The sequence below is a fragment of the Pongo pygmaeus genome, chromosome 5 (genome assembly GCF_028885625.2).
Source record: "Pongo pygmaeus isolate AG05252 chromosome 5, NHGRI_mPonPyg2-v2.0_pri, whole genome shotgun sequence".
Taxonomy (NCBI): Eukaryota; Metazoa; Chordata; class Mammalia; order Primates; family Hominidae; genus Pongo; species Pongo pygmaeus.
In genome coordinates this window covers 117,823,530-117,967,708 of record NC_072378.2, presented here as the reverse complement: position 1 = coordinate 117,967,708, position 144,179 = coordinate 117,823,530, and positions in this window count along the sequence as shown.

Genomic DNA, 144,179 nt, shown 5'->3' with positions numbered 1-144,179 from the left:
TTATTTTGGTAAATACTAAGTGTAACTTGCTTCCCAGAGCATTTATTACTAGAGTGAAGCCAAAGGCTGTCTGCAAATGTAATGAATGTTGGGGAGTGGGAGTGCTTAAAAATTGACTTTACATAATTAAGTTTAAATTAAAACATGAGTTTGTTCCTTGACAAATATTTCTTAAGCATTTACTATGAACCAGGTACTGTAATTGATTCTAAGATATAAAAGTGGTTAAGACAATGTCTACTCTCTCTCTTGCTTCCTCTCTAGCCATGTGTTCTCTGCACATGCCAACTCCCTTTCACCTTCCACAATGAGCTGAAGTACCCTGAGGCCCTCACCAGATGCAGATGACCAATCTTGAACTTTCCAGCCACCAGAATTGTCAGCCAAATAAACATTAAAAAAAAATTACCCAGCCCAGATATTCTTTTATAGTAACACAAAACCGACTAAGACTGCCTCATATAGGTAAAATCATACAGTCTTTTTGTGACTGGCTTATTTTACTTAGCATAATGTTCTTAAGGTTAATCCATGTTGTAACATTTATCTGAGTTTCCTTCCTTTTTAAGGCTGGATACTATTCCATTGTATGTATATACCACATTATCTTTATTCATCCACTCATGGACGTTTAAGCTCCTTCCACCCATTGGCTATTGTGGATAATGCTGCTATAAACATGTGTGTGCAAATATCTCTTGGCATTCTGCCTTTAATTCTTTTGGATACATACCCAGAAGTGAGATTGCTGGGCCATGTGGCAATTGTCTTTTTAATTTTTTGCAGAACTGCCATGCTGTTTTACATACCAACTGCACCATTTTACATTTCCACCAGCAGTGCTCAAGGGTTCCAGTTTCTCCACATCTTCACCAACACTTGTTATTTTAGCCCTTTTTTAATAGTAGCCACTTTTGTGGGTGTAAAAAGTATTAACATAATACACAACACATAGCAACTACTTTATGAAAGCTTATGGTTGAGATGTATTAAAAGTGTATACTTTCATGATGTGTTTGCTTTATAAAGTTGATGTTAGAGATCATTAATGGAGCCTATAATCTGTGCTTTAGGATAAAATAAGACATATCTTAGGGAAAAAAAGACTATCTCTGCTTTCAAGTAATTCTCAATTTGGTGAGCAAAACATCTATAACAACCAACTAAATCATCATATGGTAAGTGCTACAAGGGAAGAATAAATAACATGCAATGAAAATAGAAAGGTTAGTGTGATTCACTTTGTAAAAGAGTTGAGGACGAAGAGGTTACAGAGAAAACTTCTTCAAGGATTTGATCTGACCTTGATGACTGTGGAGAATTTCACCTGGTGGAGAAGGAATGGTCAAGAGCAGAAGGGCACTCCTGACAAAAGTAACCAAATCCACAAAGGCCTGATGGAGAAGTAATGCACACTATGTTTGCAAGGGTGGATAGCGCTCAGGGAATTTGTGGGAAGTGCATGGGATAGAACTGATACAATAGTTTATTTAACAACTACATTTCCCAGAGTTTAGCTATTTATAAAATAAAGAAATAAATTTTGCTTTATCTGTATACCAATAGTACTACTACTTACTTAACATTGTTTAAAATTACTTTCTAAAATGTAAATGCCTATTTTGGCTTCATGTTAAGCAATAATATTCATGAAATTACACTTTTAAGATGCTAATCACATTTTTCTAATACCCATTAAAATAAAAATTAATAATATAATTATGTAAATGCTTGGCACTGTGCCACTTAAAATTGTCTCTCATTCCACCAGGAGCATACGCTCCACACTTTGGGAAATACTGCTTTGCATTAATAATGGACATGAAAGAAACACCTTTCACAAACTTTAGTTTTCCAAATATGTGAGGAAGTAGGGAAAATGATGAAATATTTTAAATAAAGCAATTTTGAAATTTCTGCAAGAAGCAAGCATGTAATGGCTGAAAAATGCTAGGAAACAAGTGGTCAGAGAAAGCTGAATAAGGTGAGAGGAGAAAGTAATCACATCATGGTACAGAGGAAAATGCTGTTTGAAGACAAGAACTTAGTAGAAAGAGCAGACTGAGAGTTAACCAGAAATTGATTTTTTTTTTAGCTAAACACTAGAGCTATACTGTCCATTATGTTAGCTAGTAGCCATATGAGGATATTTAAAATTAAATTTGGGTTAATTAAAATTAAACTTAAATTTCAATTCCTCAATCTCATTAGCCACATTTCAAGAGCTCAACAGCAATATATGGCTAGTTATTACTCTATTGGACAGAGCACATATAGAATATATCCATTATTGCAGAAAATGTCCTCCAGCTATATTGAGATATAATTATCAAATATGACATGTATACATTTAAGGTATACAACATGATGTTTTGATATGTGCACACATTTTAAAATGATTACCACTATCAAGCTGATTAACATCACATCACCTGATGTTTGCTTATGTGCGTGGCAAGAACATTTAAGATCTACTCTTTTAGCAAACTTCAAGTATGCAATACAGCATTATTAACAATAATCAGCATGCTGTATATTAGGTCTACAAAACTTATTTATCCTACGTAACCGAAACTTTGTACCTTGATTGACATCTCCCCATTGGACAACATCGTACTAGACTAATAGGATGCTGAGACTTCACATTGTTGAACTACAGGGCTTAGGAGAAAACTCCTAAAATTAAATTAAACATACAGGATTAGTTATATTTTATTTACCAGGGCAATTAGAGGACAATGTCTCAATTAGTAGTGGAAACATGGGTTTCCTTAATCAGGAATGAGGTCATTATTCTGATAAGAGCTTTTGATGCCCAACTTGAGCATGATTAATAATGAGCAATGTAAAATGCTAAGTAATTGGAGAAGATCCAAATTCCCTTATGATATTTCTCAAATTCTGTGATATAGCTTCTTCAGAATGAAAATAACAAAAAAGCTGCAAAAGTATGCCTCTAAGTTAAGGGTCCTACTACTGAAATTTATGGTTCTAGAACTCCAGGTTTCTATTGAGTTATGTCTCAGGCCCAGGCTATCTCCCCAGCAGACAGATTATCCTAGCCTTCATTATGCTTTAAGAATTTCTCAGGCCAGATGCAGTGGCTGATGCCTGTAATCCCAACACCTTGGGAGGCCAAGGTGGGAGGATTACTTGGGACCAGTAGTTCTCAACCAGCCTGGGCAACATAGAAAGACCTCATGTCTACAAAAAAAAAAAAAAAAAATTGCCAGGTATGGTGGCACATGCCTGTAGTCCTAGCTACTTTGGAGGCTGAGGCAGAGTTTCTCTGGAGCCCAGGAGTTTGAGGTTATAGTGAGCTATGATTGAGCCACTGCACTCCAGTCTGGGTGACAGAGTCAAATCTTGCCTCTGGAAAAAAAAAAAAAAGGAAGAAAGAAAGAATTTTTCCCATACATTTACATCCTCTAATATTTTTTTCAGCTTCTGGAATGTAATTTATGTAGAAGTATTTCTTGTGACCATGTAATCACTTCTTCTGAGTCTGAACTCTACTGTCAGTAAAAATAGAATGATATTAAATTAAATGATATAACACATAGAAAGTGCTTAGTACAAACAGAAAATGCCAACAAAATGTAATACACGTAGAAATCCTTCTCTATTACACTATAGTTTTCTAGTGGCTTGTAGAGTTGAAATTCAGTATCCCAATCTGTGCCTGCCACTTGACATGTGACAACCTGAGCCTTAATAATGATCAATCAACCAACAGGAATCAAGTCCTCTGTTCAGGACACCAGAGTCTGTAAGTGACCCCACAGACTTCTAACAAAATATAACACAAGACTTCTAACAAAATATAAGGCATGACCTCCACATTCAAAGAACTAAAACATAAGTGAAAATAAAGGTATTTCAAGGGCATTCACTAGTGAGAATAGTGAAATTTGTGGCTGCCATGAATGAGGCTCCAGATAAATGCTGAAAGTCACAGTAAAGTCACTGTCATCTTTGGAAAAAAAATGGACCAACAGAGAATGGAAGGCCTCAAGGCAGCAGGAATATTTGACAACTTACTGGTGAGTATTATAATTTATTACCTTCCTAGAAAATTTTGGAATGAAGGTAGGGAGACCAGAATTCCAATACTGGCAATGATGAGGGCTCAAAGCTTGAGACCATGCCCTCAAATTAGAGAATCTCATAATTAATAAATGCAGTGTATAAGTGCAAGTGCTAGTCTGGTTTATATATGCATGTTTATGTCATTTTTTAATAAAGACCCTGAAAAAAACAATTTGAAATATAATGTGTAGGAAGATGAAGAGAGAACAAAAGTGTTAGAAAATCTATTTAATGAAATAATAGATGAAAACTTAACCAAGTTATGAGGCTTTTCCGGCTTTTGCTCAGCACTTCTCCCTGCTGCCACCATGTGAAGAGGCATGCGTTTGCTTCCCTTTCCACCATGATTGTAAGTTTCCTGAGGTGCTCCCAGCCATGCTGAACTGCGAGTCAATTAAACCTCTTTCCCTTATAAGTTACCCAGTCTCAGGCAGTTCTTTATAGCAGCATGAGAATGGACTAATATGGTAAATTGGTACCAGGTAGTAAGGTGCTGTTGTAAAGATATCAGAAAATGTGGAAGTGACTTTGGAACTGGGTAACAGGCAGAGGATGGAACTGTTTGGAGGGCTCAGAAGAAGATAGGAAGATGTGGGAGAGTTTGGAACTTCCTAGAGACTTGGAGGGCTTGGAAGACAGGAAGATGTGGGAAAGTTTGGAACATCCTAGAGACTTGTTGAATGGCTTCAACCAAAATGCTGATATGGGCTGGGCATGGTGGCTCACACCTGTAATCCCAGCAATTTGGGAGTTCAAGGCAGGTGGATCACCTGAGGTCAGGAGTTTGAGACCAGCCTTGCCAACATGGTGAAACCCCTACTAAAATTACTAAAATTAGCCAGGCATAGTGGTACTTGCCTGTAATCCCAGCTACTCGGGAGGCTGAGGCACAAGAATCACTTGAACCCAGGAGGCAAAGGTTGCAGTGAGCTGAGATTGTGCCACTGCACTCCAGCCTGGGCAACAGAGTGAGTCTCTGTCTCAAAATAAAAAAATGCTGATATAGACAATAAGGCCCAGGCGAGGTGGTCTCAGATGGAGATGAGGAGCTTGTTGGGAACTAGAGTAAAGGTCACTGCTGCTATGCAAAGACACTGGTGGCATTTTGTTCCTGCCCTAGAGATCTGTGGAACTTTCAACTTGAAAGAGATGATTCCGGGTATCTGGGGAAAGAAATTTCTAAGCAGCAAAGCTTTCAAGAGGAAGCGGAGCATAAATGTTTGAAAAATTTGCAGCCTGACAATGTGATAGAAAAAAAACCCCTCATTTTTGGGGGGAGAAGTTCAAGCCAGCTGCAGAAATTTAGGTAAGTAACAAGGAGCCAAATGTTAATCACCAAGACAATGGGGAAAATGTCTTCAGGGTATGTCAGAGAACTTCACAGCATCCCTTCCCATCACAGGCCTGTTCGAGGGCAGGAAGAATCCAGCATGGGTAAAGAAAGCTTAGCCAAGAGTAACTGACATACTCTGTCTATTGGCAAATACTGGATAGAATGATAAGTACTCAGATACCCTAACTGATCAGTACACATTCTGTGCATGTAAAAAATACTCACATGTACCCCATAAATACATAAAATATTATATATCAATAAAAGAAAAAAGAAATCTAATACATAGAGATAATTATTAGGGTTTTTGGTTTAAAGTTCTGACATGATCTCTCTAAACATCCACGAGAATATTTGTAAAGACCCAAAAAGAATTTGGTATACATTTCAGAGACTACAACCTAAAAATGGCATTCAGTTGATCTGCAGAATTTGAGAGGAATTTCTTCTAAGTGTACTACAAATAAAACTAACTACATGGAGGTCCCATGCAATACCCGCAAGATAACTGGGAGTGAGACAACTTCACTACCCCCCACTGTTTAATTACTAGGTCACACAAACAACACCAATCAGAAAACTGGGCAAGTTACCATCTGCCATGTGAATGATGCTTCTTGGGATGCCAGAGTCCCTCCTCCACCTCACTCTTCCTCAGAACCTCTCTTTCTACTGTCACACAGAGGCTACACCCAGAAATAAAGGGGCAGGAAGAGAGAAGGAGTGAAATGATTTATGGTGATATATTTGGTTGCTTGGTCCTCATAAAGTATTTATGTGAAGGTGTCAGGAACAGCTGATGACAACATTCATAGATTGAAGTTGTTGTGTATGTCATTTACTCAGGTGTCAGAAAGTCAGTGAGCAGGGTTAGGGAAAGATCTCATTTCAGTTCATAGAACCACATTAGGAGAAAGTCTGCTAAACACCTAAAATGGAATTATGAATCCAATATTATTCAACTGCATTTCTGAGAAGGGCTTTTAACTAGTGCCCAAAAATAGTGAGAGTTCAGCCAAGAGTAACTGACAAATTTGGTCTATTGGCAAATATTGGACTTGCATTGGATTCTTCTTCAGAAGTTAAGGATTTTGTAAAAAAAAAAAAAAAATTCAATTCTGTATTAGTCAGGATTATTAACTTCAAACAAGAGAAACCAAATCCAACTATCTTATGAAAAAAAAAAGGATTTACTGCAAGGAAAGAAGGAGAGGGGAGCTTTTTCATGCATTATTGCATTTACTTATTCATCCATTCAGAGAGTCCTAGTTAAACCTCTAGTATGTGCCAAAGACTGTACTAGGCCTTAGGAATATGACAGTAAACAGGAAAGTCAAAATGCCTGCCCTTGCAGAGTTTACATTCTAATCAATATTTAATGTAATGTCAGTTAAAATAAGACCAATGAAGAATATTCTATCAGAGTAAGAGGATAAGGAAATATGAAGACGAGCTGCTGCTATGTTCCATGGGTGGTCAAAGAAGCACTTTTTGAAGGTGCGTCATTTGAGACCTGAAAGAAGCAAGGGAACTAGATATGTAAATCAGAAAGAAGGGAATCCCAGGCAGAAACAACAAGTGCAAAGGGCTTGAAATGGAAACAAGAGAGCAAAGAGGCCAGAGTGGCTGGAGAGGATTACACAGGCAGAGAAGCAACAGACAAGGACAGAGAAGTGGATGATTCAGAGTTTGTGGCCATAAAGATTTCACATTTTAAACTAAATGCTACAGGTGATCTTTGGAGAGTTTGAGCAACATGATTAAATTTATAATTTGGGAAACAATTCTGTCTGCTGCTTAAAGAAACATTATGTGTGTGGATGTAAATGTGGGTGTGTGACCCACATAGTGTCACATGCACACATATATGTTACACATATATAGTGTTACACACACACACACATAATATTCTACATAGACTTACCCAGACTTCAAAAAATGTGCCACTGAGAACAGTGATGAATCCTGGGGCAAGATAAATGCTTGAATATAGCACAAAGTTTCTGAAAAATGGACTCACATGGAAAAGATTAAAAGAAGAGGATGGTCTAGTGGAGCATTTCAGACTTAAGAACAGGTTAGCAAGGTCATGAACTTTTTCTTTTCCCTTGAACTATGGAGAAAGCTATATTTAATGTAAACTTTTCACTATTTTCCTATTTACAATGCTATTCCCTTTGGTTATGCCAAAATCTTCACAGAATCAGATAAAGACATGAATGGTGGAATGTGGAGAGTACAAAGACTTGGTGGAGTTGGTCCTCACATTGGTTTCCATGGAGAGAGAACAACATTCTCCAAAAGAGATTGTGTCTGGGGTGTAAGAAACTAACTAAAAGCTAGGTGACTCATTGCTCATGGGGGAACTGGCAGCTACAGGGGCTGCATATGAAAGAGAGGAGTAATTGTCAGATGGGGAACTCAGGGAGGATTTAAGACAACAACATTCTTCCTTTCTCAAAATACACTAGACTCAGGGTGTTTCATTAGGGGCACTTTCGGCATTTTGATGGGACCATTCTTCCTTTTATAAAGTTGTCCCACACTCTACAGGGTGGTTAGCATCCGTGTTACCATCCGGTAAATACTGATAACTGGGCATCAAACTGCTTCAAATATCTCACTCTTAGCCACCACCTACTTCACAAAAAGGCTTCTATAAAATATACTTTCTTCCCTGTGGGGTTTCACCAGTATCAAAGAGTGTGATCATCTTCTCAAAGCATCAAGCTCCTTCCCATGTCACCATTGTTGAATTGTCAAGACCACCCAGAAAAGAGACAAATCACCAGACTATGTGACAGTGGGAGAACCACCTCAGTTGGAGCAGCCAAGTGAAGTGTGGAGGCAGCTAATGTTCCTAAAGAGAAACCAGGCAGGATCCCATTCATGAAGAGTGATTGTAATTGCTAATGTGTCACCATTTTTAAAATAATTGAGGTATTTTTAAGAGGGAAAAGTCAAATCTTTTCAAATGTTTTTTTTTTCCCCGAGAACTAAATGTCTCTTAGTTGGCAAGATAAAAGAGCATAATCAGGTGTTGGCACTGCTGCCTAATGAGGTCATTATGGAAATATTCCTGAGTGTTCAGCAGAGTTGGTTAGTGTGGACATGCTTAGTGAAGGGTGGCGAAGGTGAAAAGAAAATGAAAAGTAGTTATTTTTCTTAATTACTTAACTGTTTCATCTTATTTTATACTACACACACAATCTTTTTCTCTCTACCAGCAGTAGAAAATTCTGCTTTTAGAACTTCCAGAAAGAAATGAGTAAAAGAGACAGATAGACCTGTAATGCTATATAACCATCACTGCATTATGGTTTTTTTTCCTTCAGAAATAGTAATGAATTGCTAAGAGAAAAATATTCCCACTATCCTCTTGAAAAAGCTTTTTATTCCTTGAAGCACAGTCGGGAATTATAAGATAAATCAAAGGGTCGGTGGGTGACCTCTTTTCTTAGAGAAAACACGTGTATGTGGGAGAATCAAAAGAAGGGAAAGGCAAAGGGTAAAAAAGAACAATAAAAATACTTTGCTCTTTTATTTTAAAGAATGACACAGTTTGCATCTTCAGCATAACATTAAAGCAGGTGCGTGTGCCGAGATGTACACGTTGGTCCATGAGCCAAGATGCTACTGATGGCATGTTACTTCATGTACTCACATGGAGTCACTTGAGAAAACAACTGGGGTAAGTGATCTGTTCACAACAGTCGTCACTGTGGATATGGCTGCTATTTGCTAATAAACTGCTATAAAAATTCCTGAAAGCAGGAGAAAGAGGATCACAATGGGAAAGAGTGTACCTTTAGAACAGAGTATGGTTGTACAGTATGAGGATTTAATCTTTCTAGTAAAGATGTGGACATACAGAGCTAATAAATTCCTGCAGGCATGAACGCAGGGAGGAAGGTTCACTCTATTCAACATTAGGCTCATGGCCCTAAACTGCCTGGATCTCTGGGTAAGGAAAGGGAATAACCTGAACCACTGGGATTTCCTGATGCTTCAGAGAGAGAACTGAAGACATTAATTCATCAAGTGCTCACATAATTCTTGGGCTTCCAAATTATTTCTCGGTGATTATCAGAAAGGCATCTGTGGGACAACTTACATAAATTAATGCTTCATTAAATTTACATCTTTTTCTCTTTTAATAGGAAAGATTAAAAAGCCTATAGTTGGCTGGGCATGGTGACTCATGCCTGTAATCCCAGCACTTATAAGTCTGAGGCAGGAGAATCCCTCGAGCCCAGGAAGTTTGAGAGCGGCCTGGGCAACATAGTGAGAGCCTGTCTCTACAAAAAAATGTAAAATTAACCAGGTTTCATGCTATGCACCTGTAGTTTCAGCTACTTGGAAGGCTGAGGTGGGAGGCTCATTTGAGCCCAGGATATTGAGGCTGAAGTGAGTCAAGATTGTGCCACTGCACTCCAGCCTGGGTGACAGAGACTGTGTTTCAAAAAACAAAAAACAATGACAGCCAGTGATTTTGAATTTGGGGTCCCTATCTCCCATAATACTTGTGTATTTTCTAGAATGAGAACAATTATATCATACCCAATTGTAACTTCTATTTTACAGATTTTCTAGGATATGTAGATGAATGAAAAATTTTAAATTGTATAAATATTGACACTCAATGGACCCTTTCACCTCCAGGTAACATTAATCAGACTTTGATGGCTACTCATAACTAATGACCATGAATAGAAAATCTTTTGGCTGTATATTGCATTTTGGTTCTTAGGATAAGTCAAATGAAATATAGTTTCAGTGACTACCTTTTAATAAATATTTTTAAAAGGATTAGTAATGCCCCACAAAATATACAAGCGTGCTCTTAAGATATTTGCTTTTGAGAAGTCCATAGAAATTACTAAATATTTATTACATCTGATATTTGCTACAAAAATTTGCAGAATTTGGGCTTAAAAGGTAGCTTTTATCATTTATTGAAGCATAACTAATCCTCAAGTTTTAAACAGCATTAGCCATTATTAATGTGATGTCAAAATTAAAGAAGGAATTCTGGTTAAGTGATTCTTACATCCCAGTGGTGAATTATTTAGAATGTATTTTTTTATTTTTCGCTCTGTCACCCAGGCTGGAGTGCCGTGGTGCAATCATGGCTCACTGCAGCCTTAACCTTCTGGGCCCAAGCAATCCTTCCACCTCAACCTCTTGAGAAGCTAGGACTACAGGTGCATGCCACCACACCTGGCTAAATTTTGTATTTTTTTGTAGAGACAGGGTTTCATCATGTTTCCCAAGCTGGTCTTGAACTCCTGGGCTCAAGCCATCCACCCACTTCAGCCTCCCAAAGTGCTGGGATTACAGACGTGAGTCACCACACCCAACCTAGAATGCATTTTTAATGGGGTCATCTCTTCTGCCTTAAAGTAATATAAGTAATAAAAGTTCAGTCACGTTTTATGTCTCATATCCATCTGACATTAGTGGAGAAGTTTGCTGAGAGGTCGGCATATTATACTCATATTATTTTGTTTGCTTATTTGTTTGTTTTGTCTTTACTAGTGTCTCAGCAAAAACTATAAACTTACAATGTTTAATTACTTATTTTATACAATTTATCCTATCAATAAAGTGCTTTAATTTTGAGAGTATTTGGTCATATAGGAATTTTCTCAGTATTATTACTTTTAAAATGTAATCAACAATGACAAATAGGGCAACTGACTGCTTCAGACACTATGCAATAAGGAAAAATAGATTAAGCCAAACAAAATGAGAACATTTTAATACAATCTTTTTTCAGTTTCTGAGCCATAATGCAAACGTTGACTCTCACTTTGATATATCCCATATCAGCCTCTTCCTTAGGAAGAGAAAGTCCAGAATTTGACCTGCATATCTAAATCTAGACAAATATATTTAAAATGAAGGATTGAGCTATAAATATTGCCTATATAAATTCCGATAGACAAACATATTTGCATATGGCTAATATTTGAGTTATATATGAATTCTGAAACTTTGGCAATGTTTGTGTTTGCCAGGCACTGTTCTGTTCCAGTAGGCTTGCAAATTAAATGTACTTCAGATTGTTCTAAAACAAAGGGGAATCCATTGTGAGTATATCACGACCTTCTGCCCACCCCATCAGTTCTTTCTTTTTTTTTTTCTGAGATGGAGTTTCGCTCTTGTCCAGGCTGGAGTGCAATGACGTGATCTCGGCTCACTGCAAACTCCACCTCCCAGGTTCAAGCGATTCTCCTGCCTCAGCCTCCTGAGTAGCTGGGATTACTGGCATGTGCCACCATGCCCAGCTAATTTTGTATTTTTAGTAGAGACAGGGTTTCTCCATGTTGGTCAGCCTGGTCTTGAACTCCCAACCTCAGGTGATTCGTCCACTTCAACCTCCCAAAGTGCTGGGATTATAGGCATGAACCACCTTGCCCAGCTAGGAAAAGGCTTAAAATTTTAACTATTGCATTTACCACATGATCAGGAGAGTAAAGTGGAAACACCAGAAATGGGAGTGCAGACAGTTCTGTCATTAATTCACTGTGCAACCTTGGGTCATGCAAATGTTTTGGTGCTTAATTCTTTAGTTGTAAATATATAGTTTCTATTCAATACAGCAGATTATGTGAGTGTGAAGATACACAAATACACACAAGTGACACATAGAAATGCTAGACAAAATGTAACATCAAATAATTCTTCTTATATATGCTAGAGTTCCAAAGCAAGAAAAAGAGCCATACATGCCAGAAACTACAAATAAACTTAAAATTGAAGGGGTGAGAACAGCTAAATAGTTCTGAGGAAAATCAGAGAAAGTCATAAGTTAAGTGGGCTGGATCTAAGGCCTGAAAGAGAATTGTGGCGCAGGCTGCATACCCTGTGCTTCGTGGGACCCTGGATCTTAGTTCCCTGCCTAAAGATTGGAGCCAGAAAGAGGAACACAGCCCATGAAACAGAAAAACTCTGCTCGCTGGCCCAAGAACACATCATGGAAAGAAGGGTGACAGCACTGAGTGATGAATGGAAAAACAGTCACCATCAAGAAACTGAAACTGCAAGCCATGCATTGGTATTGGGTTCAATTTTTCATCACCTACATGTAATTAGACCACCAATTTAGAAATTAAAAATCAGTATAGACACGAGTTATATACATACATATATTTCCTACCTGTGTCCATTGAGAGGTATTGCCTAATAGCAAGGAGCACACCTAACACCTAGTCTTGCCTTCTGAACACCATTCTTTAATAAAAAGAGCCAGAGATCCATAAAGAAATGGCTGCTTGTGGAACTGGAATACAGAAAATACAAGATGAGTCCAGAGCATCTTGTAGTACCAGAAAATAAAGAAATATCTGAAAAACAAAAGGATACAGGCACGTCAAAGGGACATAGGGACCAACCTGAAAGAACTCCCAATGGCCAAATCTGGAACAATTGGAGCAAAAATATAAATAACATAATATTGGATTATAAGCCAAAGTATAAATGATTATACATGTTCATAGTAATGTAAATAAATGATTGAATAGATAAATGAATAGGAAAGAAGAGTTTTTTTTTTTTACAGAAGACTTTAAATAATATATGTATGTAGATACTCCCCCCTCCAGAGGTGGAGCTTAATACCACCACCTCCCTCTAGGTGAAGTGGATGAAGTGATTTGCATCCAAAGAAGAAAGATGGAAAGGAAAACACAGTAAATTTACAGTGGCAAGCAAGATGTTAATTAGCCAAGTGATTAATATTAGCATCACCAGTGAGAAATCATTTGACACCACACCCCCCGATATGATGGAATGAGAAATGGCACTCCACTTCTGTGATATTCTTCCTAGAAACTTGTAACCTCAATCTAATTATGAGTAAAACATCTGACAAACCAAAAGTGGGGAATTCTATAAAATAAGTGACCAATGCTCTTTCAAATTTTCAAGGTCATGAAAGACAAGAAAATAATGAGAAATTGTCAGAGGCCTGAGGAGACTAAAGAAGCATGCATTGTGGTATACTATCTGCCCCATAGAAGCACCTCCACAACTCAAGACTCATGAATGACGTTTTTACAAAAAATAGTTCCATCTGTATATGAACTAGAGTAAATATTCCAAAGTATGTGTGAAAACTATCCTTGGAAAAGAGTTAGTACATTAAAAACAGGGGTGGGAGAGAAATTACTTACACACCAGGAATTTTAGATAGCAGAATACTCTTAAAGGAAATCTAAATTACGTTTGATTAAAAAAAACAGAGAGACCAAGAAAAATATTTGTTTTAAAGTGGTATTTAACAAGAACTAAATAATCGTTAAAGCACTATCGCCCATAGATGCAAGGCTGGTTCAACATATGCAAATTAATAAATGTAATCCATCACATAAACAGAACCAATGACAAAAAACACATGATTTATCTCAATAGATGCAGAAAACGCCTTTGACAAAACAAAATAGCCTTTCATGCTAAAAACCCTCAATAAACTAGGTATTGATGGGATGTATCTCAAAATAATAAGAGCTATTTATGACAAACCCACAGCAAATATCATACTGAATGGGCAAAAGCTGGAAGCATTCCCTTTGAAAACCAGCACAAGACAAAGATGCCCTCTCTCACCACTCCTATTCAACATAGTATTGGAAGTTCTGGCCAGGGCAATCAGGCAAAAGAAAGAAATAAAGTCTATTCAAATAGGAAGACAGGAAGTCAAATTGTCTCTGTTTGCAGATGACATGACTGTATATTTAGAAAACCCTATCATCTCAGCCCAGAATCTACTTAAGCTGATAAGCAACTTCAGCAAAGTCTCAGGATACAAAATCAATGTGCAAAAATCACAAGCATTACTATACACAAATAATAGACAAACAGAGAGCCAAATCATGAGTGAACTCCCATTCACAGTTACTTCAAAAAGAATAAAATACCTAGGCATACAACTTACAAGGGATGTGCAGGACTTCTTCAAGGAGAACTATAAACCACTGCTCAAGGAAATAAGAGAGGACACAAACAAATGGAAAAACATTCCATGCTCATGGATAGGAAGAATCAATATCGTGAAAACGGCCAGACTGCCCAAAGTAATTTATAAATTGAATGCTATCCCCATCAGGCTACCATTCACTTTCTTCACAAAATTAGAAAAAACTACTTTAAATTTCATATGGAACCAAAAAAAGAGCCCATATAGCCAAGACAATCCTAAGCAAAAAGAACAAAGCTGGCAGCATCACACTACCTGACTTCAAACTATACTACAAGGCCACAGTAACAAAAACAGCATGGTACTGGTACCAAAACAGAGATATAGACCAATGGAACAGAACAGAGGCCTCAAAAATAACACCACACATCTACAACCATCTGATCTTTGACAAACGTGACACACACAAACAATGGGGAAAGGATTCCCTATTTAATAAATAGTGTTGGGAAAATTGGCTACCCATATGCAGAAAACTGAAACTGGACCCCTTCCTTACACCTTATACAAAAACTAACTCAAGATGGATTAAAGACTTAAATGTAAGACCTAAAACCATAAAAACCCTAGAAGATAACCTAGATAATACCATTCAGGACATAGGCATGGGGAAAGACTTCGTATCTAAATCACCAAAAGCAATGGCAACAAAAGCCAAAATTGACAAATGGGATCTAATTAAACTAAAGAGTTTCTGCACAGAAAAATAAACTATCATCAGAGTGAACGGCAACCTACAGAATGGGAGAAAGTTTTTGCCATCTATCCATCTGACAAGGGGCTAATATCCAGAATCTACAAAGAACTTCAACAAATTTACAAGAAAAAAACAAACAACCCCAACAAAAGGTGGGCAAAGGATATGAACAGACACTTCTCAAAAGAAGACATTTATGCAGCCAGCAAACATGCAAAACAGCTCACCATCACTGGTCATTAGAGAAATGCAAATCAAAACCACGATGAGATATCATCTCATGCCAGTTAGAATGACAATCATTAAAAAGTCAGGAAATAACAGATGCTGGAGAGGATGTGGAGAAATAGGAAAGCTTTTACACTGTTACTGGGAGTTTAAATTAGTTCAACCGTTATGGAAGACAGTGTGGCAATTCCTCAAGGATCTAGAACCAGAAATACCATTTGACCCAGCAAACCCATTACTGGGTATATACCCAAAGGATTATAAATCATTCTACTATAAAGACACATGTACATGTATGTTTATTGCAGCACTGTTCACAATAGCAAAGACTTGGAACCAACCCAAATGTCCATCAAGGTTAGATTGGATAAAGAAAATGTGGCACATATACACCACGGAATAGTATGCAGCCATAAAAAAGGATGAGTTCACATCCTTTGCAGTGACAGGGATGAAGCTTGAAACCATCATTCTCACCAAACTAACACAAGAACAGAAAACCAAACACTGCATGTTCTCACTTATAAGTGGGAGTTGAACAATGAAAACACATGGACACAGGGAGGGGAACATCACACTCCGGGGCCTGTCGGGAGGTGGGGAGCTAGGGGAGGAATAGCATTAGGAAAAATACCTAATGTAGATGACGGGTTAATGGGTGCAGCAAACCACCATGGTACATGTATACCTATGTAACAAATCTGCATGTTCAGCACATATATCCCAGAACTTAAAGTATAATAATAATAATTTTTAAAAAGTGCCCTGCCACAGCCAAACTTCTCTGGCTGCTTGGCACTGCCTGTCTTGGAGCCACATTATTCTCTGTGCATCTGAGTAACTCGCATAAAGGAGCCAAACCAACATAATGTCACATAATTAAGAGGAACTAAGCAGAGAAACATATTCCAACAAGGTTTATAGCCTCAAAGAAGAGTGTGTTAAAGGTGGTTTTAGATTGCAAAGTGATTCTGTACTGTGTCCAAGATTCATGGGGAAGGCATTCCTGAGTCACAGAGGATCTCAGCTTAAAGGGAAAGAGAGTAGGAACCAGACTAATTGAGGGAATACTAGGAATTATTCAGCATTAAAGGAAGGCAGCTATCAAAAGAAAAACAATTGCTAATACCTGATTTGATTCTGGTGAGTATTTCTCTCACCACTTTTTCTGTCCTTGGCCTTAAATTTCACCATCCCGAAATGTTTGGTCTGAAACTCCAAAAGGTTATGACAGTCTTTAGATCACCATCCATAGCACTTGTCCCAGTCTGAAATTACCTGTTTCTTTTTTAATTAAATATCATTTTTACTTAAATTAATAATAAATAATTGTGTAGATCTTATGATAAACCAGACTAGTTTTTTATTGTGTTTTTAAAATACATACAAAATAAAATTTACCATCTTAATTATTTTACCCTGTTTCTTCATGTTTACATCTGCTTCTCCATTGTCATGTAAGTTCAGTAAGGTCTCTGTCTGTCTTGTTCACCTCAGAACTCCTTGAACTCAGAAGTGACTGGCACATAGTAAGTAGTAAATAAATATTTGCCTGATGAGTTAATCAATTTTTAGAACTGCTGTGTTTTTTTGTTTGTTTTTGTTTTTGTTTTTCAGATTCCTACAGACAAATGACCTAGGGTTAATTATTTTAAGTTGAAAAATATCCAGGCTAATTCAAGTAAAAGTGAAGTTCAAAATAAATTAGCCAGGAAATTCTTTAATCTTCTGTGTTAGCTTTAGCTCTGTGGCCCTAATCTCATTGTATATACTTCTCATCATCACCAAAGGGAAAGTTTTAATTATTTTATCCATTCTTTTTCTTAATGTAATTTTATTTTATCCATTTTTTTCTTAACTTAGAGCTCAGTAAAACTTCAGTCCTTTAATATATATAACTATATATATATTTTTTTCAAATTGTTTGTAACTTCTTTTATTTTATTTTATTATTATCGTACTTTAAGTTTAAGGGTACATGTGCACAATGTGCAGGTTAGTTACACATGTATACATGTGCCATGCTGGTGTGCTGCACCCATTAACTCGTCATTTAGCATTAGGTGTATCTCCTAAAGCTATCCCTCCCCCTTCCTCCCACCCCATAACAGCCCCCAGAGTGTGATGTTCCCCTTCCTGTGTCCATGTGTTCTCATTGTTCAATTCTCACCTATGAGTGAGAATATGCCGTGTTCGGTTTTTTGTTCTTGCGATAGTTTACTGAGAATGATGACTTCCAATTTCATCCATGTCCCTACAAAGGACATGAACTCATCCTTTTTTATGGCTGCATAGTATTCCATGGTGTATATGTGCCACATTTTCTTAATCCAGTCTATCATTGTTGGACACTTGGGTTGGTTCCAACTCTTTGCTATTGTGAATAGTGCCACAATAAACATACGTGTGCATGTGTCTTTATAGCAGCATGATTTATAGTCCTTCGGGTATATACCCAGTAATGGGATGGCTGGGTCAAATGGTATTTCTGGTTCTAGATCCCTGAGGAATCGCCACACTGACTTCCGCAAGGGTTGGACTAGTTTAGAGTCCCATCAACAGTGTAAAAGTGTTCCTATTTCTCCACATCCTCTCCAGCACCTGTTGTTTCCTGACTTTTTAATGATTGACATTCTAACTGGTGTGAGATGGTATTTCATTGTGGTTTTGATTTGCATTTTTCTGATGGCCAGTGATGGTGAGCAGTTTTTCATGTGTTTTTTGGCTGCATAAATGTCTTCTTTTGAGAAGTGTCTGTTCATGTCTTTGCCCACTTTTTGATGGGGTTGTTTGTTTTTTTCTTGTAAATTTGTTGGAGTTCATTGTAGATTCTGGATATTAGCCCTTTGTCAGATGAGTAGGTTGTGAAAATTTTCTCCCATTTTGTAGGTTGCCTGTTCACTCTGATGGTAGTTCCTTTTGCTGTGCAGAAGCTCTTGAGTTTAATTAGATCCCATTTGTCAATTTTGGCTTTTGTTGCCATTGCTTTTGGTGTTTTAGACATGAAGTCCTTGCCCATGCCTATGTCCTGAATGGTATTGCCTAGGTTTTCTTCTAGGGTTTTTATGGTTTTAGGCCTAATGTTTAAGTCTTTAATCCATCTTGAATTAATTTTTGTATAAGGTGTAAGGAAGGGATCCAGTTTCAGCTTTCTACATATGGCTAGCCAGTTTTCCCAGCACCATTTATTAAATAGGGAATCCTTTCCCCATTGCTTGTTTTTGTCAGGTTTGTCAAAGATCAGATAGTTGTAGATATGTGGCCTTATTTCTGAGGGCTCTGTTCTGTTCCATTGATCTATATCTCTGTTTTGGTACCAGTACCATGCTGTTTTGGTTACTCTAGCCTTGTAGTACAGTTTGAAGTCAGGTAGCATGATGCCTCCAGCTTTGTTCTTTGGCTTAGAATTGACTTGGTGATGTGGGCTCTTTTTTGGTTCCATATGAACTGTAAAGTAGTTTTTTCCAGTTCTGTAAAGAAAGTCATTGGTAGCTTCATGGGGATGGCATTGAATCTATAAATTTACCTTGGGCAGTATGGCCATTTTCATGATATTGATTCTTCCTACCCATGAGCATGGAATGTTCTTCCATTTGTTTGTATCCTCTTTTATTTCATTGAGCAGTGGTTTGTATTTCTCCTTGAAAAGGTCCTTCACGTCCCTTGTAAGTTGGATTCCTAGGTATTTTATTCTCTTTGAAGCAATTGTGAATGGGAGTTCACTCATGATTTGGCTCTCTGTTTGTCTGTTATTGGTGTATAAGAATGCTTGTGATTTTTGCACATTGATTTTGTATCCTGAGACTTTGCTAAATTTCCTTACCAGCTTAAGATTTTGGGCTGAGACAATAGGGTTTTCTAGACATACAATCATGTCATCTGCAAACAGGGACAATTTGACTTTCTCTTTTCCTAATTGAATACCCTTTATTTCTTTCTCTTGCCTGATTGCCCTGGCCAGAACTTCCAACACTACGTTGAATAGGAGTGGTGAGAGAGGGCATCCCTGTCTTGTGCCAGTTTTCAAAGGGAATGCTTCCAGTTTTTGCCCATTCAGTATGATATTGACTGTGGCTTTGTCATAGATAGCTCTTATTACTTTGAGGTACATCCCATCAATACCTAATTTATTGAGAGTTTTTAGCATGAAGCATTGTCGAATTTTGTCAAAGGCCTTTTCTGCATCTATTGAGATAATCATGTGGTTTTTGTCTTTGGTTCTGTTTATATGCTGGATTACATTTATTGATTTGCATATATTGAACCAGCCTTGCATCCCAGGGATGAAGCCCACTTGATCATGGTGGATAAGCTTTTTGATGTGCTGCTGGATTCGCTTTGCCAGTATTTTATTGAGAATTTCTGCATCAATGTTCATCAAGGATATTGGTCTAAAATTCTCTTTTTTTGGTGGTGTCTCTGCCAGGCTTTGGTATCAGGATGATGCTGGCCTCATAAAATGAGTTAGGGAGGATTCCCTCTTTTTCTATTGATTGGAATAGTTTCAGAAGGAATGGTACCGGTTCCTCCTTGTACCTCTGGTAGAATTCGTCTGTGAATCCATCTGGTCCCGGACTTTTTTTGGTTGGTAAGCTATTGATTATTACCACAATTTCAGGGCCTGTTATTGGTCTATTCAGAGAGTCAACTTCTTCCTGATTTAGTCTTGGGAGGGTGTATGTGTTGAGGAATTTATCCATTTCTTTTAGCTTTTCTAGTTTATTTGCATAGAGGCGTTTGTAGTATTCTCTGATGGTAGTTTGTATTTCTGTGGGATCAGTGGTGATATCCCCTTTATCATTTTTTATTGCGTCTATTTGATTCTTCTCCCTCTTCTTATTAGTCTTGCTAGTGGTCTATCAATTTTGTTGATCCTTTCAAAAAACCAGCTCCTGGATTCATTAATTTTTTGAAGGGTTTTTTGTGTCTCTATTTCCTTCAGTTCTGCTCTGATTTTAGTTATTTCTTGACTTCTGCTAGCTTTTGAACGTGTTTGCTCTTGCTTTTCTAGTTCTTTTAATTGTGACGTTAGGGTGTCAATTTTGGATCTTTCCTGCTTTCTCTTGTGGGCATTTAGTGCTATAAATTTCCCACTACACACTGCTTTGAATGTGTCCCAGAGATTCTGGTATGTTGTGTCTTTGTTCTCATTGGTTTCAAAGAACATCTTTATTTCTGCCTTCATTTCCTTATGTACCCAGTAGTCATTCAGGAGCAGGTTGTTCAGTTTCCATGTAGTTAAGCAAGTTTTGAGTGAGTTTCTCAATCCTGAGTTCTAGTTTGATTGCACTGTGGTCTGAGAGACAGTTTGTTATAATTTCTGTTCTTTTACATTTGCTGAGGAGAGCTTTACTTCCAACTATGTGGACAATTTTGGAATAGGTGTGGTGTGGTGCTGAAAAAAATGTATATTCTGTTGATTTTGGGTGGAGAGTTCTGTAGATGTCTATTAGGTCCAGTTGGTGCAGAGCTGAGTTCAATTCCTGGGTATCCTTGTTAACTTTCTGTCTCGTTGATCTGTCTAATGTTCACGGTGGGGTGTTAAAGTCTCCCATTATTATTGTGTGGGAGTCTAAGTCTCTTTGTAGGTCACTCATGACTTGCTTTATGAATCTGGGTGCTCCTGTATTGGGTGCATACATATTTAGGATAGTTAGCTCTTCTTGTTGAATTGATCCCTTTACCATTATGTAATGGCCTTCTTTGTCTCTTTTGATCTTTGTTGGTTTAAAGTCTGTTTCATCAGAGACTAGGATTGCAACCCCTGCCTTTTTTTGTTTTCCATTTGCTTGGTAGATCTTCCTCCATGCTTTTATTTTGAGCCTATGTGTGTCTCTGCACCTGAGATGGGTTTCCTGAATACAGCACACTGATGGGTCTTGACTCTTTATCCAATTTGCCAGTCTGTGTCTTTTAATTGGAGCATTTAGTCCATTTACATTTAAAGTTAATATTGTTATGTGTGAATTTGATCCTGTCATTATGATGTTAGCTGGTTATTTTGCTTGTTAGTTGATGCAGTTTCTTCCTAGCCTCGATGGTCTTTACAATTTGGCATGATTTTGCAGTGGCTGGTACTGGTTGTTCCTTTCCATGTTTAGTGCTTCCTTCAGTAGCTCTTTTAAGGCAGGCCTAGTGGTGACACAATCTCTCAGCATTTGCTTATCTGTAAAGTATTTTATTTCTCCTTCACTTATGAAGCTTAGTTTGGCTGGATATGAAATTCTGAGTTGAAAATTCTTTTCTTTAAGAATGTTGAATATTGGCCCCCACTGTCTTCTGGCTTGTAGAGTTTCTGCTGAGAGATCCGCTGTTAGTCTGATTGGTATATATATATATGGTAAACTGAAACTTCAGTAAAACTTCAGTCTTTTTTCCCTCTTTTAACTACTCGGACATGGTAAGATCTGTTTATTACTTCAAGAGATCAGAGATGGTAATATCGCTTCCTTTCTTCATAGAGCTATGAGAATTAATTTTAAGAAATAAATCTCATATGTCTTTGAACATCCTGGTGCCAGGTACTATTAAAAAGCCCAAGATCCTGCTTAGATTTTAAATCATTTTTTATCTGTAATGTCTATAAAGGATGAATTATTCATTTAAAAAATAACCCAAACTTAATTTTCAGTGTGATATTTAGGGAACTTGAATATTCCCAGATGACAGACTATTCAGGACCCAACTGATTGGTTACTTTCCCTGATAAATAGTAAAGGTATGCTTAGTTTACAAACAGGTTTAGGTAGTAAGTTTACAAGCTTGTTAACTATAGGAAGCATGTGCCTGGGAATTTTTCTCATACTCAGGACTTTTTAGTAACAATGATGAACTTACTTTAAACTTTTCAGAAGTTTAAATGAAGTGAAGGATGGGTCATATATTGATGCTGTGAGAACCATTGGCCCAATACTATGTCATGATTACTTTCTGACATGGTAAGATTAAATACCACTTCTTTTTGTCCAGGCAACAATATGCTTTAAACTCCTCAGAATCTTCAGAAGGGGGATAGTATATACCTCAGCCCAGGAGGCTCTGGGGTAGTTAAGTATTTAATTAAAAAATTTACCCACCTATTAAGCCTTACAGGTGCTATGATGCTGCATGGCCTTGTCCACCTGCCCCCTACTCCTTCTGTTTAACCCCTTCTCTTCCAGAGTGCACTTGGTGCCCACAAAAGAGAAAAATAAGTACCATTAAGTCTAGGGGCCACAGCATTTCTTGGAATACCCTGCAAGTGCCTACTAATATGCCATGCATAGAGTGAGGATCTAATTATAGTCCAAACCAGGACATACTTAAGGGTGAAAAGGAACCCTAACAGGCAGGGTGGCCAGGACAGGAGTAAACCATACTGTCCAAACAAAGCAGAGTTCATAGTGTGTGATCACCCGAGCATGAACACAGTGTTGCTGCTAATAATGATGATGATAATTATGCTCTCATAAGAATATGTGCCCAGTGTATTTCTGCATTTTACATTTGTTATTGATCCTGTGACTGTGGAGCTACTGTTTATGTTACTCCTGTCTGACACTCCTTTGGTTTAGCTTTAGTTAAGAAACATTTTCTGCCTGATGTAACAAAGTGTCATCCTCAGTCACAGCCCCAAGGGGCTGTTTCTGTTACTTATTTTCTGGTGAATGCTTTGTCACCAGCTTTCAATTTCACTTGCTAGAGCAACTTGTAAATATAACACCATCTGAGAATGTCAAGGCTTTTCTGTTTCTGTTTTCTGGAATTCATCTATTTCTAGAAATCTATCTATAACCACCAGCATTTCAGTCTATTTTTTAGCAGCCACTTGCGCTGCTGTCGATGTGGAGTTTATGATGAACGGTGGCTTCATTTGAGTTTGCAGTTGCACATGACTGGGGACTGCCGACATCCAGGAAAGATGAATCTGAGCCTTTGTTGAGCCTTTGTGCTACCTCACAAAGGAAGCATCTCCATCTTCAATATTTCTGTTTGGTAAGAAACTTTTCTCAGATAGTCTTTGCAGTTAAAAATAAATAAAACATAACACCAGAATTATGTGGTTACATTACTATCTAGCAACATAGTGATTATGCACCTCAGGTTTTTATACTTAAACTTGGGTTCCAGATTTATTAAAATCTACTCAGCCAGAATTTGCATCTCCATTTCAGCATTTGTGTCCCATTACCACATTGCATCAGTTTCCAGTCTTGTAAAATAAGACTTGAACCATATTATTATTCTTTAATTTTAACGAAGCAGAGCACTGAGACAATCATTTGTGGGGCAATTCTGACCAAGGAAATGGATTAAAATTTCAACTTCCATAAATATAGACATGCAAATCAAAACCAAAATTCCTTTTTTTCACTTCCTGGAATTTCTCAAAAGATTTGACCATGTCTTTTGCTCTTCTTTCACCTTGGAGAAGGATTCTCAGATCATCTGCAGCAAATAAAAAGCTGGGTGAAAGTTTAGTGACACATTCCAGAGGTTTACTTTTCTGTGCTTATTATTGTTCACTGGCTTTCTAATTTCCTTTGGTGGGGAAGAAAGAACATATACACAAAGTTGGCAGAGTTCTAACTCTAAGGCATTGTCAGACTCATAGGAAAGAATAATCATAACCAAATTCCTTAGACAACTCTGCTCACACTTATTGAGTTCCTATTATAGACCCAGTGCTCTGCTAAGAACTTTATATAAGTTGTCTTGGACTATAGACTCAATCCTATGAATTGAGCATTATTGTTATCCCTATTTTAAAGATGAAGAAATTGAAATTTAGAAGGCTTAAGTAAATTGCTCAAAGATATACTGCTAGTAAGGGGTAGGGCCAGCATTAGACAAAGAAGCAACTTGGCTCTATAGAGTCCATAGTGCTACCATCTGTAATCTTATGTATTACCCACTATAATAGGAACAAATGTAATGTGCTGTAGAAGAAATAATAAATAACATGAATATGCTGAGACAAGACTTTAAGTAATATTCTAGTTAGGAAGAAAAATGATCTAGGCAACATAAATTTAGGGAAAATAAGACTGGTTTTAGGATGTGATGCTTGCTGGGCACACCAACAATGGAAAATTGCCAGAAAAATAGCATGTAACTCTTAGAAAAATAGGAGTTTGTTTAGTTTTAGAATATGATGAGGAAAGTGGCCCTCTAGGTTTTGAAAAGTTATGCTAGGAAACTGTGCAAGAAAATATTTTTATTGATTTATTTACTAAGTCAGAAAATTTTTATTGAATATCTTCTATGTACCAAGAACTGTTTTACTTGCTTAAGATACAAGGTGAAAAGATGAAGTCTCTGCCCTAATAGAACTTAATTTCTAGAGAAGGAGACAGATCATATATAAGTAAGCAAATAAAAATAAAATTTAGATAGTAACTATTGAGAACTGTGACGAGTTTGAGATTGTTACTCTGCTTGCGAGCTAACAAGTTAGCCTGTCATTGTTTCATAGATGCTGGCAGAAAATGTAAAATTTTATATTCAGGTAGGAGAGGAGAATCAGCCTTCCATCAGAGGGGCTTTCTTACTTGTCTTTTCTCAGAAAGATCCATTTTAGCACACAATGCACAAGAAAGTGGAGGAACAAAAATAGATGTTCCTAGGCCTTTCCATACCTTCATAACCCCTGGAAACTGTGCATAATCATACATGCACAGTATATGCTACATAATGTATGGGTGCATAATCCCCAGGGGCACACATACCCCAGTTTGTTCTAAGTGAATTCATTCTTTATTTTTCAGAATCCAAATAAATCCCTTTGAGAAGTGGATGGAAGCTCTGGATCATCTCCCACAGAAAATTGCACAAACATGTACTCAAAATGTTCCATGCAATTTTAGAGAATACAGACCACCCTGAATCCCATGCACTGGACTCAATTAAGAAACCTTTGCCAGATCCAGCAACATAATTTGAAGGTGAGGGAATCAGACACAGAGAAGTTAACTGATTCAAAACAGCATAAGCTAGGTAGCTGGAGAGAATATATGCAGAGCCCTTGGCTCAGGAGAGTCATTTTTAAAATGACTCCTTTCCTCCTGCCCCTCTCAGAATTATAGGTCTAGATTTTTTTTCTGAAGTAGGATGATAATCTGAATCTCCTGAATTTCTATTAAATAACAGTTATTTTCAAAATAAAGATAGTTCATTTAACTTACCCAAATACACCAAATGTCCATGTTTGTAACCGCATCTTTAATTCATTTGTCTTTTTGGCATAATATAAAAAGAGGTTTTTTCCATATGTCCTAAATATTGAAACTTTCATTCTAATGAAATTATTTTTAAAATTGTATTGTAAACTATTTATAATGATATACATTTATGGGGTACAAAGTGATGCTATGATTTATGAATAAAATATGGAATAATTAGCTCAAGCAAATTAACATATTAATCACCTCAAATACTTATTTTTGTGGTGAGAATGTTTGAAATTTACTCTTAGCAATTTTGAAATGTATAATATGCTATTGTTAACTATATTTACCATGCTGTGTAATCTGTGTAATAGGACTGAAAAAATGTATTCTGCCTGTCTAACTGAGATTTTATATTCTTTAACCATCTGATATGATTTGGCTGTGTCTCCACCCAAATATCATCTTGAACTATAGCTCACATAATCTCCACATGCCATGAGAGGGACCCAGTGGGAGGTAATTGAATCATGGGGATGGGTTTTTTCTGTGCTGTTCTCATGATGCAGAATGAGTCTCATGAGATCTGATGGTTTTATAAAGGGAAGCTTCCCTGTACACACTCTCTTGACTGCTGCTATGCAGGATGTGCCTTTGCTCCTTCACCTTCCTCCATGATTATGAGGCCTCCCCAGCCTTATGGAACTGAGTCCATTAAACTTCTTCTTCTTCATCAATTATCCAGTCTCTGGTATTTCTTCATATAAATAAATGAAGTATGAAAATGAACTAATATAGTAAATTGGTAACAGAAGTGGGGTACTGCTATGAAGATATCCAAAAATGTGGAAGCGACTTTGGAACTGGGTAACAGGCAGAGGTTGAAACACTTCAGAGGGCTCAGAAGAAGACAGGAAAATGTGGGAAAGTTTGGAGATTCTTGTTGAATGGTTTTGACCAAAATGCTAATAGTGATATGGACAAGGAAGTCCAGGCTGAGGTGGTCTTAGATGGAGATGAGGAACTTATTGGGAACTGGAGCAAAGGTAATTCTTGCTATGTTTTAGCAAAGAGACAGGTGGCATTTTGCCCCTTCCCTACAGATCTGTGGAACTTTGAACCTGAGAGAGGTTATTTAGGGTATCTGGTGGAAGAAATCCTCCAAGCAGCAAAGCATTCAAGAGATGACTTGGGTGCTCTACAAAGCATTCAGCTTTATTCATTCACAAAGACATGATTTGGAATTGGAACTTATGTTTAAAAGGGAAGCAGATCATGAAAGTTCAGAAACAGCAGCCTGACAATGCGACAAAAAAGAAAAACTCATTTTCTGAGAAGAAACTCAAGCTGGCTTCAGAAATTTGCATAAGTAATGAGAAAGCCAATGTTAATCACCAAGACAAAGGGGAAAATGTCTTCAGGACATGTCAGAGACCTTTACAGCAGCCCCTCCCATCACAGGCCCAGAGGTCCAGGAGGAAAAATGGTTTCATGGGCCCAGAGCCTTGCTGCTTTGTGCAGTCTAGGGACTTGATGCTCTGCATCCCAGCTGTGGCTAAAGGGGGCCAACATATAGCTCGGGCCATTGTTTCAGAAGGTGCAAGTCCCAAGCCTTGGCAGCTTACACATTGTACCGGGCCTGCAGGTGCACAGAAATCAAGAATTGAGGTTTGGCAACCTCCATCTAGATTTCAGAGGATGTACAAAATCCCTGAATGTCCAGGCAGAGTGGTGCTGCAAGGACAAAGCCCTCAATGGAGAACCTCTGCTAAGGCAGTGAGGAAGGAAAATGTGAGATGGGAGCCCCCAAACAGAGTCCATACTGGGGCACTGTAATAAGAGGGCTGCCATCCTTCAGACCCCAGAATTGTAGATCCACTGACAGCTTGCACTGTGCACCTGGAGAAGCTACAGGCACTCAATGTCATCCTGTGAAAGGAGCCAGGAAGGGGCTGTACCTGGCAAAGCCACAGGGGTGGAGCTGCCCAAGACAATGGGAACCCATCTGTTGCATTGGCATGAACTGGATGTGAGACATGGAGTCAAAGGAGATCATTTTGGAGCTTTAAGATTTGACTGTCCTCAAGACAGGGATGCCCTCTCACACCACTCCTATTCAACATAGTATTGGAAGTTCTGGCCAGGGCAATCAGGCAAGAGAAAGAAATAAAGGGTATTCAGTTAGGAAAAGAGAAAGTCAAATTGTCCCTGTTTGCAGATGACATGATTGTATGTCTAGAAAACCCCATTGTCTCAGCCCAAAATCTTAAGCTGGTAAGGAACTTTAGCAAAGTCTCAGGATACAAAATCAATGTGCAAAAATCACAAGCATTCCTATACACCAATAACAGACAAACAGACAGCCAAATCATGAGTGAACTCCCATTCACAATTGCTTCAAAGAGAATAAAATACCTAGGAATCCAACTTACAAGGGACGTGAAGGACCTTTTCAAGGAGAACTACAAACCACTGCTCAATGAAATAAAAGAGGATACAAACAAATGGAAGAACATTCCATGCTCATGGATAGGAAGAATCAATATTGTGAAAATGGCCATACTGCCCAAGGTAATTTATAGATTCAATGCCATCCCCATCAAGCTACCAATGACTTTCTTCACAAAATTGGAAAAACTACTTTAAAGTTCATATGGAACCAAAAAAGAGCCCACATTGCCAAGACAATCCTAAGCCAAAAGAACAAAGTGGGAGGCATCATGCTACCTGACTTCAAACTATACTACAAGGCTACAGTAACCAAAACAGCATGGTACTGGTACCAAAACAGAGATATAGACCAATAGAAAAGAATAGAGTCCTCAGAAATAATACCACACATCTACAACAATCTGATCTTTGACAAACCTGACAAAAACAAGAAATGGGGTAAGGATTCCCTATTTAATAAATGGTGCTGAGAAAACTGGCTAGCCATGTGTAGAAAGCTGAAACTGGTTCCCTTCCTTACACTTTATATAAAAATTAATTCAAGATGGATTAAAGACTTAAATGTTAGACCTAAAACCATAAAAACCCTGGAAGAAAACCTAGGCAATACCATTCAGGACATAGGCATGGGCAAGGACTTCATGACTAAAACAACAAAAGCAATGGCAACAAAAGCCAAAATTGAGAAATGGGATCTAATTAAACTAAAGAGCTTCTGCACAGCAAAAGAAACTACCATCAGAGTGAACAGGCAACCTACAGAATGGGAGAAAATTTTTACAATCTACCCATCTGACAAAGGGCTAATATCCAGAATCTACAAAGAACTTAAACAAATTTACAAGAAAAAAATCGAACAGCCCCATCAAAAAGTGGGCAAAGGATATGAACAGACACTTCTCGAAAGAAGACATTTATGCAGCTAACAGACATGTGCAAAAATGCTCATCATCACTGGCCATCAGAGAAATGCAAATCAAAACCACAATGAGATACCATCTCACACCAGTTAGAATGGCAATCATTAAAAAGTCAGGAAACAACAGGTGCTGGAGAGGATGTGCAGAAATAGGAACATTTTTACACTGTTGGTGGGACTGGAAACTAGTTCAACCATTGTGGAAGACAGTGTGGCGATTCCTCAAGGATCTAGAACTAGAGATACCATTTGACCCAGCCATCCCATTACTGGGCATACACCCAAAGGATTATAAATCATGCTGCTATAAAGACACATGCACACGTATGTTTATTGCAGCACTATTCGCAATAGCAAATACCTGGAACCAACCCAAATGTCCATCAATGATAGACTGGATAAAGAAAATGTGGCACATATACACCATGGAATACTATGCAGCCATACAAAAGGATGAGTTCATGTCATTTGTAGGGACATGAATGAAGTTAGAAACTATCATTCTGAGCAAACTATCACAAGGACAGAAAACCAAAGACTGCATGTTCTCACTCATAGGTGGGAATTGAACAATAAGAACACTTGGACACAGGGTGGGGAACATCACACACCGGGGCCTGTCATGGGGTGGGGGGAGGGGGGAGGGATAGCATTAGGAGAAATACCTAATGTAAATGATGAGTTAATGGGTGCAGCATACCAACAGGGCACATGTATACATATGTAACAAACCTGCACGCTGTGCACATGTACCCTAGAACTTAAAGTAGAATAATAATAATAACAATAATAATAATAATAATAAAAAGATTTGACTGCCCTGCTGGATTTTGGACTTGTATGGGGCCTGTAGCCCCTTTGTTTTGGCCAATTTCTCCCAATTGGAATGGGTGTATTTACCTGATGCCTTTACTCCCATTGTGTCTAGGAAGTAACTAACTTGCTTTTGATTTTACAGGCTCATAGGTGGAAGGGACTTGCCTTGTCTCAGATGAGACTTTTGACTGTGGACTTTTGAGTTAATGTTGAAATGAGTTAAGACTTTGGGAGACTGTTGGGAGGCATGATTGGTTTTGAAACATGAGGACATAAGATTTGAGAGGGGCCCAGGGCAGAATAATATGGTTTGGCTGTGTCCTCACCCAAATCTCATTTTTTTTTTCTTTTCTTTTCTTTTCTTTCTTTTTTTTTTTTTTTTTGAGACAGAGTCTTGCTCTGTTGCCCAGGCTAGAGTGCAGTGGGATAATCTCAGCTTACTGCAACCTCTGCCTCCTGAATTCAAGTGATTCTCCAGCCTCAGCCTCCCTAGGAGCTGGTATTACAGGTGCCCACCACCATCCCCGGCTAATTTTTGTATTTTTAGCAGAGACGGGGTTTTGTCATGTTTTTCAGGCTGGTCTCAAACTCCTGACCTCAAGTCATTGGTCCATCTCAGTCTTCCTTAGTGCTAGGATTACAGGTGTGAGCCACCATGCCCCAAATCTCATCTTGAATTGTAGCTCCCATAATCCCCAGCAGCACCTGCTACCCAGTATCAACTTACCGTATTAGTCCATTCTCACACTGCTAATCAAGACATACATGAGACTGGGTAATTTATAAAGAAAAAGAGTTTAATAAACTCACAGTTCCACATGGCTGGGGAGGCCTCACGATCATGGCAGAAGGCAACGGAGGAGCAAATTCCTGTTTTACATGGTGGCAGGAAAAAGAGCATGTGCAGGGGAAATGCCCTTTATAAAACTGTCAGATTTTGTGAGACTTATTCACTGTCATGAGAACAGCATGGGAAAACCCCATCCCCATAATTCAATTACCTCCCACCAGGTCCCTCCCACAACACAATGTTTAAACAACCAGATCTCACATGAACTCAAAGCGAGAACTCGATTATCACCCAGGGGTGCTGCTAAGCCATTCATGAGGGATCCATCCCCATGATCCAATCACCCCCACTAGATCTCACCTCCGACATTGAGAATCACATTTCAACATGAGATTTGGAGTGAACAAACTACAAACCATATAACTTCCATACTATATTTTTATTACTCACCAGATTTTAGATTTAATTATTAGGAAAGTATCCAGTCATTTATATATGTATCACATTTCTTTTTTAAACTTTTCTTCTAGGTTCAGGGATACATGTGCATGTTTGTTATATAGGTAAATGGTGTGTCACAAGAATTTGGTAAACATAAAATTTCATCACCTGGGTAATAAGTATTGTACCTACAAGGCCCCAGCATCTGTAGTTCTTCTAGTCTCCATGTATTCTCCTGGTTTAGCTCCCATTTATAAGTGAGAATAGATGGTATTTAGGTTTCTGTTTGTCTGTTAACTTGCTTAGGATAACAGCCTCTGGCTCCATCCATGTTGCGCAAAAAACATAATCACACTCTTTTTTATGGCTGCATAGAATTCCATGGTGTATGTGTACAACATTTGCTTTATCTGGTCTACCATTGATGGGCATTTAAGTTGATTCCATGTCTTTGCTATTGTGATTAGTGGTACAATGAACATAAGCATGCATGTGCCTTTATGGTAGAACAATTATATTCCTTTGGTTATATACTCAATAATGGGATTGCTGGGTTGAATAGTAGTTCTGCCTTATGTTTTTTGAGGAATTGCCACACTGCTTTCCACAATGGCTTACCTAATTTACATTCACCAACAACGTATAAGCATTCCCTTCTCTCCACAACCATGCCAGCATCTGTTATTTTTTGACTTTTTAGTAATAGCCATTCTGACTGGTGTCAGATGGTGTCTCATTGTGGTTTTGACTTGCATTTCTTTAATGATTAGTGATGCCGAGATTTTTTACTATGCTTGTTGGCTGCTTGTCTGTCTTCTTTCTAAGTGTCAATTCATGTCCTTTGCCCACTTTTTAAGGGTTTTTTTTTTTCTTGTAAATGTGTTTAAGTTCCTTATAGATTCTGGATATTAGAGCTTTCTCAGATGCATAGTTTGCATGTATTTTCTCCCATTCTGTAGGTTGTCTGTTCTGTTGATAGTTTCTCTTGCTTGCAGTGCAGAAACTCTAGTTTACTTAGATCCCACTTGTCAATTTTTGGTTATGTCGCAATTCCTTTTAGCATCTTTGTCATTAAATATTTACAAAGTCCTATGTCCAGAATGATATTTCCTAGGTTAAATTCCAGACTTTTATAGTTTTATGTTTTTCATTAAAGTCTTTAATCCATCTTGAGTTGATTTTTTAATGCAATGTAAGTTAGGGGTCTAGATTCAATCTTCTTCATATGGCTAACCAATTATTCCAGCACCATTTGTTGAATAAGGCACCCTTTTCCCATTGCTTGTTTTGTCAAATTCATTGAAAATCAGATGGTTGTAGGAGTCGGGCATTATTTGCAGGCTCTGTATTCTATTCTGTTGGTCTATGGGTCTAATGTAGCAGTATCACACTGTTTTCGTTACTGTAGCCCTGTAGTATAGTTTGAAGTCAGGTAACATGATGCCTACAGCTCTGTTCTTTTTGCTTAGGATTGCCTTGACTATTTGGGCTCTTTTTTGGTCCCACATGGATTTTAAAATAGTTTTTTCTAATTCTGCGAGGAATGTTATTGCTATTTGATAGGAATAGCATTGAGTCTGTAAATTGCTTTGTGCAGTATGGTCATTTTAACAATATTTATTCTTCCTATTCATGATCATGGACTGTTTATCCATTTGTTTGTGTCATCTCTGATTTCTTTGAGCAGTGTTTTGCAATTCTCATTGTACAGATCTTTCACCTCCCTGGTTAGCTGTATTCCTAGCTATTTTATTCTTTCTGTGGCAATTGTGAATGGGGTTGGCTTCCTGATTTGGCTCTTGGCTTGGATGTTTTTGGTGTATGGAAATGCTACTGATTTTCATATGTTGATGTTTTGTCCTGAAACTCTTGAAATTTTTTATTAGATCTAGAAGCTTTTGGGCACACATTATGGAGTTTTCTAGATATAGAATCATGTCATCTGCAAACAGGGATAGCTTGATTTTCTGTCTTCATTTGGGATACTTTTATTCAATACTATGTCTCGTGCCAGTTTTCAAGGGGAATGTTTCCAGCTTTTGCCCATTCAGAATGATGTGGCTATGGGTTTGTCATAGATAGTTTTATTATTTTAAAGTATGTTCTTTCAAAGCCTAGTTTATTGAGGGTTTAAAACCTGAAGGGATGCTGAATTTTATTGAAAGCCTTTTCTGTATCTTTGAGATAATCATGTGGTTTTAGTCTTTAATTTTGTTTATGTAATAAATCACATTTCAGTAGGAATGGCATCAGCTCTTCTTTATACATCTGGTAGAATTTGGCTGTGAATCTTTCTGGTCGTGGGCTTTTTTTTTTTTTTTTTTCGGTTTGTAAGCTTTTCATTACTGCTTCAATTTCAGAACTTGTTATTGCTCTGTTCAAGGATGTTATTTCTTCCTGGTTCCATCTTGGGAGGCTGTTTTTGTCCAGAAATTTATCCATTTCTTCTAAATTTTCTATTTTGTGGGCATAGAAGTATTCATAGTAGTCTCTGATGGATTTTTTGTATTTCTGTGGGGTAAGTGGTAATGTCCCATTTATCATTTCTAATTGTGTTTATTTGGATCTTCTCTCTTTTATTTGTTAGTCTAGCTAGCCATCTCTCTGTCTCATTATTTTTTTCAAAGAACAAACTTATGAATTCATTGATCTTTTGCATAATTTTTTGTGCCTCAACTTCCTTCCATTCAGCTCTGATTTTAGCTATTTCTTATCTTCTGCTAGCTTTGGGGTTGGTTTGCTCTTGCTTCCCTAATTCTTCTATTTGTGATGTTAGTTTGTTAATTTGTGATCTTTCTAACTTTTTGACAAGGGTGTTTAGTGCTATAAACTTCTTTCTTAACACTCCCTTAGCTGTGTCCCAGAGATTGTGGTATGTTGTATCTTTGGTCTCATCAGATTCAAAGAATTTCTTGATTTCTACCTTAATTTCATTGTTTACCCAAAAGTCATTCTGGAGCAGGTTTTTAAATTTCCATGTAATCGTATGGCTTTGTGAAAGAAAACTATCCGAATGGGAACCCTAAATTATGGGAGAACAAGGCCTCTGAAGTGGGAAGAAAGTGTCCAGCAAACAGGGGGAAAAAATAAAGATTTTTAATTTTAACTACAAAAGGGGCTTTATTTACATAACAAGGCCACCTTTTTGCCAGCCAGATCAAACTGAAAAAACAATGGCTATACATCTAAAATGGCATTTTGTCCTAGCTGAAATATGGTAATAAGATTAAAAAAAATTTTTTTAAGAAGCTCAATGGTTAAAAGTTAGCTTAATTAAAAGGCTAACATCCAAGATGTGTGTGTACGTATGCATGTGTGCATGTTTGTATTTGAAAGGCCTTCTTCATGTTTTTGTTCTTCTTGTTATTGTTTGTTTTTCTCTTCTAAGATCTTGTCTTTCTTGAGCAAAATTTTTTTTTCCTTTTTCTTCTCAGTTGACTGAATTCTGTTTTCACCTGATTTTTTTACTAAAATAGCTATTGCAACAGAGGCTACTCTTGGGTTTTTAAGGAAGAGTGTAGTTTAATTTTATGTTTAATTTGGCTCAAAGAAAAATAAAAGCATTTCCCTCTAGCACCACTAGACTTTTTTCACTCTGTACCTTATGATGTAAATTTTGCTATTTGATTTTCACCTGAGTTGTTTCCTTTAATGTGCAAATTTAAGGCTATTTAGCTGACAACTGCCTAGGTTTATAAAACAGGTTACAGGTTATCAATCAAGAATCTGAGCCTAAGGGAAAAAAGAATTGAGGGGACATCTTTATAACTCTATAAAATGTACTTTTATTGGCATTACCAATACCTCCTTATATATATTTAACTGTTGTGTACACAATGCCTCACTACTAAAAATATATAAAAGAGCTCTAGTTAATTGGCTTAAAGAAAAATAAAAGCACTTAAATAAGATACTAAAAAGGAAATGACTAATCAAATACTTTTTCAAGTTTATGTAACTTAAGTAAAATCTTAATACATAAGCTAGCTTTAAAATTATTGGTGAAGTAATATTATAACTATCTTAAGAATTGCCAGCACACATTTTTGTTTTCATTTCTTTTTTTTTTTTTTTTTTGAGACGGAGTCTCAGTCACCCAGGCTGGAGTGCAGTGGCACGATCTTGGCTCACTACAACTTCTGCCCCCTGGATTCAAGTGATTCTCCTGCCTCAGCCTCCTGAGTAGCTGGGATTACAGGCAAGCACCACACTCACAGCTAATTTTTGTATTTTTAGTAGAGGTGGGGTTTTACCATGTTGGCCAGGCTGGTCTTGATCTCCTGACTTCATGATCCGCCCACCTCGGCCTCCCAAAGTGCTGGGATTACAGGCATGAGCCACCATGCCCAGCCTTTGTTTGCATTTCTTAATCAAGCAATTTCATACTTATTCATGCAAGTGTCAAAATTTGGCATAGGGGTTACAAAACTATAAACCTAGCCCAAACAGAATGATCTTCACTTGTGTTATTTTTAATAAATAAGACATTAATATGGGTTTAATGAAAATAGCTGCATCTTGAATTTAGTAAAATTACCATAACTTCTAATCCTGTGGCTTTAGGCAGTCTAGTCCACAGACAATAAGAAGGTTTGTTTTGGGAAAGTACTGTCATTATCTTTGTTTCAAAGCTAAATTATAAACTAAGTTCCTCCCAAAATTAGTTCAGCCTATGCCCAGGAATGAACAAGGACAGCTTGGAGGTTAAGAGCAAGATGGAGTCAGTTAAATCAACTTTTTTTCACTGTCACAGTTATAATTTTGCAATGGTGGCTTCATAATTTTAAATTATGACTATCACCATTTTCATAAATAATTTAGGTAAACAATTAAAATAAAATAATTAGGTAAATATAATGGGCCAAATACTTGTAGAAAAACTGGTCATAATTTAGAATATAAAGTTATATTAAATAAAATAATATATATTTCATTATCTGGGCATTTTCCAATAAACACATATTGTAGGAAAACATTCCTGTCTTAAAAATAAAAAGGTGTGCCCTTTTTTAAAAATAAAAAAGTGTGGGGCCACCGCGGTGGCTGATGCCTGTAATCCCAGCACTTTGTGGGGCTGAGGTGGGCGGATCACGAGGTCAGGAGATCGAGACCATCCTGGCTAACACAGTGAAACCCTATCTCTACTAAAAATACAAAAAATTAGCCAGGTGTGGTGGCGGGCACCTGTAGTCCCAGCTACCTGTGAGGCTGAGGCAGGAGAATGGCATGAACCCAGGAGGCAGAGCTTGCAGTGAGCCGAGATCATGCCACTGCACTCCAGCCTGGGCAACACAGCAAGACTCCATCTCAAAATAAATAAATAAATAAATAAATAAAAATAAAAATGAAAAGGTGTATCCTTTTTTAAAAATAAAAAAGTGAACAAGTTTTGTCTAATTCAAAACTTATTTGAAAGTTATGTATAAAACAAGGTAAAAGATACCAGGAAATTAAAAAAGATGTAAAGAAAGTTATAAAAATAAAGGGGGTTTTTCAGGTAAAAAAGCTTAAAGAGAATAATTTTATATAAGAACAAATGTTATATGATAAATTTAGTCCCAAAATAAAATAACTGGTTGTTTAAAAAGAAGGATGTTCAGGAAAAACCAGAAAATCAAAGCATGTCAGGAATGGTCAGTGTAAGTCACAATAAAAGGATTTATATATTTTTTAAAAATCAAAAACTTTTATATAATCAAGTTGTTATATTATTATTACATTTTGGTTTGCTTAGAAAAAAACTGAGATAAATTTTTTTAATTAAGGTCATTTTATCCATGTATCTTCCTGCATGTGTTTTTAAAGTCCTTGTAACATCGAGTTAGAGGGCTTTAACTCCTGGGTCTAAAAAGGACACTCATTTCTGCTAAATCTTAAACACTGATAGCAATTAAACTCTCATCTTCAGGCCCCATAGAAGATGCCAATCAAAATAAACTGCATTCCTGCTTTCTCTTGCAGGCATTTAGTGCTATAAATTTCCCTCTACACACTGCATTAAATGTGTCCCAGAGATTCTGGTATGTTGTGTCTTTGTTCTCGTCGGTTTCAAAGAACATCTTTATTTCTGCCTTCATTTCCTTATGTACCCAGTAGTCATTCAGGAGCAGGTTGTTCAGTTTCCATGTAGTTGAGTGGTTTTGAGTGAGTTTCTTAATCCTGAGTTCTAATTTGATTGCACTGTGATCTGAGAGACAGTTTGTTATAATTTCTGTTCTTTTACATTTGCTGAGGAGTGCTTTACTTCCAACTATGTGGACAATTTTGGAATAGGTGTGGTGTGGTGCTGAGAAGAATGTATATTCTGTTGATTTTGGGTGGAGAGTTCTGTAGATGTCTATTAGGTCCAGTTGGTGCAGAGCTGAGTTCAATTCCTGGGTATCCTTGTTAACTTTCTGTCTCATTGATCTGTCTAATGTTGACAGTGGGGTGTTAAAGACTCCCATTATTATTGTGTGGGAGTCTAAGTCTCTTTGTAGGTCACTCATGACTTGCTTTATGAATCTGGGTGCTCCTGTATTGGGTGCATATATATTTAGGATAGTTAGCTCTTCTTGTTGAATTGATCCCTTTACCATTATGTAATGGCCTTCTTTGTCTCTTTTGATCTTCGTTGGTTTAAAGTCTGTTTCATCAGAGACTAGGATTGCAACCCCTGCCTTTTTTTGTTTTCCATTTGCTTGGTAGATCTTCCTCCATCCTTTTATTTTGAGCCTATGTGTGTCTCTGCACGTGAGATGGGTTTCCTGAATACAGCACACTGATGGGTCTTGACTCTTTATCCAATTTTCCAGTCTGTGTCTTTTAATTGGAGCATTTAGTCCATTTACATTTAAAGTTAATATTGTTATGTGTGAATTTGATCCTGTCATTATGATGTTAGCTGGTTATTTTGCTCGTTAGTTGATGCAGTTTCTTCCTAGCCTCGATGGTCTTTACAATTTGGCATGTTTTTGCAGTGGCTGGTACTGGTTGTTCCTTTCCATGTTTAGTGCTTCCTTCAGGAGCTCTTTTAGGGCAGGCCTGGTGTTGACAAAATCTCTCAGCATTTGCTTGTCTGTAAAATATTTTATTTCTCCTTCACTTATGAAGCTTAGTTTGGCTGGATATGAAATTCTGAGTTGAAAATTCTTTTCTTTAAGAATGTTGAATATTGGTCCCCACTGTCTTCTGGCTTGTAGAGTTTCTGCTGAGAGATCAGCTGAGCTGTTAGCCTGATGGTCTCCCCTTTGTGGGTAACCTGACCTTTCTCTCTGGCTGCCCTTAACATTTTTTCCTTCATTTCAACTTTGGTGAATCTGACAATTACGTGTCTTGGAGATGCTCTTCTCGAGGAGTATCTTTGTGGTGTTCTCTGTATTTCCTGAATTTCAATGTTGGCCTGCCTTGCTCGATTGGGGAAGTTCTCCTGGATAATATCCTGCAGAGTGTTTTCCAACTTGGTTCCATTCTCCCCGTCACTTTCAGGTACACCAATCAAACATAGATTTGGTCTTTTCACATAGTCCCATATTTCTTGGAGGCTTTGTTCATTTCTTTCTATACTTTTTTCTCTAAACTTCTCTTCTCACTTCATTTTATTCATTTGATCTTCCATCACTGATACCCTTTCTTTTAGTTGATTGAATCAGCTACTAAACCTTGTGCATTCGTCGCATAGTTCTCGTGCCATGGTTTTCAGCTCCATCAGGACCTTTAAGGACTTTTCTGCATTGGTTATTCTAGTTAGCCATTCATCTAATTTTTTTCAAGGTTTTTAACTTCTTTGCCATGGGTTCGAACTTCCTCCTTTAGCTCAGAGTAGTTTGATCAACTGAAGCCCTCTTCTCACAACTCGTCAAAATCATTCTCCGTCCAGCTTTGTTCCATTGCTGGTGAGGAGCTGCATTCCTCTGGAGGAGGAGAGGCACTCTGATTTTTAGAGTTTCCAGTTTTTCTGCTCTGTTTTTTCCCCATCTTTGTGGTTTTATCTACCTTTGGTCTTTGATTATGGTGATGTACAGATAAAATTGACACCCTAACATCACAATTAAAAGAACTAAAGAAGCAAGAGCAAACACATTCAAAAGCTAGCAGAAGGCAAGAAATAACTAAGATCAGAGCAGAACTGAAGGAAATAGAGACACAAAAAACCCTTCAAAAAATCAATGAATCTAGGAGCTGGTTTTTTGAAAAGATCAACAAAATTGATAGACTACTAGCAAGACTAATAAAGAAGACAAGAGAGAAGAATCAAATAGATGCAATAAAAAATGATAAAGGGGATATCACCACTGATCCCACAGAAATACAAACTACCATCAGAGAATATTATAAACACCTCTACGCAAATAAACTAGAAAATCTAGAAGAAATGGATAAATTCCTCAACACATACACTCTCCCTAGACTAAACCAGGAAGAAGTTGAATCTTTGAATAGACCAATAACAGGATCTGAAATTGAGGCAATAATTAATAGCTTGCCAACCAAAAAGAGTCCAGGACCAGATGGGTTCACAGCCGAATTCTACCAGAGGTACAAGGAAGAGCTGGTACCATTCCTTCTGAAACTATTCCAATCAATAGAAAAAAAGGGAATCCTCCCTAACTCATTTTATGAGGCCAGCATCATCCTGATACCAAAGCCTGGCAGAGACACAACAAAAAAAGAGAATTTTTGACCAATATCCCTTATGAATATTGGTGCAAAAATCCTCAATAAAATACTGGCAAACCAAATCCAGCAGCAAATCAAAAAGCTTATCCACCATGATCAAGTGGGCTTCATCCCTGGGATGCAAGGCTGGTTCAACATACAGAAATCAATAAACATAATCCAGCATATAAACAGAACCAATGACAAAAACCACATGATTATTTCAATAGATGCAGAAAAGGCCTTTGACAAAATTCAACAACCCTTCATGCTAAAAACTCTCAATAAATTAGGTATTGATGGGATATATCTCAAAATAATAAGACCTACCTATGGCAAACCCACAGCCAATATTATACTGAATGGGCAAACACTGGAAGCATTCCCTTTGAAAACTGGCACAAGACAGGGATGTCCTCTCTCACCACTCCTATTCATATTCCTGGCCTGGAAGTTCTGACCAGGGCAATCAGGCAGGAGAAGGAAATAAAGGGTATTCAATTAGGAAAAGAGGAAGTCAAGTTGTCCCTGTTTGCAGATGACATGATTGTATAATTAGAAAACCCCATCGTCTCAGCTCTAAATCTCCTTAAGCTGATAAGCAACTTCAGCAAAGTCTCAGGATACAAAATCAATGTGCAAACATCACAAGCATTCCTATACACCAATAACGGACAAACAGAGAGCAAAATCATGAGTGAACTCCCATTCACAGTTGCTTCAAAGAGAATAAAATACTTAGGAATCCAACTTACAAGGGACGTGAAGGACCTTTTCAGGGAGAACTACAAATCACTGCTCTATGAAATAAAAGAGGAAACAACAAATGGAAAAACATTCCATGCTCATGGGTAGGAAGAATCAATATTGTGAAAATGGCCATACTGCCCAAGGTAATTTATAGATTCAATGCCATCCCCATCAAGCTACCAATGACTTTCTTCACAGAACTGGAAAAAACTCCTTTAAAGTTCATATGGAACCAAAAAAGAGCCCACATCACCAAGTCAATCCTAAGCTAAAAGAACAAAGCTGGAGGCATCACGCTACCTGACTTCAAACTATACTACAAGGCTACAATAACCAAAACAGCATGGTACTGATAACCAAAACAGAGATATAGACCAATGGAATGGAACAGAGCCCTCAGAAATAATGCCGCATATCTACAACTATCAGATCTTTGACAAACCTGACAAAAACAAGAAATGGGGAAAGGATTCCCTATTTAATAAATGGTGCTGGGAAAATGGGCTAGCCATATGTAGCCCATTTCATTCAGCCATATGTAGAAAGCTGAAACTGGATCCCTTCCTTACACCTTATACAAAAATCAATTCAAGATGGATTAAAGACTTAAATGTTAGACCTAAAACCATAAAAACCCTAGAAGGAAACCTAGGCAATACCATTCAGGACGTAGGCATGGGCAAGGACTTCATGTCTAAAACACCAAAAGATGTAAATGGCAACAAAAGCCAAAATTAACAAATGGGATCTAATTAAACTAAAGAGCTTCTGCACAGCAAAAGAAACTACCACCAGAGTGAACAGGCAACCTACAGAATGGGAGAACATTTTTGCAATCTACCCATCTGACAAATGGCTAATATCCAGAATCCACAATGAACTCTAACAAATTTACAAGAAAAAAACAAACAAGCCCATCAAAAAGTGGGCAAAGGATATGAACAGACACTTCTCAAAAGAAGACATTTATGCAGCCAAAAGACACATGAAAAAATGCTCATCATCACTGGCCATCAGAGAAATGCAAATCAAGACCACAATGAGATACCATCTCATACCGTTTAGAATGGCGATCATTAAAAAGTTAGGAAACAACAGGTGCTGGAGAGGATGTGGAGAAATAGGAACACTTTTACACTGTTGGTGGAAATGTAAACTAGTTTGACCATTGTGGAAGTCAGTGTGGTGATTCCTCAGAGATCTAGAACTAGAAATACCATTTGACCCAGCCATCCCATTACTGGGTATATACCAAAGCATTATAAAACATACTGCTAGAAAGACACAGGCACACATATGTTTATTACGGCACTATTCACAATAGCAAAGACTTGGAACCAACCCAAATGTCCAACAATGATAGACTGGATTAAGAAAATGTGGCACATATACACCATGGAATACTATGCAGCCATAAAAATGATGAGTTCATGTCCTTTGTAGGGACATGGATGAAGCTGGAAACCATCATTGTCAGCAAACTATTGCAAGGACAAAAAACCAAACACTGCATGTTCTCACTCATAGGTGAGAATTGAACAATGAGAGCACATGGACACGGGAAGGGGAACATCACACACTGGGGACTGTTGTGGGGTGGGGGGAGGGGGGAGGGATAGCATTAGGAGATACACCTAATGTAAATGATGAGTTAATGGGTGCAGCACACCAACATGGCACATGTATACATATGTAACAAACTTGCATGTTGTGCACATGTACCCTAAAACTTAAAGTATAATAAAAATAAATAAATAAACTGCATTCCTGAGACAAAGAGCAAGAAATTAAATCTATTCAACTCCTCAATGCCCAGGGACTATCAGGGAAGAGGTTGGCACATAAGACTGTAAGGGCTGATTTTGAAAAATAAAATAACTTCAGTTTCTCTATAAATTAATCATTAGTGTCAAAAGCACACTGATGCAAAACCAGTACACAGACCCCTGTGTCAGATTGACAAGGTTTTCTTGAAGCATTAACCAACTCCTTAATAAAGGTTATAAAGATTATAAAAGGCTTATGGAAGTTATATTTTATAATCAAGTTTAAGTTTTAGATTCTTTACAAAATTTTGTAAAACCAATATAATTTGCTTCATACTATTTTTTATTAGGGCTTCTTGTTTAGAAAATTAAGTCTCCTCTCTGAAAGAATGAGCGTTGTCTGCTTTTTTTAAATCCTTGAATTATCACTTTGGTTAAATAAATGACTTTACAATGACCTGTAATCCTATTTTGTAGTATCAAGTGTTTTAAACATTTTATATTTGACAAACTTTTCAAAATCAAATTATAAATTATATCTTTTTCTAACCTACTTAATCCTTTAAAACATTAAGTTCCTTAAAGTCCAACATTGACATAATTTGGCTCATTTGACATAAAAATTGTACAGGAAGCACTGTCAAATATAAATGGTGTTTAGTTTTCTTTGGGCTCTATTTGTATAAATACATTATTGGTATGTGTTCCAAAACTATGAGAAACTCCTGTAATTCTGATATGGTTTAGTGTACATTATCATTAAGAATCATAATTGTTATGTTAAAATTATTGTGTGCCACAGAGGTAACAAATTTATTTGTCAATTGTGTATTTTGACTATGGCTGCCTTAAAACTTTTTTTCATCCATGGCCAATTGTTCTCTTGTTTTGGTCCTCTTTAGAAGATGGTTTTATAATTAGCTATAAAACTCCAACAGGTGCTCTTAAATGCAGGTTTCTGATAACTTTGGAGATTGTAACATCAGAATAGGGGAAAAAATTTCAGGACTCATGGAGAGCTAAAACATTCATGACTATCAAGCATAACAGGAATTAACTGCATAGACTGAACCAATCTTTTTCACTTTTTGCTTAAAATGTTTGCTGATCCTTTGTTTTGTTTTTCAGAGCCTTAAGATTTTTCTTTTGATCTATTGACAGCTTTTCACAATTTAGTACAATTGGAGAAACTGGTTATTTTACCAGGCCTTTGACTGGGATGGTGGGCTTTCCTTTGAAGATTCAAACTTGACTTATCGGGCCAATAAAGCCCTTGGAAAAACTGACATACATATTTTGCATACAGGGTCCCTGTACTTACCACAGGTCAGTCCCTATACAGGGTTTCTGACCTGTGGTAAGTACAGAATGTCTTTTTCTGACAGGCACAGAAGCCCCAGGTTTATCTTGGAACCTGAAGAGGAGAGGAAATTCACCCAACTTACAGGTATTCAATGGCACAAATCCATGGCTGGACTAAGCTTTAATAAAGTCTTATCTGAGATTCCTGCTATAGAACAAAGTTTCATCAAAGCCAATTTAAAAGGCTATGTAAAAGATAATTATCCTTGCTATACTGCATACAAATAATTAAGCCAAGTATGATAAGCAAACCAGTCCTACCATGATTTGTCTTTAGTAAAATTGGAAACTGGAAAGAGAGAAAAAAATTATGTTTTTAAATGATAATATACCTGTTCTTAGATTCCAGCTTTGCCTAATTTTTTTTAATTTATATTATTTTCTACAGTTTGGGCTGAATTCTAATTTTTCTTGGCTATAAGTCTTCAAAATAATGTTTTTAACTTTTTTCTTTTCTATTTCCATTTTTTTCTAATTTGGAGTCACTGAAAACTAAGCTGTGCTTTCTTAAAACCCTGTGAACTGAAGCCAGACAACTTAAACTTCAGAAGAAACTAATGGCAACCTATTTACATACATAAGCCACTTTCCTACCTGCCTACTAATGTATGGACTTCAGAGTAATGTAGCCTATATCAATTTTTCCAGGATTGTTGTTTTGTTTGTTGTTTTTTTTTCTCTCTTCCTCCATCCTATTTTCTCTTCATAGGACATGAGACTTCACAACCCGCTAAAAATGAGCTTTTGGGGCATACCCATCTAGGAATAAACTGTCCTAGCCATGAGAGATCAGATGAAACCTCAGACCAGAGACTCATTTTCTTGTAAAACGCTTTGTCCAAAATATGTTTAAAAAGAAAGGGGAGGAAATGTGAAAGGAAAATATCTTGAACCCCCAAAATCACTGAGGAAAAGTCAAGCTGGAAACCGCTTAAGGCAAACCTGCCTCCCGTTCTATTCAAAGTTATCCCTCTGCTCACTGACACAGATGCATACCTGATTGCCTCCTTTAGAAAGGCTAATCAGAAACTCAAAAGAATGTAACCATTGTGTCTCACCTCTGTGACCTAGAAGCTCCCTCCCACTTTGACTCTTCCTGCCTTTGCTTCAAGTTTTCCCACCTTTCCAAATCAAACCAATGTACTTCTTACATATATTGATTGATATCTCATATCTCCCTAACATATATAAAATCAAACTGTGCCCCAACCACCTTGGGCACTTATCATCAGGACTTCCTGGGGCTGTGTCACAGGTGCCTTCTCAACCTTGGCAAAATAACTTTTCTAAATTAACTGAGACCTACCTCAGATTTTCTGGGTTCACTGTTTTGAGTGATTTTCTTAGTATTGATTTCTATGTTTATTGCACTGTGGTCCAAAAGTGTGGTTGGTATGATTTCAATTTTTTTAATTTACTGTATTGTAATTTACTGTACTGTACAGTTCTGTAGATGTCTATTAAGCCTATTTGCTCACGTATTGAGTTCAGGTCCTAAATATGTTTGTTAATTTTCTGCCTCAATAATCTGTCTAATACTGTCAGTGGGGTGTTGAAGTCTTCCACTATTATTGCATGGGATTCTAAATCTCTTTGTAGGTCTCTAAGTACTTGCTTTACAAATCTGGGTGCTCCTGTGTTGGGTGCATATATATTTAGGATAGTTAGGTCTTCTTGTTGAATTTAACCCTTTATCATTATATGATGCCCTTCTTTATCTTTTTTTATTTTTGTTGGTTTAAATTCTGTTTTGTGTGAAATTAGGATTGCAACCCCTGTTTTTTTTTCTGTTTTCCATTTGCTTGGTAGATTTTTCTCCATTGTTTATTTTGAGCCTATAAAATGACACCTATGGGTGTCATTGCATGTGAGATGGGTCTATAACACAGTATACCATTAAATCTTGCTTCTTTATTCAGCTTGACACTCTGTGCCTTTTAAGTTGGGCACTTAGCTCATTTACATTTAAAATTAAGTATTGATATATGTGGGTCTGATTGTGTCATTGTATTATTAGCTGGTTACCATATAGACTTGTTTGTGTGGTTGCTTCATAGTGTCATTGGTTTCTGTACTTAAGTATGTTTTTGTAGTGGTTGGTAATTGTCTTTTCTTTCCATATTTAGAGCTTCTTTGAGGACCTCTTATAAGGCAGATCTAGTGGTAACAAATTCCCTTAGCATTAGTTTGTCTGAAAAGGATCTTATTTCTCCTTCACTTATGAAGCTTAGTTTGGCTGGATATAAAATTCATAGTTGGAATAGTTTTTTTTAAGAATGCTGAATATAGGTCCCTCCCTAATCCCTTCCAGCTTGTAAGGTTTCTGCTGAAACGTCCACTATTAGCCTGATGGGGTTCCCATTTTAGGTGACCTTCCCCTTCTTTCTAGCTGCCTTTAACATTTTTTTCTCTCATTTTGATCTTGGAAATTCTTATGATTATGTGTCTTGAGGATGGTCTTCTTGTGTACCTTGAAGGGGTTATTTGTATTTCCTGGATTTGAATGTTGGCCTCTGTGGTGAGGTTGGGGAAGTTTTCATGGGTGATATCCTGAAATATGTTTTCCTAGTTGTTTGCTTTCTCCCTCCCTTTCAGGGATGTCAATGATTTGTAGATTTGGCCTCTTTACATAATTCTATATTTTTCAGAAGTTTTGTTCATTCTTTTTTATTCTTTTTTCTTAATTTTTTTCTAACTGAGTTATTTCAGAGAGCCAGTCTTCTAGCTCTGAGATTCTTACCTCAGCTGGGTCTATTCTGCTGTTAATACTTGTGATTTCATTATGCAATTCTTATAGTGTGTTTTTCAGCTCTATCATATCAGCTTGGTTCTTTTTTATAACAGCTATTTCATATACTGACTCCTGTATTAATTTATTGTGATTCTTAGTTTCCTTGGATTGGGTTTCAACATTCTCCTGAATCTTGATGAACTTCATTCCTACCCATATTCTAAATTCTGTTTCTGTCATTTTAGTCCATTTAAGAACCAATGCTGGGGAACCAGTGTGGTTGTTTGGAGGAAAGAAGGCACTCTGGCTTTTTAAGTTGCCAGAGTTCTTGTGCTGATTGATTCCCATTTGTGTGGGCTGATGTTTCTTCAATCTTTGAAGTTGCTGTCCTTTGGATGGTTGTTTTTCCTCTTTTTTCTTCTTTGATGCCTCTTGGGGGTTTGCTTATGGTATAAGGTGGATTCAGTTGACTGGCTTCAATTCTAGTCCATGCCCGAGTCTAAGAGGAACCCTCTCTGATTACTGTCTCTGTGACTGCATTTCTTTTGTTTGGCGTTCTGGTCCACAGGGCTCTCTCAAGCAGGGGCCACGACTGGCAGACAAGCTGTATCCTTACCAGGTCAGTCCTAATCTGCTGTCTGTGTGCTTCCTGAGAAAACATGGGGTTGTGCTTGTCTGCAGAGCTCAGGCAAAAGCAGGACTGCTTGGTTGGAAGCTCTAGCTGGTGTAGGCTGTCTGGTTACAGGAGGTGGGGTGGGTGAGTTGCCTACCCTGCTGTCTGGGTGTTTCCAGGGCAACAAGAGGCTGTGCCCCTTGGCAAATTCAGGCAGAACTACAACCACTGAACCAGAAGCTCTAGCAGACATGGCTAGCCTGGCTACCAGTGGCAGGGGTGGGTGGGGACTCCTGTCCTGACATATGGATGCTTTCTGGGACAACTCAGCTGAGTTTGTTGTACCCCTCAGCTGAGTTTCCACAGAAGCAGGACCACTGGGCCTGAAGCTCTATCAGGGGTTGCCTGCCTCGTTACCAACGAGGGTGGACAAGTGGCCAGTGTGGACAAGGTCATGTACTCTGCTGTCCATGTGTTTCCCAAGAACAGGAAGCTGTGTCCTCTAGCTGAGTTCACACAGAATTGGGGCTGCTGGCCCAGAAGCTCTATAAGGCATTGCCTACCTAGCTATCAGTCACAGGTGTGGGTGGGGTCATGCATCCTGCCATCTGGGTGTTGCCAGGGACAACAAGAGACTGCATCCTTCAGCTGAGTCCCCACAGAAGCAGGACCACTGGGCCAGAAACTCTAGCAGGCACTGTCCACCTGGCTATCAGTGGTGGGGGTGAGTGGGGTTGCCTTCCCTGCCATCCAGGTTCTTCCTGGGACAACAGGAGCCTACACTCACCAGTTGACTTTCCACAATAGCAGGACCACAGGGCCTGAAGCTCTGGCAGGCATTGCTCACCTGGCTACCAGCGGCAGGATTGGGTGGAGTCATGTGCTCCATCATCTAGGTGTTTCCTGAGACAATAGGAAGCTGCACCCTCTAGCTGAGTTCGCACAGAAGCAGGAGCACTGGGCCAGAAGTTCTAGCAAGCATTGCCTTCCTGGTTATCAGTGGTGGGCTTGAATGCGGCCTCATGTTCTGACATCCAGGCATTTCCCGGGACATCAGGAGGCTCTGCCCTCCAGCTGAGTTCACATGAAAGTGGGACTGCTGGGCTGGAAGCTGGTGCCCAGCCCCATCTGGCAAGGGAGAGTGGAGCAATCTCTCTGCTCCTAGGCAGCACAGCTGTGGCCTCTACTGGGGCTATGGCACCAGAGCTGATCTGCTCCAGAGCTCAAAGCTTATAGAGGTCCCCTTGGACTTGAGAGTTTTCCCCCACAAAATGTCCAAGTGGCTATCTGTCTCAGTCTAGAAACATGGTTGGGGAGTGCAGAGGGGCCAGCAAGATTCTACCATTTCCAATCTTGCACAGGTCCCTGTAGAGAGTGTGAATCCTTCTGGGGGTTCTCACTGACTTATCCTTTCCCATGTTGGAGAGGTTCTCCTGACTCCATGCTGAGCCCAGGCAGGCTCATTCCCATCTTTGCTCCTCTCTGCTCTCTGTGTTCCCCTGCTGTCTTGATGGATCCTGACATAGTTTCTTAGATGATCAGCCTGCAGGGTGAGTGTTCACCAGCCCTTTTGTTCCTCTCCATGAGAACCAGCATATATGAGACACTTTTAGTCTGCCATCTTGGCCCTGTCCCCATGCTGTTTTCTATAATGGCTGTACTAATTAACATTCCCACCAACGGTGTACAAGAATTCACTTTTCTCCACATCATCACCAACATTTATTTATCATCTTATTGATAATAGCCATTCTGACAGGTGTGAGATGATAATTTATTTTGGTTTTAATTTGCATTTCCCTTATGATTAGTCATGTTGAGCTTTTTAAAATATGTCTGTTGGCAATTTGTATGCCTACTTTTGAGAAATGTTCATCTAGGTCCCTTGTCCATTTTTGAATTGGGTTGTTTTCTTGCTATTGAGTTGTTTGAGTTTATTATATGTTTTGAATATTAACCCCTTATCAAACTTATGGCTTGCCAGTATTTTCTCTCATCACATAGGTCACTTCTTCCCACTGTTAGTTGTTTCCTTTATGGTGCAGAAGTTTTTTAGTTTAATGTAATCCCATTTGTCTATTTTTGTTTATGTCATTGGCACTTTGGGGGTCAAATAAAAAAATTATTACCTTGGCAAATGTTCTGTGATTTCTCCAATTTGTTTTTGTCTAGTAGTTTTGTAGCTTCTGCTCTTACATTTAGTTCATTAATCCATTTTGAGTAGATATTTGTATTTGGTATGAGATAAGGATCAAATTTTATTCTGTTGCCTGTGGCTATCCAGTTTTCCCAACATCATTTATTGAAGTGACTGTCCTTTCTCCATTGTATATTCTTGGTACCTTTGTTGAAAACCATGCATGTGTGGGTTCATTTCTGGACTCTCCATTCTGTTCCATTGGTCAATGTATCTTTTTTTATGCCAGCATCATGCTGTTTTAATTACAATAGCTTTGTAGTAGTTTGAAATCAGGTAGTATGATACCACCAGCTTTGTTCTTTTTGCTCGTAATTGCCTTGGCTATTCAGAGTTTTTGTGGTTTCATATATTTTTTTTCTATTTTCAATCTTATTGAAATTTTGATGGGAATTGCATTAAATCTGTAGATTGATTTTGGTAATATGAACTTTTGTTTTGTTTTGTTTTGTTTTTTACTTGTAGAGGAAATTTAATGCCCATGCATGCAATGCACATACCATGCAGACAACAGGAAATTCTGGTATAATCAACACTCACAAAATAAGTTCATATACCCATTTTAAAAATCGACCTCAATTCGTAGAAAACCTTTAGATTCATGCTAAAATTGGGCAGGACAAACAGAGGTCCCCAATATCCTCTGTCCCCTTAGATGCATAGTTCCATTCACTAACAACTTTCTGTCGTAGAGTGGTACGTTCACTACAATCATTCAAGCTACAATGACACATCACTCTGATGATGAGACCACATAGCTCTCCTTAGCATTCACTTGGGTGTTGTAAATTCTATGGACTGGAGCAATGGCATAGTTACATGTATCTGCTATTATTCTATCATATGGAATAGTTTCACTTCAGTACCAATGCACTGTGTCCTATCTCTGCACTGTTTCTTCAACCTCAGTGGCTTGCAACCACTCAACTATTGATTTATTTATATTTAAAATAGAACACATCTCACTGTATATAATATGAACATTTAAGCAATATTAATTTTTCCAATTCATGAACACAGGATATCTTTCCATTTATTTGTGTGTTCTATTTCTTTCATCAACGTTTTCTAGTTTTTGGTGTACTGGTCTTTCATCTCCTTGGCTAAATGTATTTATAAGTATTATTTTTTATAGCTATTATGAAATGAATTTTTTTATTTTGGGGAGAAATAGTTTATTCTTAGTATATAGAAACACTATTGATTTATGTATGTTAATTTTGTATCCTGCAACTTTACCATATTTGTTTGATAGTTCTGTTTTTTCGTGGAGTTTTTAGGGTTTATTACATATAAGATCATCTCATCAGGAAACAGTGACAATTTCAATTCTTTTTTTCCTATTTGGATGCCCTTTATTTCTCCCTCTTGCCTAATTGCTCTGACAAGGATTTCCAATACTATGTTGAATAAAAGTGTCAAGGCTGGACATCTTGTCTGGTTCCAGATCTCAGAGCAAGGGCTTTCAAATTTCCCCATTGAGTATAATAATGGTTGTGAGCTTCACATATATATGGCCTTTATTGTGTTGAAATACATTCCTTCTGACCTACTTTAGTGAGAGTTTTTATTGTGAAATGATATTGAATTTGTCAAATGTTTTTTCTGCATCTAATAAGATGATCATATGTTTTTGTCTTTCATTCTGTTAATATGATGTATAACTTTTATTGATTTGCATAAATTGAACCATCCTTACATCACAAGGATAAATCCCACTTGATCGTGGTGAATGATCCTTTTAATGTGTTGTTAAATTTGGTTTGCTAGTATTTTGTTGAAGATTTTTACAACTATGTTCATCAAAGATACTAGCCTGTAATCTTTTCTTATAATGTCCTTGCCCAGCCTTGCTATCAGGAAAATGCTGGCCTTGTAAAAAGTTTAGAAGTATTTCTGCCTCTTCATTTTTTTGAAGAGTTTCAGAAGGATCGGTATTAGTTCTTTAAATGTTTGGTAGAATTCAGATTGGTAACCATCAGGTCTTAAGGTTTTTGTTATAGGAGACTTTTTTATTACTGATTAAATCTCAATATCCATTACTGATTACTTATAAAATCTCAATACCCATTATTGGTCTTTTCAGATTGTCCATTTCTTCATGATGATTCAGTCTTGGTAGGTTTCATGGCAATGGCAAAAACCGCAATTACATTTGCACTAACCTAAATATATGTGAAGAAATTTATCATTTTCTTCTAGTTTATCCAATTTGTTGTTGTATAATTGGTCATAGTAGTCTCTTGTGATCCTTTGTATTTCTGTGATATTAGTCGCAATGGCTCCTCTTTTGTTTCTGACTTCATTTATTTGAGTCATCTCTTTTTCTTATTCTAGCTAAAGACTTGTGGATTTTATCATTTAAAATCACCAACTCTTAAGTTTTGTTGATCTTTTGTATGGTTTTTTTCTAGTCTTTATTTTATTTATTTTCTATTTTATTTTAATAATAAAAATCTACTCTGATTTTTATTATTTCCTTCCTTCTGATAACTTTGGGCTTAGTTTGTTCTTTTTCTAGTTCAGTGAGGAGTAATGTTGTTTATTTTAGATGTTTTGTTTTGTTTATTTTTGATGTAGGTGTTTATTGCTGTAAACTTTCCTTTGAGAACTGATTGTGTTGTATCCCATAAGTTTCGGTATATTGTGTTTTCATTTTCATTTGTCTAAAGATATTTTTAAATTTTCTTTTAAATTTCTTTATTGACCCATTGGTTGTTCAGGGACAGGTTTAAATTCCACGTATTTGTAAATTTTCTAAAATTCCTCCTGTTATTGATTTCTAGTTTCAATTCATTATAGTTGGAAAAGATACTTGATATTATTTCATCCACCTTAAATTTGCTAAGGCATATTCTGTGATCTAACATATGACTTATCTGTGCGTGCACTCGAGAAGAAAATATATTCTGCTGTTGTTGAATGGAATGTCTTGTATTTATCTGTTAGTTTCTATAGTGTTGTTCAAGTCCAGTATTGCCTCATTAGTTTTATGTCTGAATGACCTGCCCATTGTTGAAAGTGGGATATTGAAGTTCCTTATTATTATTGTATTGCAAGCTATCTCTCCCCTCATATTATTTAATGCTTGTTTTATATATTTAGGTGCTTCTATGTTTGGTGCTATATATATATATATATATATATATAGTCACAATTGTTATATCCTCTTGATTAATTGCTTATTTATAATTACATAAGTTCTTTGTCTCTTTTCACAGTTTTTGACTTAAAGTCTATTTTGTGTGATATTAGTGTAGCTATCCTTGCTCTCTTTTGGTTTTTATTTGTATGGAACATCTTTTTCAATCCCTTCACTTTCAATCTATGTGTATCCTTAAAAGTAAGGTGAGTCTCTGCTAGGTAGTATATGTAAAGTTTTGGCTTTTTGATGGGGATACCATAATTCCCATAAGATTTCTTTATTCTTTTTCATTCTTTTTGTTTTTCATTTCAAATGTTCTGTCTTCGAGTTCATTGATTCTTTCTTCCACTTTATCAAGTCTAATATTGAAACTTCCCATTGAATTTTTAAATTTAGTAATGATATTCTTTATCTCTAGGATTTCTATTTGGTTTTTTATTGTTTTCATTTTTGTCACACTTCTTAATTTGTTCATATATTATTTTCCAGATTTTATTTAATTTACTATCTATATATTCTTCAAAGTAACTGAACTGCTTTGAGATTAATCTGAATTCTTTATCAGTCATTTCGTAGATGTCCATTTCTTTTTCCTTCTTTTTTTGAGTAGCAAATACTGTAATTTTATTCTATTTTTTAGATTTCAACTATTATTTATTTCCTTGGGGTGCATTACTGGAGCTTTACTGGTTTCTATTGGATGTATTATGATTCTCTAATTTTTTGTAATCCTTGTGTCCTTGCATTATTCTCTACATTTTTAAGGAGACAGCCCCCTCTTCTGGCCATTACTTGTGCTCTTTGACGGGATAGATCTTTGATATTTAATCTAGCTTGTGATTCTTGAAGGGCCGGTCAGGTGATAATAAATCCAGAAAAGGAGAGCTTGTTGTGAGTTCTCTAGTTGGCTGGGCTGCTGTCTTTCCTCTGATGTCAGGTGGGCTGCTGGCTTACCTCCACTGTCTGGCAAGATCACTGGCTGGATTCTGCTATTGGGCAGAGCTGCTGGCTGTGGACTGCAATGGCTTGTGGTCACATCAATCACAGAATGCATTCCCTGACCAAACAATTTTGCTATTTGTGGTCTGCAGTTGGGCAAGACTGAAGTTGGGCTCTGAAGTTAGGCATAGTTTCTGCTCAGGATGGGCAAGACCAGAGGTTATACTTCTTAGAAATGCATGATTGAGGATTGACTCCTCATCAGGGTGGAGCCATGGTATGGGCATTTCACTGAGTTGAGACACTTTTACCTCCTGGGTCAAGCAGGTCTAGTCCCTATGATTCTCTGAAATGGGCAGAGGCAGGCACCTTCCTGTCTGGATGGGGTCATTGAGCAGGATTTTTGGCTGAGTAGAGCTACGGCTTGACTGCCCAGGGCAATCAGATCTAGCTTCTGTGCTTCTTTGAAATGGGCAGAGGTGGGTGTCTCGACCTGAGCAAGGTTGTTTTGGTGGACTCTGACACTGGGTATGGAGACTAGCCATCTAGGGACTCAGGCTAGGTTTAACCTTCCTCCATGCTTCCAAAGGTGACCAGATCAGTTTTGCAGGTGGGCTATAAGGTTTGCTGGTATATCTGACTGAGCACCATAACTGGCAGGAATACAGACCTACCACCAAGATTTTAGTGCTAGTCACCATGACCTCTGCCTTCTTTCTTTCTACCTGACCCCAGGCATTATAGCCAAGTCATTGGTCCCAATGTTTCCTGTGAGGCGAGACCAGAGTGAGCATCCTGAGAAGTGTGTTGGGAAGCTAGAGAAACTTGATAACATCAATTCCCTTTTCCCCCTGTAGACACTGTAGGCTCATGGAAATCCTCTTTCTCTAGTATTGTGCCAAATTGGTGGGTGGATGTGTATGTGGTTGAAGTGAGACCACTCTTCTTACCTTTGTAATTCAGTTTTCATTCAGTTCTATGGACCATGCAAGTATCTTGGGCCTGTTTTCAAGTAGTGGAGTTTTCAAAGAGATGTTCTGGTCTTTGGATATCTGTTAGTGATGTTTACATGGAGGCAGTGGGAGTGAAGGCTGAAACTTTCTATTCTGCCATCTTGCTGACATTCTGTAGTGTGCAGAAAATTCTTGATGTTCTGTTTCAAACAAATGCTTGAGTCAGAAAAAAGTTGTTTTGACAGGATATTTTAAAAATTAATTATTATTTCTGTGGCTTCAAAACTGCTCCAGAAACCCTGAAAGCACTCCCAGACTGAGATCATTGAGCATATAAACAATGGTGACAATCAGCCCAAACTCCACCCCAACATGGTTTAAGAATGAAACTCGGGTAAACAGTCATATTTCTTTTCAGTTTTGGGAAAAATAAGAAAAAAAAATTTCATTTCACCTCCAAGATCAGATTCCAACTGTTAACAGTACCTCTAGAAATTAAAATTTAAAAACCATAGGCTCAAAAATGAATCATAGGTAATTGCTTTGTGCCACTAGTTATGCTTTTTTTTAAAAAAAATTATACGTTATATATTTATATATTTTGTCCTATAAAGTTGACAACTTGCTTATTTAGGTCTGATATAAAGAAAATCAAACTTCATATCACTAATGCAATAGAGTGAAAAGGTAGAAAGGTGTATCCATTTTACTTCAGATGTGTTATATGATACCAAGATCTGCTATCTATGGTATAATATACGCACTAAGATGTATATGCACTAAGATGTAGTTTCTCAAGATCTTGAAAAATATTGTTAAATGCTTCATTAGAAATTACTTTCATGTTTCATGTGTCTGTGTAAGTCAGTGGTTCTCAGTGGGGATAATTTTGCCCCAAAGGGGAGATGTTTTTTATTGTTACAACTTGAGAAGCTTTGTGCTGTTGGCATCTGGTGTACAGAGGCCAAGAATACTGTTAAACATCTCACAATGCACAGGACAGCTCCCCACAACAAAGAATTACCCCATCCAAAATGTCAATAGTGTGGAAGACTTTGGGAGGCTGAGGCGGGCGGATCATGAGGTGAGATCTAGACCATCCTGGCTAACACGGTGAAACCCCGTCTCTACTAAAAACACAAAAAATTAGCTGGGCGTGGTGGCAGGCGCCTGTAGTCCCAGCTACTGGGGAGGCTGAGGCGGGAAAATGGCATGAACCCGGGAGGCGGAGCTTGCAGTGAGCCAAGATTGTGCCACTGCACTCCAGCCTGGGCGACAGAGTGAGACTCCGTCTCAAAAAAAAAAAAAAACGTGGAGGTTGGCTTATATGTGTAAAGGTATAGGCTTATATATATATAACTGTAGGCTTATATGTGTAAATCTGTATTTATTTCGGTGACAACTACATGTTACCTGTAGGTTTATATCAATTTATTCCAAAATAAACAAAAATGTTTGAAAAATCCACTTACTCTGCTTATGTAAAAACTTTTATCTGTATCAAGAAGATCACTCAAAGAAAGGCATTATTTCTAATATTTTCATGTTTTTCATTGTTCTGTGTGGGATAAAAATCTGTTTAAGGATGTAAGAAAAGGCATGTAGAAAAAAGTGACAATAATTAAAACAAAATTTAATCTTTACACTTTATGGACATAGAAAAGAACTACTATAAAACACATTTGAATATTAATGATCTCACTTGTTGATGCTTTAATCATATCCCATTTTGTAATGTCATTGTTTTCTAGCCAAAGGAATATTTTTAAATATAAACAAAGATCAAAGATATATTTTCAAAATGTACTAATTTATGACATTTTTCCACCTCTATCCTTAACCAAAAAATAAGTTCCCACAATATTTTAACTGAAGATCCATGAAAACGGTGCTTTAGCAAATGTCATGCTAATATACAGTCATGTGCCAAATAATGATTTGGTCAATGATGGACTGCATATGTAACAATGGTCCAATAAAGGTACAATGGAGTTTAAAAAGTCCTACGGTATAGTGACATCATAGCTGTAGTAACACCATAGTGCAATGCATTACTCACACAGGAGCAATAGGCTGTATATACAGTCTAGGTGTATAGAAGGCTATACCACCTCGGTTTGTATAAGTTCACCCTTAAGATGTTTTCACAATGATTAAATCATCCAACACATTTCTCAAAATATATCCCTGTCATTAATTGATGCATTACTATAATTGATCAAATCTTCTATTGTTTGTGAAAATAGTTGCAGACAACAGAATCCCCTCTAGCTGGCTTATGAAGAACAAGTTTAAAAAAAAAATTATGTAGTTTACAGGTATCTTGGAGTGTCTAAGGATTGGGTCTGATTATCCAACCAGGAATAGAGCAGCCAAGAGAAAAGTCAAAAGACACTATTGTATCCAAATGTAAAACACAACTGTGCTCCCCACCCCAATACCTGTGACACCAAGTCAGAAGCTTCACTATCACTTCAGATGGGCACCTCTGACATCATTTTTGCCAGTAGATACACTCTTTCTTGGTACAGCCACCACCTATGTTTCTCACTGCTATCTGCAAATCAAGTATAGGTGGGTCAGTCTAGCAAAAAAGTAGATTGCTTGCAGTACCTTGGCTGCTAGGGAGTGGGATATCATATTTTTTAGCTTTTCAGTCTTTATTGTTCTAGAAATTAAGTTAAAAGGGATTGGAATGGGAGCTGGATGAGCCAAATTATAGTCTCTGCAATAGTCATGGAGCTCACATTCCAATAAATCAATTAAGATTAGGGTCAGCTGCGTAGAACAAAAACTAAACTAAATTACAATATCTTGTAAACTAAAAGATGTCTGTCTCTTACATAAAAGAAGTCTGAAAATGTGAAAGATTGCAAAAATAGCACCTATTCTTCACTGCTGCCTATATCACCCCCTTTGTCATGTAAATTGAAGTTCCTCTCACTGAAGAGGTGGGATGTATTTCCTTGAATCTAGTCCTGTCTTGTGACTTGCTTTGGCCAATAGAATGAGGCAGAAGTGTTGGTATTCTAGTTCCAAGCCTAAACCTTAAGGAGTCATGCTTGTTTCTGCTGGCTCATTTTTATCTTTACCATGAGAAGGATGTGTCCAGCTGGTCTGCTGAAGGACAAAAGGCACATAGAGCAGGGCTGAGTTATACCAGTTACTCTATTTGAACCTAGCTTAGATGAGCCAACTCCCAGTTGGCCCCCAAGAAGCATAAGGGAGCCTAGCTTCTGATCAGCTAAATCTCATATATGTGTGAAAAATACTTATTTTTGTGAACATTTCTTACTCAGTATTATTGCAGCACTGGATAACTGATACAGGAACAAAGCAGTCTGAGGCAAATACGAAAGCTCAGAAGTGTGAGGGATCCAAATGCTGGATATTTTGTAGCTCTGCATCCTCAGTGTACAGCTTCTATTTCATAGTTCAATACGGTTGCTTAACTATCACATCTAAATTCCAGCCAGTAGGGAAAAAAGGAGGTGTGAAGAGAGGAACAAATGCTCCTTTTAAGGAAACTTGCTGGAAGTTTTATGTAGGAACCTAGTTATAGTCACATCGGCAGCAAAGAATGAGGATTGGAAAATGTAGGCTTTATTCCTGTTTCCTGTGCCTAGATAAATACTGGGGCCTCTAACACTAAAGAAGAAGTGGAGGGCAGATACTGGGGGACAACTGGAAGCTACATTTGCCAGTAAAATATACTGACAGATAAAAGTTTGCTGTTTCCCTCACTTTTGTTCATATATAGGGTGCTTACCAAATGAAAGTAGTTTTCTGAATTTAAGGTACATTTCTTTCTGGATATATTGCTAAATTATAAAACTTAATAATTAAAGAAATATTGATATTCATAAATCCAAAATATAATTTTTTCTATAGCATTTTACTGCTATGCAATTCTGCTTTTTGCTACAGGGATAAAGACTTTTTTGGTAATAGGCCAAAAGAGAGTGTTCCACTGTCTAAATAATTCAGCCAGTGTTAGCAAGTGTTAGAACAGAGAAGCATTTGTTTTAGTCTTAAGTGGTCATCAAGTACAATAACAGACTCCATCTGGGCTGAAAGACTAGATTTTTTTAACTGACACATAATAATTATATACATTTATGAGGTACATAATGATAACTCCTTTTTCTACATTTTTATTGATATATAATAGATGTACATATTTGGGGGTAAATATGATATTTTGATATATTCATATTATGTGCAATGATCAAATCAAGGTACTTAGGATATCCATTACTTTAGCTTTTTTTTTATGTTGGGAACATTCAAATTATTCTCTGCTAGCTATTTTAAAATAATAGATTATTGTTTACTATAGTCACTCTACTGATTTATCAAACAGTAGGTCTTATTTCATGTTTCTACTTGTATTTTTGTACCCTTAATCAATCTCTCTTCATCCCCTCCATCCTCCCTACCCTTCCTGGCATCTGATAACCACCAAACTACTCTGTCTTCATGGGATCCACTTTCTTAACTCCCACATAAGAGTGAGAGGTTGTGATATTCATCTTTCTGTGCTTGGCTTATTTTCATTTAATTTAATGACCCCCCAGTTTCATCCACGTTGCTGCAAATAATAGGATTTCATTTTTTATGATTGATAATATTCCATTGTGCATATATACCACATTTTTTTATCCATTCACCCATTGATGGACACTTAGGTGGATTCCAAATTTTGGAATAGTGTTGCAGTAAATATGGGAGTGCAAATATCTCTTCAATATATTTTCTTTCTTTTGAATATATACACTAGTAGTGGGATTTTTGGATCATATGGTAGTTCTATTTTTAGTTTTTTGAGGAATCCCCACTATGTTTTCCACAATGGCTTGTTATTTTGCCTTCTCACTAACAGTGTGCAAGGGTTCCACTTCTTTTACATCTCCCCAGATCCGTTATTCTCTGTCTTTCTGATAAAAGCTATTTAAACTGGGGTATGATGATATTTCATTGTGATTTTGATTTGCATTTATCTGATGATTAGGGATGTTGAGCATTTTTTAATATACCTGTTGGCCATTTGTATGTCTTCTTTTGACAAATGTCTATTCAAATCTTTTGCCTATTTTTAAATTGTATTATTTGGGCTTCTGCTATTATGCTGTTTGTGTTTCCTATATACTGGGGTTATTAATCTCTTGTCAGATGGATAGTTTGCAAATATTCTCTCCAATCCTCTATGTTATTTCTTCACTTTGTTTATTATTTCCTTTGCTGTACAGAGGCTTTTCAACTTGATGTAATGCCATTAATCTATTTTTGCTTTTGTTGCTTGTGCTTTTGAAGTTTTACTCAAAAAATATTTGCACAGACCAATGTTCTAGTGCATTTTTGGAGCTACTAGTAAGTAGCCAGTTTTCTGCTAGAAGAAAACATTGCAGCATCCCCAATGTTCTCTTCTAGTAGTTTCATAGTTTCAGGTTTCACATTTAAGTCTTTAATCCATATTGATTTGAATTTTGTATAAAGTGATAGATAGGAGTATAGTTTCATTCTTCTGTTAGGGCTTTCCCAGCACCACTTTTCCCAATGGATGTTCTTGTACCTTTGTCAAAAATGAGTTGACTGTACACTTGTGGATATATTTCTGGGTTCTCTGTTTTTGTCCCATGAATCTATATGTCTGTTTTTATGCCAGTACCATGCTGTTTCGGTTACTATAGTTTTATTTTATATTTTTAAATCAGGTAGTGTGATGCCCCTAGCTTTGTTCTTTTTGCTCAGTATTGCTTTGGTTATTGGGGGGTCTTTTGTGATTCCAAATAAATTTTAGGATTGTTTTTTCTATTTCTGTGAAGAATGTTATTGGTATTTTGATAAGGATTGCATTGAATCTGTACATTACTTTGGGTGGTATTGACATTTTAACAATATTAATTCTTGGAATCCATGAGCATAAAATATCTTTCCAATTTTGTGTCTTCTTCAGTTTTTTTCATGAGAGTTTTATAGTTTTTCTTGTAGAGATCTTTCACTTCTTTGTTTAAATTTATTTCTAAGTATCTTACATTTTTTAGCTTTATAAAAGGGATTGCTTACTTGACTGTTTACTCTTGGCATATATAAATGATACTAATTTTTGTATGTTGACTTTTGTACCTTGTGATTTCACTAAAATCATGAATCAGTTTTTATAGTTTTCTAGCAGAATCTTTAGGTTCTTCTAAATATAAGATCATGTCATCTGTGAATAGGGATAATTTGACTTTTTCCTTTCCAACATGGATGTTCTTTATTTCTTTGTATTATCTGATTGCTCTGGCTAGGTCATCTAGTATTATGTACAGCAAAAGTGGTAAAAGTACATATTCTTGTTTTGTTTCAGGTATTAGAGAAAAGGTTTTTAATTTTTCTCCATTCACTATAATGTTACTTATAGTTTTGTCATATATGGCCTTTCTTGTTTTGAGGTATGTTTCTTCTTTTCTGAAAAAAATGTTTTTTTCAGCATCCCTTTATGATAATGCTCAGCAAAATGAGTAAAGAAGGAAGCATTTATCCAATGTTCTTTCAGCATCTATTGAAATGATCATATGGTTTTTGTTCTTGGTTCTGTTAATGTGGTGTATTATACATATTGATTTGCCTATGTACAACCATCCTTGCACCCTTGAAATAATTTGACTTGATTATGGTGAATAATTTTTTAATGTGTTGTTGAATTCTGTTTGCTAGTATTAATATTTTGTTGAAGATGTCTGTGTCTATGTTCATTAGGAATATTGGCCTGTAGTCTTCATTTGTTCTTCTGTCCTTACAGGTTAACGGTGGCATCATAGAATGAGTCAGGGATGAGTTAGGTATAATTCCTTCCTCTTCAATATTTTAATTTTTTTTAATTTGAGTAGAATTGATACAGCTTCTTCTTTAAATGTTTGGTAGAATTCAGGAGTAAAGCCATCAGATCTTGAGCTTTCTTTTTTTTAATGGGGAACTTATATGGCTTTGATCTCACTACTAGTTATTGATAGGCTCAGGCTTTCTATTTCTTCAAGATTCAATCTTGGTAAGTTGTATGTGTCCAGAAATTTATCCATTTCTTCTAGGATTCCCGATTGTTGGTGTATAGTCTTCCGTAATAGTCTCTAATGATTCATTGTATTTCTGTGGTATCAGGTGTTATGTCTCATTTTATGTTTCTGATTTTATTTATTTGGGTGTTCTCTCTTTTTTTCTTAGTCTAGATAAAGGTTTGTTGATGTTGTCTATCTTTTCAAAAAACCAAATTTTTGTTTGGTTAATCTTGCATTTTTTTTTAGTCTCAACTACATTTATTTCTGTTCTGACCTTTATTCTTTCTTTCCTTCTACTAAATTTAGCTTTGGTTTGTTTTTGTTTTTCTAGTTTTTTGAAGTGCATCATTAGCTTGTTAATTTGAAATCTTTTTACTTTTTAGTTTTTTTTTTTTTTTTTTTAGACACTGTCTCACTTTGTCACCCAGGCTGGAGTTCAAGTGGCATGATCACAGCTCACTGAAGCCTTGATCTCCCAAGCTCAAGTGATCCTCCAATCTCAGCCTACCAAGTAGTTGGTGCCACCATGCCCAGCTATTTTTTTATTTTTGGTAGAGACAGGGTTCTCCCTATGTTGTCCAGGCTGGTCTCAAATTCCTGGACTCAAGTGATGCTCCAACTTCAGCCTGCCAAAGTGCTGAGATTACAGGTGCAAGCCACTGCACCCAGCCTACTTTTTTGATAAGGATGTATTGCTATAAACTCCCATTTCAGCATTGTTTTTGATGTATACCATAGATTTTGATATGTTGTATTTTTATTTTTATTTGTTTCAAGACATTTTAAAATAGTGTTCTTACTTTCTTCATTGACCAATTGATTGTTCAGGAGCATGTTGTTTAATTTCCATATATTTGCATAGTTTCCAAGGTTTTTATTGTTATTGATTTTCAGTTTTATTCCATTGTGGCCAGAAATAATACTTGACATGATTTCAACTTTTCTGAATTTTTCGAGACTTGTTTTGTTTTCTAACCTAGTGTCTATTCTGGAGAATGTTCCATGTGCTGATGAGAAAAATGTGATGAGAAAAATTCTTCAGTAGTGGGGTTGAATGTTCTGTAAATGTCAGTTGGGCCCATTTGGTTTAGTGTGTAGTTTAACTTCAATGTTCCTTGATTTTCCTCTCTGGATGATCTATTACTGAGTTGGAGCATTGAAGTCTTTTACTAATATTGAACCACAAGTTACCTCTCCCTTTAGATCTATTAATGTTTGCTTTATATACATGGGTATATTTATATTATATTGTTTAAATTTTAAACAATATAGATCCTGTTGTTATGTTCTCTTGCTGACCCCTTTATCATTGTACAGTGACCGTCTTTGTCTCTTTTTACAATCTTTTACTTGTACTCTATTTTATCTAAGTATAGCTACTCCTAATCTTTTCAGTTTCCATTTACATGGAATATCTTTTTCCATCTCTTCACTCTTGTGTACCTGTCTTTATGAGTGAAGTGAGTTTCCTGTGGGCAGCATATAGTTAGGTCTTGAATATTTATCCATTTAGCCAATCTATGTCTTTTCATTGAATAATTTAGTCCATTTATATTTAATGTTGTTATTAATAGGTAAGACTTACTACCGATATTTTGTTACCTGTTTTTTGGTTGTTTTATATCTTCTCTCTTCTTCCTTTCTTACTGTCTTCCTTTGTGCTTAAGTGATTTTCTGGTAGCATGTTTCAATTCACTTTTTTATTTTTAGTATATTTATTATAGGTTTTTGCTCTGTGTTACTGTGAGCCTTACAAAAAATCTTACACATATCACAAATTATTTTAAACAGATGACAACTTATCTTCCATCATAAAGAAAACAATTAAGCAAATGAATATGGAAAAAACTTTTAAGACTCTTCACTTTAACTCCATACTCCAACCCCCACATTTTGACTTTTTGTTGTCTCAATTCATGTATCTTCACGTTGTGTAATTCTTAGCAAGTTTCTGTAGCTATTTTTTGGATATATTTGTCTTTTATTCTTCATACCTCAGTTACAAGTGGATTGCACACCACAATTACCATTAGAGTATTCTGAGTTTGTCTGTGCACTTACCTTTACCAATGAGTTTTATATCTTTAAATGTTTTCCTTTTGCATATTAGTGTTTTTTTTTTTCTTTCAGATTGAATTCCCTTCAGCATTTCTTAGAAAATGGGTCTGGTGGTGATGAATTCCCTCAACTTTTGTTTCTCTGGGAGACTTTCTGTTTTCTTCATATTTTAAAAAAAGCTTTGCTGGGTACAGAATTCTTGATTGGCAGTTTTTTTCTTTCAGTACTGTGAATATATCATCCCACTTTTTCCTGGTCTATGATTTTTGTTGAAAAATTTGTTGCCAGATTGATTGAAACTCGTTTATATGTTATTTGCTTCTTTTCTCTTGCTGCTTTAGAAACTTTTCTTTGTCCTTGACCCCGGAGAGTTTGATTATTATATGCTATGGGGTAGTTTTATTTGGCACTTAATCTGTTTGGTGATCTCTGACCTTCCTGTACCTGGATATTTCTATCTTTCTCGAGTTTTGGAAATTTTTCTGCTATTATTTCCTTGAATTAGCTTTCTACCCCATTGCTTCTGCTCAGCTCTCTCTTGAACACCAATAATTCTTAGATTTCCTCTTTTTAGGTAATTGTCTATATCTTGTAGGTGTTCTTAATTTGTTTTCATTATTTTTTTCTTTTTTCTTCTCTGACTCTGTATTTTCTAATAACCTGTCTTTGAGCTCACCAGTTCTTTTCTCTGCTTGTCCATTCTGCTGTTTAGAGCCTCTAATGAATTTTGCATTTAAGCAATTCTATTTCTCAGTTCCAGGATTTCTGTTTGATTTTTTATTAAAATCTCTTTGTTACATTTATTTGACAAATTTCTGAGATGATTTTCTGGATGGTATTGAAGATAACTGAGTTTTTTTTAAACTGCCATTTTGAATTGTGACCAGAGAGCCCACCCATCACCATCTCATTAGGTTTAGTTACTGGCTCTTTACTTTGTCCATTTGGGGAGATGATGGTTTTCCATCTATTTTTCTCATGTATGTATGTCTATGTCTTTGCATGAAAGGATTATTTCTTCCAGTCTTCTCTGTCTTGTTTGTTTTGATTTGTATTGGGTATGTTTGCCTAGAGATTTCTGTGTAATATACCTGTTGAATACCTTTTTTTTTCTTTTCTTTCTTTTTTTTTTTTTTTTTTTTTTTTTTTTTTTGCTGGGTCACTGCCTCAGTTTCAGCACCATTGCACCCAGATTTGCCCCAGCTCCAGCGTAGCAAACTTTGCAGCACTGCCTATCCCAGATGGAGAAGATCCACCCCCGCCCCCGCCCCCCCAAAAAATCCTGGCAGTGTGGGAAAGCTGGCTAGTGATTTTTGCCCAAGGGACCCATGGAATGTGTCTCCTACTGTGTGGTGCTGCTGAAGAGCCACTCTTATTTTGCATTTTCTTTGGCTGAGATACAGAGTGGAGCTTTCCACTCTGGGATGCTAGCCCCACCTCCTCCCTTTGTCTCTGACAGTCCTCAGGAATTATTTTCCCTTCAGGTACTCATCATGCTTCCAATGGATTGAGACAAATACAGGTCTCTTGTCAGGGAACCCAAAATGGTGAAAAAGCTGGTTGTCCACCTTAATCTCACTCTTTCCAGTATAATCATGTGTTGGGGTGAAATTTTCTGTATGATTTGTGCCTGAGAGATTGGGGGAAGGGCATTGCAGACATAAAAATCCAATTATGTTATCATCTATGCTGAGTTTTAAAACTTCCCTGTGGCCCTGGGAATTGTCTCATCTTCATATTTAGGTTCTGGGATATTGCTGGTGATCACCATGGTGCTGTACATTTGTTTTTGGTTTTCTGTGGTGGGAGAATGAAAGCAGCTTGCTTCCAGTTGACCATTTTTGTCCAGAGTGATATTTCAATACATGTATACAATATGCAATGATCAAATCTGGGTTATTAGCATATTTATCACCTCAAACACTTATCATTTCTTTGTGTTGAGAACATTCAAAATCATCTCTTCTAGCTATTTGAAAATATACAATAGGTATTATTAAGCATAGTGAAAGGTTGGTTTTAAAAAGACATTTTGGAGTGTGATAAATGGACTAGAAGTGAAAGAGGAATAGCTATGTCATATACGTTCAAGGCCGTGGCTCACCCCCTATGGTGTAGAATTCACATGGAAGTATGTAATCAAATATATTCTTGAGTAAGTATCCAATGTTAATAAAAGAAGATGTGTCAATAGTTAAAACTATAATTTAAACTATGCACCAATAGTTTAAACTGAATTTCACTATTCTTGAGTCCTTAATTCCAAAATCAAATCCTAAATTCATGTGAGCATAGCTGTATTTTTAAGGATGTCAAATGAAATTTATAGATCAACTTTGGATGTTTTACTGGCATACACTGTGTACACGCACACACATACAAACCCATTTGCTAGAAATTGAAATAATTTTCCCCCCAACTCCATGTGTCCTTTTAGAAACTGCTTATATATGCTTCTCAGAAAGTCAGTCTTCACAATCTATGCAAAGTGAGCAGTGGAGCAAATTATTGTCTTTAGGTAAGTAACTGAAACAGTGATAGACACCTGACCTCAGGGGAGAAAACTGTATAGTTCTATCTTCCAGAAACTTATCATTGAGATACAACAACTCTAAGCTCTTAAACTGAGGACCTGAAGAAGTGTAGTGCAGCCATCACAGCAGTATCAGCACAGCAGTATGGTGTCAAATGTCAACTTCAGAGAGACTGGAGAATGGCGCAAACAAGAAGAGGTTTCTGTGTTTTTCTCTATCGTAAACAGTTATGAGAGAGGGAAACACAGACAGAGAGAGAGGCTGCTCAATTTCCGATGTCTTTCCCAACTTTAGACCTTCATAAACCTAAATCAACTAACCCACTTTGCATCTGGGCTGACATATTGTCTTCCTGCATGTTACAATATCCTATGATCAACTGTACAAGCTACTATCTAAGGTTAATCTCTCTACTTGTAAACTGGATCACATAATCTATCTCCTAATCAAGGAAATTTACCCATTTTCCTTAATTTCTCCTTCAACATAATTTTTTCCTCAAAACCAATTTACTCTCCCAGTATCAAAGCAGTACCTAGAAAACAGTAGGTGCTAAACAAACATTTATTAAAAGGAACTCACCCCAGGGGAAAAAAGCACTATCAATATGGATCAGTGCTTCAGGGAAACAGATTGGCAATACTGCAACAAGAGAAAGGAGTAGGGAGTATAAGTGTGTGTTGTGCGTAACTATACCACTGGAGGAATGCTTGGAACAGTAACACACCTGAGACACAGGCCCACTGAAAGACCAAGAGTTAATCATGATATTATAGAATGCTATCTCTCTTCCACATCTCATTGCAACACCAACAGAGCTCCAGTACAATAACAATGGATTACAGTAGAAAGAGTTTCAAGACATAGATTCTCTCTGAGGGAGAGTACTTAGAAAACCTCAAGTCAAGAAGGAGATAAAAATGAGATGAGTAGAGCAATTTTAAGACTCTGACACCTATTGCAACAGCAAACACTAACACAATCCAACTTCTAGCCCCATTAATTTACATTCCCACCCCAGCAGCCTATTTTCCTTGGTTCCTATTACTTTATACATAATGTCTTGGTCCCTATTACTTTATACATATACTTTTAGTAGTAGTCTAAGGAGATATGAGGATGAAATGTAATGTGGTATCCTGGATCAGATTTTGGAAACTGAAAACGATATTAGGGGAAAAACTAAGAATTTTTTTTAAAAAGTATCTACTTAAATTATAATATATCAATATTGGTCATTAATTGTGACAAATGTACTATACTAATGTATGATATTAATAACAAAGGAAAAGATATGAAGTATATGAGAATTCTGTACTATCTTTGCAATTTTTCTGTAAATACAACTATTTTAAAATGAGAAATTTATTTGGAAAATTGTAACAGAGCTGAATATCATCGTAGGTAATTATCATCACCAGGATATTTTAGAATGCATTTTCTCAAGATCAGACTCTTTTCTGCTGCCTTCTTCCTCTAACACTTCTCCCTTCTAATTGATAGTGAGCAGAATTGATCCTAATGGCATTCCCATAAGTATACAAAAAATTATTTTTAGGTCTAAGTACCTCCAAAATAGCTTTTCCCTATAGTTCATTTTGGAACCTTGAAGACAATTAATTCTTTTCCCATAACTCCTCATTTTTATCCAAGATGTAAAATCTTGAAATTGTCTATCCTTTTGCCTACCATCATTCCCACCTAGCTGGCCTTTCATGTCCCTATTTCTTCACCTCTGAATTTTATCTCCACCTATTCCATTGTGCCCTTTGAACCTCTAAATCCTCTGTATATAAATTCTCCTCCTTCCAGTGTTTTTACCATCTCCTTCATCATGAATTCTTCCCTAATGGCTCCAGTGGGTCTATATTAAGAACTTTTCCTCTGTGTTTCCAAATTTATTTCCTAAGTCTACTCTAGAGCTCATTACCCTTTTATAATTTGGTTTCCTGTTCATCTACCTGCATTCCCAGGACCTAGGACCTAGAAAAAGCCTTACTAAATGTTAAATAAGTGACTGAATGAACACCAGAACAACATAGTAGTAAGTGTAATTAATACAGCAAAAATTGTGCATATATATTGTTTAGAGGAAGGGTTGATTGTATTTGTATGAGAGTTAATCAAGCAAAGATATAGCTCTAAGTTGAATGAACTGGAGGATTCGCCTAAAAAATATGACTCATATCATTCAAAATGAAAAAAAGGGGGATTACATTTTCCTTTTTTCCCCTCCAACCATCCCAAGACCCTAAGGAAGTGGAACAATATCCTCAGGTTGACAGCCTCTCTTTATGGACTCTCTACATATATAGGAATACCTTGAATATATTGCAGGTTCAGTTCCAGGCCACTGCAGTAAAGTGAGTCACAGAAATTTTTTTGTTTCCTGGTACACATAGCAGTTATGCTTACACTGTACTGTAGTCTACTAACAGTACACTGAAAAACAGTGTACATAACTTAATTGAAAAATACTTGATTGCTAAAAATGCTACGTTGTAATCTTTTTGCTGATGGAGGGTCTTGCCTCAATATTGATGGGTGCTGACTGATCAGGGTGGTGGTTGCTGAAGGTTGGAATGGCTGTGGCAATCTCTGAAAAAAAGGCAATAAAGTTTGTTGCCCTGATTGTCCTTCCTCAAAAGATTTGTCTGTAACATCTGTTTGATAGCATTTTAACCACAGTAGGATTTACTTCAAAATTGGAGTAAATCCTCTTAAATCCTACTGCGGCTTTATCAAATAAGTTTATGAATATTCTAGATCCTTTATTGTCATTTCAAATAGGTGCATAGCATCTTCACCAGGAGTAGATTCCATCTCAAGAAACTACTGTCTGCTCATTTATAAGAAGCAATTCCCAATCCATTAAATTTTGATTATGAGATTGCAGCAATTCAGTCATACCTTCAGGCTCCACTTCTAATTCTAGTTCTCTTGCTGTTTCCACCAAATCTGCAGTTACTTTGTCCATTGAAGTCTTGTATCTCTCAAAGTCATCCGTGAGGGTTGGAATCAACTTTTTCCAAACTCCTGTTAATGTTGATATTTTGACCTCCTCCTATGAACCATGAATGTTTGTAATGATGTCCAGAATGGTGACTCCTTTCCAAAATTTACTTTGCCCAAATCCATCAGAGGAATCACTCTCTATGGCAGCTATAGCTTTATAAAATGTATCTCTTAAATAATAAGACTCTAAAATAAAAAATTACCCTTCATCCATGAGCTGCAGAATAGATGTTGTGTTGGTAAGCATGAAAACAATATTAATCTCCTTGTACATCTCCATCAGACGTCTTAGATGACCAGGTGCATAATCAAGGAGCAGTAATATTTTGAAAGATATTTTTTTCTGAGCAGTAGGTCTCAACAGTGGGCTTGGAATATTTAATAACCATGCTGTCAACAGATGAACTGTCATCCAGGCTTTGTTTTTACACTTATAGAGCCTAGGCGGAGTAGATTTAGCATAATTCTTAAGGGTCCTAGGATTTTTGGAGTGGTAAATGAGCATTAGCTTCAACTTATAGCCCCTAACAGAAGACCCTGTCCTTTTAAGCTTTGAAGACAGGCATTAACTTCTCTCTAGCTATGAAAGTCCTAGATGGTATCTTCTTCCAAACAAAGGCTGTATCATCTACATTGAAAATCTGTTGTTTAGTGCAGCCACCATCATCAGTGCTCTTAGCTAGCTCTTCTGGATAACTTCCTGCATCTTCTACATCAGCACTTGCTGCTTCATCTTGCACTTTACATTTTGTTATGGAGATAGCTTCTTTCCTTAAACTTCAAGAACCAATCTTGTTAGCTTCCAATTGTTTTTCTGCAGCTTCCTTACTTCGCTCAGGTTTCACAGAATTGAAGAGAGTTAGGACCTTACTCTGGATTAGGCTTTGGCTTAAGGGAGTGTTGTGGCTGATTTGATCTTCTATCCAGACCACTAAAACTTTCTCTGTATCAGCAATAAGACTGTCTCACTTTCTTATCATTCGTGTGTTCACGGGAGTAGCACTTTTAATTTCATGCAAGAGCTTTTCCTTTTCTTTCACAACTTGGCTAAATGTTTGGTGCAAGAGACCTAGCTTTCAGCTTATCTTAGTTTACAACATGCCTTCCTCACCTAAACTTACACATTTCTAGATTTTGATATAAAGTGAGAGACAAGTGGCTCTTCCTTTAATACTTAGAAGCCATTGTAGGATTATTGATTGGCCTAATCTCCACATTATTGTGTCTCAAGAGAATAAGGAGGCCTGAGGAGAGAAAGAGACATGAGAGAATAGCTGGTCAATGGAGCAGTTAGAACACACACATTTATTAAGTTCGTTGTCTTGTATGGCCATGGTTCATGAGACCCCAAAACAATTACAATGGTAACATCAAAGATCTTGATCACAGATCATCATAACAGATATAATAATAATAATAAACTTTAAGATATTCTGAAAATTACCAAAATGTGACACAGAGATGTCAAGTGAGCACATGCTATTGGAAAAATGGCACCAATAGATTTGCATGATGCAGGGTTCCCACAAAACTTCAATTCATAAAAAACTCAATATCTGTGAAGTTCAATAAAGCAAAGTGGAATGAAACAAGTGGGTCTGTATACGTGCATGGAGTGATGCTGGCAATGACAGATGTTGGCGAGGTAGGAGGAGATAGCAATCTCAATAGAACGCACACAGTCAATAAGAGGCAATTCACACATTAGGAGGTATCCTGATCATCAACTACATTCTAAGAGCTGAATTGCTAAGATGAGAATAAAGAACAAATATGTAGGCTGATGTATTTGGCACATGAAGAGATCAACAACAATAACAACAAAAGGAGATCAACAGAAATGAAAACAAACCCATCATATTATTTTTCTTATCAGAATTCACTTTGAAAAGTTGATATCCAGTCATAATTCAATGAGCTGGTGAGCATTTATATTTTGTAAAGTTTTCTGCATATATATTATGTCACAGAAAAGTAAAATAAATCTCCATGGCTTAATATTATGTAACAAGAAAAATTCATTCACAAAGAGCCACAAGTTAAATTTACCAATGATAATGGTATATGTAGTAAAGGCCAAAGAGGAATTAGATGCCAATTATTAAACACAAAATAATTCCCTGATTTTTCATTCCAGTACTACCCTTATTCAAACAATATTGTTGTGGGAAACAAAAGAACAGGCAGTAATCATGTTGACAATTGGGTTATAAGAATAATTTTATGTTACTTAGTCCTCCTTTAAAGCAGATATGTTTTAAATATGCTTGTTATAATCAGTGCTTCCTATGGCTACAGTTGGGCTGTAAGTGAACTCAATAATTTACACCTATCTCTGCCCATCCAAATGGCTTTCTGAGGCATTTGAAAAATAACACAAAAAAGTAAGATGCTTTTGGGTTAAAGTATCACCTTACTATTCTTTAAGCACATGTAGAAGAATGTGGCTTAAATGTGCCATAACCCTGTGATTATAATATTTCACCCAAGAATTAGACCCCTCAAGTCCCAGACAGGGCTGAAATCCACAGGCCTTCCCCAAGGGCAGAGCCAGCCTGGGATCCTATCAGCATGGAAGCTTAGATAAGAGCATATACTTCCTGTGGACAGGAGTCCCACAAAGAAGGAGAATGGAAGGCATGGGGCTACACATGTCTGGTTCCTCTTCCCAAACTTACCAGTCAGTTAAGATTGGATGGGGAAAAGTGGAGAGCAAGAGTGAAGACAAACAGGAGTGACACCCAGAGAATGAAACAAAACTGAGAGAAGCTGGGTGTTACGTTAATTCATGTCCTCCAACAAGAATGGAAACATCAGGAGTTGGAAGGCAGTGCTCCCCTACTCTCAAAAGCAACCTTGTTTGTTGCTGGTCTAAGACTTATGCTTTGTCACCATTTTCTAAACCTCCTTTTTTACACTATGTTGTAAGGGGTAATATCTATATTCCCAGATATATAATAAGCTCCATGAGGGTAAGGAATATATCTGTATTTTTCACTGTATTTCCAGCACCTAGTATGAAGTCTATCATAGAGTGGATGTTCAAGTATTACTTATTGAATAAATGAATGAGTGAGTAAATATTAATAATATCCCAGCATGACTCAGCAAAATCGCAAATATAGTGCATGGGAGCTATCACTGTTGCCACAGAAAAACTGATTGTTCCCTTTGTATTTGCTTGGATTGACTTGTTCTCTTCCCCTACCTCATACATGCACACACACATGAGATAATTTGTGATGGAATAATGGTCTCCTATTGAACACAGCTTGTCTGATGACTGGGTAGCCAGGAAGATTTCCAAGCTGACGAACATTGTGAGTGGTGAGCTCTGTCAGAGGTGATTGCATATGGGGGTGCAGGAGATGTGAAAGATAATATGAAAAAATGTAGAGAACAATTTTAGCCAAGCAACAGCTTTTTCCATTTGTTCATTTTAGGTAAATATATTATTTTTCAAATCATAATATTTTGTAACACTTTGAGAACAGGGCAGAGAACTGCTATAATTGTTTAACATTAGAACATATTTGTTGTGAGCATTAAACTGGGCAGTACAAAACGGTTTTAACCATTGACTTTGAGTCACACAGATCTCAGCTCTGACCTAGTACTAGTTATATGACCTTAATTCAATTACTTAATTTCTCAAAGCTCAGTTTTCTCATCCAGAAAGTGGGGAAAACAATGGCTGCCTCACAGAGTTGTAAGGATTAAGCCAACAAAGTACATGTAATGCCTGAAATACATACAACAGAGAGTAAATAGTAGCTATTGTTATTCTAAATCTTAAAACACTGTGTAAACTGTAAATCACTAACTAAATGTAGGGGATTATTATCATTATTACTATTGTAGGAAATTTCACTGCTGTTTCACAAAAAGGCAACAGCAATACAGAGGATGTTTTGCTCCATATCTATCTATTACACAGAAGTTAACAGCTGGGCGTTAATGGCTGCTCCATTCCCCAGTGGGATATGAGCTGTATTATAATAGAAAAGGTTACATCCTCATTAGGCATATAAGGTGTGTTGTAGAGCAGAAAGGCATCTGTCAGATGTGCTCAGCTATCTTCTATCGCTTGTCATGTTGTCACATTTGTTAAGTCAAAAAATACATATAAGCTCATAAGAATTTAGGTGTTGTGATTTTTAATTGCTTTTTTAAAGTTTCCTTTTAAACTAAAATTTTTATTTGATAGCTCTAAGGTCAAATGTTTAATATGGGACATTGTCATTACTGTGTGCTTCAATATACAACCATTATAATTAAGATTTCAAATGACTCTGGTTCTGAAGTACGTTGCCTCTGGTTTGCATAATGCACATTATACTCATTGTTGCAGTTTACTTTGCATAAACCAATCTTGTTAATATCTTTAGTCATCCTCTTGCTTTCCAGAGTCTTGAATCAAGTTAATTCTCTGAAGGAGGAAGTGTCAGGACTCAGGCAGCTAGGGGGATCTGCATAATTCTACTCCATCGTTAATTAAATCTGTACTACAGAACATTCCATGATTTATTGGCAAATTTTAACTCTGCTGCCTCTTTGTTTCTCTAGGAAATAAGAACATAGGTTTATGTCTACACAGAATGGTCAGAGATGGGGAATAAAGAGGTTAAAGGAAAAAAAAGTGGACATCCAAGCTGTGACAATGAAACACAATTGATTCCCTTAATGGATATTTTACTGAGAATACCAGCTTGAAAAGAAGAAAAGCAGAAGCATTGTCCTTTTAAGAGTTGCAGCAATAAACATTGTATTCTATTAGCATAAAGGTGAGGTGTCATCATGTTATTAGGGTGACAGAACCATCCCTGAGAACTAAGCATGATGCTGACAACCCATCCTAGTTGGTGACATAGAGAATGGACCTGTGGGATCCATACGTAGAAGGATTCCCCAGCTGGACTATGCATTTAACCACAAAAATCCCTCAGAAAACAAGATGAAAACTGCTGAAAAGGAGAAAATGTTGCCCTCATTACTATAGCCTTCTTACAAAGCAGATAATGACATCCACCATCAGACAAGATATGTCTCTTGTCAAGATATATTTTTCTTAATCCCCACAGAAACTTATGTGTATTTATTTCTTCTGATATCACCAACATGGTTGTTTTTCCCAATAGCCAAGTCTATTATAGAAGTCAATTTTCTCTCTACATATATTCTGCACTGCAACACTATCCCTCAATCTTCTCTATAGCGTTTACCAATAAAACCATTCCAGAAATGGAAACATTTATTTCTATTTGCGTAAAGTACTGCCTCTACTCCTGTTTTCCTTTCTTCTAAATTTATTGTGAACCAATAATGGGTTTTAACAGTAGATTTTCTCTGAAATCTTAGAAATTTATCCAAAATGTATTAAGTACCAACTGTGCCAGGAATTATACTAAACACTAGGAACACGAAGTCGAATTCATTCTTTATGCTTAAAAATATATTCAATATTAAACTTCCACTTCAGGACATGATGGAGTAAGAGGTACTGGACTTTTTCTTCCATGAAAAACAACTTATAAAACTGTAGAAATTATAAGGGCAAACTTTTCTTCAGGTATTAAACACCAACACTGGTTTTGATGCTTAAAAGACAGGAAACACATAAATGAGCTGCACAATTCTGCAGTTTTCTTCCTCAGGGCACTTTCCTGACAACCCAGGGATGTGGAACTCAGGAGGAAAATATGAACTCAGTGAGCTGAGAGAACAAAGTCGTTTACGGGTATTGAGGAGCTGGAATGCACACGTCATGGTGCAGCATAGAGAAAGCAGTACAATGGGGTCCCTAGAAGTCTGTGTGGTGATTCCCTTGGGTATTTGCCTGAGCATAAAGCCTCTCTCTTTATGGGCTTCTTCATTCCCCAGTGGGATATGAGCTGTATTATAATAGAAATGGCTTGGCTGGTAGGTTGCCATCTTCTCTCTATGCCTATTCACATCATCTTTCCTCTGTGCAAGTCTCTGTACCCAAATTTCTTTTTTTTTAATAAGAACCCCAACCATATTGGATTAGGAGATCCTAAGGACCTCATTTTAGGTTTATTCCTTCTCTAAAGACCCTATCTCCAAACACAGCCATATCATGTGGTACTGGAGTTAGGACATCAACTTATGAAATTAGAGGTGGAGGGGAACACAGTTCAACTCCTAACAAAAAGAGATTTTTTAAACCTGTCAAACTATCATTCTAAATACTGTGGAAATATGCTTCAAATTGAGGATAAAATTTTTTTCGGATAATACTAAAATAAATATTTTTGGCAACCAGACCTTTAAGAAATACTAAAGGAAATTCTTTAGATTGAAGGCAAATGCTACACAGAATGTCAAAGCTACAAGAAGATATGAAGAACTCCAGAAAAGTTGAATAAATGGGTACATATAAAGGTCAATTTTCCTTTTTCCCTAACTTCTTTAAAAGACAACTGACTGCTTAAAGAAAAAATGATAAAACTGTATTGTAATGTTTATAATATATATAAGAAAAATATATGACAAGAGTACAAATGATTTCTCCCGTTACAAGTCTCTTAAGTGTTAGTTGAAGGGGTGCAATGTTGATTCTAACTAGGTTAAGGATGCATAATGTAATCCCTAGGGCAACCACTAAAATAATGCAACAGAGTTAGAGCTAAAAGGAGGAAAATCAAATTGTAAAAATTAATCTGTGAAGCAAGGACCTCACAAAAAAAGTAAAAAAAAAAAAATTAATTAAACCAAAAGAAGGCAAGAAAAGCAAAAGAATACAAAAACAAAACAATGGATGGGACAAATAGAAAACCAAAAGAAAGCAGAGGGCTTAAACCTAACCAATCTAACCATGGAAGATTGTATTTAGCCACAATAATATCTCCCATCTTCTACAATGGGTCTGTATCAGTTTGTGAGTGCTGCTGTAACAAATACCACAGCTCGGGTGGCTCAAACCACAGAAATTTATTTCCTCACAGTTCTGGATGCTAGAAGAACAAAACCAAGACGTCAGCAGGGTTGGTTTCATTTTGAGTCTTCTCTTTGAAAAAGAGAGAAAATGGCTATTTTCTCTCTTTGTACCTGCATGGTCTTTCCTCTGTGCATATCCCTGCCAGTGTCCTTCTCTTCTTAAAAGGACACTTGTCATATTGTCTTAAAACACCACCATTCACATGAGCTTATTTTTACCTTAATTAATACTTTAAAAACCCCATTGCGAAATTCAGCCACATTCTGGGGTACTAGGAAGAATGTATGAATTCAGTTCATAATAGGGTATTTGCCGTTTATATTAAGAGGAGTTGTTTCTCCAACCTATCGAATCTAGATGGGTGTTGTTACTGCTTTGACCAATATACTATGACAGAAGCAACACTGTCAATTCCAGGCATGATACTGATCTGACATGTGCTGACAATGCTATACTACTAAGCAATAAAAGGGTTTGAACTACTGATACATTCACTTGTATGAGTATCAAAATCAGTATATTGAAAGAAAAAAGTCAGACACAAGGGAATGAATACTTTATAATTTCATTTATATGAAGTTCAAGAATAGGCAAAAGTTATTTAATCTGATAGGAATTCAAACAGTGATTCCCTCTGTTTGAGGAAGTATAATTGGACTAGAAGGGGCCAATGAGGAAGCTTTTTAGGGGATAGAAATGTCTGTAACATGGTTGTCTAAGTCCCTTTTGTGTTGCTATGAAGGAATATCTGAGGCTGGGCAATTTATAAAGAAAAGAGATTTGTTTGTCTTATGGTTCTGTAGGCTGTAGAAGAAGCATGGTGCAAGCATCTGCACCTCAGGCTCCTTCCACTCATGGCAGAAGGTGAAGGAGAGCCAGTGCGTGCAGAGATCACATGGCAAGAGAGGAAGCAATAGAGCAGGAGGAGGCACTAGGCTGTTTTTTGGTTTTGTTTTGTTTTTAACAAGCAGCTTTAGAGGGAACTGATAGAATGAGAACTCACTCGCTCACTTCCCCCACCCCAGAGAGGACATTAATCTATTCATGAGGGATTCAACCTTGTGACCCAACCACCTCCCATTAGGCCTCACCTCTAATATTGAAGACCAAATTTCAACACGAGATTAAAAATGAGTGAAGATGTTTGTTAAGACTTACCCAACTATATACTTAGGATCTACAAATTGTATTCTATATATTAGTTTCCTATTGCTTCTGTAACAAACTGCTACAAATTTAGTAGCTGAAAACAACACAAATTTATTATCTTATAGTTCTGGAAATCATTAACCCAAAATAGGTCTCACTGGGCTAAAATTAAGGTGTTGGGGGGCTGGTTCCTTCTGGAGCTTCTGGGGGATAATACATTTTCTTGCCTTTTCCAGCTTCTAGAGGCTGCCCACCATCCTTGGCTCATGTATTTCTTTCATCTTCAAAGCCAGCAAGAGCCAGTCAAGTCTTTCTTACATTGCATCACTCTGACACTAACTCTTCTGCCTCCTTTTTCCATATTTGAAAGATAACGATTGCAATCACACTGGGCCTGTCTTAGTCCATTTTATGCTGCTATAAAAACAATAAGACAGACTTAGTAATTAATAATGAATAGAAAGGTATTAACTCATGGTTCTGGAGGTTGGGAAGTCCAAGATCAAGACTGGTATCTGATGAGGACTTTCTTGCTGCATCATCCCATGGTGGAAGGGCCAGGAGAAGCAAGAGGGAGGCAGGGGGGGCTGAATTTGTCCTTTTATAAGGAACCCACTCTTGCAATAATGGCATTAACCTGTTTGCAAGGTCAGAAACTTTATGGCCTAATCAAATTTTAAATGTCTCACATCTTAATAAAGTTACAATGGCAATTACATTTCAACATGAGTTTAAAAGGTACAAACAAACCCCATCAAAAAGTGGGCAAAGGATATGAACAGATACTTCTCAAAAGAAGACTTTTACGCAGCCAACAGACACATGCAAAAATGCTTATCATCACCGGCCATCAGAGAAATGCAAATCAAAACCACAATGAGATACCATCTCACACCAGTTAGAATGGTGATCATTAAAAAGTCAGGAAACAACAGGTGTTGGAGAGGATGTGGAGAAATAGGAACACTTTTACACTGTTGGTGGGACTGTAAACTAGTTCAACCATTGTGGAAGACAGTGTGGTGATTCCTCAAGGATCTAGAACTAGAGATACCATTTGACCCAGCCATCCCATTACTGGGTATATACACAAAGGATTATAAATCATGCTGCTATAAAGACACATGCACACGTATGCTTATTGCGGCACTATTCACAATAGCAAAGACTTGGAACCAACCCAAATGTCCATCAATGAAAGACTGGATTAAGAAAATGTGGCACATATACACTATGGAATGCTATGCAGCCATAAAAAAGGATGAGTTCATGTCCTTTGTAGGGACATGGACAAAGCTGGAAACCATCATTCTGAGCAAACTATCACAAGGACCGAAAACCAAACACTGCATGTTCTCACTCATAGGTGGGAATTGAACAATGAGAACACTTGGATGCAGGGAGGAGAACATCACACACCGGGGCCTGTCGTGGGGTGGAGGGAGGGGGGAGGGATAGCATTAGGAGAAATACCTAACGTAAATGACGAGTTAGTGGGTGCAGCACACCAACATGGCACATGTATACATATGTACCAAACCTGCACATTGTGCACATGTACCCAAGAACTTAAAGTATAAAAAAAGGTAACCCTTATACTTAGTGATCTAAAATTTCATAATGAAAAAATAAATAAATAAAAAATCAAAAGGTACAAACGTTTAAACCATAGCTGGGCTCATCAAGATAATCCAGGATAATTTTATTTTAAATTCAGCTGATTGCAATTTGAATTCCATCTGTGACCTTCATCACCCTAGTCAAGTAACAATAACAGATCCTGGGGATTAAGACATGAACATCTTTGGGGAAACCTTATTCTACCTGCCATACTTTATGTAAATTTTATCTCAATAAAAATGGCTTTTTTAAAAGCCTATGATATGCCAGTCACTATTCTGGGTGCTCAGATATAGATAGTTTAATATTTATTTATTTATTCTTTTCTGTCTTCTCTACTAGAATCTAACCTTTATGAGATCAGGGTGGTTTGCTGGGTTTACTCTTGTTAAAATAGTATCTAGCACATACAGGAGCTTAGTAAAAATTTATTGAGTAAATGAATATGAACTCAAACAATAAATTTAATTTACTTTTGCGGATTTTATTCATAGTGTTGATTGAATTGATTTGTTGGCAGAGCTTTATATAGACAAAATCACAGCAATTATAAATTTACAAACCCCAGTAAATAAAAGGTTGTCTTTCAACCACTGAATGTCAGTATTAGAATACCACAATCATCTTACAGGACATCCCAGGAAGCAAGGGACAGAGCCATTCATTGAATGGGGTCAACCTTTATATTAGAATATCAAAGTTCCCTTAGAAAACAATTTGGTTCAGGAGACACACTCAAGGTTTTATTTCCTGATTAATTTTGGTTGTTTTTACTGTTATTCCTTATGAAGCTGAAATACATTATTTCAAATTAAAACATATGGTGTAAGAAATACCACCAAAGAGAATTTTTCCCCCGTTGTTTATTAAGTATTTTACTAAAGGCTTTAAAAGTCAACATCAGAAAATATGTTTCACACCATCACTTCCTTATGAAGATTGAATGCTCAATCTTCATAACTTTGTAACATCAAGTGCAAACATATAAAGTCTTGGGGGAAAAAAGACATTGTATTTGGCTATGCTTGGAGGAGAATAAAAGGGTTTCTTCCTTCTGTTTCCCCCAACCCCAAGATATTTATGTTCTCTTAGGAAATAAATGCAGCAACAATATGTAAATGTACCAACAACTTCTTACATCCTTCTTACACTGGTTTGCATTTTGAATATCATAGCTAAGACTCCATGATTTTTTATAACTCTATTCATGAGGGAAAAATAATTTATTCCACTGAACAATTTTGGTCAAGTTTTTATTCTAGAGTTACCCTAATAGAAGTAGCACATAGACATATACTGCAATAACCTCTTTACTTCCAAAGACCTATTGATCAATGATATTTTATTTTTAAATCATTTTCTATCTTAAAATGTATATGATCTTCTCCAATATTAATGATCATTATAATTAGATTGCTTCTCTTTAAAGAGAAAGTGGGTGTGTATGTGTGTGAGTGTGTGTTCCTAATGTTTTCTGTGAAAAAAAGCAAGAGCTTCGATATAATGCACATTACAGAACTTTGAAGAAATAAGTGCAACCAATGGAATTTGGTAGAGTCAAGAAATCTAAAGGAAGAGTACAGATACATCACAAAGGGGGAGCTAATATTGGGTCATATCCAAGAAAAAATGGAAATGTTGCAGACACAGCTTTCTGGACAAAGAAGGAATAACAGAATCTCTGTGGGTGCCTCCGTACTTGACAAAATTCATGTGGATTGGAAAATACAACTGATCTGAAAAAGCAATATGACATTGAAGAAGAAGTAGTAATAGGTTAGATAACAATAATGGAGAATTTTTAATTCATAAGATACTGAAAGATATAATTTTTGGTAAAGGACAAAGAATTTTACCTTAGAACACGGGTATTTAGAAGCTCCAAAAAGCCTGGTGATAACTTAATACAACTTCTCAAAGTCCTGGGATAAATATGGGCCAAGGGACAAAATAACAAGACCAGGTGGTGAGGGTGGAGGAATATTATGGGGAAGAAAGTATTCTTTTTTTTTTTTTTTTGTCAACTTTAGTTTTAGATTCAGGGGATACATGTGCATATTTGTTAACTGTTACATTGTGAGATGCTGAGGTTTGGAGTATGAATAATCACATCACCCAGGTATGGAGCATAGTACCCAACAGTTAGTTTTTCAACCCTTCCCCTCATCACTCCCTCTTCCATGCCCCTCTCCTCCCTTTAGTAGTCCCAAGTGTCTATCGTTGTCATCTTTATGTTTGAGCAGAAAATATCCTTTTATTTTATTTTATTATTTTTTTGAGACAGGATTTCACAGTGCTCCCCAAATGGGAGTGCAGTGACACAATCATGGCTCACTGCAGCCTTGACCTCCCAAGCTCAAGGATCTTCCCACCTCAGCCTCCCAAGTAGCTGGGAGTGCAGGCTCATGCCACCACACCAGGCTAATTTTTGTAGAGATGGGGTTTTATCATATTGCTCAGGCTAGTCTCAGATTCCTGGGCTCAACAATCCTCCTGTCTCCAAAAGGCTAGAATTACAGGCATGAGCTACCACTCCTGGCCCAAAAGTATCCTTTTAAGTGAAAAGGTAGCTAAAGAAAGAGAAGAAATAAGCAAATTCAAACTGGAAAGGAAGGTACAAACCAGAAGTTAGCAGAAGCCAAAAGAAGAAATTCAAGGACAATTTTACAAAGAAATAATCTAAAAATTTAAAAAATGTAAAAGAGATAACCAGGTTCAAATTCTGAAGGATTATTTCATAATCACAGAGCAAAAGGTGAAATTAGTGTATTATAAAGCAAAGAGTACCATGTCTTTGGTGGTTGTTTAGGGCATTTACCATGGTGCCTTGAACGTGAGGACCAGTCTTTTTTTTTTTTTGAGACTGAGTTTCACTCTTGTTGCCCAGGCTGGAGTGCAGTGGCATAATCTGGGAGGAGCACTTTATTTTCAAAACATGTTCATTTGGCCGGGCACAGTGGCTCACGCCTGTAATCCCAACACTTTGGGAGGCCGAGGCGGGCAGAGTTCCTGAGGTCAGGAGTTTGAGACCAGCTTGACCAATATGATGAAACCTTGTCTCTACTAAAAATACAAAAATTAGCCAGGCATGGTGGCATGCGCATGTAATCCCAGCTACTTGGGAGGCTGAGACAGGAGACTTGCTTGAACCCGGGAGGCGGAGGTTGAAGTGAGCCGAGATTGCACCACTGCGCTCTAGCCTGGGCAACAAGAGTGAAACTCCATCTCAAAAAAAAAAAAAAAAAAAAAAAAAGTGTCCATTTGAAATCCTTTTTGGTCTTTACTTTGGAAAAAGTTAAAAAGAGTTCCACTTTCAAATTGCCTTGAAGCAGATAGATCAAAGATACTATATTGAATAAGAATAACAAACACACTGATACTTCAGGCCAAAGCAAAATATATTAAAAAGTAAGATAAAGATTTAAAAAATCTATCCTAAATTTGTGAAGAAACTTGAGAGTTTAATTGCAGGATCACTGACAAAAAGCAAAACATGTTTAACAAGACCTCATGACTAGATTGCCCTTAAAATTCATTCATATGAAAAACTTTAGAGGAGATCTGGGTTCTAAGGTCAGTGGGTCTCATTTCCTGACTGGCAAGTAGGATCACCAGCCACATGAGCAAACATCCAGTTTGGGAAAAGGGACCTGGTTTTTGTTAGGCAAAATCCTGCCTGGCTGATCTAATGCCTCAGAGCAGTTTAAGAAATTATTTTCAAACATTGTGATCAAATGAAAACTACATTCCTGGTCACACATGTTACTAGACTCAGCTCCATATATACAGTGATTTTAAGAGACAAGGATCTTAATATAGCATAAACAAATATCCTAAGACATATTACACTAATTTGTCATGAAACTGGGCCTGGAATCATTTATCCACTTGTTCCTTCTTTCACTTTTCAGATTTCTGCTTTAAACTTTACACACTCCAGATGCATCATCCCTAAGTCAATAGTGCCAGCAAAATATCTACAATAGTTCTGAAAAACATGTTCTCACCCACATGAAGAAATTCAAAGTCGCCACCCTTTAAGAATCATGAGCCTGCCAGGTGCGGTGGCTCACACCTGTAATCTCCACACTTTAGCAGGCTGACACATCTGAGGTCAGTAGTTCAAGCCCAGCCTAGCCAACATGGCGAAACCCCGTCTCTACTAAAAGTACAAAAATTAGCTGGGCATGGTGGTGCATGCCTGTAATCTCAGCTACTTGGGAGGCTAAGGCAGGAGAATTGTTTGAACCCAGGTTGCAGCGAACTGAGATCGCACCACTGCACTCCAACCTGGGTGATAGAGGGAGACTCTGTCTCAAAAAAAAAAAAAAGAAAAAAATAATAATGAGCCTATAAATAACCCTTAAGGAATGGCTAAAGAATAAGAAAAAATAGTTTTTCACTGGCAAGATGGCCGAATAGGAACAGCTCAATTCTGCAGCTCCCAGTGAGACCAATGCAAAAGGTGGGTGATTTCTGCATCTCCAACTGAGGTACCCGGTTCATCTCACTGGGACAGGTTAGACAGCAGATGCAGCCCACGGAAGGTAAACAGAAGTAGGGTGGGTGTTGCCTCACCTGGGAAGTGCAATGGGCTGGGAACCTCCCCCCTCCAGCCAAGGGAAGCCATGAAGGATTGTGCTATCTGGCCCAGATGCTACAATTTGCCCATGGTTCTTGCAACCCACAGACTAGGAGATTCCCTAATGTGCCTACACCACCAGGGCCCTGGGTTTCAAGCACAAAACTGGGCAGCTGTTTGGGCAGACACCAAGCTAGCTGAAGGAGTTTTTTTTTTTTTTTTGGTACCATAGTGGCACCTGGAACCCCAGCAAGACAGAACTGTTCACTCCCTTGGAAAGCGGGCTGAAGCCATGGAGCCAAATGGTCTTGCTCAGCAGGTCCCACCCCCATGGAGTCCACCAAGCTGAGATCCACTGGCTTAAAATTCTCGCTGCCAGGACAGCAGTCTGAAGTCAACCTGAAATGCTCCAGCTAGGTGAGGGAGAGGCATCTGGCATTACCAAGGCTTGAGTAGGCAGTTTTCCCCTCACAGCGTAAACAAAGTCACCTGGAAGTTCAGACTGAGAGAAACCCAATGAAGCACAGCAAAGATGCTGTGGCCAGCCTGCCTCTCTAGATTCCTCCTCAGTCGGCAGGGCATCTCTGAAAGAAGGGCAGCAGCCCCAGTCAGGGGTTATAGATAAAACTCCCAGCTCCCTGGGATACAGCACCCGGGGGAAGGGGCAGCCATGGACACAGCTTCAGCAGATTTAAACGTTCCTGCCTGCCTGCTCTGAAGCAAGCAGCAGATCTCCCATCACAGTGCTCGAGCTCTGCTAAGAGACAGACAGCCTACCCAAGTGGGCCCCTGACCCTGTGCCTCCTGACTGGGAGAATCCTCCCAGCAGGGGTTAACAGACACCTCATACAGGAGAGCTCTGGCTGTCATCTGGTAGGTGTCCCTGTGGGATGAAGCTTCCAGAGGAAGGAGCAGACAGCAATCTTGCTGTTCCACAGCCTCCACTGGTGATACCCAGGCAAACAGGGTCTGGAGTGGACCTCCAGCAAACTCCAGCAAACCTGCAGAAGAGGGGCCACAATGTTAGAAGAAAAACTAACAAACAGAAAGCAATAAGATAAACATCAACAAAAAGATACCCACTGAAAAACCCCATCTAAAGGTCATCAGCATCAAAGATCAAAGATAGATAAATCTATGAAGATGAGGAAAAAACAGTGCAAAAATGCTGAAAATTCCAAGAACCAGAATGCCTCTTCTCCAAAGGATCACAGCTCCTCAACAGCAAGGGCACAAAACTGGATCAATGAGTTTGACAAATTGACAGAAGTAGGCCTCAGAAGGTGAGTAATAACAAATTCCTCTGAGCTAAAGGAGCACATTCTAATGCAACGTAAGGAAGCTAAGAACATTGATAAAAGGTTACAGGAACTGCTAACTAGAATAACCAGTTTAGAGAAGAACATAAAACAACCTGATGGAGCTGAAAAACACTGCACAAGAACTTCGTGAAGCATACACAAGTATCAATAGCTGAATCAATCAAGTGGAAGAAAGGATATCAGAGATTGAAGATCAACTTAATGAAATAAAGCATGAAGACAAGATTAGAGAAAAAAGAATGAAAAGCAATGAACAAATCCTCCAAGAAATATAGGACTATGTAAAAAGACCAAACATATAATTGATTGGTGTTCCTGAAAGTGATGGGGAGAATGGAACCAAGTTGGAAAACACACTTCAGGATATTATTGAGGAGAAATTCCCAAACCTAGTAAGACAGGACAACATTCAAATTCAGGAAATACAGACAACACCATAAAGATACTCCTTCAGAAGAGCAACCCCAAGACATATAATTGTCAGATTCACTAAGGTTGAAATGAAGGAAAAAAATGTTAAGGGCGGCCAGAGAGAAAAAAAGGGTTATTCATAAAGGGAAGCCTCTCAGACTAACAGTGGATCTCTCTGCAGAAACCCTGCAACCCAGAAAAGAGTGGGGACCAATGTTCAACATTGTTAAAGAAAAGAATTTTCAACCCAGAATTTCATATCCAGCCAAACTAAGCTTCATAAGTGAAGGAGAAATAAAATCTTTTAAAGACAGGCAAATGCTGAGGGATTTTGTCACCACCAGGCCTGCCTTACAAGAGCTCCAGAAGGAAACACTAAATATGAGAAGAAAAAACTGGTACCAGCCACTGAGAAAATGTAAACATACCAAAATATAAAGACCAATGACACTATGAAGGAACTGCATCAACTAATGTGCAAAATAACCAGCTAGCATCATGATGACGGGATCAAATTCACATATAACAATATTAGCCTTAAATGTAAAGGGCTAAATGCCCCAATTAAAAGACACAGACTGGCAAATTGGATAAAGAGTCAAGACCCATCAGTGTGCCGTATTCCAGAGACCCATCTCACACGCAAAGACACACATAGGCTCAAAATAAAGGGGCGGAGGAATATTTACCAAGTAAATGGAAACCAAAAAAAAAGCAGAGGTTGCAATCCCAGTCTTGGAGAAAATAGACTTTAAACCAATAAAGATCAAAAAAGACAAAGAAGGGCATTACATAATGGTAAAGAGATCAATGCAACAAGAAGAGCTAAGATCCTAAATATATATGCGCCCAATACAGGAGCATCCAGATTCATAAAGCAAGTTCTTAGAGACCTACAAAGAGACTTAGACTCCTACAACAATAATAGTGGGAGACTTTAACACCCCACTGTCAATATTAGACAGCTCAACAAGACAGAAAATTAACAAGGATATTCAGAACATGAACTCAGCTCTGGACCAAGTGGAACTAGTAGACATCTACTGAACTCTCCACTCCAAATCAACAGAGTATACATTCTTCTCAGCACCACATAGTACTTATTCTAAAATCGATCACATAATTGGAAGTAAAAGTTCTCAGCAAATTCAAGAGAATGGAAATCATAAAGAACAGTCTCTGAGACCACAGTGCAAGCAAATTAGAACTCAGGACTAAGAAACTCACAGAAAACCACACAACTACATGGAAACTGAACAATTTGCCCCTGAATGACTACAGGGTAAATAATGAAATGAGGTCAGAAATAAATAAGTTCTTTGAAACCAATGAGAATAGAGACACAATGTACCAGAATCTCTGGGACACAGCTAAAGCAGTTTTAGAGGGAAATTTATGGTACTAAATGCCCATATCAGAAAGTGGGAAAGATCTAAAATCAACATCCTAACATCACAATTAAAAGAAATAGAGAAGCAAGAGCAAACAAATACAAAAGCTAGCAGAAGACAAGAAATAACTAAGATCAGAGCAGAACTGAAGGAGATACAGATACAGGTGTTTCTGAAGGAGAAAAACCCTTTAAAAAATCAATGAATTCAGGAGCTAGTTTTTGAAAAAATTAACAAAATAGATAGACTGCTATCCAGACTAATAAAGAAGAAAACAGAGAATAATTAAATTGACACAATAGAAAATGATAAAGAGATATCACCACTGATCCCACAGAAATACAAACTATCATTAGAGAGTACTACAAACACGTCTATGCAAGTAAACCAGAAAATAGGAAGAAATGGATACATTCCTGGACATATACACTTTCCCAAGACTAAACCAGGAAGAAGTCAATTCCCTGAATAGACAAATAACATGTTCTGAAATTGAGGCAGTAAATAATAGCCTACCAACAAAAAAAGCACAGGACCAGACAGATGCACAGCTGAATTCTACCAGAGGTAGAAAGAGGAGCTGGTCCATTTCTTCTGAAACTATTCCAAACAGTAGAAAAAGAGGGACTCCTCTCTAACTCATTTTAGGAGGCCAACATCATCCTGAAATCAAAACCTGGCAAAGACACAATAAAAAAAGAAAATTTCAGGCCAATATTACTGATGAACATTGATGCAAAAATTCTCAATAAGATATTGGCAAACTGAATCCAGCAGCACATCAAAAAGCTTATCCACCACAATCAAGTCAGCGTCATCCCTGAGAAGCAAGGCAGGTTCAACATACACAAGTCAATAAGTGTAATCCATCACATAAACAGAACCAATGACAAAATACATATCATTATCTCAATAGACGCAGAAAAGGCCACCAACAAAATTCAACACCCTTTCATGCTAAAAACACTCAATAAACAAGGTATGGATGGAACATATCTCAAAATAATGAGCTATTTATGACAAACCCGTAGCCAATATTATAATGAATGGGCAAAAGCTGGAAGCATTCCCTTTGAAAACAGGCACAAGACAAGGATGCCGTCTCTCACCACGCTTATTCAACATAGTATTGGAAGTTTGGGCCAGGGCCATCAGGCAAGAGAAAGATAAAAGGTATTCAAGTAGGAAAAGAGGAAGTCAAATTGTCTCTGTTTGCAGATGACATGATTGTATATTTAGATAACTCCATTGTCTCAGCCCACAAACTCCTTAAGCTGATAAGCAACCTCAGCGAAGTCTCAGGATACAAAAGCATGTGCAAAAATCCGAAGCGTTCCTATACACCAATAATAGAGAGCCAAATTATGAGTGAACTCCCATTCACAATTGCTACAAAGAGAATAAAATACTTAGCAATACAACTTACAAGGGACGTGAAAGATCTCTTCACAGAGAACTACAAACCACTGCTCAAGAAAATAAGAGAGGACACAAACAAATGGAAAAACATTCCATGCTCATGGATGGAAAGAATCAATATCATGAAAATGGCCATACTGCCCAAAGTAATTTATAGATTCAATGCTATTCCCATCAAACTACCATTCACTTTCTTCACAGAATTGGAAAAAACTACTTTAAATTTCATATGGAACCAAAAAAGAGCCCATAAAGGCCAGACAATTCTAAGCAAAAAGAACAAAGCTGGAGGCATCATGCTACCTGACTTCAAACTATACTACAAGGCTACAGTAACCAAAACAGCATGGTACTGGTACCAAAACAGATACATAGACAAATGGAACAGAACAGAGGCCTTGGAAATAACACCACACATCTATAACCATCTGATCGTTGACAAACCTGACAAAAACAAGCAATGGGGAAAGGATTCCCTGTTTAATAAATGGTGCTGGGAAAACTGGCTAGCCATATGCAGAAAAGTGAAACTGGATCCCTTCCTTACACCGTATACAAAAATTAACTTAAGATGGATTAAAGACTTAAAAGTAGGACATAAAACCATAAAAACCCTAGAAGAAAACCTAAGCAATACCATTCAGGACATCTAGGCATGGGCAAAGACTTCATGACTAAAACACCAAAAGCAATGGCAACAAAAGCCAAAATTGACAAATGGCATCTAATTAAACTAAAGAGCTTCTGCCCAGCAAAAGAAACTATCATCAGAGTTAACAGACAACCTACAGAATGGGAGAAAATTTTTGCAATCTATCATCTGACAAAGGTCTAATATCCAGAATCTACAAGGAACTTAAACATATTTACAAGAAAAAAAAGAAAACAACCCCATCAAAAAGTGAGTGAAGAATATGAAGAGATGCTTCTCAAAGGAAGATATTTATGTGGCCAACAAATATATGAAAAAAAGCTCATAATCACTGGTCACTAGAGAAACGCAAAGCAAAACCAAAATGAGATACTATCTCACGCCAGTTAGAAGGGAGACCATTAAAAAGTCAGGAAACAACAGATGCTGGAGAGGATGTGGAGAAATAGGAACACTTTTACACTGTTGGTGGGAGTGTAAATTTGCTCAAATATTGTGGAAGACAGTGTGGCAAGACCTGAACGATGTAGAACCAGAAATACCATTTGACCCAGCAATCCCATTACTGGGTATAAACCCAGAGGATTATACATCATTCCACTATAAAGACACATGCACACATATGTTTATTGCAGCACTATTTACAATAGCAAAGATTTGGAACCAACCCAAATGCCCATCAATGATAGAATAGATAAAGGAAATGTTGCACATATACACCATGGAATACTATGCAGCCATAAAAAAGAATGAGTTCATGTCCTTTGCAGGGACATGGAAGAAGCTAGAAACCACCATTCTCAGCAACCTAACACAGGAACAGATAACCAAGCACCACATGTTCTCACTTATAAGTGGGAGTTGAACAATGAGAACACATGAACACAGGGAGAGGAACATCACACACTGTGGCCTGTCAGGGGGTGGTGGGCAAGTGGAGGGAGAGTATTAGGACAAATACCTAATGCATGCAGGGCTTAAAACTTAGATGACGGGGTTGGCTTCCGGTTCCAAGATGACTGAATAGGAACAGCTCCAGTCTACAGCTCCCAGCATGAGCAACACAGAAGATGGGTAATTTCTGCATTTCCAACTGAGGCACCAGGTTCATCTCACTGGGACTTGTTGGACAGTGGGTGCAGCCCATGGAGTGTGAGCTGAAGCAGGGCGGGGCATCACCTCACCCGGGAAGCACAAGGGGTCAGGGGATTCCCTTTCCTAACCAAGGGAAGCCGTGACAGACGGTATGTGGAAAATCGGGCCACTCCCACCCTAATACTGTGCTTTTCCAATGGTCTTAGCAAATGGCACACCAGGAGATTATATCTCACGCCTGGCTTGGAGGGTCCCACGCCCACAGAGCCTTGCTCACTGCTAGCACAGCAGTCCAAGATCAAACTGCAAGGCAGCAGCAAGGCTGGGGGAGGGGTGTCCGCCATTGCTGAGGCTTGACTAGGTAAACAAAGCAGCCAGGAAGCTCGAACTGGGTGGAGCCCACCGCAGCTCAAGGAGGCCTGCCTGCCTCTGTAGACTCTACCTCTGGGGGCAGGGCATAGCTGAACAAAAGGCAGCAGAAACTTCTGCAGACTTAAACGTCCCTGTCTGACAGCTTTGGAGAGAGTAGTGGTTCTCCCAGCACAGAGTTTGAGATCTGAGAATGAACAGACTGCCTCCTCAAGTGGGTCCCTGACCCCTGAGGAGCCTAACTGGGAGTAACCTCCCAGTAGGGGCTGACTAACACCTCATACAGCCGAGTGCCCATCTGAGATGAAGCTTCCAGAGGAAAGATCAGGCAGCAACATTTGCTGTTCTGCAGCCTCTGCTGGTGATACCCAGGCAAACAGGGTCTGAAGTGGACCTCCAGCAAACTCCAACCTCCAGCAAACTCCAGCTGAAGGTCCTGACTGTTAGAGGGAAAACTAACAAACAGAAAGGAATAGCATAACATCAACAAAAAGGACATCCACACCAAAACCTCATTTGTAGGTCACCATCATTAAAGACCAAAGGTAGATAAAACCAGAAAGATGGGGAGAAACCAGAGCAGAAAAGCTGAAAATTCTAAAAATCAGAGGGCCTCTTCTCCTCCAAAGGAACATAACTCCTCTCCAGCAATGGAACAAAGCTGGATGGAGGATGACTTTGACGAGTTGACAGAAATAGGCTTCAGAAGATCGGTGATAACAAACTTCCCCGAGCTAAAGAAGGATGTTCGAACCCATTACAAAGAAGCTAGAAAACTTCAAAAAAGATTAGACAAATCACTTACTAGAATAAACAGCATAGAGAAGACCTTAAATGACCTGACGGAGCTGAAAACCATGGCATGAGAACTATGTGACACGTGCACAAGCTTACTGGCCAATTCAATCAAGTGGAAGAAAGGGTATCAGTGATTGAAGATCAAATGAATAAAAAGAAGTGAGAAGAGAAGTTTAGAGAAAAAAGAGTAAAAAGAAATGAACAAAGCCTCCAAGAAATATGGGTCCATGTGAAAAGACCTAATCTACGTCTGATTGGTGTATCTGAAAGTGACTGGGAGAATGGAACCAAGTTGGAAAACACTCTGCAGGATATTATCCAGGAGGACGTCCCCAACCTAGCAAGGCAGGCCAACATTCAAATTCAGGAAATACAGAGAACACCACAAAGATACTCCTCGAGAAGAGCAACTCCAAGACACATCATTGTCAGATGTTAAGGGCAGCCAGAGAGAAAGGTCAGGTTACCCACAAAGGGAAGCCCATCAGATTAACAGTGGATCTCTCAGCAGAACTCTGCAAGCCAGAAGAGAGTGGGGACCAATATTCAACACTCTTAAAGAAAAGAATTTTCAACCCAGAATTTCATATCCAGCCAAACTAACCTTCATAAGTGAAGGAGAAACAAAATCCTTTACAGATAAGCAAATGCTGAGATTTTGTCACCACCAGGCCTGCCTTAAAAGAGCTACTGAAGGAAGCACTAAACATGGAAAGGAAAAACCAGTACCAGCCACTGCAAAAACATGCCAAATTGTAAAAATCATTGATGCTAGGAAGAAACTGCATCAATTAATGAGCAAAATAACCAGCTAACATCGTAAAGACTGGATCAAATTCACACATAACAATATTAACCTTAAAGGTAAATGGGCTAAATGCCTGAATTAAAAGACACAGACTGGCAAATTGGATAAAGAGTCAAGACCCATCAGTGTGCTGTATTCAGGAGACCCATCTCATGTGCAGAGACACACATAGGCTCAAAATAAAGGGATATGGGAAAATCTACCAAGCAAATGGTAAACAAACAAACAAACAAAAAGCAGGGGCTGCAATCCTAATCTCTGATAAAACAGACTTTAAATCAACAAAGATCAAAAGAGACAATGAAGGCCATTACATAATGATAAAGGGATCAATTCAACAAGAAAAGCTAACTATCCTAAATATATATGCACCCAATACAGGAGCACCTAGATTCATAAGGCAAGTCTTCAGAGACCTACAAAGAGACTTAGACTCCCACACAATAATAACGGGAGGCTTGAACACCCCACTGTGAACATTAGACAGAACAACGAGACAGAAAGTTAACAAGGATACCCAGGACTTGAACTCAGCTTTGCACCAAGTGGACCTAATAGACATCTACAGAACTCTCCACCCCAAATCAACAGAATATACATTCTTCTCAGTACCAAATAGTACTTGTACCAAAATTGACCACATAGTTGGAAGTAAAGCACTCCTCAGCAAATGTAAAAGAACAGAAATTATAACAAACTGTCTCTCAGACCACAGTGCAATCAAATTAGAACGCAGGATTAAGAAACTCACTCAAAACTGCACAACTACATGGAAACTGAACAACCTGCTCCTGAATGACTACTGAGTAAATAACAAAATGAAGGCAGAAATAAAGATATTCTTTGAAACCAATGACAACAAAGACACAACATACCAGAATCTCTGGGACACATTTAAAGCAGTGTGTAGAGAGAAATTTACAGCACTATATGCCCATAAGAGAAAGCAGGAAAGATCTAAAATTGACACCCTAACATCAGAATTAAAAGAACTAGAGAAGCAAGAGCAAACGCATTCAAAAGGTAGCAGAAGGCAAGAAATAACTAAGACCAGAGCAGAACTGAGGGAGATAGAGACACAAAAAATCCTTCAAAAAATCAATGAATCCAGGAGCTGGTTTTTTGAAAAGATCAACAAAATTGATAGACCACTAGCAAGACTAATAAAAAAGAGAAGAGAGAAGAATCAAATAGAAGCAATAAAAAATGATAAAGGGGATATCACCACTGATCCCACAGAAATACAAACTACCATCAGAGAATATTATAAACACCTCTACGCAAATAAACTAGAAAATCTAGAAGAAACGGATAAATTCCTTGACACATACACCCTCCCAAGACTAAACCAGGAAGAAGTTGAATCTCTGAATAGACCAATAACAGGATCTGAAATTGTGGCAATAATCAATAGCTTACCAACCAAAAAAAGTCCAGGACCAGACAGATTCACAGCTGAATTCTACCAGAGGTACAAAGAGGAGTTGGTATCATTCCTTCTGAAACTATTCCAATCAATAGAAAAAGAGGGAATCCTTCCTAACTCATGTTATGAGGCCAGCATCTTCCTGATACCAAAGCCTGACAGAGACACAACAAAAAACGAAAATTTTTGACCAATATCCCTGATGAATATCAATGCAAAAATCCTCAATAAAATACTGGCAAACTGAATCCAGCAGCACATCAAAAAGCTTATCCACCTCAATCAAGTTGTCTTCATCCCTGGGATTCAAGGCTGGTTCAACATATGCAAATCAATAAACATAATGCAGCATATAAACAGAACCAAAGACAAAAACCACATGATTATCTCAATAGATGCAGAAAAGGCCTGTGACAAAATTCAACAGCCCTTCATGCTAAAAACTCTCAATAAATTAGGTATTGATGTGATGTATCTCAAAATAATAAGAGCTACTTATGACAAACCCACAGCCAATATCATACTGGATGAACAAAAACTGGAAGCATTCCCTTTGAAAACTGGCACAAGACAGGGATGCCCTCTCTCACCACTCCTATTCAACATAGTGTTGGAAGTTCTGGCCAGGGCAATCAGGCAGGAGAAGGAAATAAAGGGTATTCAGTTAGGAAAATAGGAAGTCAAATTGTCCCTGTTTGCAGATGACATGATTGTATATTTAGAAAACCCCATCGTCTCAGCCCTAAATCTCCTTAAGCTGATAAGCAACTTCAGCAAAGTCTCAGGGTACAAAATCAATGTACAAAAATCACAAGCATTCCTATACACCAATAACAGACAAACAGAAAGGCAAATCACGAGTGAACTCCCATTCACAATTGCTTCAAAGAGAATAAAATACCTAGGAATCCAACTTACAAGGGATGTGAAAGAACTCTTCAAGGAAAACTACAAACCACTGCTCAACGAAATAAAAGAAGACACAAACAAATGGAAGAATATTCCATGCTCATGGATAGGAAGAATCAATATTGTGAAAATGGCCATACTGCCCAAAGTAATTTATAGATTCAATGCCATCCCCATCAAGCTACCAATGACTTTCTTCACAGAATTGGAAAAAACTACTTTAAAGTTCATATGGAACCAAAAAAGAGCCTGCATTGCCAAGACAATCTTAAGCAAAAAGAACAAAGCTGGAGGCATCACGCTACCTGACTTCAAACTATACTACAAGCTACAGTAACCAAAACAGCATGATACTGATAACCAAAACAGAGATATAGACCAATGAAACAGAACAGAGCCCTTAGAAATAATACCACACATCTACAACTATCTGATCTTTGACAAACCTGACAAAAACAAGAAATGGGGAAAGGATTCGCTATTTGATAAATGGTGCTGGGAAAACTGGCTAGCCATATGTAGAAAGCTGAAACTGGATCCCTTCCTTACACCTTACACAAAAATTAATTCGAGATGGATGAAAGACTTAAATGTTAGACCTAAAACCATAAAAACCCTAGAAGAAAACCTAAGCAATGCCATTCAGGACCTAGGCATAGGCAAGGACTTTATGACTAAAACAACAAAAACAATGGCAACAAAAGCCAAAATAGACAAATGGGATCTAATTAGACTAAAGAACTTCTGCATAGCAAAAGAAACTACCATCAGAGTGAACAGGCAACCTACAGAATGGGAGAAAATCTTTGCAATCTATCCATCTGACAAAGGGCTAATATCCAGAATCTACAAAGAACTTAAACATATTTACAAGAAAAAATCAAAGAATCCCATCAAAAAGTGGGCAAAGGATATGAACAGACACTTCTCAAAAGAAGACATTTATGCAGCCAACAGACACATGAAAAAATGCTCACCATCACTGGTCATCAGAGAAATGCAAATCAAAACCACAGTGAGATACCATCTCACACCAGTTAGAATGGTGATCATTAAAAAGTCAGGGAACAACAGGTGCTAGCAAGGATGTGGAGAAATAGGAACACTTTTACACTGTTGGTGGGACTGTAAATTAGTTCAACCATTGTGGAAAACAGTGTGGCGATTCCTCAAGGATCTAGAGCTAGAAATACCATTTGACCCAGCCATCCCATTACTGGGTATATACCCAAAGGATTATAAATCATGCTGCTATGAAGACACATGCACATTGTATATTTATTGCAGCACTATTCACAATAGCAAAGACTTGGAACCAACCCAGATGTCCATCAATGATAGACTGGATTAAGAAAATGTAGCACATATACACTATGGAATACTATGCAGCCATAAAAAAGGATGAGTTCATGTCCTTTGTAGGGACATGGATGAAGCTGGAAACCATCATTCTCAGCAAACTATCACAGGGACAGAAAACCAAACACTGCATTTTCTCACTCATAGGTGGGAATTGAACAATGAGAACACTTGGACACAGGGTGGGGAACATCACACACCGGGGCCTCTCGTGGGGTGGGGGGAGGGAGGAGGGATAGCATTAGGAGAAATACCTAATGTAAATGACGAGTTAATGGGTGCAGCACACCAACATAGCACATGTATACATATGTACCAAACCTGCACGTTGTGCACATGTACCCTAGAATTTAAAGTATAATTTAAAAAAGAATATGTTTAGTAATCTATATTGTGCAAAAAATAAATAAATAGAATGGAAGTTAAAATGACAAAAAAAACCATCTTGTTAAGCTAATCATCTCTGTGTGAGCAGTTTGTCTCTCCAGTGAATTGCATATTGAGGTAAAAAGTGATATCTCATGGTTGTCACATATCTTTCATTGTGTTTAGTGCAATACTGCAAACCTTGAATAACACCATGAGACCCATACGAAGTACAACTAGTGATGCTGAAATTTCTCCCAAGAAGCCAAGGAAAGTTATGACATTACAAGAAAAAGTTGAATTACTTGATATGTACCATAGGTTGAGGTCTGTAGCTACAGTTGCTCACCATTTTAGACAGGTGGTTCAACTTGTAAACAGAGGCATAAATTTATGATATCCATAAATACATTATAGTACTGTAAATGTATTTTCTCTTCCTTCTGATTTTCCTAGTAATATTTTCTTTTCTCTAGCTTGCTTTATTCTAAGACTACAGTATATATAACATGCAAAGTTAAAAAAAAAAAAACCTAGATGATGGATTGTTGGGTTCAGCAAACCACTATGGCACATGTATACCTATGTAACAAACCTGAACGTTCTACACATGTATCCTAGAACTTAAAGTATACTAACAAAAAGAATAAGGAAAAAAGATAAAAATAAATTGTAAATAAATAACTTGTTTCTACAGGCATTGCAATACATAAAACACCAAAAATGCCTTTCTGACTAATAGAATAGAGACAAGAAAACTTAAATCAACTTCCAAAGTTTATCCCTGGAAGAAAGCGCATTACTGAGAATTAAATAATCAATGGATTGTCCCTGTTCCTTCTGCACATCGCTTAAGACAGTTTTCAATCTCTCACAATTCTCTGTTATGGTCATCTGGAACCATCCCTGTGGTTCTGGACTCGGGGTAATAAAAAATAATTTTTGGATTAAGAAATGTCTCAAGAGCCTGTTTGAAGTCTTTTACATACACAGGTCATTAATATGTTTTCACATTGTTTATATGGTTTGAGTTTGTTCAATGAAAAATATAATGCAGTTGAGAAAAAACTCTCCTCCAGTTGGAAAGGATAACGAATGATGCAGAATAAAGTTGTTATATTCAGAGCAAGTCCTTCCAAGGTTGACAGTTACAGTTAGAGAACTGAGGACTATACATCTCCTCCCTACCAGCTCGCTTCCAGATTGTATGTAAGTGAAAACAAGTCAGACCAAATTGTGACACACATACAAGCAATTTGTTTATAAGTATGTACAGAAACAGCCATGAAACCTGTTCCTGTAAGCAAACATTTTCCTGACACAAAAAGAACTTTGGACAAGTTGCTCCTCCCAGTAAGTACATGGCAAAATATGAAGAGAACTGCCAGAAAATTAACTTTGCGGTGTGGTCCAATCACTGCAATTGAAAGTTGGCTAAAAAATGCACACCTATATAGGCAAAACAAACCTATCTAGGCAAAATCAGTGGTTGTTTTGAAAGTTGATTAAAGAACACAAACCCAGCTAGGACATAAATCTATGTGGGCAAAATCTCCTTCAGAGGTTCCCAATGAATTGATAGCAGTTTTGGGGAAAGAGAACTAACTAAACTAATTCAATCTGAATCTTCATTTCAAAGGCTATTGGGGGTGGAATGAACAAGTCATTAACCTCAGTTACATTTTTTCAAAGCCCAACATTTGTCACAGAGATAAAAATACATAAAAAATCCAAACTATACACCTTTGGTTATTTTAAGTGTGTGTCTGCGTGTTCCACATTGGCAAGATGATATCTGTTCTGTATTTTTAAGTTGATCATATTCATATAGAAAAGTTATCATATTGATATAACCTCAGTGATTGTTAAACTCCTGGAAAAACCATGCTTCAGATCATTTATATGACAAGGGGAGAAGCAAATACAAAACAAAAACAAACTGGCAACACAAAACTAAAGAATATAGCCTTGATCTTCTTGTTCATAAGTGGTTATTATTTAACTCAACCACATGTGGTATAAAATGGATTGTTAATTTTAAATGCTACGTATTTAGATCATAGTTAAGAACAAGTGACTTGACTCAATGAAATAGAAATTAAATGTCAAATTCTCTTTAAATTTCTTGTTTTGAACTCTGCTTTGAACACTTAGAAGCCACTAGACAGATTCTGAACATCAGACATCTCATTTTCTAAGGAATGAAAAAAAAAAATCTGGGTTTTCTCTCCTTTCCCTTTGTGAATATATAGATTGAGGTTGTTGGCAAGAAACAGAAAAATATTTTTTATTAGCTGACAATGAGATTCACAAACTATGTGAATCGACAAACAGAGCAGACATCTTTTTCAAATGATACTAAACATTCACTTTGGAGCACAACGTGCTGAATACAGAATCGCATGGGCCAACTTTGCTAGATTTGCATAGGAAAAGTGCCTCCTGCTGATGTGCATAGGAAATCCTCCTTCAATATTAAGCCCTGGTGCAGAGGCTTTGGGGAAAACTAGAATTTTTTCCTGTTTAAAATAAAACAGCATTTTTCAGTGCCTGCTAAGTAGTTATGCCATTGTCTGCAAAGCCAGCTGCACATAATCACATTTTTTCCAAAAGAGAAGGGAAATCTTCAGAGCTGTCAATAGTAAGATAATAAGTTTGCATCTTCTGGATTACAGCGCACAGACCAATCTTTCCTAGTTCAACAGGGGAAGAAACCCACTTGATAACCTGCTTTTTGGCTTACCATTAACTCAGGAATGGTCATCCTTGGGACTCTCATATGTGCTTACATAACAGATACTGAAAGAGCTGGACCAATAATAACCAATATTAAAAGCATTTGTTATGGTGTCTGGCTCTGTTCTAGGGGCTTGTTATGTATTAGCCAGTTTAACTTTTATAATAACCCTATGAGGTAAGTGCTATTCTTATTTCCCTTTGACAGATGAGGAAAGAGAGACAGAAATTAAGCAACATGCCCAAGATCAGTCTTATTAAATGTAGGATGTGAACCCAGGTGATCTGGAGCCACAATCTGTATGATTAGCCACTGCACAGTTCCTGTGGATTCATACAGTGACTTTTCCTTTGTCAATACTGCCTCTGCAAATTCTGTTGTCTGCTCCCTTCCTTGCATAATTTGTGCCGCATCTTCCTCCTTGAATAAGATCCTGGGCAGGTTTCACAGCCTTTCTCCTGGAGAATAAATGCCTTCCAGTAACTTTGAGGCATAAGAACAGTCATCCTTAGGTAAATAATACATGAGGTACAGTGTAATACTAACTTTTTCAAGCTCCAAACAAGCATCTCCTAGCACCTAGCTCCCCCTAGCTACTGGCTTGTGCAGGCCTTGATCTGGAAGAGAGGCCTTGATTGTCTGCTTCTCTGTTTATTCTACCAATTCCTTCTGCTCCCCACAGAGGCTTACCCCTATGGCTTCCCCTCTCAGAGACTGTCAATTTGGAAAGGAAAGTAGGTAAGGGGGGGCCTTCCTTGCCTGCATTAAGCCATTTGCTCACTCTGGCCACACTGATGCTTAAAACTGACTTGTTCTCTGGGGTGGGTTGCTGTGAGCTCTAGGAGAACTCCATGATCAGGCTAACACCCAGAAATCCCCTACGCAAGGTTATACCTTCCCAGTAGCTTCTTAAAGCTCCCCTTTGGCTCTGACTCGGTAATCCAGCTCCATAGACAATTTTTTTGTTCTGCTTTGAACTCCTCTCCAGGTAGCCCTCCTGTGCCAAATTCTCTTTAAGTGTCCCAGGTCAGCTCTCTCTCAAGCCCACCATGAAAAAATGCACCCCTTTGTCCTATCACTGATGGGGCTACAGTTATCTCCTAAGCCACTGCTTTCTACTCTGGAACCCCAGGCTGATGTCCAGCTTCCCTTTGGACCACTGCTCCACATGCTGCCGGAGACCCCAATCCAGCCCACTGGATTGGTGGTCTCCTGCAGCCACTCTCCATGAAAGGAGGAGTTAACCCCTTCATGTCCTCATGTTACTATGTCAACATAACCACCACTGTCTTGAGACAATTCTCTAATTTCCAACTTCAGCCTCTTTGCAAGAGTTGGGCTCAATGACCTCAAAGGACTCTCCTAGCTTCTACATCCTTGGTTTTCAACATCTTTGGAATCCACAATTTTATGGCTCTGCCAGGTGCTGTACCTCCTCACCTACCTGGGCCACAACTCTTCAAAGTGGAGAAGTCACAGATGTGCTTAACATGTGTGGCTGGCTGAAGAAATGCTTTCTGCTTTCAACTTGCTTCTGTTGCATGTTGGATTGTCCAAAAGCAGAAGCTGAAACAGAGTTTGGCATACAAGGAATTATTAAGGATCAACACCTATGGCAGAGAGAGGAAAGAAGTAGTATTGGGAGAAAGGAAAATCTTTGGTGCAGATATAACAAAGCTTTGGCCAATTCCGGGGAGGAGGTGCTCAGAAGCAACTATTGCCCATCAGAATTGACCCACATCACACCAGAATGATCAAGCCTTTATAGCCCCATCTTGACCAGTTCGAGCCCTTAAGTGAGGCCACTCTTGGCAGCTGAGGCCAAGCCTGAAGGAGCAGCTTGAGGCTCTATGTGGGCAATTGGGAGATGTATGCTGTGTCCAGCACACTCTGCTTACTTAGGGTGGACACATTCATTCTCTGTCTGCTCCAGTTATACTGGAGAGAAGAGTATGGAATGTGGATAGAAAGGACCCATTTCTCTTTTTATCCTGGAAGCCATTGAAAGTGCTCAACTGGTTCAAATAGGGTCAATAAGCTTTGTGAGATGTGGGATCTGTTTATAGTCAGATACCCATTTCCAGAACCAATGGAGGACAAAGAGAATCCACCCAAACTGCCATAGAGAATTAAGCTATTTCCTATGATGGTGAATGGTAAGAACCATCATAATTGGCAACCTCATTTGCACTCTCCTGCCTCTCCTCTCAAATTTCAGACACTATTTGGGTGGATGTGAGTGAAGAATATGTCAATAATAGGGGAAACTAACTACAAAATACAGCTGTATCCTATGTTATCAGAATAGTTTTTGTTCTATTTCAATCCTGTTTACAGTCATTAATTTCATATTAGAGCCAAATTATTTAACACCTATAGTTAATTAAAAGACAGTTTAACCTATGTGCCTAAATAAAGAGTTTCGGCAGCTCTGAGAGTGACTTATGAGAGTGTTGGTTTCTAAGGATATTGAGAAAAAAAGTAAAAGATGACAGGGCAACATCAAAGCCAGCTAGAGCTCCGATTTAATTACAAGGCCAGCTCCAAACCTGAAAGCCAAATGGAAAGGTATCAAGGAAGGTATTAAGAAAACAGCCTCAGGTATCCACTTCCCTGGATCAAGAAGAGTCACAAAGCCCCAAACTCTATCTTTCCATATGTTTAGTTGAGTCATCCAAGCTGTGAGTATGGAAACAGATAGACTGTCAACTCTTTACCCTGAGCTATTTATGGAAAACCAAAGGAGTAGGTGCTGCTGAGTGAACAGGTGGATTTTAGTAAAATATTTCCCTGGCCGCTTTAACTTATGCAAAATCCAAACTGAAGAAAGCAACATGATGCTAATTAAAGCTGTAGCTCAGAGTTTGCCAAAACTGCTGGCTTTGATGAATGAGTCTTTCAAAGCCTCCCAAGCTCATGGATGATCTACCAGTCAGCATGCACCTCATTCAAAGACTCTCTAATCACAGAGATTTATTATGTGACCAAGAAGTAAATCTTGAATTATTTTAAAATAATAATTATAATGATTACTAAGCAACGTTTATTTTTAAAAATTCAAAATTTTCTAGACACTTATACAAAATCATAAAAAGATGTAGAACCCTCCAGACTTTCTGTGACACTATTGGATAAAATCCTGGTAACCTCTGTTCCCATCTGGTGGCTCTGAGAAACAAGCAGTTGGTCTCTATCAAGGCTTTCAAGGTATTTGATGGCAGATCTAGTCATTGAAGATCCAAAGATTGAGGGACTCAAGGAGACTGAATTATTCAGAAATTTCAGATCAAGAGCAAAAAATGACAATGTAAGGTTATTTGTTCTGGAGTTGAATGGGCTCTGTCTACTTAGACCACAGGCCAAGTGTGGGAGAGGTTACTAATATTTACTAAAATTGTCCTTCAGGTTGGTGTGGCCAGATGCCCAGGTCTAGCCAATGAAATGTGAGTAGAAATGCCCCGTGTCATTTCTGAGCTGAGATGGTGGAAGCCTGTTAGCGCTTCTCCTGCTTTGTTTGCTGGCTTCCACAGCAACAGAGGTTTTGTGTTTCAGATGGTACAATGGAATACGGCTGTGTTTCCATCAGCCTGAATTCCTCATTCTCCGGATTCCTGTTGCCCCTCTCTTACCCACATGTAACTGTTCTCTTGAGGTTGGTGAGATCCTTTATATCTCTTTTTATAAATTTTCCACGTTAATATTTGTCCATAAACACATCACACTCTTTTGCATGTGCTTAAGCTTTAAATAAATGGAATCTTACCATGTACATCAATCTGTATGTTGCTTTTCCATTATGTTTTTTGATATTTGTCCATGTTGTTACATGTAACCATGTAGCTCTTATGATTGAATGAATACACCACTATTCGTTTTCCTACTGATGGTCAGTTGGGTACTCTTAATTTTGGCTGTAATAGGCAATACTGTAATACATAAGCTTATATAGGCCCCTGCACTCAGGTGCAAGAGTTTTTCAGGAGTTTGTACTTCAGAAGTACAAAGTGGAATCATTGGATTGAAGTATATGAACAGCCTTAGCTTTACTAAACCAAGTAAAAATATCTAACATTTGTATAGTGTTAATTCTGCAGGACAGTGTGTTTAAAGCTTTACATTTAATCCTCACACAAACACTTTGAAGTACTTTAGAACAGGATCTGGCTGGGTATCAAGTAAGTTATATGTAAGTTTTGGCCATCATTGTCATTTCTGTTTCACAGATGAGGAAGTTGAGGCACAAGTATTTGAAATAGCTTGACTGACACACAGCTAGCAAGAGAAGAAGACGTCTTCCAGAGTCCATGCTCTTAAAAAGCAAGCTTTCCTCTTGCTGGGCTCCAAAGGCCATAAAGAAGAATTCCCCTTTCTCCAAAGACTTCCAAAACTTGCTATTTTCAAGCTTTTCCATTTTTTGCCAATCTTACGTACATGAGATTACTGAATTATTTTGATTATTGAATTATTGTCATGGGGGTTTGTTGTACAGATTATTTTGTCACCCAGATATTAAGCCTAGAATCTATTAGCTATTTTTCCTGATTCTCTACCTCCTCCCACTCTCTAGTCTCCAATAGGCCCCATTGTGTGTTGTTCCCTTCCATATGTCCATGTGTTCTCATCATTTCACTTCCACTTATGAGAACATGGGGTATTTTGTTTTCTGTTCCTGCGTTAGTTTGCTAAAGATGATGGCCTTCAACTCCATCCATGTTCCTGTAAAGGATATAATCTCATGCCTTTTTTGTGGCTGCATAGTTCTCCATGGTGTATATGTACCACATTTTCTTTACCCAGTCTATCATTGATAGGCATTGGGGTTGATTCCATGTCTTTGTTATTGTAAATAGAACTGCAATGAATGTACTCATGCATGTGTCTTTATAATAGAATGATTTATATTCCTTTGGGTATAAACCCAGTAATATGAGATTGCTGGGACAAATGATATTGCTGCTTTTAGGTCTTTGAGGAATCATCACACTGTCTTCCACAGTCAATGAACTGATTTATGCTCCCACCAGCAGTGTATAAGCATTCCTTTTTCTCCACAACCTCACCAGCATCTGTTGTTTTTGACTTTTATTAATAGCCATTCTGACTGATGTGTGATGGTATCTCATTGTGGTTTTGATTTGCATTCCTGAAATGATCAGTGATGTTGAGCTTTTTCTCACATGATTGTTGGCTGCAATACAAACTCTTTTTAATGTTGATCTTTATACAGCAAGTTTGCTGAACTCTCTTATTATACCTAATAATTTGTCTGTAAGGTCATTTGGATTTTCAGCATACACAATAGAGTACAATCTTTGTAGAAAATGCTGTCTTTTTCACATTCTTGTACTTCATTTCATTTATTTGTCTTATATTGGCTGTGACTCCCAGTGAAACCTTGGGCTCAGAAAGCAGAAGAGACATGCTCAAAGTCACACAGATAATGACAGAGAACCCAATGTTGAATACCAAAATCTTATCTCTTTCTCACTATATAAACATACAAACATTTTTATGTCAAGAATTCCCTTTAGTCTTCTGTTAGATTGTTAGATCTGTTTTAAATGACTGCACAAAAATTTTAATTAAGGATGTGATTACCCAAACATTAAAAGTAGGTTGGTTGATAATGAAGAAGTAAAATAAAGATAGTTCTTTTTTACATTTTAGTTGTTACAGGAAACTGTCATTACATGCTTCAAGTCACATTGCCTAGCAACAGCTCTTCAAAATTTTCAGTTATCAGCATGATCACAAAAAAGAGGATAAACTGCAAAACTAATCTACACAAGCTAGATACATTTGCATCTGGAAATATATGAATAAAAACCTAATTGTTTTAAAATATAGACATTGTCCTTGCTGCATCATTCATTTTTGAGATATTGTAAAGCTAAAGCCCCGCATTAGTCATATTAAAAAATTTTTCTCTATTCATATATGGCACCATATATGCAGACAGTGTCTTTAACATTTTGGCCCTTACATTCCAAATTTTAGGGAGAGGTCACTTTACTCTGAATTGAAAAATAGAGAAATGACCAAGGGTCTCCATTCCTTCCCTCTTGGGCATGATCTGCTGCTATGTCTAAATGTTTGTGCTCCCCCAAAATTCATATGCTGACATTCTAATCCCAAAGGTGATGGTATTAAGATGGGAGCCTTTAGGGCATGATTAGATCATAAGGGTGGAGTCCTCATAAATGGGATTTGTAACCTTATAAAAGAGGCCCGAGAGAGGTCCCTTGACCCTTCCACCACGTGAGATCACAGTGAAAAGACAGCCTTCTGTAGACCAAGAGTGGGCCCTCTATAGACCAAGAGTGGGCCCTCAGTGACAGTAAATCTGTCAGCACCTTGATCTTGGACTTCCAGCCCCTAGAACTGCAACACGTAACTTAGGTTATTTTGTTATAATAGCCCAATACCTGCCTCTGGCATAATATTGGCACATTGTAAGTGCTCAAAACTGGACTAGACTGCATGTCCTACTGTTAGGACAAAATTGCATGTCCTACTGTTAAGTAGATTCAGCCTGGGCTGCACTTTGGAAGGGAGAGAAAAAAGAAACCCAAATAGCCATGCTTTTGTTATTACTTTAATGACTGTACATTAGGAGTGTCATATTAGATACTAGGGTACACAGATGAACAAGTATTGTCCCTGCCTTCAAACAGCTACAGGTCTAAGACTTGGTTTGAAAAACACTCTAAGTACTGAGTTATGAGTACTTTAGTAGATGCACATCCAAAGTGGTAGAGAAACAAAGAGAAGGTACCACCTAACTCAATTTAGCTTGTTTTCCCAGGAAGACTGGGACTCTGTGAATAACTAAACCTTAATAAACTGGATAAGTTATCAACAAGAAAGTAACATTTACAAATATATAAAAATAAACAATTGGCACCTTTAACATATAAAAGCTCTTACAAATCAGTGTGTAAAAGATTAACTTTCCTATTGAAAATGGGCAAAGGATATGCTCAAGCAATTAATAAATAAGTGGTAAAAAACCAGGGAAAAGGTGTTCAATCTCACTAATCATTAACTAAATATAGAACCAAGCATCAGTGGTATTATTTTTATCTTTCAGATTGACAAATATTCAAAAGATTGTTACTACTCAGCAACAGCAAGGACATTGGGAAGAGTGGGTCCTCTCATTCATTGTGTACAAGAATACAAATTGACACAAACTTTCTTTTTCTTTTTTATTTTATTTTATTTTATTTTTTTAGAGACAGAGTCTCACTCTGTTTCCCAGGCTCCAGTACAGTGGTGGGATCACGGTTCAATGCAGCCTCAACCTCCTGGGGCTCAAGTGCTCCTCCCACCTCAGCCTCCAAAAGTGCTGGGATTCCAGGCATGAGCCATCGTGCCCAACCCTGATATAAACTCTCTAGAGAAATCTGCCAATATGTATTAAAATTTTAAGGCACCATCCTTTAATAAAGTAATTCCACTTCTTAGAATAAAGAAAAATAATCAGACAAGTACACAAGGATGCAGGTACATAAATGTTTCCTGTGGAATTGTTTAAAATGGTAAATGAAAAGCTTTCTGAATTTGTTATGCACTATTATTCATCTCTTTTAAAAGATGAAGTATATAACTTTGACTTGCAAAGATGTTCAAGATACATATTGTAAGCGACAAAAGCAGTTTATAAAACAGTATGTTGAGTAAGATGCCATTTCTATAAATATACTATGTATACACAAGAAACTGGAAGTCTGTGCACTAAATAGTAGTGGTTTCCTTTGGGAGGATGAGCTTATAGAAGACTTCTGCATTATAAACATGAACATTTGAATGTGTAGTTTGAATTTTTGTCATGAAGCATATGTTGCTTTTATAGCCAAAACAAAGCGGAGATATCTCGTTTAAAAAGGTGGGTTGTGGGGAAGGTATCCCTTTACAAGTTTACAGGTTGTTACTGAAACTGAATTGTGTACAAGTATTATGTTTTATGAAATATTGCTGGCTTATAATAACTGTTTTAAGTTCATAAATATGTACATCCAGTCAAGTTATTTGAGTAAAAATTCCAGAAGTTTCACTCCCCATTTTTGACTTTAAAGTATGCCAGAGCTACAAATATATAAAAAGATATTCGTGGTTGTTAAATAGAGGTCACTAGAGTCTTCCTACAGGAAACCTGCTTCCTCTTCTCCCAAAAGATACGGTTTAAGCTTCTTTGGTTTCATGTAATTATATGAAATATTTGCATTGAAGATGAGTGGCTCCACGTGTGGGTGGTAACTTCCAAGCCTATATTGTTAATCAGTCTGTATTAGAGATTTTTTCCCACTTCAAGTAATTAGCCATTAGGACAAGCAAAACATATTTTGGTGTTAAGTATGCAGCAGATTTCAACAAGTTTAAAAGAAAAATAACAGGCTTGCCAAGAAACATTGTAAAGAGCCAATACAAAGACTAAAGAAATAGCCATCCGGAAAATATTGAGTTTTTGTTTGTGGATTGGTTTGTAGAATCAATTATTCAGGCTATAACAGCAAGCATGACCCTGTCTACAACCAATAGCAATAATATAACTAGAGACCCTTCCAATAAGGAAAGGTCTGCTGCCTCAACACAACTGTGTGAATAAGCTTGTTTATCAAAGACATGCCAGGATCAGGAGCAGCCACGTTCTGCACAATCTTCCTCAGTACCAAGTTGATTTCAAGACAGGAGACATCTATCAGTAGAGTCAGACTCCTTTGTGATATATTAAAGAAGACTCCAGTGTGGAGATTACAATGAGACGAATCTGAGAGCAACACTTAACTAGAAATTATCAGTTAGACCTTGTACTAAATTACCCTATCAAACTCTGACTAAGACATCTTAGTCAACTGCACCTGAACTGAACTGGGGTTAAAACAGAAATAACAGAATAACCTCTTGATTTCAATTTGCTTAACAAGAAGTCTGGAGGTAGGCACCTCCAGGCTGGGGTCTATGACTCAATGAAATAAGAACTCTATGTGTGCATCTTTGTGACTCTCTCTTATGGTTGCAAGATGGCTGCAGTAGCTCCAACATCACCACTTCACATGAAAAGGTTCAAAGCATGAAGGATGGGTTGGAACCAAAAGAGTGCATTCTCCCTGCCTAACTCACCCACAGCATAAAGAAAGATCTTTCCTGGAATCCATCACTGACTTCTTATGTCTCATTGGCTAGACCTCTAAGCCAATCACTGGCAGTGGGGAACAGAATTACTATAATTGACTTAGTTCAGTCATGATTTATCCCTTGAGGCTGGGCAAGCTACAATTCAAATAAAAATTGGATTTTATTAGCAAAAAGGAGGAAGAAAGAACTGTTGAGCAGGCTATGAGCAATGCTACATAGAAAATAAGAGTCCCAGATTTATGGACCAGTCAGCCCTTTAACCATCCTAGTGTTCAAACCCTTGTTCTACAGGTTCCTTCCTAAGATTCGTTGCCGGGTCTGTAGGCATATTCCCAGAAACAGCCCCAGTTTAAGGAAGACTTTCCTGATAAATTGTTCCCATCTCAACTTTGCTCTCTGCTGAGAATGTGAAACACATGAATCAGCAGCCTTTTGTAGTCCTCTGTAAAATAGTGGCAACCACATTTACCTACTGTGTGAGGCCTATAGATGAAACCGGAGTACACTTGTGTTACTCTAATGTGCTTCACTCATGCTCTCTACCGAGTAAACAACCATCACTGTGACTGTTAGGAATAAGCATCCATTTTCTTATCTAGTCCTGAAAGAATTCCTCTAGGTTTGTGTGCCAGGAGAAGAAGGCGTAGATCCAGTGACACAGATGGGCCCCTACCCTGGCCCAGACAGTGTCATCAAGGTTTGATGGACTTGGTTAAGTTTCCAATTTGCACCTCCATGTTCCTAAAAAGTACATATAAAGGCAAAACCATGATACAAATTCAGGAAGATAATAGCTATTTTTTAAAGATTGACTACTTACCATATGCCAGTTACTAAGTGATTTACACCACGCACACACACACACACACGCACTTAATTCTATACAAGAATCTTACGAGTGTCACTGACATTTTACCCTTATTCTGATGAGACAACTGAGTTCATATGAGTTTAACCTGTAAGTGGAGAAGTTAAATTCACTCAGACCTGTCTGGCTCTAAAATTTATGTGCCTATCTAACTACACTTTGCTTTCTTTACTGGCAATGTGTGCAAAACAGATAAAGAAAAGTAAATACTCGATACCTCACCATCATTAAATTATACCCTTTGTTCTTCAAAAGACTCTGTTATAAAAAATGAAAAGGCAGGCCACACACTTGAAGAAAATATTTGCAAAGCATATATACAGTAGATAATGTTTTTCTAGAATATAAAAAGAACACTGACAGTTTACTAATAAGACAAGAAACATAATTTTAAAAGAGGGCAGGAGATTTGAACAGATATTTCACCAAAGAAGACATATGGAGGAAGTAAGTGAGCACACACAAAAATGCTCAATATCATTAGGCATTATGGAAATGTAGATTAAAACCATAAGGAGAATTCCCTACACACCTATAAGCATGGCTAAAATTATAAATGTTGAACACAAGTGTTAGCAAGAATTTGAAACAGCTGGAACTCTCATACATTACTGGTGTAAATATAACTTGGTATAACCATTTTAGAAAACAGTTTGGCAGTTTCCTAAAATGTTACACTTATATACATGGTATGATGACCCAGCCATTCCACTCACAGATATGTACCCAAAAGAGATGAAAACATGTCCACACAAAGACATATATAGAAACGTTCACAGTAGGTTGGCTTGTTGGAAACAACCAAAATTTCCATCAACAGGTGAACAGATAAATAAATTATGGTTTACACACAATAGTAAACAATTCAGCAATAAAAGAAATAAACTATTAACACATGCAACAACCTGGTTGCATCTCAAAATAATTATGCTAAGTGAAAGAAGCCACCCCTAAAAAAACAGTATATACTGTATGAATCCATTCATATAAAAATCTAGAAACTGCAAATTAATCTATAGTGACAGGAAACAGATCTGTGGTTGTCTTGGGATGAATGATGAGAAGGGAGAGGAGCTGAGGAGGAAGGTATAAGGGGCAGAAGGAAATTTTCGGGTGAAACTTGTGGTTATAGTTATTACCTGATTCCAGTGATGGTTTCATGGGTGCATACATATGGCAAATGTCATAAAATTCTGCACTTTAAATATATGTTGCTTATTGCCTGTCATTTAAAGAGTATCTGTCTATCTGTCATCTACCTATCTATCTATACAGAGAGATAGTTATATCTAGAGATAGATAGATACAGAGAGAGACTGAGATAATAGCAAAATGTTAGCAATCCAAAATTTACTGTTGGATCTAAGTGAGAAGTATAAGAATATTTATTTAACTGTTTTCTCAACTATTTTGCATATTTTAAAGTTTTCATGATAAAATAAATTTGGAGAGAGGAAGGAAAAAAAAAGAAACTCATCCCTTTTGAGCAATCTTATGCATTACACAAAGTCTCATCTGGAGTTTACAGTGGGTTCTCTCTAGGCTTTCACTATATTTGAGCCATCTGGAAGACTTGGGGGAAGGTGGTTGGAACCACAAGGGAATCTTGTCATGAAAGGCAGAAAAGTCGCCTGAGAAACACCTCATACCATAAAAGATGGAGATGAAGTATAGAACTCTTGAATTTGCACAGACAACTCCGATGTACAAAAACATAGAATATTTTCTGTACTTCACTTTTTCCTTGAGCCTCCTATTTGGTTAATACTGGAGTTAAGTTAAACATGCCGGTTAAAAGTAACTTTCCCTTCCAGTGCAAAATAGTTTAAGGGAAGTACCTGGCCTCTTTTGGTAAATATTTGATTTTCAGGCTTTCTTCCCTCTCCCAATCTTTTCTTTTCTTCCTGAGTAACAAAACATTAGAGGCAGTTCATGCCATAACTTGTCAGTGGGCAGAGAGGTCCGTGGGCTATAAGCTATACACAAAGGACCTCATGATTTCCTCCATGATGTTCCTCATCCCTCCTGGCAGCCTGCTATACTGGGGCCCTTCCCAGTTTCCCTGAGGAGTGGCTGAACTGCTCTTGCATCATGCTGGCATCTGTCACTGAGAACAGTGACACCAAGCCATTGTCCCAGGCCCATTGTGTTCATGCTCTGATCCTCTCTTGTCCTGGCCTAAAGCCTCTTCCAGGCCACTCTCACTTTCTGTACCCCTTGGGCTGGGAAACCTCACTGCTTTCTGTGCAGTGTGCAGGATGAGACTCTGTGAGGCTGCCCGTAGGTTCCCTTGCCCAGCCACTGCACTCTTGTTGGCTCCATTCTTATAGTAGTTTCTTAGGGCTGCTGTAACAAATTATCACAAACTAGATCACTTAAAACAGCAGCAATTTGTTCTCTTACAGTCCTGGAGGCTAGAAATCTGAAATCAAAGTGTTGGCAAAGTTTGTTCCTTCTGCAGGCTCTGAGGGAGAATCTGTTCCATGCCTCTCTCCAAGCTTCGAGTGGCTACCAACAACCTTTGGCTTTTTTTTTTTTTTTTGGCTTAGGGCTGCAGAACTCCAATTTCTGCTTCCATCTTCACACGGCCTTCTCTCTGTATCTCTCTCCTTCTATCTTTTATAAGGACACTTGTCATTGGATTTGGTGTTCAACCGAATCCAGCATGATCTCATCCCAAGATTCATACTTTAATTACTTCTGTAAAGACCCTTATTCCAAGTAAGGTCATATTCTGAGGTTCCAGGTGGACATATTCTTTGAGAACAACAATTCAACCCACTCTTATTCTGAATTCAGAGCTTCTTTTGGTCTTGGCATCTCCCCAGCCTTTGCTCAGGAGAGGCACTAGCCTCTGATACTCTGATCTCTCTAGATCGCTTTAGGAGTTTCTGCTGCCCCCATACACCTCTCAAGCTGTGATCCCAAGAGGGATAAGGGAAATAATACCTCCTTCTTCTCTAAGGATAGGTTCAAAACCAAAAGTAATTAAGACCAGGCACAGTGGCTCATGCCTGTAATCTCAGTGTTCTGAGAGGCAAAGGCGGGAAGATCACTTGAGCCCAAGAGTTCAAGGCTGCAGTGAGCTTTGATGGGGCCACCGCACTGCAGCCAGGGTGAGAGGGGGGAAACTCTGTCTCTTTAAAAAATAATAATAATAATTTAAAAACAACAGATACTCTAAGCACTCAATAAACAGTCCCCACCAGAAAAATATTGATAATTATTTTTGATATGATAATAATTATATGATATATAATTATTTTTGATATGTGATTATGATAATTATTATGTAAAATGAAAAACCAGGAATAAAATTATCTTTCATAGTACATCAGAATAACCACGCTCAAGTCATTAACAAGTGTAGCATTTCCATCTTATATAAAAATGCTATTAATACTTGCTCATGCTCATTATGGTTGAAATCAAAGTATGGAGACACAGCATGTAAAATGTATAAGCTTGCTTTTTCATGAAAACAAATACTGCAGTGGAAGGCTGCCACCACACATTTGCTTATTGTCTTCCAAGCTTAGGACCCTAAAGAGTTAAACATGGATGAAAGGAAGTCTTTCACAAAGGTGACAGTATTCTGTCATTGGTAATTTTTATTTTAAGACCCAGTAGCCAATGCTGCCTTCCAGGAAATAGATTCAGTGACATTTAGCTTTTTGGCCATTAGAAGAAAAGAACAAAATCCCCAACAGAAGGCTTTCCCAACTTGGTTCTCCGCTCTTATTGATGTGAAGTTATTTTCTACAACCACTACTGATAGATGGAAATGGAATCACTCTCTCACCCACAGTCTGCTCATTTGTTCACACATTTATAAATAGTCATTAGGTGCCTGCCATGTGCTAGGACCTGGGGACATCCTGGTGAACTGGGTACACCCTGACTCATGGAGTTCACAGTACAGTAGGAAAGACAGACAAGCAAACGAGGAGAGAGAAGACAAATTTCAGTCCTCATACTCAAGTGGTGAAAAATGTATACATTTCTTAATTTTTCTATAATTCATCCTACTTTCTATTTCAAGCTCCCATTCTACTAGAGTAGCAGAAACCCTATCTCAGATCACTAGAGACTTCTCTTTCCATGAGTTCCATATAATTCTGGAGGTAGGTCTTAGAAAGCGTTGAGGAGTGGGTGGGGAGAGATGAGGAAGGGCAGCCCTGTCCCTTGAAGCCAATTGAGACTATCTACCCACTCTGAGACATTTAGCGTTACATATAATGCTTGATATCAGTTCGTGAGGTCATCTCTGAGAAATGGCCCTGACCCATCTACGTGGGTCCAGCATTTCTGGATACTGTGTCTGTGTTGTGCTTGTGGAGGTAGAAATGATTCTGCCTGTGCAGTGGGCCCTAGATTCACTATACACCTCTTCTTCCTTTGGTAAAATTCTGCCACCAAACTGGAGTTCCACATCTATTCTCAGATTCCACAAACCTGTATCAGGTCTCTCTGCTACATCCCCCATGCCCTTATTAAACAGTTCACTGGAAGTATTCAGCAGGAAACCTCCCTTGTGGTGATTCAGGGACCCACTTTCTTTTCATTTCGTGATTCCACTATCTTCTAAGTCCTTAGAGTCCATGCCATGCAGCCAGCAGAGGAGGAAAGATGAGGAGGGAAGGCCTGCTCGGGAGTTTTTATAGTCCAGGTATGGAGGAGGCACACATCACCTCTGTCAGTATTCCATGGTTCAGACTTGATGAGGACCTTATATGACTACAAGGGAGTCCAGACAGTGTCATCTAGCTCCGTGTCCAAGACAAAAAAGAAACAGCTTTTGCTGAGCACAATAGCAGACTCTGCCAAAAGGGACAAGGCCTTGTCCCTCCAAAAATGTTAGTTAAACCAGTAAGTCTTTTCTTTCCTGCCCCTACAGATTAAAAATTTGGAAGACAAAAGACAAGAAACCTTTGCTTTCTGCCCTCCATAGCTTTTCTCTCAAGCAATGAGCATATAATAGTCTCCCAGGGAGGCTCTGACATACTCTCCAGCCACACACATAATTTAAATGGTTATAAGTGCTTTGCTAGCAGAAATACAGGATGTTCTGAAAGTATGCACAGGCCTTAAAGAGTTTCAGCAAGAAAATGGAGAAAGACATTGGGATTGGGATGGATGGCACAAAGCAAATGTAAGAAGGTCAAGGCAGGAGTGTTAAGACAGAAGGACAATAAGGTTGCAAAGACTGTGAAGTAAAGTGAAACCCTGCCTGTGATCTCTATCACATCATTAGCTAACTCGACACTAAACAATGCTAAACTGTCCCTTTTTCTAAGGATCCTTTCCTCACCAAAGATCCCTACTCTAGACGTGCCTGGCAGATGGTAGGCCTCACCCTATACCCTGGGTCAGTCACTTTCAAAGTATATGACGTAGAAACCAACAACAGTTAAAACACACCATTTTGTATAGCCCCCATGTTTGTGTAACCTTATAGGAAGCCTGGGCCAATGACCTGGAAATATTCATTGAAGAGCCACCATATGCCAGCATTGTCCAACCACTGTGGATGAGTTTTAAAAAGAAATAACTTCATGGCCAGGTGTGGGGAGGCCAAGGCAGACAGATCACTTGAGTCCAGGTGTTTGAGACCAGCCTGGGCCACATGGCAAAACCCCATCTCTATCAAAAATATTAAAAATTGGCTGGGTGGCCGGGTGCAGTGGCTCACGCCTGTAATCCTAGCACTTTGGGAGGCCAAGGTGGGTGGATCACCTGAGGTCAGGAGTTCGAGACCAGCCTGGCCAACATGGAGAAACACCGTCTCTACTAAAAATACAAAATTAGCTGGGTGTGGTGGCACATGCCTGTAATCCCAGCTTCTTGGGAGGCTGAGGCAGGAGAATAGCTTGAACCTGGGAGGCAGAGGTTGCGGTGAGCTGAGATTGCACCATTGCACTCCAGCCTTGGCAACAAGAGCAAAACTCCATCTCAAAAAAAAAAAAAAAAATGGCTGAGCATGGTGGCACGTGCCTGTAACCCAAGCTACTCAAGAGGCTGAGGTAGGAGGATCACTTGAGCCATGAAGGACAAGACTACAGTGAGCTGTGAAGGCACCACTCACTCCAGCCTGGATGACAGGAGTGAAACCCTGTCTCAAAACAAACAAACAAAAAAACCCACACAACTCCATAAACCAGTGTCCTTGTTCTTTTAATTTAGTTGTACAATGATTGCCAACAATCACTTAACCTTTGACTCACTGTTTCAGCTGTGTGGTCCTCACTAAAAGAGATCAGAGAGGGAAGGAGATAGAGGAAGGTTTCCTGGAAGGGACATAAACTGGCCCAGGAAAAAAACTGGCCCTTTTTCTCCTAAAAAGGGGTGGGGTCAGCTGTTAGGAATCAGTATGAACTGAGAGAAAATTGGAAGGAAACACCAGGAGTGGAGGAAAGTAAGTTGGAAGGAGGTGGAGGCAGATAAAGAAGAGCAAAAGAATTTCGACCACACAAACTGCTCCAAAATTTGTACAGATAAGTCATTGGCTGCACATTTTGATTTTGTAGATTATAGACTATTTTATAAAACTCCCAAATTGGGGGTGTAGAAAAGGGAAAAATTCTCATTAGAAAATGCTATTGGCTAAATATCTTAACACATAAACAAAACTATCTCTGACTTCTAATGGATATCCATGTATGTACATGCACACACAACAGTACCATCCACAGCAGTTTGCAGGAAGCATAGAGAATCCATTTGGAACACAATAAAATTTTTAAAAGAAAAATCAATAAGAAGCAAAGGGGAAATTAAATACTAAACTTTATGGTACTCTTCAATCACACTAGGGTATAGCATTGTGTAGTAGAATAATAATAGACTTCTGAAATTAACCATAATCAGATTTAAATCCTGGTGTTCCTATGTTCTGTGCTCCACTGGCCAAATTACTTAAGCTCTCTGAACTCCCATATATTCATCTAAAATGGTGAAAATAATCTCTTCATCACTAGATTGTGATAAGAATTTAATTAGGTAGCTTATGTAAAGCATATAGCACTGGGTCTAGCACATAATGTGTGATCAATAAATCCTACTTCCCTTCCATTTCTTAATGATAATGTGAAATTAATAAACACCTGCCTTGCCATTTGGGTATTTTTAACATAACACTAGGCCGAGCTGTGAAAAAAATAAAATGATAATGATCTGAGACAGATAGGTTCAGGAAACCCCAGCAAGGATCATATGATAGAAGAAAAATTTCTTTGTATTTCAATCATAAGCAAAATTCAGATTACCATCAACAGTATTTGTACAAGAAGGATAAAATCATCTAATATAATGGGCTCGAAATTATTTTGTTCCAAGAATTTAGGAAATTAATTTTTCCTGCTTTTTGTTAATCTTGTTGAGTGGGCAGTGAAAGGTGAGAGTGGGAAGGGCAAATGAAGGGATGTTTTAACCACAATTTGAGCAATAATTTAAAAGATGATTCTGAAAGAAGAGTCTTTTACTACTGTGCAGTTAATCAGCTCCAAATTACTCAGCCTGATCTGGGGACTGAAGACAACCTCTTCCTTTACCACTCAGACTTGTGCTTCCCCTAACATGTTTGCCACCGCCCCCAGGGCACCAGAGACGTGGTGGTTTGACCCTCTAATAAGTGTAGCATCCTGCCATATAATTTTAAATCAAATGGATGCAGACAATTGAGGATCCAATATCACAAGCTAAATCACAATTTGTGTCTGGAATACACTTTGGATATAATAAAATTACAGGACAACAGAGAAACATTAAAAAAATAAATTATTTAGCTTTACTGAAACAATTAAAAATAGGCAGGATTTGAAAAAGCCTCCAAAATATAAAATAAGATGGTTTGAAGAATGTTACCTATGTCCATTTTGCTGCTTTTCTTACTCTACGAAAGAAAAATATAGAAAGGAGGAGAATGGCAAATGCAACTTACTTAAAGCGTATGAACTTGTTTTGGCAAAGCACAGAGAAAGGTACAGTCAGTAGTCAAGATTCATTAAGCCACCATGGGTACCCAGGGGAAGGCAGCAGGTGCTCACAGAGCCCTCTGATCAGTTGTAGATGCTCAGAAACTCCTGAGGGACAGTTTCTGTGTATCTTGGTAGTTCCTCCAAACACTGATCAAAGACCAGGCAGTGTCATCTGCATCACTAATTTCAAGTTTTTTCAAATGATAAACAGAACCCACATACCAACAACGAACAGACACAATGTGCTTGTGTTCATCATCTATGATCTTCCTGCTTGGTGCAGTCAGCCTTTCAATCCACAAGCTCCCATTGACTCCTACTGTATGCTAAGCACTAATTCAGCTCGAGACTCATAGTCCCTGCCTTCAAGGATATCACATTGCAGTGAAGAACTAGAGAGGTAATGGTCAGATACAAAAATTTCTGGTAAGTGTAATGGAAGAGGCAGTCATGAGGCAATGGGAGCGGGGGTGGGGGGGGCGGTGTACTTAACTCATACTGGAGAGTGGGGAGCTCAATAAGTCCTCCTTTAAAAATGACATATCTGATGACGCTTTTAAAGCAAGAGCTATTCTAATCAAAAACTTAGGGTGAGTGGGTGGTGGTAACAATGGGCCAGGTAGTAGAGAGATGCTGTAAAAAAGTACATGGCAAAAGTCATTAGCATGACTTTTGGAGGTGGATATCTATCCAGGATAAAGTGGAAGGCACGAAAGATTAAGGGTGGCAAGGAAAGTGCTGAGAGGCCAGGTTAAAGAGGGAGGCATAGGCCAAATCCTGAAGAGCCTTATATTTCCTAAGAAGCTTGGATTTTATTCTAAAAGCAGTAGGAAGCTATTATAGCATTTTTTAGCAGGGAATTTACTGCTTAAGATTTGTGGTCTTCCCACAGCAAAAGTAGAAAATGGACCTGAGGTCATAGCGGTGATACAGTAACACTCAGAATATAGTAAGGTGCCAGTTCCCTATCAGTAGCAGTAGGGGGAGTACAGGAGAAGAAACATTTGGAGAAGAGAAAAGAGGAAAAGAAGAGCTCTGTTTTAGAAATGTTAAACTTGCGGTGCTTATAATACATTTCTGTGTGTGTGTTCACTTTGATTTATGGAAAGAGAGTTGAGATGGCAGTACAGATGTAAACCGTAGGGGAGGTTGATTCCATGGAGTCAGGGCTAATGCTCAGCCAGTACACCATGGCATGGCTATGAATTGCTTATGACCGTATCTATTCTGATTTGTCAGTACCCAACTCTGCCTTGTTAAATATTGTGTCTATCGCCCCTGTGTGAGAGGATCCAGATTAACAACAGGGAGAAGTTGAGGATAGAATCCTGAAAACAAAGGAAAAGTGGAGGGAGGGGAAGGGGAATGGGAAGAGAAGAAGAAGAAACGACAGCTGAGAAAGCCTGGCCAGAGAGGCAGGGATTCATACGAGGAAACACCAGGAAGAATGTGTCAGAGTCTAGTCAATAGTGTCTAAAGAGGGCAAGTGTATGAAGAAGGGAAGATCTTGAACACATTTACATTCTGAGAGAAAGAGCACATTAAGTGAAAAAAGGGTAAAGCAACAGGAGAGGATTGAGATAAAACAATGGAACAACATCCCTGATGAAATAGGGAAGGATGGGATCCAGAACTTTCTACTGCAAGAGCAAGTGTTACTATATCATTGGAGCAGGAGGAGCTAGGAAAGAGCTAAGAGAGCGGAAGTAGCAGAAAGTTTAAAAAGTTCCTCTCATGATGTAGATGTCAAGCAGCTCAGCTGGAAGCTTCGAGAGCGGTGATATGTAGGGAACTCCAAGAGAGTGTTGAAGGTACAGACGTTGAGGTGACGCATGACAGAGGCAGTTCGCCAGAGCCAGGTTGGAAACTGTAAACTTACAGATTCTCATTGAAATGTATTTTTTTCTAGTAGCTCTCTGGAAACTGGGTATGAAAACAGAAGAAGTAGTCACCTGGTTTGATTTATGAATAAGGTTTTACCAGAAAGATGCAGAAGAAAAACCAAAAAGCAAGAGAGTTGTCAAAGACTGTTATAAATTAAATAACATTATGAGGTCTGTATATTTTTGAGAAATGAGAGAAAAAAGAACAAAGAGGAAATGAAGATAAAAAAATTGAAGAACAGGTGTAAAGTGAGTATAGAAATAAGAGGCCTAGAATAATAGAAAAAGGTGGTATAAAAATGTAGATGTTTAAGATTTTGCAAGAGGAATAATTCAGGTTGCAAAGGTGCAGCCCAAAGCTGAGGGTGGGGCTGCATAGGATGAGATGGTAGAGCTGAGAAGATCAATGAACCATAAACAAGGGTGTTGGGTATGCTGTTACTTATAGCAATCTTCATAAGCAATATTTATTTATCACTGTCTATGGCTCAGCATTGTGGTGAGCAAGTTACATGCATAATTGCACAGCCTTTTTGAAGTAAGCACTATTCTTAAGTTTTACATATGAGGAAACTAAGGGTCAGAGAAATTATGTAACTTGCCCATGGTCACACAACTGGTACATAGCAGAGCTGAATCTCAAACCCACTTCTTTTTCATTTCAAAGCCTGTGCTTATTTCAAGAAAGATGGTGGTGTTTGGGATGAAGAGGATGACAGGGATTCAGAGCCCATAGTCATTACTAAGTATGGAAAAGTGGCCAGGAGTTCTGTAGATGACAGCTATTAAGAAGAAAAAGATGGAAAACCTGAACGTCCAAAGAGGAAGGATTTTTGCATGGGTGCTTAGGTTTACAAGTGGTGTTGGGAGTTAGGAGAATGCCCTTCAGCCCCTATGCTGGGGTATATGGACAGAAGAGACTGATCAGTCCTGTAGTAATCAGTCCTGTGCAGGTTTTAAATGAGTACTGATAAGAAATAATTATGTTGCCTCCAAGGAAACCTGAGCCCATATTTGAAGACGGAAATGGTATTGGATGGTTCTATAAACTTGACCTTGTATTGCAAACATCTGGAGTCCCCAGGTAAATAGGGGAATCAGGACTTAAGCCTCTCCTCTCTGGAAGGAGCCAGCTGTGGCCCAAAGGGTCACACACTTCTGAGAAGATGAAATGTTATCTGTGAAAAAATTAACAGGGAGGCTGTTACACAGGCTTTGTAAGGAGAATGACTAAAGCTTTGGCTCCTAGGCAAATCAATCTCATCACTGAAGACTCTTGAAGGCTTTGCTGGTCATCTCAGTTCTTTTGATTCCCCGCCTTTTGGCTCCTACAGTCTCTGATTTTGCCTTCTATTATGCTGTATAATTTTCATGTTCTTCATTGTAGTATATATGTCATTGTTCAATCCCAAATAAATGATTTGTTCATCCTAATAAAGTGCTGAGCACACAGCTGATGCTTAATAGGCATTTCTTTGGCTCTCTGGAAGAAGTGACAAGAGCTTTTAAGATACCCTTTTGTTTGCTTTTATCATCTCTTAATACATGTTTCTATGGCTGATACATAGTCTTATTTTTCTTTTGAGAACTTGAAGCCTTTAGTCCAGGTGTGCTCTGAGAGAACTACAAGAGTCATAACATAAAATCTCCAGGAAAAGTGACCTAAGCTCGATCTCAACTCTGTCTACCGCTTAGAAACAACTGGGACAAAGAATGCCATACAGAAGGAATGTATAGCATCCCATAGGATAGACTGAGGCTTTCAGGTATGACCCACAGGTGAGGAGCATTTAGAGTTCTTTTTTTTTTCTTACCAAAGAGAAATTATTTGCTTTACTGAAATAGAAATTGCATTTTCTGAAGAGCATGAAGAATGATTAGTAACTCCATTTTCTCCATATCTTTCAAGCTTACCCATTGTAATGGTATATTGTTTAATCAAGAAAATGCATCTCCTTTCTAAGGATATAGCCAACTGGGGGCTTCCGAAGTTGTTGATGCACAGGTCATATTGATAAGTAGGGCATGTCTGCTCATGAGGACTGGTGAGCTGAAGGAGAGAGAAATTAATAACAAATAAATCTGCCTCAGGCTCACATATCCACTGCCCAGTCTCTAAATAACATGAAATTTCTGACCCACAGATATTAGTGCTAAACTTTATCAAATAAAGAAATAGGAGGCTTTGAACTCTGAGCAAAAGACCAGCTGAACAGCTAAACAGGTCATCGTCGCACACTTTGGAGAGTAATGGCAGAGAAAGCTATGTTAATTTGCTTGCCACAGGAAGTCCTCGATTATCATCAGTCATTTGACAGAAGAAACTAGAATCAAACACATGAGAGAGAATCTGACTCCATCCAGGTAACAGCTAATCTACAGAAAATAATCATTATGAGCACTTTGATTACCTCAAGCAGATTTGCTTTCTGTTATTTGTGTGTGTGGTTCTTTGTTTGTTTGCTTTGAGATGGAGTCTTGCTCTGTCTCCCAGGATGGAGTGCAGTGGCATGATCTAGGCTTACTACATCCTCCACCTCCTAGGCTCAAGTGATTCTCCTGCCTCAGCCTCTCGAGTAGCTGGGATTACAGGCACCTGCCAGCATACCTGGCTAATTTTTGTATTTTTAGTAGAGACAGGGATTCACCATGTTGGCCAGGCTGGTCTCGAAATCCTGACCTCAGGTGATCCGCCCACATCGGCCTCCCAAAGTGTTGGGATTACAGGCGTGAGCCACCACACCTGGCCTGTTTTTATTTGTTTATTGGTATGCTTGACTCACCTGAATTAGGCTCTAGAGTTTAGTAAGTATGAGGACCAGAACAAAAGTGGACTAGAGTGAGGGGGGGAATATAGCTGGCATTGAACAGGCAGGTTGAAGATATCTAAAGAGTCTGTGTTTTATTCAAAGTTGAATGAGAAGCTTCGGGTGGGTTTTGCAAAGGGAAGGGTGTGGTCTGACTTTTTTTGTTTGTTCATTTGTTTTCAGATCACTCCCTGGCTGTGTAGAGGATGGGTTTGAGGAGCATCCATGGGGAGCTGTTGGAAGGCTCCGGCAGGAGACCAGCAGAGAGAGACATGCTCTGACCAGAATCACAGCATTGGGAATGCAGGAATTGCTAAGAGGTCCGAAGCAGAGGAACCAACAAGTAAGACTAAAATATTTGAATTTTTTTCAAACGGAAGGAGCAGTAGAATTAAGAATGAAGCATGTGAGATAGCATAATTTTTGTTCAGTTTACTAAGATTTTATCTCAAATTTGAACATGTAACATTTTCATTTCACAAGCCTAATAAACACCATATCCTGATCACTAAAAATAGCAAATTAAATGAGCAAAAATTCATTTGTTCTGGTCTTTTTACAGCATTTCATGTATTGGAAAATAATTATGAAAATGAATATTAAGTCAGCTGCAAGCATCATAATTGTTGTGGAACAAATTCTCTCTAACATAACTTAAAAGGTCTTACCAAATTCTACAACAACCCATTTAAATCAAACACACTAAGATTTAAATCCATAAAATGACTATGCAGTTAGTTTAAAACATTGGTGTTTGTCCCCTCTTAGTCACATGTCAACTCCTAAAGTGAATAAACATTGATAAATATCAAAAACAACAAAGACTCTCGGTGTACAGATTTACACAGGTGTGTAAGAAATGTCCATTTATTGCCTTTACATCCAGGTAGAATCAGCTCTGGTCCCTCATCTCATTTACCCCTAGGGTAATTGCTCTCAACAGGCTGTCAGACTTCCAGCCTCTTTAATCCTGAGGAAATCTTTCCCACCCTCTCTCCTTAACTTGAAAATTGTCCCCCTCTATTCTCCTCTGTCCTTCAAGATAACTTATATTAATCACTTCAATGAGTTAGACTTTTTGAAAAACAAAGGCCAGAAATTAAAGTAGTATCTTAAAAATGGCTTCAGTTTTTGCCCCTAACATTAATTTCTCCTAAGGGCTGGACCTAGAGACTTCCTTCTAACAAATAAAATATAGCAAAAGTCTTAGAATGTCACTTCCATGATTAGGTTACAAAAGATTATTTTGGTCATGCTGGCACTCTCTCTCTCTCTGGCCCTGTCACTTGACTTCTCTAATAGAAACTAGCAGTCATGTTCTGAACTATCATATGGAGAGGCCCATGTGCTGAGAAACTGAGAGCAGCTTCTGGCCAACAGCCAGTGAGGAACTGAGGCCCTCAGTCCAACAACCTTTGAGGAACTGAATCCTGCCACAACCACACAAGGAAGCTTAGAAAGGCTACTTTCTCACTCACACCATAAGACCATAGCCCTCGTCAACTCTGAAACCCCTGAGGCTCTGGAGCACAGGACCCAGATAAGCTGTACCCAGATTCTTGACCTGTGGAAAACTGTGACATAGAAATGCTATTGCTTCAAAGTTTGAGCTAATTTGTTACATAGCAACATGCAACTAATACAAACTGCCAAGCAATTTTGTTACTTTTGTCAAAGTGTGAAGTTCAGAAATCCAGCAAGAGGGTCTTAGTTATGCTTATCAAATGTCCTGTTCACTATATGTATTAAAAAATATTTGTCGATGAATGAATGAGAAAATATAAGCATAACCAAAACACAGACACACCACGGAGAAAGACCTGGAGTCATTCTTTTGGTATTTTTATAATTTTTTTTAAAGTTGTAGAAAATTGAATAACTGACAGTATTTTAATAAGGTCCTTGAGGTAAGTGATAATATATGAAAATTTATGGCAGAGTATGAGCAAAATGCTATATTAAAAATGAGGTAATAAAATGATGACTTATTAATCATCAATAAATAATAGTTATTAAATTTGAGGCTGAAAATTATAAAAGCCATAAAAAAAATTCCCCTTTACTTTCCAAATTATTCAATATCTGTATCACATAGAAAAAAATAAAATTAATACTCTAATTGTAAATGGCAACATTTATTCTTTTCACATTCTGGAAAGGTCACAGTTGCACTTGCAACAAGCACACACTGGTGTTAGTAAAGAAGTTTCTCCAAATGACAGACAAGCAAAGGGAAGCGGATATGTTGTTTTAGGCAAAATCAGACCTATCCTGTAGAAATGTGACTCTGGAATCCATCACATTCCTCCTGTGTTTTTGATCCTAGAACAGGGTCTGTGTTGCCAATGCCAGCTAATGGCCCAGGGAAGAGGGTTGGCAGATTTAGCTAATAAAAATACAGGATTTCCAATTAAATTTTACATGTTGGATTAACAATGAATAATGTTTAATATAAGTATGCCCAGTAAATTATTTGTTGTTTATCTGTAATTCAAATTTAACTGGTGCTGCAGACTGATATGTGTTCTCCCTAAAGTTCATATGTTGAAGCTCTAACCCCTACTGTGATTATCTTTGAAGACAGAACTTTTAGAAGGTAATTAAATAAGAACATAAAGGTGGGGTCCTAGTCTAATGGGATTGGTGGCTTTACATGGAGAGAGAGAGAGAGGGGCCTCTCCACAGCCATGCACCAAGGAAAGGCCATGTGAAGACACAGTGATAAGACGGGCACTTGGCAGCCAGAAGGACAGCCCTCACCAGGAACCAAACCTGCTGATACCTTCCTTTTGGACTTCCCACCCTCCAAAACTGTGAGAAATAAATGTGTGTTGTTTAAGCCACCTAATCCGTGGTATTTTGTTATGGCAGCCTGAGCTAAGACAACAGGACATCCTATATTTTATCTGGAAACCCTGCCAGTGAGGCCAGATACGAGTCAAGAAGGGAGAGGAGTAGGAAGGAATCCCTTCTAATACCAGTACTGTCCAAATGTGCCTCCCTATCTCCAAGATGAAGGGAGCAAATTGACCCCTAACCTTCAACACACACCCTCTGTCAGGCTGAGCTTTTGAAGCTTCTTGCTCTTTATTTTGATTTCCTCTGAGTGAATGAGTGTGTGTGTGAGTTATTGTAAGGGAGAAATTTGGAAAATGAGGACACTTTGGGCTTTTATCCACAGAAGTGGTTCTGCTTCAAATCAGAGCACAATCCCATAAGGACATGTCCAAAAGTAAGTCTTAGTGATTTTACCTCCCTAATCAAAACATGGATGAAAGCTCCCTGAGGGGAGTTTTGAACTGGATAATTCTTTGTTGTGTGAGCCTGTCCTGTGCGTTGTAGGATGTTTAGGACCATTCTTGGCCTCTGTCCTCTAGTAACAACCTCTTCACCTCAGTTACATTCCAAAATGTTTTCAATCGTCAAACGTCACCTGTGAAGTAAAATTGGTCCCAGCTGAGAACCATTAACTTAATCAATAAATGCATCAAGATACCTTAAGAGTATTTTACACTGAATTAGTACAATCTGTGATTGCATTATAAGGTGGGTATCTGAGATTGGCAATCAGGAAAAACTATTTGAACATGGCACCACCCAGCCCAGATTATTCAGCAACTTCACTGAAGGTAGGTTTCTATATCATGAAAACCTAAGAAAATAATGCTACCTTAATACAACAATATTCGGTTGTGTGTGTGTGTATGCAAGGAATAGGGTTAAAATACTGTTAACAGAAGAAATACAATCACTGGGTGAGAATATACAATGTCGTCTCCAGAAAAAATTAATTTTCTTCACGATGATACCGATGTCTAATTGAGAAACAACTGGTCACAGCCATACCTTGTGGAAACCCAAGCTAGAATAAAGGCATTCACTGTCCACCTCTATCTGCAACTCCAACCCCATGCTTGTGGGATCAGAACTCAACTCTCCTCTCTTCAGAGTCAGCATATTCTTTGGAGAAGAAAAATAAACCCCTAACATTTCCTTCCAGCTAAATCTTAGGTGGAACTTACCGGACTCACGAAAGGACTGTGGCTCAGACAACTCTACTTGGTGAAGGGTGGAGTTTCCCAAGGGAGAGACAAAACACTCAATGAGAAAAACTGAAAGAAGCTGCTGAGTGAGGATGAGAGAAAGGACTGAAGAGAGAAACTTTGAGAATGAGGAAGCATACGCAGGTGACACTCTGAGACTAAGTGGAGAGGCTTCGGTCTTCCTTTATAGAGGTATGGAGGATGGATTCCTTATTAAGTTAAAACTTCTGTCCCTCTCATTTTGCTGTGCTTTGGATTGTTTACTCCAATCCACATCTAAGTGGCACGGTTCACACTGGAGATACATGTATACAATTGCTTATGAAAGGTATCAATAGAGGGCAGTAAAATGTCTTTGAGGAAGGGGTGGGTATCAGTCAGGTACCTAATAGGAAACTGAGTCCAACTCTGATAATTCAAAAAATATTAATTAAAAGACTACCCCGCTACTCCTCCCATGTGTGCAGAGGGCCAAGGAAACCAATAAGGGATACTGCACTCACTGGCAAGAGCAGGAAGCCAGGACCAATTGGTTTTCCCATATTTGTTATTCCCTAATCAATAAAGGAAACCAATAAGGGATACTGCACTCAGACACTGGCAAGAGCAGAAAGCCAGCACCACTCCCAGACCTGAAGGAGCAAGGGCGAATAGGGCTATCAGAATCCAGTGAAAGCTAGAGTTGTGGGGGAAGGGCCTCCCTCTCAACAGGAGGTACAAGTGTGGATGGATGCTGGCACCAGCACAAATGCAGGCCCAAGTAGGTAAGGAGCAGGGAAAATGTCCCATTTTTCCTTCTACCAGTTTAATGTTCTTCTGTAGTCTCCCACTGGCAGAACTCAAGACTGTTGGCAAGAGAGCCCAAGTGATATAGTCAAAAAAAATTGAGTTTAATGAAAAATAAGGCTAAAATTTATAATATGAAGAGTTTATAAAAATGCTCAATAGAAGTAAAACCTAAATTTAGTTCTGAGCCTTCCAGCAGCCCAAAGAGTTGCATGAAGATGTGCAGTGTCAATATGAGAATCTTCATCTAGTAACTGAGAAGTACAATGAATCCTTCACTCCAGAAGCTCCATACTTGAATACTCTCAGGATACACCAAATAAAGCTTTCCTCTCCTATGAGGTAGGGATGTATATGTCTAATCAATTTCTGTACTCTGATGAAAGAATTCGGTCCTCCCTATTTCATGTAGCATACGTAACAGATATGTGATTTCTCCAAGTAAATTTTCCCTAAATCATGTGCCTAGCCATAAAAACAAAACAAGAAAAATAAATACAATGGATATAATTCTACTCCTAATGAAAGCTTGCAACAAGTTAAAAAAGTCCTTTGTGCAGAAATACTAAAATAATGAACATCATGCTTATATACAGAATCATAACTTTTTGTCATGAATTTTGGCACCCAGATGTATTTTTAAAATACTCTTTGTTTTTTATTGATACATAAATAATTGTAAATATTTATAGGGCACATGTGGTATTTTCATTCAAGCATACAATGCATAATGATCAAATCTGAGTAATATCCAGTTCACCCAACATCATTTATTGAAGGGACTCTCCTTTCTCCAGTGTATGTTCTTGATGCATTTGTCAAAAATAAGTGGGCTATAAATGTGTGGATTTATTTCTGGGTTATTTATTCTGTTCCATTGTTCTATGTGTCTGTTTTTATGCTACTACCATGCTGCTTTGTTTACTATAGCTTTGTAGTATATTTTGAAGTCAGGTAGTGTGATGATTCCAGCTTTATTCTTTTAGCTCAAGATTGCCTGAGCTATTCAGGGTCTTTTGTGGTTCTATACAAATTTTAGGATTGTTATTTCTATTTTGGTGAAGAATGTCACTGGTATTTTCATAGGAATTGAATCTGTAGATTCCTTTATGTAGTAGGGAACTTTTTTTCTCTTTCTTTTTTTTTGAGTCTCTTCAATTTTTGTCATCAGCTTTTTTATAGTTTTCCTTGCAGAGTTATGTTACCCTTTTGGTTAAATTGATTCCTTGATATTTTCTTTTCTTTGTAGATATTTTAAATGGGATTGCTTTTTTGATTTCTTTTCTGTTTTTGTTTGTTTGTTTGTTTTTGACAGGGTCTTGCTCTGTTGCCCAGGCTAGAGTGCAGTTGTGTGATCATAGTTCATTGTGGCCTTGAACTTCTGGGCTCAAGCCATCTTCCTGTCTCGCTCTCTTGAGTAGCTGGAGCTACAGGCACATGTCACCATGCTCAGTTAATTTTTGTATTTTTTGTAGAGAAAGCATCTCACTATGTTGTCCAGGCTGGTCTTAAACTCCTGGCCTCAAGCAATCCCCTTTCCTTGGCCTCCCAAAGTCTTGGGATTATAAGCATAAGCTACCATGCCAAACTGCTTTCTTGTTATGTTTTTCAGATTGTTTGCTATTGGCTGTATTTGGCTGAACTTGCATTGCTGTAAAGAAATACCTGAGACTGGGTAATTTATTAAAAAAAGAGGTTCGATTGGCTTATGTATCTGCAGGCTATTCAGGAAGCATAGCGGCATCTGCTTCTAGGGAGGCCACAAGAAGCTTTTACTCATGTCAGAGGTGAAGCAGGAGTAGGCACATCACATAGCAAAAGGGTTTTCCAATTTGTTGGTGTACAAGTGTTCATAATAGTCTAATGATCCTTTGAATTCATTGTAATGTCTCCTTTTTTCACCTCTGGTTTTCATTGTAATGTCTCCTTTTTCATCTCTGATTTTATTTATTTGTGTCTTTTTTTCTTAGTCTGGCTAAAGGTTTGTTAACTTTGTTTTTCAAAAAAAAAATTTTGTCTTGTTGATCTTTTGTATTATTCTTCTTAGTTTCAACTTCATTTATTTCTACTTTAATACTTATTATTTCTTTCCTTTTACTAATTTGGGGTTTGGTGTTTTCTTCCTTTTCTAGTTACTTGAGGTGTATCATTATGTTGTTTATTTGAAGTCTTTCTACTACTTTGATGTTTTACGTATTTATTGCCATAAACTTCCCTTTTAGAAGTCCTTTGTTGTATCCAATAGGTTTTGCTATGTTTTACTTTCATTTTTATCTGTCTCAATAAATTTTTTAATTGCCTTCTTAATTTCTTCATTGACTCATTTGTTGTCAAGAGTATGTTGTTTAATTTCCACAGATTTGTACAGTTTCTAATGTTCCTTCTGTTATTGATTTCTAGTTTTATTCCATTGTGGTCAGAAAAGATATCTGATATAATTTTAACTTTTAAAAATTTGTTTTTTTTTTAACTTTCATTTTAGATTCAAGGGTACATGTTAAGGTTTGCTATATAGGTGAACTCATGTCACAGGGGTTTGTTGTAGAGATTATTTCGTCACCCTGGTATTAAGCCCGATATTCAATAGTTATCTTTTCTGCTCCTCTCCCTCCTCCCACCCTCCACCCTCAAGTAGACCCCATGTCTGTTGTTGTTTCTTTGTGTTCATGAGTTCTCATCATTTAGCTCCCACATATAAGTGAGAATGTGTGGTACTTGGTTTTCTGTTCCTACATTAGCTTGCTAAGGATAATAGCTTTCAGCTTCATCCATATTCCCACAAAAGACATAATCTTGTTCTTTTTTATGGCAGCATAGTATTCCATGGTGTATATGTACCACACTTTCTTTATCCAATCTCTCATTGATGGGCATTTAGATTGATTCCATGTTTTTGCTATTATGAATAGTGCTGCAATGAACATTTGTGTGCATGTGTCTTTATGGTGGAATGATTTATATTCCTCTCAGTATATACCCAGTAATGAAATTGCCTGGCTGAATGGTAGTTATGCTTTTAGCTCTTTGAGGAATCACTGTACTGCTTTCCACAACAGTTGAAGTAATTTATACTCCCTCCAACAGTGTATAAGTGTTCCCTTTTCTCTGCAACCTTGCCAGCATCTGTTTTGACCTTTCAAAAATAGCCATTATGTGTGAGATGGTATCTCATTGTGATTTTGATTTGCATTTCTCTAATGATCAGTGATACTGGGCTTTTTTCATATGTTTGTTGGCCACAGGTATGTCTTCTTTTGAAAAGTGTCTGTTCATGTTCTTTGGCCACTTTTTAACGGGATTGTTTGTTTTTTTCTTGTAAATCTGTTTAAGGTCCTTAGATTCTGTATATTAGAGCTTTCTCAGATGCATAGTTTGCATATATTTCCTCCCCTTCTGTAGGTTGTCTATTCTGTTGGTAGTTTATTTTGCTTGCTGTGCAGAAGTTCTTTAGTTTAATTAGACCCCATTTGTCAATTTTCACCTTTGTTGTAATTTTTTTGTGTGTGTCTTCATCATGAAGTCTTTGCCTGTGCCTGTATCCTGAATGGTATTGCCCAAGTTGTCTTCCAGTATTGGGTTTCACATGTAAGTCTTTAATCTATCTTGAGTTAATTTTTGTATATAATGTAAGGAAGGGGTCCACTTTCAATCGTCTGCATATGGCTAACCAGTTATCCCGGCACTATTTATTGAATAGGGAGTCCTTTCCCCATTGCTTGTTTTTGTCAGCTTTGTGCTATTCTGTTCTGTTTGTCTATACGCCTGTTTTTGTACCAGGATCTTGCTGTTTTGGTTACTGTAGCCTTGTGATATAGTTTGAAGTCAGGTAACATGATGCCTCCAGCTTTTTTTCTTTTTGCTTAAATTGCCTTGGCTATTTGGGCTCCTTTTTGGTTCCATATAAATTTTAAAATAGTTTTCTGGTTCTGTGAAGAATGTCATTGGTAGTCTGAAAGGAATAGCATTGGATCTGTAAATTGGGCAGTGTGTCCATTTTACTGATATTGATTCTTCCTATCCATGAATGTGGGATATTTTTCCATTTCTTCATGTCTTCTTTGATTTCTTTGAGCAGTGTTTTGTAATTCTCATTGTTGAGATCTTTCACCTCCCTGGTTAGCTGTATTCCTAGGTATTTTATCCTTTTTGTGGCTATTGTAAATGGAATTGTCTTCCTGATTAGGTTCTCAGCCTGGCCATTCTTGGTGTGTAGAAACACTAGTGATTTTTGTACGTTAATTTTGTGTCCTAAAATTTTGCTGAAGTTGTTTATCAGCTGAAGGAGCTTTTGGGCCAAGACTATGGGGTTTTCTAGATATAGAATCATATTGTCCACAAAATGGGAATAGTTCAAGTTCCTCTCTTCCTATTTGGATGCCCTTTCTTTCTTTCTCTTGCCTGATTGCTCTGGCTAGGACTTATAATACTGTATTGAATAGGAGTGGTGAGAGAGAGCCTCCTTACCTTGTGCCAGTTTATAAGGGGAATGCTTCCAGCATTTGCTCATTCAGTATGATGTTAGCTTTGGGTTTCTCATAAATGGCTCATTATTTTGGGTATGTTCCTTCGATTTATAGAGTTTTTAACATGAATGGCTGTTGAGTTTTATCAAAGTCTTTTTCTGCTTCTATTGAGATAATCATGTGGTTTTTGTCTTTAATTCTGTTTTTGTGATAAATCACATTTATTGATTTGCTGTCATGTTGAACCAAGCTTGCATCCCAGGGATAAAACCTCCTGATCATGGTATATTAGCTTTTTTAATGTGCTGCTGGATTCAGTTTGCAAATATTTCATTGAGAATTTTTGCATTGATATTCATCAAGAATATTGGCCTGAAGTTTTCTCTTTTTGTCATGTCTTTGCCAGGTTTTGGTATCAGTGTGGTGCTGGCCTTATAGAATAGATTGAGGAGTCTCTTCTCATTTTTTTTAATAGTTTCAATAGGAATGGTATCAGCTCTTCTTTGTACATGTGGTAGAATTTGGCTATGAATCCATCAGGTCTTGGGTTTTTTTTTAATTGGTAGACTGTTTATTATTGTTTCCATTTCAGGATTCATTATTAGTTTATTCAGGGAATCAATTTCTTCCTAGTTTAGTCTTGGGGGGTGTATGTGTCCAGAATTTATCTGCCTCTTCTAGGTTTTCTAGTTTGTGGGCATAGAGGTGTTCATAGTAACTTTCTGATGGTTATTTTTATTTCTCTGGGGTCAGTGATAACTTTCCCTTTATCATTTCTAGTTCTCTGTATTTGAATCTTCTCTCTCTTCTTCTTTATTAGTCTAGCTAGCATCCTATCTTACTAATTTTTTCAAAAAAATATTCCTGGATTCATTGGCCTTTTGAATGGTTTTTCATATCTTGATTCCCTTCAGTTCATCTCTGGTTCTGGATTATTTCTTGTCTTCTGCTAGCTTTGGGCTTGCTCTGTTCTTGCTTCTCTAATTCTTTCTGTTGTGATATTAGATTGTTAATTTGAGATCTTTCTAACTTTTTGATGTGGTCATTTAACGCTATGAATTTTCCTCTTAACACTGCCTTAGCTGTATCCCAGAGATTCTAGTGTGTTGTATTTCTGTTTTCATAGTTGCAAGGAACTTTTTGATTTCTGCCTTAATTTCAATATTTGCTGGAAAGTCATTCAGAAGCAGGTTGTTTAATTTCTATGTAATTGCATGGTTTTGAGTGATTTTCTTAGTCTTGACTTCTATTTTTATTATGTTGTCGTCCAAGAGTGTGTTTGATATAATTTTGGTTCTTTTTCATTTGCTGAGGACTGTTTTATGTCAATTATGTGGCTGATTTTAGAGTATGTGCCATATGACAATGAGCAGAATGTATATTCCGTTGGTTTTGGATGGAGAGTTCTGTAGAGGTCAATCAGATCCATTTGGTCAAATGTTGAGTTAAGGTTCTGATTATCTTTGTTAATTTTCTGCCTCAGTGATCTACCTAATATTGTCAGTGGGGTGTTGAGGTCTCCTACTATTATTGTGTGGGAGTCTATGTCTCTTTGTAGGTCTCTAAGAACTTGCTTTATGAATCGTGGTACCTCTGTGTTGGGTACGTATATATTTAGAATAGTTAGGTCTCCTTATTGAATTGAACACTTTATCATTATTTTATACCCTTCTTTGTCTTTTTTAACCTTTGCTGGTTTAAAGTCTATTTTGTCTGAAATTAGGACTGCAACCTCTGATTTTTTTTGTTTTCCATTTGTTTGGTAAATTTTCCTTCATCCCTTTATTTTGTGCCTATGGGTGTCATTACAAGTGAGATGAGTCTCTTGAAGACAGCATAACATTAGGTCTTGCTTTTTTTCCAGCTTGCTACTCTGTGCCTTTTAACTGGGCCATTTAGCTGATTTACATTCAAGGTTAGTATTGATATGTGTGGCTTTGATCCTTTTATCATGTTGTTAGCTCGTTATTGTGCTTTTTGTGTAGTTGCTTTATAGTGTCACTAATCTGTGTATTTAAGTGTGTTTTTGTATTAGCTGGTAGTGGTCTTTCCTTTCTATATTTAGTGCTCCTTTCAAGAGCTCCTGTAAGGCAGGTCTGGTCATAATGAACGCCCTCAACATTTGCTTATCTGAAAAGGATTTTATTTCTCATGTTTTTCGGAAGCTTAGTTTGGCAGAATATGAAATTCTTGGTTGAAGATTTTTTTCTTAAAGAATGTTGAATATAGGCCCCCAATCTCTTCTCCCATGTAGGGTTTCAGTGGAGAGGTCCACTGTTAGACTGATGGGGTTCCCTTTGTAGGTGACCTGCCCTTTCTCTCCAGCTCCTTTTAATATTCTTTCTTTCATTTTGACCTTGGAAAATCTGATGATTATGTGTCTTGGGGATGATCTTGTGTAGAATCTTGCAGAAGTTATTTGTATTTCCTGAATTTGATTCTTGGCTCTGCAGCAAAGTTGGGGAAGTTTTTATAAATGATGTCCTGAAATGTTTTCCAAGTTGTTTGTTTTCTCCCACTGCCTTTCAGGGATGCCAATGATTCATAGACTTGGCCTCTTTGCACAATCCCATGCCTTATGGAGGTTTTGTTCATTCCTTTTTCTTTATTTTTGTCTGACTGTCTTATTTCAGAGAGCTAGTCTTCAAATTCTGAGATTCTCTCCACAGCTTGGTTTGTTCTGCTGTTAATACTCATGATTGCATTTTGAAATTTTGGTATTGTGTTATTCAGCTCTGTCAGATCTGTTCTTTTTTATACTGGTTATTTTATCCTTGAGCTCCTGCATCATTTTATTATGGTTCTTAGTTTCCTTGGATTGGGTTTTGTCATTCTCCTGAATCTCAATAATCTTTCTTATCCATATTCTGAATTATATTTCTGTCATTTCACGCAGCTCAGCTTGGTTAAGACCTCTTGTTGGAGAACTGGTGTAGTCATTTGGAGGACCTATGACCTTCTGGCCATTTGAGTGACTGGAGTTCTTGTGTTGGTTCTTTCTCATGTCTATGTGTGGGTGTTTCTTTAACTGCAGTGTAGATTGACTACAGTCAATAAAGTTCTTTTCTGGATGTTTAACAGGGCTGATGCTCTGTGCAGGGTCTTTATTTGAAGCTGACTTCCTATTTTTGGTTTCAAGGAGGGGGCATGTTAGTGAGGTATTTTTGGTGTTGAAGTTTTGGGATGTGATCCAGTACATGGTATTAGGTATATTGGTCATTTGGTAGACCTTCTCAGTTGTGTGACTCCTCTATGTTTCCTCAAAGTTTTAGCCATGTTCCCCCTCAATGCTCTGAAATTGTGGGTTCCTCTTTCCCTTGAGTGCTGGCTGTAGATCATGGCATGGCACTCCTGGACTGCTCACTGCAGCTCTGGGGTGATCTCAGTGTTTATGTTCCTTCCCCCAACTTGGAGGCATCAGAGGAAGGGATCTTAGTAGTGGTTGTGGCCAAGGGTCTTTTACTTGTCTCCTGGGGGCTCCACCCCAAAGAGATCACTCAGTGCAATTAGCCCAGGATGGAGGATGGAGGATCTGTGCTGTGGGCCAAAGCTGGAGTTTCCCCGTCTGGGGATGAGAGTTGGTGGGGGGTGGGGGGATGTGGGAGGACCCAAGGAAGAGACACTGGCCTCCTCTCCTTGGGTTGACTGTAGCTTGTTGGAGGTACGGATAAGGCACTTAAGGTCTTTGCTCCTTTGTTAGTCCAAGGATAGCAAGGGCAATTCCACTGCAGATGCAGTGGCAGAGAGGCTTTCAGTTGCACCTGGGGGCTCTGTCCAAGGAGTTGCAGAGCTGCTAACTGGCTTGATAGCTCTGGTGGGGAGTGGCTGGAGGCCAAGGCCTGGAAGATGTGCTTGGTGAGGAGATATGGAAACAGGCACCCACATAAGAGTCTGGCCACTATTCTGTAAGACTGCTGTGGTATGTGGAGGGCCTGCTGCAGTCCCTAGTTACCTCATATTTTCCAGTATCTGGAGGTATCAACAGTGAAGTCTGCAAAACAGCAAAGATGGCGGTCTGCTCCTCAATCTGGGAGCTCTGTCCCATTGAGGTACAAACCTGTTGCTGGCCTGAACACACTGGTAGGAGGTAGCTGGAGAGTCCAGTTTTGAGGTCCCACCCAGTGAGGAGAAACAGGATTGGGGACCCTCTTTAAAAAGCAGTCTGGTCACGTTTTCATACAGCAGCTGAGATGTGCTGGGGCAGTGCTTTTGTCCCCAGTGAGCTAGGACTCTTCAAATCCCAAAGGCTGGAACAATCAAGTCACCGAAACAGCAAAGATGGTGGCCTGCCCCTTCCTCTGGGGGCATCATCCCAGGGAGGTTTCAAATCTCTGTTGTACAGAAACCACCAGTGGGGGTTGCTGTAGACCCTGGTTGGGAGGTCCTCCCAGTGAGGAGAAACAGGACTGGGGACCCGCTTAAAAGAGGAGTCTGGTCACATTTTCATAGAGCAGCTAAGCAGTGCTAGGTTGGACCCTCCACAGCCCAAAATCTGAAACAGCTGTTGCCCAAATAACAAAGATAGTAGCCCACCTTTCCCTCTGGGAGCTCCAAACCAGAGAGGTTTCAAATCTCTGTTGCCCAGAAAACAGCAAAAGGGGTGTTTGGAGACCCTGGTTGGGAGGTCCTCCTCAGTGAGAAGGAACAGGATCAGGGACCTACTTTAAAAAGTGGTCTGGCTGGCAAGGCATGGTGGCTCATGCCTGTAATTCCAACACTTTGGGAGGCCAAGGCAGGCAGATCATGAGGTCAGGAGATCAAGACCATCCTGGCTAACACAGTGAAGTCCCGTCTCTACTAAAAATACAAAAACAAAATTAGCCAGGCATGGTGGCAGGCACCTGTAGTCCCAGCTACTCAGGAGGCTGAGGCAGGAGAATGCCTTGAACCTGGGAGGTGGAGCTTGCAGTGAGCTGAGATTGTGCCACTGCACTCCAGCCTGGGCAACAGAGCAAGAATCCATCTAAAAAAAAAAAAAAAGAGGTGTGGCCAGATTTTCATAGAGCAGCGGTGCTTTGCTGGGGGACCACTTCTGCCCCCTGTCTTCTGCTTGGACTTTCCAAAATCTGAAGGCTGAAATGGCAAAGTCACCCCAAGAGCAAAGATGGTGACACACCCCTTCCCTGGGGGCTCTATCTCAGGGAGGTGTAATGCTATTACCAGAGGCTGGCTGGAATTCCAAGCCAGTGGGTCTTATCCTGTGAGGTGTCATGAAAGTGGGGCCTGTAGACTGTTGCTGCTCAGCACCCTAGATTTAGCCCCTTTCCTGGGGGTATATATGGGAGTCTAGCCTCCTGCTTTGCCAGAGTTGCAGCCACTTTTGCTGAGAAGCTCAGAAAGCCTGGGTGTCTAAGGCTCATAGATCTCCACATGTGTCTGAGCAGTTGCTCTGCTGAGGCTGCACATAGCTCTGTGTGTCAGACTGAAGGCCCTGGTGGAGTGGGTTCATGGGGGGATATCATGACCCAAGGGTCACACAGATCTGTGGGAGAAATGTGGGTTCCTGGGGTGGCACATTTACTCACCTCTTCCCTGGGTCAGGGAGGTTTCCCTGGTTTTGTGCCACTCCCAAGTGGGCTGTCTTCCTGCCTTACTTTTCTCTATTCTCCATGGGTCAAGATGTTTCCTTGATTAGTCTCAATGCATGTACCTGGGTGTTTCAGTTGAAGGTGCTGTATTTACTTGCTTCTTCCTTTCCTCTCCATGAGAGCCATGCACACTAGCTTCTTCTAGTCAGCCATCTTGCCCACCACTTAAAAATTTGTTAACACTTGTTTTGTGACCTATCATGTAGTATTTTTTGGAGAACGTTTCATATGCCGTTGAAAAAGCATATATATTCTGAAGTTGCTGCATGGAAAATCCTGTAAATGTCTTTTTGGTCTATTTAGTCTACAGTGCAGTCCGACTCGTGTTTCTTGTAACTTTTCTGTCTGGATGATCAGTCCATTGCTGAATGTGGAGTGCTGAGGTCTCCTACTATTATGGTATTGTAGGCAATCTCTCCTTTTAGTTCTATTAACATTAGTTTTATATATTTGGGTGCTCCAGTATTGGGTGCATATATATTTATGGTTATTATACCTCTTGCTTGAATGACCCATTAGTCATTATATAATGTCCTTCTTTGTCTTTTTTTTTAAACTATTCTTGAATTAAAGTCTATTTTTCCTAAGTATAACTACTCCTTCTCTTTTGGATTCCATTTCTATGGAATATCTTTTTCCATCACTTCACTTTCAGTCTGTGCATATCTTTATAGGTGAAGTGAGTTTCTTGTAGACAGCATATAGTTGGATCTTAATTTTTTATCCATTTAGCCACTCTATCCTTTAATTGGATAATTTAATATATTTATATTCAAAATTATTATTGAAATGTAATGGTTTATTAATGCCTTTTTCTTGTTTTCTAGATGTTTTATAGATTCTTCCTTCTTTTTCCTTTCTGGATGTCTTTTGTGGTTAAGCAATTTTGTCTGGTAGTATGTTTTGATTCTGAGCTATTTAGTCTCATATATGTATTATAGGTTTTCTCTTTGTGGTTATCATAAGGTTTACAAAAATTTATTACAGTTGTAACAGATTATTTTAACGATAATAGCTTAACTTTGATCACAAAGAAAAGTAACAAAAACAAAGGCTACACTTTAAACACCCCCATCATTTGGACTTTTTGATGGTTCTATCTATTTACATTTTTTAATATTTTCTATCTCTTAACCAATTCTTAAACTTATTGTTTTTATTTGTTTTGTATTTTAGTCTTCACACTTATATTAATAAGTGTTTTACTTATCTCAGTCATAGTATTACAGTATTCTGAATTTGTTTTCTTTCTTTTGCCAGTGAGTTTAATACTTTCCAATGTTTTGTTATAGAAAATTATAGATAAATGTTAGCATTCATCTCTTCCTGATTGAAGAGCTCCCTTTAGCATTTTTGTCAGACAGGTCTGGTATTGACAAATTCCATCAGCTTTTGTCTGGGAAAGTTTTTCTCTCTCTTTCATGTTTGAAGGATTCATTTGGTGGGTATAACATTCTTAACTGACAGAGTATTTTTTCTTTCAGCACTTTAAATAAGGCATCCCACTCTCCAGGCTTGCAGTTTCTCCTGAGAAATCCACTGACAGCCATATTGGGGCTCCATTGAATGTGTAATGTTTATTTTCTCTTGTTGCTTTGAGTAATTCTTTCTTTGTCTTTGATTCTTGCTATTTTGATTATGATGTGCATTGGCAATTTCCTCTTTGGGTTAAATTTGTTGGTGACTTCTGAGCTTCCTGCATCTCATGATGTCTTTCTCTAAATTTGGGTAATTTTCAGCCATTTCTTCCTTAAATATGCATTCTAGGCTGTTTTTTCTCTCATCTCCTTCAGAAATTCTGTTATGCTGTGGTTAGTTCTCTTGATGGCATCCTATAATTATCATAAGTGTCTTCACCTTTTTAAAATTCTTTTTTTCTTTTTACTCCTCTGGTTGGGTAATAATATCATATGTTCTATCTTCAGGCTCACTAATTTTTTCTTCTATTTGATCAAGTCAGCTGTTGAAGCTCTCTAATAAATTGTCAGTTCAATTATTGTATTCTTTATTTCTAGAACTTATTTTTATTGTTTCTTCTTCTTTGTCTAATTTCTCATTTTGTTCCTGGATTGTTTTCCAAATTTCATTTAGTTTCCCATCCATATTTTCTTGTGACTCCCTGAACTTCTTTAAGATAATTATATTGAATTCTCTGTCTGAAATTTCATAGATCTTAAATTCTTTTGGGTCCATTGCTGGAGCTTTGGTTTCTTTTGATAGTGTTCTATTTCCTTGAGCTTTCACTGTCCTTGTGTCTCTACACTGATGCCTGCACATTTGAGAACACTTGCCTCTACTAGTTTTTGCAGGTGTTTTTTAGTTGTATTAGACCTTTACTACTTAGTTCAGGACTTAAATGCTGACCTGTGGTTTCTTAACATCTGGAGAGGACTTATAATGAGCACTGGAACTAAAACACTGCACTGCAGCTATTGTGTTGCCCTGCTATTGTTTCTTGGTCTGAGGAAGACTTATAATGAACAGTGGAACTTAAATGCTGCTTTGAAACTAAATCACTGCCCTCTCAATGTTTCTCACTATAGGGAAAACTTAAGCAGACACCAGAACGTAATACCAAGCCTTTAGTTTTTTCCAGGCCAAAGGAAGTCTCCACATGAGCACCTGGGCTTTGTAAAAACTTCAGCCAGGGATTTGGGCCTTGCCACAGATAGTGCTCCATGCAGGAATATGGCATCTGGAAGTGTCTTCAATGTAGCATTGCCACTAATCAGTGCACAGAGTAGCCAAATAAGTTCTGCGTACCAGTCACTGCAATCATCACCCCACTCTTTGTTCCCAATTCACCCCAGTTGGTTCAGCTCTGCTGGGCCTCATAATGACTCCTGCAAGATGGGACCAGAGGGGGCTCCTTGAAAAGATTTCCAGACCATTGGAGAGATAAAATGTTCACCTCCAAATCCCTCCACTCACCTCAAAAATCATGGGCTTAGGATGATTATCTGTGAGTCACATTATGCTGGCTTGGAGAAGGGATTGGCATAATCCAAAATGATGGTTTATCTTATTGGTCATGGTTACTCCTGTTTCTGTGGGATCAAGATGTTACTCCGCTTCTCTTTGGAGTTCTGGTGAATTCAGGGTGGTATTCTTTCCTTGAATAGTTTCTAGCTGTATGTTTGTGGGGCAAGAGATGCCATGGGATCTACTATTTGGCCATCTTGCTGATGTCATTCTGAAATCTAGTCTTTTCCCCCCAAGCTTTATTGGGGTATGATTGATGAAGAAAAATTGTACCTATTTAAGTGTGCAACATGATGTTTTGATATATCTATACACTATGAAATGATTAACACAATCAAGTGAATTAATATACACATCACCTTATATTTGAGTGGTGTGTGGTAATAACATGTAAAAATTGCTAAGAAATTTACTTTCTTAGCAAATTACCAGTATATAATACATTTACTATAGTCACCATCTTGTACATTAGGCCTCCCAAACTCATTTAACTTGTAACTGGAAGTTTATATTCTTTGACCAACATCTCTTCTTCTTCCCTTACCCATAACCTCTGATAACCACCATTCTGTCCTCTATTACTATGAGTTTGACTTTTTTTAGACACTACAAAAATAAAACCATGCAATATCTGCCTTTTTGTGTCTGGCTTATTTCACTTAGCATAAAGTGTTCCACGTCTATTCATGTCATGGCAAATAAAATGATCTCCTTTTTTCTTTTTTTTTATAAGATGGAGTCTCACTCTATTGCCCAGACTGGAGTACAGTGGCCTGATATCAGCTCACTGCAACCCCTTCCTCCCAGGTTCAAGTGATTCTCCTGCCTCAGCCTTCCTGGTAGCTGGGATTACAGGCACCCATCACCATGCCCAGCTAATTTTTGTATTTTTAGTAGAGATGGAGTTTCACCACGTTGGCCAGGCTGGTCTCGAACTCCTGACCTCAAGTGATCCTCAGCCTCCCAAAGTGCTGGGATTATAGGCATGAGCCACTGTGCCCGGCCAATCACCTTTTTTTTTTTTTTTAAGGCTGAATAGTATTTCATTGTGTCCATATACCATGTTTCCCCCTGCCCTCCCGTCCCCTCGCCTCCCCTCCCCTCCCTTCCCCTTCCCTTCCCTTCCCTTCTTTCTGTTTATATTTTGAGATAGGGGTCTCAAACTCCTAATCTCAAACTCCTGGCCTCAAGTGATCTTTCTGCTTCGATGTCCTGAGTAGCTGGGATTACAGGCACAAGTCACCACACGCAGCTAATATGACACTATATTTTTTTATCTATTCATCTGTTGTAGGACAGATTGTTTCAATTTCTTGACTAATGAAAATAATGCTGCATTGAACATAGGAGTACTAATATCCCTTTGAGATACGGATTTTATGTCTTTTGATATATACTCAGAAATGAAATTGTTGGATCATATGGCAGTTCTATTTTTAATTTTTTGAGGAGCCTCCATATTGTTTTATATAATGGCAGTGCCACTATACATTCTCAACGATGTACAAGGGTTTGTCCACATCCTCACAAAAATGATCTTTTTTTCTAACAGCTGTCCTAACAGATGTGATGTGATAGCTCACTGTGGTTTCAATTTGCATTTCCCTAAAACATAGTGGTGTTAAGTATGTTTTCATACACACTTTGCCAATTTTAATGTACTCTATGGAAAAATATCTGTTTAGTCAGGTCCATGGCCCAATTTTAAATCAGATTATAATTATGTTTTCTTTTTGCTATTATATTGCACGAATTTGTTTTTTTAATTATTATTATACTTTAGGCTCTAGAATACATGTGCAGAATGGGAAGGTTTGTTACATAGGTATAAACATGCCATGGTGATTTGCTATGCCCATCAACCTGTCATCCACATTAGGTATTTCTCCTAATGCTATCCCTCCCCTAACCCCCAACCCCCTGACAAGCCCCAGTGTGTGATGTTCCCCTCCCTGTGTCCACGTGTTCTCATTGTTCAATTCCCACCTATGAGTGAGAACATGCAGTGTTTGGTTTTCTGTCCTTGTGATAGTTTGCTCAGAATGATGGTTTCCAGCTGCATCCATGTCCCTGCAAAGGACATGAATTCATCCTTTTTTATGGCTGCATTGTATTCCATGGTGTATATGTGCCATATTTTCTTTATCCAGTCTATCATTGATGGGCATTTGGGTTAGTTCCAAGTCTTTGCTATTGTGAACTGTGCACAATAAACATACGTGTGCATGTGTCTTTATAGTAGAATGATTTCTAATCCTTTGGGTATGTACCCAGTAATGGGACTGCTATGTCAAATGGTATATCTGGTTCTAGATCCTTGACGAATCACCACACTGTCTTTCACAATGGTTGAACTAATTTACACTCCCACCAACAGTGTAAAAGCATTCCTATTTCTCTACATCCTCTCTAGCATCTGTTGTTTCCTGACTTTTTAATAATCGCCATTCAAACTGGCATGAGATGGTATTTCATTGTGGTTTTGATTTGCATTTTTCCAATGACCAGTGATGATGAACTTTTGTTCTTATCATTGTTGGCCACATAAATGCCTTCTTTTGAGAAGTGTCTGTTCATATCCTTCACTCACTTTTTGATGGGGTTGTTTTTTTCTTGTAAATTTGTTTAAGTTCTTTGTAGATTCTTGATATTAGCCCTTTGTCAGATGATAGATTGCAAAAATTTTCTCCCATTCTGTAGGTTGTTTGTTCACTCTGATGATAGTATTTTTGCTGTGCAGAAGCTCTTTAGCTTAATTAGATCCCATTTGTCAATTTTGGCTTTTGTTGCCATTACTTTTGGTGTTTTAGTCATGAAGTCTTTGCCCATGCCTATGTCCTAATGGTATTGCCTGAGTTTTCTTCTGGGGCTTTTATGGATTTAGGTCTTACGTTTAAGTCTTTAATCCATCTTGAGTTAATTTTTGTATAAGGTGTAAGGAAGGGGTCCAGTTTCAGTTTTCTGCATATGGCTAGCCAGTTTTTCCAACACCATTTATTATCCTTTCCCCATTGCTTGTTTTTGTCAGGTTTGTCGAAGATCAAATGGCTGTAGATGTGTGGTGTTATTTCTGAGGACTCTGTTCTGTTCCATTGGTCTATATATCTGTTTTGGTACCAGTACCATGCTGTTTTGGTTACTGTAGACTTGTAGTATAATTTGAAGTCAGGTAGCATGATGCCTCCAGCTTTGTTCTTTTTGCTTAGGATTGTCTTGGCTATATGGGCCAAGAAAAGTTTTTTTCTACTTATGTGAAGAAAGCGAATGCTAGCTGATGGGGATAGCATTGAATCTATAAATTACTTTGGGCAGTGTGGCCATTTTCATGATATTGATTCTTCCTATCCATGAGCATGGAATGTTTTTCCATTTGTTTGTGTCCTCTCTTATTCCCTTGAGTGGTGGGGTTTGTAGTTCTCCTTGAAGAGGTCCTTCACATCTCTTGTAAATATACAGTCATGTCATCTGCAAACAGAGACAATTGGACTGCCTCTCTTCCTATTTGAATATGCTTTATTTCTTTCTCTTGCCTGATTGCCCTGGCCAGAACTTCCAATACTATATTGAATAGGAGTGGTGAGAGAGGTCATCCTTGTCTTGTGCCAGTTTTCAAAGGGAATACTTCCAGCTTTTGCCCATTCATTGTGTTACTGGCTGTGGGTTTGTCATAAATAGCTCTTATTATTTTGAGATATGTTCCATCAATAGTTTATTGAGAGTTTTTATCATGAAGAGGTGTTGAATTTTATCGAAGGCCTTTTCTGCCTCTACTGAGATAAGTATGTGGTTTTTGTCATTGGTTCTGTTTATGTGATGGATTACGTTTATTGATTTGTGTATGTTGAACCAGCCTTGCATCCCAGGGATGAAGCCAACTTGATGGTGGTGGATAAGCTTTTTGATGTGTTGCTGGATTCTGTTTGCCAGTATTTTATTGAGGATTTTCGCATCAATGTTCATCAGGGATATTGGCCTGAAATTTTCTTTTTTCTGTTCTGTCTCTGCCAGGTTTTGGTATCAGGATGATGCTGGCCTCATAAAATGAGTTAGGGAGGAGTCTCTCTTTTTCTATTGTTTGGAATAGTTTCTGAAGGAATGGTACCAGCTCCTCTTTGTACCTTGGGTAGAATTCAGCTGTGAATCCATCTGTTCTGGGGACTTTTTTGGTGGTAAGCTAACAATTACTGCCTCCATTTCAGAACTTGTTATTGGCCTATTCAAGGATTCGACTTCTTCCTGGTTTAGACTTGGGAGGGTTTATGTGTCCAGGAATTCATCCATTTCTTCTAGATTTTCTAGTATATTTGCATAGAGGTATTTACAGTATTGTCTGATAGAAGTTTGTATTTCTTTGGGATCAGTGGTGATATCCTCTTTATCATTTTCTGTTGTGTCTATTTGATTCTTCTTTCTTTTCTTCTTTATTAGTCTGGCTAGTGGTCTATCTGCTTTGTCAATCTTTTCAAAAAATCAGCTCCTGAATTCAATGATTTTTTTAAAGAATTTTTTGTGTCTGTGTCTCCTTTAGTTCTGCTCTGATCTTAGTTATTTCTTGTCTTCTGATAGTTTTTGAATTTGTTTGCTCTTGCTTCTCTAGTTCTTTTAATTGTGATGTTAGGGTGTCAATTTTAGATCTTTTTTTTTTTTTTAATATTATTATTATTATTTTTTTTTATTATTATTATTATTATTATTATTATACTTTAGGCTCTATGGTACATGTGCGCAACGTGCAGGTAAGTTACATATGTATACATGTGCCATGCTGGTGCGCTGCACCCACCAACTCGTCATCTAGCATTAGGTATATCTCCCAATGCTATCCCTCCCCCCTCCCCCCACCCCACAAGAGTCCCCGAAGTGTGATGTTCCCCTTCCTGTGTCCATGTGTTCTCATTGTTCAATTCTCACCTATGAGTGAGAATATGCGGTGTTTGGTTTTTTGTTCTTGCGATAGTTTACTGAGAATGATGATTTCCAGTTTCATCCATGTCCCTACAAAGGACGTGAACCCAAAATCTCCTTGAGCTGATAAGCAACTTCAGCAAAGTCTCAGGATACAAAATCAATGTACAAAAATCACAAGCATTCTTATACATCAATAACAGACAAACAGAGAGCCAAATCATGAGTGAACTCCCATTCACAATTGCTTCAAAGAGCATAAAATACCTAGGAATCCAACTTACAAGGGATGTGAAGGACCTCTTCAAGGAGAACTACAAACCACTGCTCAAGGAAATAAAAGAGGATACAAACAAATGGAAGAACATTCCATGCTCATGGGTAGGAAGAATCAATATCATGAAAATGGCCATCCTTCCCAAGGTAATTTACAGATTCAATGCCATCCCCATCAAGTTACCAATGACTTTCTTCACAGAATTGGAAAAAACTACTTTAAAGTTCATATGGAACCAAAAAAGAGCCCGCATCGCCAAGTCAATCCTAAGCCAAAAGAACAAAGCTGGAGGCATCACGCTACCTGACTTCAAACTATACTACAAGGCTACAGTAACCAAAACAGCATGGTACTGGTACCAAAACAGAGATATAGATCAATGGAACAGAACAGAGCCCTCAGAAATAACGCCACATATCTACAACTATCTGATCTTTGACAAACCTGACAAAAACAAGAAATG